Source organism: Coptis chinensis, unplaced genomic scaffold (genome assembly GCF_015680905.1).
Source record: "Coptis chinensis isolate HL-2020 unplaced genomic scaffold, ASM1568090v1 utg167_pilon_pilon, whole genome shotgun sequence".
NCBI classification, from domain to species: domain Eukaryota; kingdom Viridiplantae; phylum Streptophyta; class Magnoliopsida; order Ranunculales; family Ranunculaceae; genus Coptis; species Coptis chinensis.
Window position 1 is genome coordinate 131,780 of NW_028238110.1, and position 144,179 is coordinate 275,958.

Below are 144,179 nucleotides of genomic sequence, written 5' to 3' on the forward strand. Positions count from 1 at the left end.
TAAATACTCTGTCTTCTTTCTTTGGCTAAGTTATTCACATAGGATTATCTTTCAATGTAGAAATCATATTTATTTTATATGTTATGGGAAAAAAAAGAAAGCAAAGTTTCATGAACTCGCTTAGCTTTCAGAGTATACCATTCGAAGAAACCTTTCATAAGGATCTGCGTTTAATAGAGGCAGATGAATGGCTTGGTTCGTTTTGATGCCACGTGTAACTATAACTTAAGGGAATTCTCTTAAAGGTGCAACGTGTATAGCTTTATTGTGATTTTGAGAGGGCAGATGGAATTGTTTGAACAAGAATATTCCAGTCTGTGGTGTGTTAGGAATGGACATCCGAAGTAATTGATTATGTGGTACTGAGTTAAACGGAGATCGAAGAAGAAATCACAACTTTCATTCGATTCCCGTTGAATTGGAAGTTTGGAAACAAGTTTTATTTAAATAGTTTGTCTTCTTTATTTGGCTAAGTTGTTCAAATAGGACTATCTTTTAATGTAGAAATCATATCTCTTTTATATGTTTTGGGAAAAAAAAACATTTTCTTTTATTCGAAAAGAATATACTACAAAAAAAAACCGAAGTTCCATGAACTCGCTTAGCTTTTAGAGTATACCATTCGAAACAACCTTTCATAAGGATCTGCGTTTGAGAGAGGCAGATGAATGGCTTTGATCGTTTTGATGCCACATATAACTATAACTTAAAGGAATTCTCTTAAAGGTGCCACCTGTATAGCTTTGTTGTGATTTTAAGAGGGCGGATGGAATTATTTGAACAAGAATATTGCAGTTTGTGGTGTGTGAGGAATGGACATCCGAAGTAATTGATTTTGTAGTACTAAGTTAAATGGAGATCGAAGAAGAAATCACAACTTTCATTTGATTCCCGTTGAATTGGATGTATGGAAACATGTTTTACTGTAAGTTTTATTTAAATACTTTGTCTTCTTTATTTGGCTAAGTTGTTCAAATAGGACTATCTTTTAACGTAGAAATCATATTTCTTTTATATGTTCTGGGAAAAAAAACATTTTCTTTTATTCGAAAATAATATACTAAAAAAAAAAATAATAAAAAAAACTACATGGACTCGCTCAGCTTTCAGAGTATACCATTCGAAGCAACATTTCATAAGGATCCGCGTTTGATAGAGGTAGATTAATGGCTTTGATCGTTTTGATGCCACATGTAGAAATCAAATTTCTTTTATATGTTCAGGGGAAAAAAAACATTTTTTTTTATTCGAAAAAAATATACTACAAAAAAAAAAAAAAAAAAAAGTTCCATGAACTCGCTCAGCTTTCAAAGTATACCATTCGAAGTAACCTTTCAGAAAGATCTGCGTTTGAGTGAGGCAGATGAATGGCTTGGATCGTTTTGATGCCACGTGTAATTATACCTTAAGGGAATTCTCTCTAAGGTGCCACGTGTATAGATTTGTAGTGATCTTGAGATGGCAGATGGCAATTTTTGAACGAGGATATTGAACTCCTCGGTGTGTGAGGAATGGACATTAGAAGTAATTGATTTTGTAGTATTGAGTTACACGGAGATCGAATAAGAGTTGGCGACTTTCCATCGATTCCCGTTGAATTGGAAGTTTGGAAACAAGTTTTACTGTAAGATTTATTTAAGTACTTTGTCTTCTTTATTTGGCTAAGTTGTTCACATAGGATTATCCTCCAATGTAGAAATCATATTTCTTTTAAATGTTTTGAAAAAAAAAACAACAACATTTTCTATTTTTCGAATAGAATATATCCTACCAAAAAAAAAAAAAAAAAAAGTTTCATGAACACTTTCAGCTTTCAGAGTATACCATTCGGAGAAACCTTTTATAAGGATCCACGTTTGATAGAGGCAAATGAATGGCTTGGATTGTTTTAATGCCACGTGTAACTATAACTCAAGTGAATTCTCTCAACGGTGCCACATGTATAGGTTTGTTATGATTTTGAGATGGCAGATGGCAATGTTTGAACGAAAATATTGCAGTCTGTGGTATGTGAGGAATGGAATTCCGAAGTAAATGATTTTGTTGTACTGAGTTAAAAAAAGATCGAAGAAGAGATGACAACTTTTATTTGATTCCCGTTGAATTGGAAGTTTGCAAACAAGTTTTATTGTAAGTTTTATTTAAATACTTTGTCTTCTATATTTGGCTAAGTTTTACTCTCTTTTAATGTAGAAATCATATTTCTTTTATATGTTCTAGGGAAAAAAAACATTTTTTTTCATTCGAAGAGAATATACTAGAACCAAAAAAAAAATGAAGTTTCATAAACTTGCTCAGCTTTCAGAGTATACCATTCAAAGCAACCTCTCATAAGGATCCGCGTTTGAGAGAGGCCGATTATTGGCTTGGATTGTTTTGATGCCATGTGTATATGTTTGGTATGATTTTGAGAAGGCAGATAAATGGCTTGGATCGTTTTTATGCCACGTGTAACTATAACTCAAGTTGAATTCTCTCAAAGGTGCCACGTGTATATGTTTGGTATGATTTTGAGAAGGCAGATGGCAATGTTTGAACGAGGATATTGCAGTCTGTGGTGTGTGAGGAATGGACATCCGAAGTAATTGATTTTGTAGTATTGAGTTAAATGGAGATCAAAGAAGAGATGGTGACTTTCCTTCGATTCCCGTTGAATTGGAAATTTTTAAACAAGTTTTACTGTAAGTTTTATTTAAGTACTCTGGCTTCTTTATTTGCCTAAGTTGTTCACAAAGGATTATCTTTCAATGTAGAAATCATATTTATTTTATATGTTATGGAAAACAAAAAGAAAGCGAAGTTTCATGAACTTGCTTAGATTTCATAATGTACCATTCAAAGCAACCTTTCATAAGGATCTGCGTTTGATAGAGGCAGATGAATGGCTTGGTTCGTTTTGATGCCACGTGTAACTATAACTTAAGCGAATTCTCTTAAAGGTGCCACGTGTATAGCTTTAATTTGTTATGATTTTGAGAGGGCAGATGGAATTGTTTGAACAAGAATATTGTAGTCTGTGGTGTGTTAGGAATGGACATCCGAAGTAACTGATTATGTGGTACTGAGTTAAACGGAGATCGAAGAAGAAATCAAAACTTTCATTAGATTCCCGTTGAATTGAAAGTTTGGAAACAAATTTTATTGTAAGTTTTATTTAAATACTTTGTCTTTTTTATTTGGCTAAGTTTTTCAACTAGGAGTATCTTTTAATGTAGAAATCATATTTCTTTTATATGTTATGGGAAAAAAAAACATTTTCATTTATTCGAAAAGAATATACTAAAAAAATAAAATAAAAAATAAAAAATAAAAAAACGAAGTTCCTTGAACTCGCTCAGCTTTCAGAGTATACCATTCGAAGCAACCTTTCGTAAGGATCCGCGTTTGATGGAGCCAGATGAATGGCTTGGATCGTTTTGATGCTACGTGTAACTATAACTTAAGGGAATTCTCTTAAAGGTGCCACCTGTATAGCTTTGTTGTGATTTTGAGAGGCGGATGGAATTGTTTGAACGAGAATATTACAGTATGTGGTGTGTGAGGAATGGACATCCGAAGTAATTGATTTTGTAGTACTGAGTTAAACGGAGATCAAAGAGGAAATCACAACTTTTATTCGATTCCTGTTGAATTGGAAGTTTGGAAACAAGTTTTACTATAAGTTTTATTTAAATAGTTTGTCTTCTTTATTTGGCTAAGTTGTTCAAATAGGACTATCTTTTAATGTAGAAATCAAATTTCTTTTATATGTTTTGGGGAAAAAAAACATTTTCTTTTATTCGAAAAGAATATACTACAAAAAAAGTAATAATAAAAGAAAAAAGCGAAGTTCCATGAACTCGCTCAGCTTTCAGAGTATACCATTCGAAGCAACCTTTCATAAGGATCTGCATTTGAGAGAGGCAGATGAATGGCTTGGATCATTTTGATGCCACGTGTAATTGTAACTCAAGGGAATTCTTTCTAAGGTGCCACGTGTATAGCTTTGTAGTGATCTTGAGAGGGCAGATGACGATTTTTGAACGATGATATTGCACTCTTTGGTGTGTGAGGAATGGACATCCGAAGTAATTGATTTTGTAGTATTGAGTTAAATGGAGATCGAAGAAGTGATGTGGTTTTTCCTTCGATTCCCGTTGAATTGAAAGTTTGGAAATAAGTTTTACAGTAAGTTTTATTTATGTACTTTGTCTTCTATATTTTTCTAAGTTGTTCACATTGGATTATCTTTCAATGTAGAAATCATATTTCTTTTGAATGTTCTGGAAGAAAAAAAAACATTTTCTTTTATTCGAAGAGAATATACTACAAAAAAAGAAAAAAGTGAAGTTCCATGAACTCGCTCAGCTTTCAGAGTATACCATTTGAAGCAACCTTTCATAAGGATCCGCGTTTGAGAGAGGCAGATGAATGGCTTGGAGGCGAAGTAGTGTAATTAAAATTCAAGGGAATTTTCTCGAATGTGCCACATGTATAGCTTTGTAGTGATCTTGAGTGGGAAGATGACAATGTTTGAATGAGGATATTGCACTCTTTGGTGTGTGAGGTATGGTCATCCAAAGTAATTGATTTTGTAGTATTGAGTTAAATGCAGATCGAAGAAGAGATGGTGACTTTCCTTCGATTCCCATTGAATTGGAAGTTTAGAAACTAGTTTTACTGTAAGTTTTATTTAAGTATTTTGTCTTCTTTATTTGGATAAGTTATTCACTTTGGATTATCTTTCAATGTAGAAATCATATTTCTTTTGATGTTCAAAAAAAAAAAAAAAAAAAAAAAAAAAATCTTTTATTCGTAGAGAATATAATACAAAAAAGAAAAAAAAAAGAAAAAAAAAATTATTCAAAAAGTATATGCTACACAAAAAAATACTCAAAAAAATATTTTCCTTTATTCGAAGAGTATACCACTACTACTACTACTACTACTACTACTAAAAAAAAAAAAAAAATCCATGAACTCGCTTTGTTTTCATAGTATACCATTCGAAACAACCTTTCATAAGGATACACGCGTTTGAAAGAGGCAGATAAAAAGCTTGGATCGTTTTTATGCCACGTGTAACTATAACTCAAGTGAATTCTCTCAAAGTTGTTACGTGTATATGTTTGGTATGATTTTGAGAAGGCAGATGGCAATGTTTAAACGAGGATATTGCAGTCTGTGGTGTGTGAGGAATACACTTCCGAAGTAATTGATTTTATAGTATTAAGTTAAATGGAGATCAAAGAAGAGATGGTGACTTTCCTTCAATTCCCGTTGAATTGGAAGTTTTTAAACAAGTTTTACTATAAGTTTTATTTAAGTACTCTGTCTTCTTTATTTGGCTAAGTTGTTCACATAGTATTATCTTTCAATATAGAAATCAAATTTATTTTATATGTTATGGAAAAAAAAAAAAAAAAAAGTGAAGTTTCATGAACTCACTTAGCTTTCATAGTATACTATTCGAAGCAACCTTTCATAAGGATCTGCGTTTGATAGAGGCTGATGAATGGCTTGGATCCTTTTGATGCCACATGTAATCTTCTTTATTTGGCTAATTTGTTCACATAGGATTATCCTCCTATGTAGAAATCATATTTCTTTTAAATGTTCTGAAAAAAAAAAAAAAAAAAAAAAACAACGACATTTTCTATTATTCGAAGAGAATATACAACAAAACAAAAACAAAAAAAAAAATCAAAGTTCCATTAAATCGTTCAGCTTTCATAGTAAACCATTCGGACCAACCTTTCATAAGGATCCACATTTGATAGAGGTAGATGAATGGCTTCTATTGTTTTGATGCCACATGTAACTATAACTCATGGGAATTCTCTCGAAGGTGCCACATGTATGGCTTTGTTGTGATTTTAAGAAGGCATATGGCAATGTTTGAACGGGGATATTGCAGTCTGTGGTGTGTGAGGAATAGACATCCGAAGTAATTGAATTTGTAGTATTGAGTTAAATGGAGATCGAAGAAGAGATGGTGACTTTCCTTCGATACCCGTTGAATTGGAAGTTTGGATACAAATTTTATTGTAAGTTTTATTTAAGTACATTGTCTTCTTTATTTTTCTAATTTGTTGACATTGGATTATCTTTCAATGTAGAAATCATATTTCTTTTGGATGTTCTGGAAAAAAAAAAACATTTTCTTTTATTTGAAGAGAATATACTACAAAAAAAAAAAACGAAGTTCCATGAACTCGCTTAGTCCCTTAGCTTTCAGAGTATACCACTCGAAGCAACCTTTAATAAGGATCCACGTTTGATAGAGGCAGTTGAATGGCTTGGACTGTTTTGATGCCACGTGTAACTATAACTCAAGTGAATTCTCTCAATGGTGCCACGTGTATAGGTTTGTTATGATTTTGAGAAGGCAGATGGCAATGTTTGAACAAGGTTATTGTAGTCTGTGGTGTGTGAAGAATGGACATCCGAAGTAAATTATTTTGTAGTATCGAGTTAAATGGAGATCGAAGAAGAGATGGTGACTTTCCTTCGATTCCCGTTGAATTTGAAGTTTGGAAACAAATTTTACTGTAAGTTTTATTGAAGTACTCTGTCTTCTTTATTTGGCTAAGTTGTTCACATAGGATTATCTTTCAATGTAGAAATCATATTTATTTTATATGCTATGGAAAAAAAAAAGCAAAGTTTCATGAACTTGCTTAGCTTTCAAAGTATATAATTGGAAGCAACCTTTCATAAGGATCTGCGTTTGATAGAGGCAGATGAATGGCTTGGATCGTTTTAATGCCTCGTGTAACTATAACTTAAGGGAATTCTCTTAAAAGTGCCACATGTATAGCTTTGTTGTGATTTTGAGAGGGCAGATGGAATTGTTTGAACAAGAATATTGTAGTCTGTGGTGTGTTAATAATGGACATCCGAAGTAATTGATTATGTGGTACTGAGTTAAACGAAGATCGAAGAAGAAATCACAACTTTCATTCGATTCCCGTTGAATTGGAATTTTGGAAACAAGTTTTACTGTAAGTTTTATTTAAATACTTTGCCTTCTTTATTTGGTTAAGTTGTTCAAATTGGACTATCATTTAATGTAGAAATCATATTTCTTTTATATGTTCTGGGAAAAGAAAACATTTTCTTTTATTCGAAAAGAATATACTACAAAAAAAAAAAAAAAAAAGAAAAAAGCGAAGTTCCATGAACTCGCTCAGCTTTCAGAGTATACCATTTGGAGCAACCTTTCATAAGGATCCATGTTTGATAGAGTCAGATGAATGGCTTGGATCGTTTTGATGCCACGTGTAACTATAACTCAAGTGAATTCTCTCGATGGTGCCACGAGTATAGGTTTGTTATGATTTTCAGAAGGCAGATCGCAATGTTTGAACGAGGATATAGCAGTCCGTGGTGTGTGAGGAATAATCATCCGAAGTAATTGATTTTGTAGTATTGAGTTAAATGGAGATCGAAGAAGAGATGGTGACTTTTCTTCGATTCCCGTTGAATTAGAAGTTTGGAAACAAGTTTTACTGTAAGTTTTATTTAAGTACTTTGTCTTCTTTATTTGGCTAAGTTGTTCACATTGGATTATCTTTCAATGTAGAAATCTTATTTCTTTTGGATGTTCTGGAAGAAAACCTAAAAAAAGAAAACATTTTCTTTTATTCGGAAAGAATATACTTAAAAAAAAAATCTTTTATTCGAAGAGTATTATACTACATAAAAAATACTCAAAAAAAAAACATTTTCCTTTATTCGATGAGTATATACTACTACTACTACTAAGAAAAAAAAATGATGTTCCATGAACTCGCTTTGTTTTCAGAGTATACCATTCGAAACAACCTTTCATAAAGATCCGCGTTTGAGAGAGGCAGATAAATGGCTTGGATCGTTTTTATGCCGCGTGTAACTATAACTCAAGTGAATTCTCTCAAAGGTGCCACGTGTATATGTTTGGTTTGATTTTGAGAAGGCAGATGGCAATGTTTGAACGAGGATATTGCAGTCTGTGGTGTGTGAGGAATGGACATCTGAAGTAATTGATTTTGTAGTATTTAGTTAAATGGAGATTGAAGAAGAGATGGTGACTTTCCTTCGATTCCCATTGAATTTAAATTTTTTAAACAAGTTTTACTGTAAGTTTTATTTAAGTACTTTGTCTTCTTTATTTGGCTAAGTTGTTCACATAGTATTATCTTTCAATATAGAAATCATATTTATTTTATATGTTATGGAAAAAAAAAAGTGAAGTTTCATGAACACGCTTAGCTTCCAGAGTATACCATTCGAAGCAACCTTTCATAAGGATCTGCGTTTGATAGAAGCAGATGAATGGCTTGGATCATTTTGATGCCACATGTAATCTTCTTTATTTGGCTAAGTTGTTCACATAGGATTATCCTCCAATGTAGAAATCATATTTCTTTTAAATGTTCTGGAAAAAAAAAAAAAAAAAAAACAATGACATTTTCTATTATTCGAAGAGAATATACTACAAAATAAAAACAAAAAAAAAATTGAAGTTTCATTAACTCATTCAGCTTTCATAGTATACCATTCGGAGCAACCTTTCATAAGGATCCACGTTTGATAGAGGCAGATGAATGGATTGGATTGCTTTGATGCCACATGTAACTATAACTCAAGGGAATTCTCTCGAAGGTACCACATGTATAGCTTTGTTGTGATTTTGAGAAGGTAGATGGCAATGTTTGAACGAGGATATTGCTGTCTGTGGTGTGTGATGAATGGATATCCAAAGTAATTGAATTTTTAGTATTGAGTTAAATGGAGATCGAAGAAAAGATGGTGACTTTCCTTCGATTCCCTTTAAATTGGAAGTTTGGATACAAGTTTTACTGTAAGTTTTATTTAAGTACTTTGTCTTCTTTATTTTTCTAATTTGTTGACATTGGATTATATTTCAATGTAGAAATCATATTTCTTTTTGATGTTCTGGAAGAAAAAAGAAACATTTTCTTTTATTCGAAGAGAATATACTACAAAAAAAAATGAAGTTCCATGAACTCGCTTAGCTTTCAGAGTATACCATTAGAAGCAACCTTTCATACGGATCCACGTTTGATAGAGGCAGATGAATGGCTTGGACTATTTTGATGCCACGTGCAACTATAACTCAAGTGAATTCTCTCAATTGTGCCACGTGTATAGGTTTGTTATGATTTTGAGAAGGCAGATGGCAATGTTTGAATGAGGATATTGCAGTCTGTGGTTTGTGAGGAATGGACATCCGAAGTAATTGATTTTGTAGTATTGAGTTAAATGGAGATCGAAGAAGAGATGGTGACTTTCCTTCAATTCCCACTGAATTGGAAGTTTGGAAACAAGTTTTACTGTAAGTTTTATTTAAGTACTTTGTCTTCTTTATTTGGCTATGTTGTTCACATTGGATTATCTCTCAATGTAGAAATCATATTTCTTTTGGATGTTTTGGAAGAAAAACTAAAAAAAAAAAAATCCTTTTCTTTTATTCGAAGAGAATATACTATAAAAAAAAAAAAAAAAAAATTATTTTATTCGAAGAATATATACTACATAAAAAAATACTCAAAAAAAAATATTTTCCTTTATTTGAAGAGTATATACTACTACTACTACTACGAAAAAAAAATGAAGTTCCATGAACTCGCGTTGTTTTTAGAGTATACCATTCGAAACGACCTTTCATAAGGATCCGCGTTTGAGATAGGCATATAAATGGCTTGGATCGTTTTTGTGCCGTGTGTAACTATAACTCAAGTGAATTCTCTCAAAGGTGCCACGTGTATATGTTTGGTATGATTTTAAGAAGGCAGATAGCAATGTTTGAACGAGGATACTGCAGTCTGTGGTGTGTGAGGAAAGGATATCCGGAGTAATTGATTTTGTAGTATTGAGTTAAATGGAGATCGAAGAAGAGATGGTGACTTTCCTTCGATTCCCGTTGAATTGGAAGTTTTTAAACATGTTTTACTGTAAGTTTTATTTAATATCTTTGTCTTCTTTATTTGGCTAAGTTGTTCACATAGAATTATCTTTCAATGTAGAAATCTTATTTAATTTATATGTTCTGGAAAAAAAGAAAAAGCGAAGTTTCATGAACTGGCTTAGCTTTCCGAGTATACCATTCGAAGAAACCTTTCATTAAAAATAAGCCTTTTATAGAGGCAGATGAATGGCTTCGATCGTTTTGATGCCACGTGTAACTATAACTTAAGGGAATTCTCTTAAAGGTGCCACGTGTATTGCTTTGTTGTGGTTTTGAGAGGGCAGATGGAATTGTTTGAACAAGAATATTGCAGTCTGTGGTGTGTTAGGAATGGACATCCGAAGTAATTGATTATGTTGTACTGAGTTAAACGGAGATCGAAGAAGAAATCACAACTTTCATTCGATTCCCGCTAAATTTAAAGTTTGGGAACAAGTTTTACTGTAAGTTTTATTTAAATACTTTGTCGTCTTTATTTGGCTAAGTTGTTCAAATATGACTATCTTTTAATGTAGAAATCATATTTCTTTTATATGTTTTGGGAAAAAAAAACATTTTCTTTTATTCGGAAAGAATATACTACAAAAAAAAAAGAAAAAAAGGAAAAAAGCGAAGTTCCATGAACTCGCTCAGCTTTCAGAGTATACCATTCGAAGCAACCTTTCGTAAGGATCCGCGTTTGATAGAGGCAAATGAATGGCTTGGATCGAAGTTCCATTAACTCTTTCAGCTTTCACAGTATACCATTCGGAGCAACCTTTCATAAGGATCCACGTTTGATAGAGGCAGATGAATGGCTTGGATTGTTTTGATGCCACGTGTAACTATTACTCAAGTGAATTTATTTATTTATTTTTTTTTTAAGTTAAGCTAGGGTTTGGCAGGCCCACACCTATTGTATTACTTAAGAAATTCTTACATAAACTCTCCCTTGTGCATCCTCTTCAACAATGTTGTTGAGGGTCTCATCAAGGTGTGGTATAAAGGAAGCTTAATTTACATAAAAGGTCTGACTAATAGAAGCTAAAAAGTCTGCTACCCCGTTAGTTTCTCTGACTGCATGTCGACAGGAAATGTACTCAAAAAGAAGGCACATAAGTTGGATAGCCTTGACTATGTCCAGGCAGTACCAAGGAGGCTTTTCCTTCTAATTAATCACGTTAACTGCTCTTAATGAGTCTGAGTCAACTTCTACTTTCAACAGCCCCTCATTTAGACATCTTTTTAACCCGACTTCTACTCAAGTGAATTCTGGCAGATGGCAATATTTGAACGAGGATATCGCAGTTTGTGGTGTGTGAGGAATTGACATCGAACTAATTTATTTTGTAGTATTGAGTTAAATGGTAATCGAAGAAGAGATGGTGACTTTCCTTCGATTCTCGCTGAATTGGAAGTTTGGAAACTAGTTTTACTATAAATTTTATTTAAGTACTTTGCCTTCTTTTTTTGGCTAAGTTGTTCACATAGGATTATCCTCCAATGTAGAAATCATATTTCTTTTAAATGTTCGGGAAAAAAATCGAAGTTCCATGAACAATTTCAGCTTTCAGAGTATACCATTCGGAGCAACCTTTCATAAGGATCCACATTTGATAAGGCAAATGAATAGCTTGGATCGTTTTGATGCCACGTGTCATTATAACTCAAGTGAATTCTCTCAAAGGTGCCACATGTATAGGTTTGTTATGATTTTGAAATGGCAGATGGCAATGTTTGAACAAGGATATTGCAGTATGTGGTGTGTGAGGAATGGAAATCCGAAGTAATTGATTTTGTAGTACTGAGTTAAAAGGATATCGAAGAAGAGATGACAACTTTCATTTGATTCCCGTTGAATTGGAAGTTTGGAAACAAGTTTTACTGTAAGTTTTATTTAAATACTTTGTTTTCTATATTTGGCTAAGTTTTACTATCTTTTAATGTAGAAATCATATTTCATTTATATGTTCTGGGGAAAAAAACATTTTCTTTCATTCGAAGAGAATATACTATAACAACAAAAAAAAAAAAAAAAGTTCCATGAACACGCTCAGCTTTCAGAGTATACCATTCGAAACAACCTTTCATAAGGATCCGCGTTTGAGAGAGGAAGATTAATGGCTTGGATCGTTTTGATGCCAAGTGTAATTATAACTAAACGGAATTTTCTCGAAGGTGCCACGTGTATAGCTTTGTAGTGATCTTCAGAGGGCAGATGACAATGTTTGAACGAGAATATTGCACTCGTTGGTATGAGGGGAATGGACATCCGAAGTTATTGATTTTGTTATACTGAGTTAAACGGAGATCAAAGAAAAGGTGGCGACTTTCCTTCGATTCCCGTTGAATTGGAAGTTTGGAACAAGTTTTACTGTAAGTTTTATTTAAGTACTTTGTCTTCTTTATTTGGCTAAGTTGTTCACATAGGATTATCCCCCAATATAGAAATCATATTTATTTTAAATGTTCTTGAAAAAAAAAATTAACAACATTTTCTATTATTCGAAAAGAATATACAAAAAAAAAAAAAAAAAAAAAAAAAACCGAAGTTCCATGTACTCACTCAGTTTTCATAGTATACCATGTGTAACTATAACTCAAGTGAATTCTCTCAAAGGTGCCATGTGTATATGTTTGGTATGATTTTGAGAAGGCAGATGGCAATGTTTGAAGGAGGATGTTGCAGTCTGTGGTGTGTGAGGAATGGACATTGAAGTAATTGATTTTGTAGTATTAAGTTAAATGGAGATCGAAGAAGAGATGGTGACTTTCCTTCTATTCCCGTTGAATTGGAAGTTTTTAAACAAGTTTTACTGTAAGTTTTATTTAAGTACTCTGTCTTCTTTATTTGGTTACGTTTTTCATATAGGACTATCTGTCAATGTAGAAATCATACTTATTTTATATGTTCCGAAAAAAAACAAAGCGAAGTTTCATGAAATCGCTTAGGTTTCAGAGTATACCATTCGAAGCAACCTTTCATAAGGTTCTGCTTTTGATATAGGCAGATGAATGGCTTGGATCGTTTTGATGCCACATGTAACTATAACTTAAGGGAATTTTCTTAAAGGTGTCACCTGTATAGCTTTGTTGTAATTTTGAGAGGGTAGATAGAATTGTTTGAACGAGAATATTGCAGTATGTGGTGCGTGAGGAATGGACATCCGAAGTAATTGATTTTGTACTATTGAGTTAAATGGAGATCGAAGAAGAGATGGTGACTTTCCTTCGATTCCCGTTGAATTGGAAGTTTGGAAACAAGTTTTAATGTAAGTTTTATTTAAGTACTTTCTCTTCTTTATTTGGCTAAGTTTTTCACATTGTATTATCTTTCAATGCATAAATCATATTTCTTTTAGATGTTCTGGAACAAGAAAAAAAAACATTTTCTGTTATTTGAAGAGAATATACTACAAAAAAAAAAGAAAAAAAATTTATTTTATTCGAAGAGTTTATACTACACAAAAAAATACTCAAAAAAAACATTTTCCTTTATTCGAAGAGTATATAATACTACTACGATGAAAAAAAAACGAAGTTCCATGAACTCGCTTTGTTTTCAGAGTATACCATTCGAAGCAACCTTTTAAAAGGATCCGCGTTTGAGAGAGGCAGATAAATGGCTTGTATCGTTTTTATGCCATGTGTAACTATAACTCAAGTGAATTCTCTCAAAGGCGCAACGTGTATATGTTTGGTATGATTTTGTGAAGGCAGATGGCAATGTTTGAACGAGGATATTGAAGTCTGTGGTTTGTGAAGAATGGACATCCAAAGTAATTGATTTTGTAGTATTGAGTTAAATGGAGATCGAAGAAGAGATGGTCACTTTCCTTCGATTCCCGTTGAATTGGAAGTTTTTAAACAAGTTTTACTGTAAGTTTTATTGAAGTACTCTGTCTTCTTTATTTGGCTAAGTTGTTCACATTTGATTATCTTTCAATGTAGAAATCATATTTATTTTATATGTTATGGAAAAAAAAAGAAAGCAAGTTTCATGAACTCACTTAGCTTTCAAAGTGTACCATTCAAAGCAACCTTCCATAAGGATCTGCATTTGATAGAGGCAGATGAATGGCTTAGTTCGTTTTGATGCCACGTGTAACTATAACTTAAGGGAATTCTTTTAAAGGTTCCACGTGTATAGCTTTGTTATGATTTTGAGAGGGCAGATGGAATTGTTTGAACAAGAATATTACAGTCTGTGGTGTGTTAGGAATGGACATCCGAAGTAACTACTTATGTGGTACTGAGTTAAACGAAGATCGAAGAAGAAATCACAACCTTCATTCGATTCCCGTTGAATTTGAAGTTTTGAAACAAGTTTTATCGTAAGTTTTATTTAAATACTTTGTCTTCTTTATTTGGCTAAGTTGTTCAAATAGGACTATCTTTTAATGTAGAAATTATATTTCTTTTATATGTTCTTGGAAAAAAAACATTTTCTTTTATTCGTAAAGAATATACTACAAAAAAAAAGAAAAAAGCGAAGTTCCTTGAACTCGCTCAGCTTTCAGAGTATACCATCGAAGCAACATTTCATAAGGATCCGCGTTTGATAGAGGCAGATGAATGGCTTGGATCGTTTTGATGCCACATGTAACTATAACTCAAGGGAATTCTCTTAAAGGTGCCACCTGTATAGCTTTGTTGTGATTTTGAGAGGGCGGATGGAATTGTTTGAACGAGAATATTGCAGTCTGTGGTGTGTGAAGAATGGACATCCGAAGTAATTGATTTTGTAGTACTGAGTTAAACGGAGATCGAAGAAGAAATCACAACTTTCATTCAATTCCTGTTGAATTGGAAGTTTGGGGACAAGTTTTACTGTAAGTTTTATTTAAATACTTTGTCTTCTTTATTTGGCTAAGTTGTTCAAATAGGACTATCTTTTAATGTAGAAATAAAATTACTTTTATATGTTCTGGGGGAAAAAAACATTTTCTTTTATTCGAATAGAATATACTACAAAAAAAATAATAATGAAAGAAAAAAGCAAAGTTCCATTAACTCGCTTAGCTTTCAGAGTATACCATTCGAAGAAACCTTTCATAAGGATCTGCATTTGAGAGAGGCTGATGAATGGCTTAGGTCGTTTTAATGCCACGTGTATAGCTTTTAAGTGATTTTGAGAGGGCAGATGACAATTTCTGAACGAGGATATTGCACTCTTTGGTTTGTAAGGAATGGACATTAGAAGTAATTGATTTTGTAGTAATGAGTTAAATAGAGATCGAATAAGAGTTGACGACTTTCCACCGATTCCCGTTGAATTGGAAGTTTGGAAACAAGTTTTACTGTAAGATTTATTTAAGTACTTTGTCGTCTTTATTTTTCTAAGTTGTTTACATAGGATTATCCTCCAATGTTGAAATCATATTTCATTCAAATGTTCTGAAAAAAAAAATAAAAATAAAAATTGAAGTTCCATGAACTCTTTTAGCTTTAAGAGTTTACCATTCGGAGCAACCTTTCAAAAGGATCCACGTTTGATAGAGGCAGATGAATGGCTTGGATCGTTTTGATGCCACGTGTATAGGTTTGTTATTATTTTGAGATGGCAGATGGCAATGTTTGAACGAGGATATTGCAGTCTGTGGTGTATGAGGAATGGAAATTTGGAGTAATTGATTTTGTAGTACTGAGTTAAACGAAGATTGAAAAAAATATGACAACTTTCATTTGATTTCCGTTGAATTGGAAGTTTTTAAACAAGTTTTACTGTAAGTTTTATTTAAGTACTCTATCTTCTTTATTTGGCAAAGTTGTTCACATAGGATTGATTATCTTTCAATGTAGAAATCATATTCAATTTATATGTTATGGAAAAAAAAAGAAAGCGAAGTATCATGAACTCGCTTAGCTTTCAAAGTATACCATTAGAAGCAACCTTTCATAAGGATCTGTGTTTGATAGAGGCAGATGAATGGCTTCGATCGTTTTGATGCCACGTGTAACTATAACTCAAGGAAATTCTCTTAAAAGTGCCACGTGTATAGCTTTGTTGTAATTTTGAGAGGGCAGATGGAATTGTTTGAACAAGAATATTGCAGTCTGTGGTATGTAAGGAATGGACATCCGAAGTAATTGATTATATGGTACTGAGTTAAACTGAAATCGAAGAAGAAATCACAACTTTCATTCGATTCCCGTTGAATTGGAAGTTTGGAAACAAGTTTTACTGTAAGTTTTATTTAAATACTTTGCCTTGTTTATTTGGCTAAGTTGTTCAAATTGGACTATCTTTTAATGTAGAAATCATATTTATTTTATATGTTTTGGGAAAAAAAACATTTTCTTTTATTCGAAAAGAATTTACTACAAAAAAAAAAGAAAAAAATAAAAAAGCGAAGTTCCATGAACTCGCTCAGCTTTCAGAGTATACCATTCGAAGCAACCTTTCATAAGGATCCGCGTTTGATTGAGGCAGATGAATGGCTTGGATCGTTTTGATGCCACGTGTAACTTTAACTCAAAGGGAATTATCTAAAAGGTGCCACATGTATAGTTTTGTTGTGATTTTGAGATGGCAGATGGCAATGTTTGAACGAGGATATTGCAATCTGTTGTGTGTGAGGAATGGACATCCGAAGTAATTAAATTTGTAAGTTTTGAGTTAAATGGAGATCGAAAAAGAGATGGGGTCTTTCCTTCGATTCCCGTTGAATTGGAAGTTTGGAAATAAGTTTTACAGTAAGTTTTATTTAAGTACTTTGTCTTCTTTATTTTTCTAAGTTGTTCACATTTGATTATCTTTCAATGTAGTAATCATATTTCTTTTGAATGTTCTGGAAGAAAAAAAAAAAAAAATACATTTTCTTTTATTCGAAGAGAATATACTACAAAAAAAGAAAAAAAGAAAAAGGAAAAAAGTAAAGTTCCATGAACTCGCTCTAGCTTTCAGAATATACCATTCGAAGCAACCTTTCATAAGGATCGGCGTTTCAGAGAGGCAGATGAATGGCATGGATCGTTTTGATGCCAAGTGTAATTAAAACTCAAGGGAATTCTCTCGAATGTGCCATGTGTATAGCTTTGTAGTGATCTTGAGAGGGCAGATGACAATGTTTGAACGAGGATATTGCACTCTTTGGTGTGTGAGGAATGGACATCCGAAGTAATTGATTTTGTAGTATTGAGTTAAATGGAGATCGAAGAAGAGATGGTGACTTTCCTTCGATTCCCATTGAATTGGAAGTTTGGAAACTAGTTTTACTGTAAGTTTTATTTAAGTATTTTTCCTTCTTTATTTGGCTAAGTTATTCACATTGGATTATCTTTCAATGTAGAAATCATATTTCTTTCTGATGTTCTAGAAAAAAAAAAAAAAAAACACATTTTCTTTTATTCGAAGAGAATATACTACAAAAAAAAAAAAAAAAAAAAAAAATCTTTTATTTGAAAAGTATATACTACACCAAAAAATACACAGGAAAAAAAACATTTTCCTTTATTCGAAGAGTATATACTAGTACTACTACTAAAAAAAAAAAGAAAAAGAAAAAAAAAAAAAGTTCCATGAACTCGCTTTGTTTTTAGAATATACCATTTGAAACAACCTTTCATAAGGATCCGCTTTTGAAAGAGGCAGATAAATAGCTCGGATCATTTTTATGCCACGTGTAACTATAGCTCAAGTGAATTCTCTCGAAGGTGCCACGTGTATTTGTTTGGTATGATTTTGAGAAGGCAGATGGCAATGTTTGAACGAGGATATTGTAGTCTGTGGTGTGTGAGGAATGGACATCCGAAGTAATTGATTTTGTAGTTTGAGTTAAATGGAGATCGAAGAAGAGATGGTGACTTTCCTTCGATTCCCGTTGAATTTGAAGTTTTTAAACAAGTTTTATTATAAGTTTTATTTAAGTACTCTGTCTTCTTTATTTGGCTAAGTTGTTCACATAGGATTATCTTTCAATATAGAAATCATATATATTTTATATGTTATGGAAAAAAAAAAAAAAAAACGAAGCTTCATGAACTCGCTTAGCTTTCAGAGTATACCATTCGAAGCAACCTTTCATAAGGATCTGCGTTTGATAGAGGTAGGAGAATGGCTTGGATCCTTTTGATGCCACATGTAATCTTCTTTGTTTGGCTAAGTTGTTCACATTGGATTATCCTCTAATGTTGAAATCATATTTCTTTTAAATGTTCTGGAAAAAAAAAAAAAAAAACAACGACATTTTCTATTATTCGAAGAGAATATACTACAAAACAAAAAAAAAAAATTTATGTTCCATTAACTCGTTCAGCTTTCATAGTATACCATTCAGAGCAACCTTTCATAAGGATCCACATTTGATAGAGGTAGATGAATGGCTTGGATTGTTTTGATGCCACCTGTAACTATAACTCATGGGAATTCTCTCGAAGGTGCCACATATATAGCTTTGTTGTGATTTTGAGAAGGCAGATGGCAATGTTTAAACGAGGATATTGCAATCTGTGGTGTGTGAAGAATGGACATCCGAAGTAATTGAATTTCTAGTATTGAGTTAAATGGAGATCGAAGAAGAGATGGTGACTTCCCTTTGATTTCCGTTGAATTGGAAGTTTGGATACAAATTTTACTGTAAATTTTATTTATGTACTTTGTCTTCTTTATTTTTCTAATTTTTTAACATTGGATTATCTTTCAATGTAGAAATCATATTTCTTTTGGATGTTCTGGAAGAAAAAAAAAAAAAAAAACGAAGTTCTATGAACTCGCTTAACTTTCAGAGTATACCAATCGAAGCAACCTTTCATAAGGATCCGCGTTTGAGAGAGGTAGATGAATGGCTTGGATCGCTTTGATGCCAAGTGTACTTATAACTCAAAGGAATCCTCTCGAAGGTGCCACATGTATAGCTTTGTAGTGATCCTGAGAGGGCAGATGACAATGTTTGAACGAGGATATTGCACTCTTTGGTGTGTGAGGAATGGACATCCGAAGTAATTGATTTTGTAGTACTAAGTTAAATGGAGATTGAATAAGAGATGACAACTTTCCTTCAATTATCGTTAAATTGGAAGTTTGTAACAAGTTTTACTGTAAGTTTTATTTATGTACTTTGTCTTCATTATTTGGCTAAGTTTTTCACATAGGATTATCCTCCAATCTAGAAATCATATTTCTTTTAAATGTTCTGGAAAAAAAAAAAAAATCGAAGTTCCATTGACTCGTTTAGCTTTCATAGTATACCATTCGGAGCAACATTTCATAAGGATCCACGTTTGATAGAGGGAGATGAATGGCTTGGATTGTTTTGATGACACGTGTAACTATAACTCAAGTAAATTCTCTCAATGGTGCCATGTGTATAGGTTTGTTATGATTTTGAGAAGGAAGATGGCAATGTTTGAACGACGATATTGCAGTCTATGGTGTGTGAGGAATGGACATCTGAAGTAATTGATTTTGTACTATTGAGATAAATGGAGATCGAAGAAGAGATGGTGACTTTCCTTCGATTCCCGTTGAATTGGAAGTTTGGAAACAAGTTGTACTATAAATTTTATTTAAGTACTTTGTCTTCTTTATTTGGCTAAGTTGTTCACATTGGATTATCTTTCAATGTAGAAATCATATTTTTTTTTTTGGATGTTCTTTAAGAAAAACTAAAAAAAAAAACATTTTCCATTATTCCAAGAGAATATACTACAAAAATAAAATAAAATAAAATCTTTTATTCGAAGAGTATATACTACACACTAAAATACTCAAAAAAAACATTTTCCTTTATTCGAAGAGTATATACTACTACTACTACTACGAAAAAAAAAACGAAGTTCCATTAACTCGCTTTGTTTTCAGAGTATACCATTCGAAACAACCTTTCTTAAGGATCCGCGTTTGAGAGAGGCAGATAAATGGCTTGGATCGTTTTTATGCCTCATGTAACTATAACTCAAGTGAATTCTCTCAAAGGTGCCATGTGTATATGTTTGGTATGATTTTGAGAAGGCAGATGGCAATGTTTGAATGAGGATATTGCAGTCTGTGGTGTGTGAGGAATGGACATCCGAAGTAATTGATTTTGTAGTATTGAGTTAAATAGAGATGGTGACTTTCCTTTGATTCCCGTTTAATTTGAAGTTTTTAAACAAGTTTTACTGTAAGTTTTATTTAAGTACTCTGTCTTCTTTATTTGGCTAAGTTGTTCACATAGGATTCTCTTTCAATGTAGAAAACATATTTATTTTATATGTTCTGGAAAAAAAAAAAAAAAAAAAAAAAAAAAAGCGAAGTTTCATGAACTCGCTTAGCTTTCCGAGTATACCATTCGAAGCAACCTTTCATAAAAAATCTGTGTTCGATAGAGGCAGATAAATGGCTTGGATCGTTTTGATGCCACATGTAACTATAACTTAAGGGAATTCTCTTAAAGGTGCCACGTGTATAGCTTTGTTGTGATTTTGAGAGGGCAGATGGAATTGTTTGAACAATAATATTGTAGTCTGTGGTGTGTTAGGAATGGACATCCAAAGTAATTGATTATGTGGTACTGAGTTAAACGAAGATCGAAGAAAAAATCACAACTTTCATTCGATTCCCGCTGAATTGGAAGTTTGGAGACAAGTTTTACTGTAAGTTTTATTTAAGTACTTTGTGTTATTTATTTTGCTAAGTTGTTCAAATAGGACTATCTTTTAATGTAGAAATCATATTTCTTTTATATGTTCTGGGAAAAAAAACATTTTCTTTTATTCGGAAAGAATATATAAAAAAAAAAAAAAAAAAAAAAAAAAAAAAAACGAAGTTTCATGAACTCGCCAAATTTTGAGTATACCATTCGAAGCAACCTTTCATAAGGATCCGCATTTGATAGAGGCAGATGAATGGCTTGGATCGTTTTGATGCCACATGTAACTATAACTTAAGGGAATTCTTTAAAAGGTGCCACCTGTATAGCTTTGTTGTGATTTTGAGAGGGCGAATGGAATTGTTTGAACGAGAATATTGCAGTCTGTGGTGTGCGAGGAATGGACATCCGAAGTAATTGATTTTGTAGTACTGAGTTAAACGGAGATCAAAGAAGAAATCACAACTTTCATTCGATTCCCGTTGAATTGGAAGTTTGGAAACAAGTTTTACTGTAAGTTTTATTTAAATACTTTGTTCTCCTTATTTGGCTAAGTTTTTCAAATTGGACTATCTTTTAATGTGGAAATCAAATTTCTTTTATATGTTCTAGGAAAAAAAAACATTTTCTTTTATTCGAAAAGAATATACTACAAAAAAAAAAAAAAGCGGTGTTCCATGAACTCGCTCAGCTTTCAAAGTATTCCATTCGAAGCAACCTTTCATAAGGATCCACATTTGATACAGGCAGATGAATGGCTTGGATCGTTTTGATGCCACATGTAACTATAACTCAAAGGGAATTATCTCAAAGGTGCCACATGTATAGCTTTGTTGTGATTTTGAGAAGGCAAATGGCAATGTTTGAACGACGATATTGCAGTCTGTGGTGTGTGAGGAATGCACATCCGAAGTAATTGAATTTGTAGTATTGAGTTAAATGGAGATCGAAGAAGAGATGGGGTGTTTCCTTCGATTCCCGTTGAATTGCAAGTTTGGAAATAAGTTTTACTGTAAGTTTTATTTATGTACTTTGTCTTCTTTATTTTCTAAGTTGTTCACATTGGATTATCTTCCAATGTAGAAATCATATTTCTTTCGAATGTTCTGGAAGAAAAGAAAATATTTTCTTTTATTCGAAGAAAATATACTACAAAAAAAGAAAAAAGCGAAGTTCCATGAATTCGCTCAGCTTTCAGAGTATACCATTCGAAGCAACTTTTCATAAGGATCCGCGTTTGAGAGAGGCAGATGAATGGCTTGGATCGTTTTGATGCCAAGTGTAATTAAAACTCAAGGGAATTCTCTCGAAGGTGCCACGTGTATAGCTTTATAGTGATCTTGAGAGGGCAAATGACAATATTTGAACGAGGATATTGCACTTTTTGGTGTGTGAGGAATGGACATCCGAAGTAATTGATTGTGTTGTACTGAGTTAAACGGAGACACAATAAAAGATGGAGACTTTCCTTCGATTCCTGTAGAATTGGAAGTTTGGAACAAGTTTTACTGTAAGTTTTATTTAAGTACTTTGTCTTCTTTATTTGGCTAAGTTGTTCACATAGGATTATCCTCCAATGTAGAAATCATATTTTTTTTTAAATGATCTCGAAAAAAAAAAAACAATGTCATTTTCTATTATTCGAAGACAATATACTACAAAAAAAAAAAAAAAAAAAGTTCCATCATGGGTTCCATTAACTCGTTCAGCTTTCACAGTATACCATTTGAAGCAACTTTTCATAAGGATCCACGTTTGATAGAGGCAAATGAATGGCTTGGATTGTTTTGATGCCACGTGTAACTATAACTCAAGTGAATTCTCTCAAAGGTGCCACGTGTATAGGTTTGTTATTATTTTGAGAAGGCAGATTGCAATATTTGAACAAGGATATTGGAGTCTGTGGTGTGTGAGGAATTGACATCCGAAGTAATTTATTTTGTAGTATTGAGTTAAATGGAGATCAAATAAGAGATGGTGACTTTCCTTCGATTCTCGTTGAATTGGAAGTTTGGAAACTAGTTTTACTGTAAGTTTTATTTAAATATTTTGTCTTCTTTGTTTGGCTAAGTTGTTCACATTGGATTATCTTTCAATGTAGAAATCATATTTCTTTTGGATGTTCTTGAAGAAAAAAAAAACATTTTCTTTTATTCGAAGAGAATATACTACAAAAAAGTAAGAAAAAAAAAAAAAAATATATTTTATTCGAAAAGTATATATTACACAAAAAAATACTCAAAAAAAATTTTCCTTTATTCGGAGAGTATATACTAGTACTACTACTAAGAAAAAAAAACAAAAAGAAAAAAGAACGAAGTTCCATGAACTCGCTTTGTTTTCAAAGTATACCATTCGGAACAACCTTTCATAAGGATCCGCGTTTGAAAAAGGCAGATAAATAGCTTGGATCGTTTTTATGCCTTGTGTAACTATAACTCAAGTGAATTCTCTCAAAGGTCCCACGTGTATATGTTTGGTATGATTTTGAGAAAGCAGATGGCAATGTTTGAACGAGGATATTGCAGTCTATGGTGTGTGAGGAATGGACATCCGAAGTAATTGATTTTGTAGTATTGAGTTAAATGGAGATCGAAGAAGAGATGGTGACTTTTCTACGATTCCCGTTGAATTATAAGTTTTTAAACAAGTTTTACTGTAAGTTTTATTTAAGTACTCTGTCTTCTTTATTTGGCTAAGTTGTTCACATAGGATTATCTTTCAATGTAGAAATCATATTTATTTTATATGTTATGGAAAAAAAAAGAAAGCGAAGTTTCATGAACTCGCTTAGTTTTCAGAGTATACCTTTCGAAGTAACCTTTCATAAGGATCTGCGTTTGATAGAGGCAGATAAATGGCTTAGATCGTTTTGATGCCACGTGTAACTATAACTTAAGGGAATTCTCTTAAAGGTGCCACGTGTATAACTTTGTTGTGATTTTGAGAAGGCAGATGGAATTGTTTGAACAAGAATATTTCAGTTTGTGGTGTGTTAGGAATGGACATCCGATGTAATTTATTTTGTGGTACTGAGTTAAACGGAGATCGAAGAAGAAATCACAACTTTCATTTGATTCCCGTTGAATTGGAAATTTGGAAACAAATTTTACTGTAAGTTTTATTTAAATACTTTGTCTTTTTTATTTGGCTAAGTTGTTCAAATAGGACTATCTTTTAATGTAGAAATCATATTTCTTTTTTATGTTCTGGAGAAAAAAAAACATTTTCATTTATTCGAAAAGAATATACTACAAAAAAAAAACGAAGTTCCATGAACTCGCTCAGCTTTCAGAGTATACCATTCGAAGCAACCTTTCATAAGGATCCGCGTTTGATAGACGCAGATTAATGGCTTGGATCGTTTTGATGCCACATATAACTATAACTTAAGGGAATTCTCTTAAAGGTGCCACCTGTATAGCTTTGTTGTGATTTTAAGAAGGCCGATGGAATTGTTTGGACGAGAATATTACAGTCTGTGGTGTGTGAGGAATGGACATCCGAAGTAATTGATTTAGTAGTACTGAGTTGAACGGAGATCGAAGAAAAAATCACAACTTTCATTCGATTCCCGTTGAATTGGAAGTTTGGAAACAAGTTTTACTGTAAGTTTTATTTAAATACTTTGTCTTCTTTATTTGGCTAAGTTGTTCACATAGGATTATCCTCCAATGTAGAAATCATATTTCTTTTAAAGGTTCTGGAAAAAAAAAAAAAAAAAAAAACAACAACATTTTCTATTATTCGAAGAGAATATACTACAAAATAAAAAAAAAAAATCGAAGTTCCATTAACTCGTTCAGCTTTCATAGTATACCATTCGGAGCAACCTTTCATAAGGATCCACGTTTGATAGAGGCAGATGAATGGCTTGGATTGCTTTGGTGCCACATGTAACTATAACTCAAGGGAATTCTCTCGAAGGTACCACATGTATAGCTTTGTTGTGATTTTGAGAAGGCAGATGGCAATGTTTGAACGAGGATATTGCAATCTGTGGTGTGTGAGGAATGGACATCCAAAGTAATTGAATTTTTAGTATTGAGTTAAATGGAGATCAAAGAAAAGATGGTGACTTTCCTTCGATTCCCGTTGAATTGGAAGTTTGGATACAAGTTTTACTGTAAGTTTTATTTAAGTACTTTGCCTTCTTTATTTTTCTATGTTGTTCACATTGGATTATCTTTTAATGTAGAAATCATATTTCTTTTGGATGTTCTGGAAGAAAAAAAAAAAAAAAAAAAAAAAAAAAAAAAAAAAAAAAAAAAAAAAAAATCTTTTATTCGAGATTAGGACGACTAGTAATCACCGGAGTTACAAGCGCAGATTTTATCAAATCAATAACTTTCTTATCTCTAATGTCCCTCATTAACGCATTAATCACCATCCCCACATTCATCCCATCCAATATAGTACACAAATCTCCTTTCACATACCTCAAATAACCTGCAAAGTTTCTTCTAATAACCCTCGACACAGTATGTGCATTCCTCCCAGGCCTAAACGCATAAAACTTCTGCGAAAACCGTGCCTCATAAATCAGCTCCAACATCATCAACAAAACTTCCTGAACAACCCTATCTTGAAACGTTGCAGGATTAGTAGTCATCAAAATAGTTCTAATTTTCCTTTTTGACAACCTTTGAAGATCCGTTTTATCCTTAGGCAACCTAACAAAAAAATCCAACCTAGAACCCCACTTAAACCTATTATCCAAAACCACATTCCTAAGCGCCAACAAATCTTCCAACGTAAATTTCTGTATTGCACTTTTCGGCATAAATGTACCAATCTCATCAGCACTAACTTTCTGATAAGCTAATACCCACAATTCAAAATGACATAAATAGTCAATTAAATTACTTACAGTCTTATCAAGTTCATGAAAATTCTCAATCCACATTGTTGAACATATCACTACACCGTCTTCTCTCATTAAGGTGGATACATCATCTGGGTCAGTAACAACTCTCCTTTGCAGTGCTATATTCGACATACATTGAAATAAAGACACCCTATTTTTGTTAAAAACTGGTTTAGTGAAATGGGTATTTGTTAAATTAATCAAAAGTTTAGTATAACTAAAGATTGTGAGGCGTCGATGCATTGAGTTATTGAATTTTTTAAATCATGTTAAGATATATGATTCAAAGAGTATTCAGGTGTACTCAAGTGTTGGGTATTATGTTACTCAATTACAGAGAGAGAGAGAGAAAGAGAGAGATTGGCGAAGAAGAAGAAGATAAAGAGAGAGAGAGAGAGGACACCAAAGAACCCAAGAACGTTCGCTCCATCACTTGATTATTTAGGCAGAGTGTAGTGTTTTGCGTGAGCACGAAGGTTGTATATATACACCTCCACTAGTATTTTATAACCCCTCTTACACACTAATAGTTTCCACACCTAAAATGGTATCCAATGCAATAAAGTAGGGCTTAACTTAATGAGATTCGGTAGTTGATAAGCACCCAAAAGTGTAGTATAGTTTAAGCCTCTTAATACTATTACATTTAGGTCAATTATGTTTATAATAAATAAGAGTTAGTATTGTTTACGGTTTTTTTTTTATATTTCAGGTCTTGAAGTTGCTTATGCACTTAAAGATGTCATTTTGCATGGAAAATGAGTCAAGATGATTGTCGAGGAAGTTCTACATTTTAAACCCAAGAATCATGAAGAAAAACTTTTTTCAAGCCCAATCAAAGTCAATTCGGGTAGAAAAAGAACATAAAAATCAATAGAACTTCAAATAGGCAAATCTTTGGACTCGGGACTCAGAATTGGGCCTACTTTATGTCAAAACGACCGTCTCGGAATAAGTTTTCCAATGGACCCAGCCTTGCCCTAATTAGAGTTCTAAAAGTGGACTAAAATAGTATTAAAGTAATTTCTAACAGTTGTGGCCTCTTTAGACTTAACCTAATGGATTTTGGGCTCACATTAGAGGCCCAAAGTCCTCTTTTTGCCCATGCACGGAAATTTAACCCTAACCCTCTCCTATATAAATAGGGTTAAGGCTAAACTTAATACTCCTCTTCCAGCACCCTTTTCTTTAGTGTAGAGTAGTTTAGTTAAGTAATTAGGGTTTATTCTTATAGCCTTCACCTCCATTAATAAAACCTAGTTTTATTCAATTTATTGTTTCAATGTCTTTTATTTACTGTTTTGATATTGTTCATCCAATGAAACCAGGCTAAACCTCCATTAGAGGAGGTTTATGAAGCCACGTGAGGATGATTAGCTATTAGTATTATTGTTTTGCATCAAGAACGTAAAGTTCTTTGTTATGAGTGATAAGCACCCAAAATTGTATTATAAAACCCTGTAGAGACATAACATTTCGGTTAATTATGTACTTAATAATCATGAAATAATCGAATTTTTTTTGTTTTTGCAGGTTTGCGCAACCAACATAAAAATGAAGGTAAAGCTAGTATTTAAACATGGAATAGTGTGTCTACATAAAGCTTCCGAGTTAGCTCATGCAAAACTCAACAAAACCTACCTAATGCCCACGAACTCCAACAGGATGAGTCCAAGTCAGAAAGGGATTACGTGCACAGAAGAATCAGATTTCTGAAGCTCATATCTTTTAAACCGGGACTCAAATTTCAGCGAATGAGCTGCTCAGACGATCAATGCGACAAACTCTACACAAAGGCTGGAAGTTGTAAAAATGCCAAAAGACTGGCCCGCCACTGTACACAGCATGCGGACCCACTCTACAGGCCCACAAGATTGGATGAGTCATCAAGCAAGTCAAGACAAAATATGTAAATTATTGGCACAAAATGTGGAGTCTTCAAGAGAGGTCGTCCTAACGAATTTGAGAGAATATCGAGCATGTCAGTCACATCAGCTCTTGTGTTTGTCGAAGACAAACACACACCTCCGCACCAGTATTTTAAGACCTATATTAATGTTATTAATGGGACCCCTGGCATGGAGGAAAATGTGCTTAGGATTGCAACACCTATTGAAGATCTTGATGCAAGATGCAATGTTTGTAATATTGGCCCAAGTGCCAATTTTAACAGTGGAATGCAATCAAGACGTTCCCATACGTTTTTATTGAAGTTTTCTTATTACTTGGCTTGAATCCGCACGATGAAGGTTAGATCTAACCTTGACTAGTTAATTAAGGGCAATGGGCAACAGTCCTTTTAAGGATATAAAACAAAAATATGGTTTGTACATACAAAAATTCATTGCTTGCCTCCTCTTTGTACAAATTTATGTTAAGACAACCATTCACGCCTAAGTTTTTTGCTTTAGAGGACTAGAGACTAGAGATAAACAGAGGGTCTTGGATCTATATAACCACTGCATTTTCTATTATTTAAATCATAACAATGTATGTTCGAACTAAGATGTTAACATTTATGATTTATATAATTGTGGTCAACAACATGCATTAGTATCTCAAGAAATTATATTAACAAGTAATGCTAGAATACCTAACAATTCATTCAACATCAACTCACTGGTCAAGAAAGAAACAGAAAAAAGAAGCAAGGGCTTACCTTACTTGTATTGGGCTAGCGGCCATTAAATCACCAGCAACTCCACCCCCAATAACGCGGCCGTCAAGACCAGTTAATCACATTTTCTCTCTCTCTATTTCTATTTTGTGCAACAAGAATAGGGTTTCTCTTTCTCAAAACTCAAATCTATTCAAATTTTGAGTTAAGCGGGTATAAACTTTGGGTTCACTCAAATCTTGGACTAGTTCCCCCTTCTTTGATATCTAGCGGGATGAGTTCAACTTTGGGTTTTTAAAATCCCTCTTTCAAATTTTTGAATTTTTAAACTTTGGGTTCAGTCAAATCTCGGGGAGGGATGAGTTAAATTTTTAGCAAATAATAGAGCGGGAACTAGCCTGAGAGAGCTCAATTTTTTTCATACACACTGTGCCCGAAATTTCAAATTCCAACCCATGAAATTCCAACCCATTCGACGGTTTCATAAAATCTCAGTAATCCGACCCTCATTATCTCGTGCTTGTTATAGGAGAATTGTTTTTCAAGTGTCCATCCATAATTCCATTATGGCTTCGGTTATCTAGCATGCATGTAACTTAGATGTTCATCGCGTTTTCATTACCATTAAACATTATATATGCAAATAAGAACCCGTAAATGAATATGGTATTATTTTTATTGCCTAGCATGTTTTAAATGAGATCACTAGCTCTTTGATGTTGGCGGGGTTCAATCCCCATCGCTCTAGTTGGTATCATCACCCAAATATTTTACCAACTTTACTAGTTGCCACCTGCGAGTATGTTATGATTGCATTGTTTCGATATGTAACCGCTCATTTTGGAATTCATAAGAATAAAAATAACTTTGGGTGGAATATGTGTTTGTGATCACCTTCTGCACACATGTAATTGTCTTCTTTTAACAAAATTTCTAAATAGATAATAACATTCTCAAATCCCAGTAACTAACAAACTCACTAATCGTTTATAAGTAGGAGACCCGACCCATAACTGTGTTTGTTTGGCTCAGAAACTAATTTTTTTCGCAGGAATACACAGAGCGCGCCACACGCCCTTCTTAGCCAAATTCTAAGCGCGCCTCGCTCTAAAGTGCCTAGACATCGTCCGAGGCAAGAGCGCACCCCGCGCCCTTGTTAGGCAAATTCCAAGCGCATCCCACGACCTTGTCTGCATAAGCCCAATTTCACAGGTTAGTTCAAACTTTCATTTTTTTTAAGTTATTCAGTGTTGCTATCTACTTGAATACACTAAAATAGCGTATACAAGACGCTATTCACATGCGTAGCAAGGAGACATTCAGGTACTCCTTATTCCACTCCTCACCTCTCCTGTTAGAGGATTTATTCTAGCATATCAGAGTTGTTTTGACTGTTGTCGCGTTTTCTTTAACATTGGACTTAGCCTTGCATGAGATTAAGGTCAGGTAAGAGAAAAATGACTAACGTCATCTATCGTGAACGTCAATGCACACACCTATCTAGAATTCCACACACTACACCTGCAACAATGGTTGAAGAAAGAGAGACTCCTCTTTCTGACTTTTACAAAGCCCTCAATGATAGCCCTAAGTCTTGCATCGTTCTTACAGACTCAGTGAGGGATTTCCGAATCCCCCCAAATATATTTAATTTGTTACCGGTTTTTCATGGGTTAGACCATGAGAAACCTTATCAACATATGAATAGGATTGAACAAGTTCTTACCATATTCCATCATCCTACGGTAGACGCGGAACAAATTAAACTGAAGGTGTTTCCTTTCACTCTAGCTGATAAGGCGGCGTCTTGGTTAACTGCCTAAGCGCCTAATTTTATGGACTCATGGGCCAAACTTGTTCAATTGTTTATGGAACACTTTTACCCACCATTGAAGACAGATGAAATGCTTTCCAAGATTCATTTCTTCCGCCAGAATCCTCATGAATTCTTTTCAGAGACCTGGAATCGTTTCACTGATCTTCTTATAGAGTGTCAACACCATAACCTTGCGAAAGACATGTTAGTTCTTGCCCTTTTCAAGGGGCTTTTACACCATCACAAAAAGGTCCTTGATATAATGAATGGGGCTATTTTCCTCAGTAAAGGAGCCTTATAGGCTTTTAGAATATCAAACAAAGCGTAATAATAACTGGGGGGTAGTGACGATATCCCCTGCTCCGCTAGTTCTTCTTCGACAGTTAAAGCTACCAGTATGTTTGAGGTTAATTCTGATCCTGAACTTAAAACTCTAATTGAATCCCTCACTAAAAGGTATAAGCTATTTCTGTTCAACAAAAGCTTACCCATGTCATGAATCTGAGCCGAAATATATGAAAGAGTATAGTAAGGCGGTGGATAGAATTTGGAGAGGGAGGTTGGGTGATATGGAGAAAGGGGAGAAAGTAAGTTTGGTTTCGAGTTGGTCTAAAAACTTGACCAATGTGCTAGAGGTGGCGGTGCGGAATGTTAGTGTTTGTGAGTATTTTTCTAAGAAAGATACATGAAATGATGCTCTCAAATTGGTTCGAGTGTTTATGGAAGAAGTAACAAAAGAAATGGGCCCTTCTTTCTTAGAATTGCTCGGTGAAACAATGTTATTTAGATGATATACTAGAAGTCCCTTGGTTAACTTTGTTTTGCGAATTACTCGCATTCAACCATGGAAAAGTGTCACATATATTTACAATTGCAGTTTATGTCAATTTCCATTGTTATGATTGATGAAAAGTGAACTGCCAAATATGAAGAATATAGCATGTTTTAGTTTACAATTACTGTTTGATACACATGTAAGCTTTCTTTTAGTTTGATTGTAACTTCTTATCTCTATTCCTATTTCCCTTTTTTCTTTATTCACTGTGCTTCTTGGATGTAGTGGGAGGATGATACAATCCATTCCTCTTCTCAAGGATCTCCAAATCGTCCACACTTACCCAGCCAAAAAAGGAGGCTCGTGACTTATTTAAAAAGGAAACCGAATAGGATTTTGACTGGAAGGAGAAAACCTAAGAAGTGGAGTTCATTTGAAGAGCAAGCTTTAATCGATGTCGTCAAAAAGTGAGCGATTTTGAAGTGCTTGTTCCTAAAAAATTTCCTCTAAATTTCAAAGCTTTTTGTTACGATTGGATGTGAATAAATGGTTTGATCTGTTTTTTCCTATTGCGATGGTGAAGGTATGGGAGAGGGAACTGGTAGACGATCTTAGACAACAACTCCGAAATGTTTGAAGAGAGAACTGTGGTAATTCTTGTATTGGATGTCCGTCTAGAAAAAAATTCCAATGGACTCACACCCTTAAAAATAATAATTAAGTATATATTTACAGGGTGATTTGAAGGACAAGTGGCGAAATATGACAAAATAGTTGTTTTTTAACAATAAATGGGCGATTTGCTGCTTATGGATCCTAGAGGTATGATCGTATGAGAAATGTTTGTTTACCCAGTGTTTATTATCTTTGCATCCCCGTGTTCCTCTTTATAAACAAGTCAATTTTGAGAAAGATATAATCATATCACCAATGGAATAATGGAGCGCATTGCTATCTCTTTGTAGGGAATACCATGCTCTCGGTGTTGACCGGTATAGTTGCTATTATTTTCATGCAACTTAAGAATAGGCAGATTTTCTATCTTATGTTGGGATGTTTGGAATGGTTGGAGAGGGTGAATATGATTTGTATCCTATGGTGGTTTCCAAAGAACATTTGTTTTCTTAAATCAACACTAACTTAGAAGTTGAAAAGTTCTCTAGATAAAATGTTTTGTATGTTGCCTTTGTCCTTGCCAGTTGCCACCATTATTGAAGTTAGAGATCAATGTACAAGGCTTGCTTAATTGTAAACAGATATATGTCTATTTGCAGTTGAATGGCAAATTGGGAAGTCATTGGTTGCAGGGGTGGGATATAATTATCACCATCTTTCTCTTTGAGAGGATAATATTCATGCGCATACGCAAGTGCTGATTTGAAAAAATAATTGCAAAACTAGGCCTCCAGGGAACTGCATTTCTTTTTTCCCTTTGTTGTGAAGAAGCAGGGAAAGAAAAGTTCTACCCTATGATTGACCATGTAGTGGTTCCATTTCCTCGTGGATATTATTATGCTTTTGTGAAAAAAAAAAAAATGTCTGCATTGGCAATTGGCCGATTGCTAGTTACAGTTCAGCTTGTGTAACCCATGGACCAAAATATCGCCGATATATCCGATATATATCGATATTTTGGTACACCGACATCGATATTTCCGACATATATCCACCGAATATAGAACCTTTTTTTCCGATATATATCGAAATTTCCGATATGAAACTTTATATCGCCGATATAATCGATATTTCCGATATAATCGATATATATCGGTTGATTTTTTGACCATTTTAAAATATAAATCCGATATTTCCAATATATTTCCGATATTATATTTCGGATATATCCGATATTTCCAATATTTTAAATAGTTTGAACTGATTACCAAAAAAAATAGATATATCCGAAATATCCAATATATATCGGTTTTTGGGTACACCGATATATTCATCGATATCGATATTTTGGGCCTTGGTGTAACCTACTTAAACCAGAAGCAAGATTTGAAGCATAAATTATTTTAGTTTGAAAAACTATTTACGTCAAAGTGTGAAATAAAACTATTTCTATTGCTCAGAATAAACCACCCACGGGTATAATTGAAACAAGGGTTCTGTTCTTTTCTATCTAAAAAGATGTATTTGAACATCTAGATTGAGACATTATTGAATACTTTCTGTGGTTATGGTCTTATGGATGACCCCATTACCATTGCTTCTCCTCCGCTTGCCTAGCACAAGCATCTGCACCAAAAATTGTCTCCTTCCATGTGTAAAACAACTAGTAATTCTGTATAAAACGTGTGGATGTAGTTAGACTATCTTGGGAAACTAGATGCTGAGAATTGGTGAGATAATTCCCATATTGTAACAACAGAAATTTTAAAAAATGTCCCAATATTTGGCTCCTGTTCGAATTCCAATCAAGGTAATATATATCCCACGTTCCCCATATATTGGAACATATCAACTAAAAAATGCCGCGAACAAATTCGATATATAAAAAATTGTGATAAATAGCAAATGTGTCGGTATTTATTTATAATTACGAGATATAAAGAAACCCATCTTCTAGTCGTAATTATAAAAATAAATTACTCCACGAACCAGTTGAGAAAATATATAAATTAATTCAAAGACAGGAAACAGGGCGGGAGGATCTGTCTTCAATCTCTAATCGAACTTTTATCTTTAGAGGTAATCTACTTTCTTATTTTATTGTTTATTACTTCTACGTGTTTTTCACAAATAAAACCTAACTACCCCTAACATTTTTCAAAACCCTAGAACAACAATTCAATCAAATTTCAAGTACCATGTTTTCAATTATGTGTTAGTTACCCATTTTGATTGATTCCAAGACATGGGTATTGCTCAATTTGAGTTTTCAGTTTTCAGTTTTTATTTCTACTTGTTTTTAGACTTTTGCAGTCAGAACTTAATGGAAGATGATATGATAGATAAGAGATGGGTTCTTGAATTCCTTCTTCGACAACCAATTGAAGACAATGTAATAAACCTTCTTTTACCTGCACTTGCCCCTACGATTAACGACCACCGTATGATGAAAACTTTTCTATTGAGAAGGATACGTTCGGAGCTAGAAAAAGGTTTTGTTTCGGAGAAGATACTTGAGACACTTGAATTGATTGAAGAGTTGGATTATAGAGAGGGTGTTGGAATATTGGATTCTATGAAGGAGGCGTATTGTGCAGTTGCGGTGGAATGCGTGGTGATGTTCTTGAGAGAGGAGCCGAAAAATATGAAAGAGTATCGTAAGGCGGTGGATAGAATTTGGAGAGGGAGGTTGGGTGATATGGAGAAAGGGGAGAAAGTTAGTTTGGTTTCAAGTTGGTCTAAAGACTTGACGAATGTGCTAGAGGTGGCGGTGTGGAATGTTAGTGTTTGTGAGTATTTTTCTAAGAAAGATACACGAAATGATGCTCTCAAATTGGTTCGAGTGTTTATGGAAGAAGTAACAAAAGAAATGGGCCCTTCTTTCTTGGAATTGCTTGGTGAAACAATGTGCGAGGAGGGTACAGATGTTCCCGTGTTAACTAATGCTTCGACAGTTAATCAAGTTTGTGGGGGGGGAAGAGTGCTCTTTTCTTGGACATGGTGACAATTTGGGTGAAATTAATGGTGATGCCTCAGAAAATGACTTTAGAAAGATGGATGTGGATTCTTTTGTTGATAACCCTTGTGTAACAACTATGACTTACAATCCATTTCAAACATCTGTATGTCCGAAAGTGAATGAGAAAGGTAAAGGCATACCTCAAAAATCGGCTTCAAATACAGTGCATGAAAAGGTTGTTGAGTTACATTTTCCAGATGATACTCTAATATTTGATCAAGTAGGAGGGAGACAAGAATCTTCTGTTGATGCATTGGGTGAAAATTTAGGCTTAACATCATGGAATCTTTTCAGGAAATGAAATTAGCCGAATGAAGGTGGATTCTGTTGAGGGAGCTCCTCATATAACAACTAAGAAATACACTCTTGTCCTAACACCTGAGTCCAGGAAAATACAGGAAGCTCTTAACTCTAGTGTTTTAGACTTGCATGATATGGTGAATGACCCACTTCCAGATGCTTTATTCACGGCTGCAACTGTATCAGCTGATTTGGCAAAAGAAAAGGCGACTAGTGTTCATGCAGCAGAACACCGTAATGAGGTAGACATGGATAGATGTGCTCAACCTGTTGACAAGGAGTGTGAAGCTGTTCATGTTTCACGAGCTAGCTTGATGGAGAGGAATGGGACTGCTCGTACTTATGAGGTAGCTATTATTATTGTTATCTAGTGTCATTTTGGTGTCTTTGGGTACTTATAATTAATTTCAGTAATATGGCCTCGAACGTTAATTCTTGTCTCATAAATTTTTGGATATCATTGGTAATTATATTGTTTTATTAGGTAACAGTGGATCCAATTTTCATGTATATATATATATATATATTTGTGGGGAACGTAGTTTGCTTATTAACGGATGTAAAATATGCTAAGCTTCTGCTGAAGATTCAAGGATTTTTTTTTTTTTTTTTTTTTTATTTTGAATTCATTTAGGTCGATTCCATAGGCTGATAGGCTTGTGGGTATTAAGTAGATAAGTGGCTTGTGGGTATTAAGTAGATAAGTGGGGATGTACATAGGGATCACAAATGCAAAGGAACAGTCCTGTTAACAGTATATGTGTAAATACAGGAGTGGTTAATATTTGAGTTTTTGGCTGGAGTCTGAGGTATTTGGTTGATTCCATAGTATGGTTCTCTTAGTGACCATTATTAAAATTTTAACCAATTGGATTAAGAAGAGAATATGGCTACACTGAAAAAGGGGGCCTTTGATATGTTCTTGGAGGAGTTAAATGAACTTTTATGCATATCAAAATTGCTATGTTACATGGACACACCATATTTCAAAAATAATCCGTGTCAGATACATATCCATGTGTCTGTGTCGGACACGCACGAACACATATTGTATGTTATATACCTCAATTTTTGATATTTCACGATCGATAATCGACACACGATAATGTCAATGTAACTTAGCAAAATTGAGTTGCCTTTTCATTTACTTTGTTTTGTTTAATTACTGTTATTACTAGGTTTTTTTTTTTTTTTTAATTATTGTTCTTGCTCTGGTGATATATTAGATTTTGAGCCTTTTGTGCATGGGTACTTTTTGGTAGGGTATTGTCAATGTTATTTAGATGATGTACTAGAAGCCCCTTTGGTTAACTTTGTTTTGCTTAATTACTCGCATTCAACCATGGAAAAGTGTCACATATATTTAAAGCTGCAGTTTATGTCAATTTCCATTGTTATGATTGATGAAAAGTGAACTGGCAAATATGAAGAATATAGCATGTTTTAGTTTACAATTACTGCTTGATACACATGTAAGCTTTCTTTTAGTTTGATTGTAACTTCTTATCTCTATTCCTACTTCCTTTTTTACTTTATTCATTGTGCTTCTTGGATGCAGTGGGAGGATGATACAATCCATTCCTCTTCCAAGGATCTCCCAATCGTCCACACTTACCCAGCCCAAGGAGGAGGCTCGTGACTCCTTTAACAAGGAAACCAAATAGGATTTTGACTGGAAGGAGAAAACCTAAGAAGTGGAGTTCATTTGAAGAACAAGCTTTAATCGATGCTGTCAAAGAGTGAGCGATTTTGAAGTGCTTGTTCTTGAAATTTTTCCTCTCTAAATTTCAAAACTTTTTGTTACGATTGGATGTGAATAAATGGTTTGATCTGTTTTTTCCTTTTGCGATGGTGAAGGTATGGGAGAGGGAACTGGTCGGCGATCTTAGACAACGACCGCGAAATATTTGAAGAGAGAACTGCGGTAATTCTTGTATTGGATGTTCGTCTAGAAATTTTTTCCTGTGGACTCGCACCCTTAAAAATAATAATTAAGTATATTTTTACAGGGTGATTTGAAGGACAAGTGGCGAAATATGACAAAATAAGTTTTACAGGGTCATCAATCTGCCCCTGTTTGGCCTGCTGCTGCCAATAAGTTTAATGGCTTGGAAACTGACAGATTTGGTTTTTTCGAAGAGGTGGATGAAGAGTTTGAGGAGGAAATGCTTCCTCCGCATGAGATTGTTGCCAGGTCGCAGTGTACTACATTTTCGGTGTTTGAAGGACTGGGGAGGACACTCAAAGGGAGGGATTTACGACGTGTCAGGAACGCTGTTTGGCAGAAAACAGTTTTTCTGGACTGAAACTTATAAACTCTTTTTATTTCTTGTTACTACTACTCATAAGTTTTTTCGTTATTTTTGTTTATCTATTTTCTGTAGACTTTGTTCGATAATAAAGTAATTTATATCGTGGTGTATAACTTGAACTCAACTTGTATTCATTACTCTGCAAAATTGATACAAGCTGAAAGAATCCACCCTTTCTATGTTTCTGTATGCTCCATTTGTCCCCATTTTGTGATAAAATAATAGACGCTTTAGCATCCATTCTTTGAGAGATGAACTGAGAGAGAACAATTGGGTTTGGAGATGGCATTTCAACTTATATTAAGACATTTTATTACCTCCTTTGGCAGGGTTTAGAAGTATACTAGTGTAGAGTATTTTGTTGCCACCGCCACTTGCCCAACGGTCTTGGAAGTCTGAGTGAACCGCATGGAAATGGTTAAGCTATTTGGTTTATTTAATGCCCATATCTGGCATTTAGGATAGCTCGTGATTCATGATTTGTTTAGTTTCTTTTTTCTTCTTTTTTTGGTCCAACTTTTATAATTTCTCGAGTGCTTATTGGTTGGCATGTACCTATTGGATGGAGGGTGGGGTCATAATGAGCAGAAGCAGAACTGGACTGGATGTTAGCTCATGTTACAGATCCTATATTAGAGAATCATAAGCCGCCTTCAGTATGCTATGGTTCTAGGAAATTTAAGACCTATGGGGTAAAGCAACTAGATGACTAGATCAGTCCATAACTTTTGTCAGTGTGTTGGGTAAAGATTGGAGAATGCTTCTTGCGTATTCTAAAAGGTATTTTCTCAACAAATAAACTGAAAATGAGCAGGTGTAAAAGTATATGAGTGGAAAGTTGAAATAAGGTGGTTTTAAAGGAGGATCGTTTAAGAAAACAAATTTTCAAAGTTATTAGAAATAATAAAGATAGTTACCATTCTCTGCACCATAGGAATACTGGATTTTTTTTAAAATTTGATCCACTAATTACTTTGATGTGAAAAATGCAAGCAGGCTGAAAAAATAAGCAGCGGCAAGGACTGGTCTTAATGGATCATTTTTGTCAGGTAATGAGCTTTCCTTCGATTCTTCAGTGGCCATATCCAAAGCAGTTACAACTAGGTGCTAGGTGCCAACATAGGCGCCTTTAGGCTGCGAGTTTGTGACTGAATAATCATTCTCTTCTTCATATAAGTTTTTTTCGTTTCGAGTTAGTTCAATCAATATTAACGAATTGATATAGTTATGTAGCTGCACTAGGTGTTGAATTTGAAATTTTATTTATTCATACCATATGCCGGGGTACTGATATTGTTTTGCTTTCTCTGTTTCATTTTTTTCTTTTCTTTTCTTTTCTTTTCTTACATAGTGTTGCTGTTGAAGTTGACACTCACCTTTAGCTACACTAATTTTGACATGCTTAGTTGCTTACCTGTACAGGTTTTGCTCAATCCACTTAATTAGCACTTTTATGGACTAAGAAAGCCATTAAATAAACAAGAAAAAAGAAGAAGATCATTTGTAGAAGTTGGACTTTACTACTTATGTTTCTCCGAATAGTGAATTTGGCACTACATCTGCAACTTTCTAATGATAGAAGATATAATTGCTTAAGAACTAAATCCATGTATTTGGAATCCCCTTAACATTAAATCAGACCCTCCCTCGAATCGCCTTCTTTGGCTTTGTACGTAAATGACAATAAAATGCATGTCGTTGGCTATACCTAAGATTAACTAATGGAATTGAGTGATGAACAAGTTTGAATGAGGTCTATCGCCATTGGTCTGATGAAGGAATTACTTATGAAGGAGAAAGGTGTTCATCTTGCATTATAGGATTTTGTATAATTGCATTGTATTATAGCTTTTAGTCTTCATGAACTACAAAATTATTGTCATTATTTCTTATATATGCAATTCTTTTTAGGTATATTTTGCACTTCCTTCCTAATGGAAGTTTTACTGTGTCCGCTTTTTTTTACTTGGGCATAATATCAGCATAGATGCATCTCTCATGACAACAATTAGTTCGCGGATGAGTTTGGATATTGAAGCCCAATCTATAACTACAACTCAGTTAAAGGAGATGAAATGAAAATGCATCAAAGGTATTACTTTTTCCATGTCCTAGCTATTCCAGTACAATGTAAGCAGTCATTCAATAAACATTATAGATCTTTGTTAAGCAATGTTTCATTCTATGTTTTCTGTTTGAGTAGGCAAGGAAGCCATACACAATATCTAAACAGCAAGAAAGATGGACTGAGGAAGAGCATAAGAAGTTTCTCGAAGCTCTGAAACTGTATGGTCGAGCTTGGCGTCGAATAGAAGGTAGCATTTGATATGAGTTGATAATCTCTGGAAGCTTTGTTCCGCATCCATACCATCTCTCTAAATTGTTTTTCTTGACTTTGCAGAGCACGTGGGTACCAAAACTGTTGTTCAGATTCGAAGTCATGCTCAAAATATTTTCTCTAAGGTTTATTGCCCTTCTTACAGTACATGTTTCTACCATAGATATTTTAAGTAAGTTGATGTTCATGACCCAAAGGTGTATGAACATTTTTATATTAGGCATATATTTATGGGTGGTATATAGGAGTTCTCATTGCTCAGTTTGATGTTATTGATCCAGGTGGTCAGAGAATATGACATCACATAATGTGAACAATATCCATCTATTTCAGGTTAGCCGTCCAAGGTAAGATGTTTAAGATCAACGATCTTTATGCATTAATCCCTGCCTACTTTGGTTTACATAGGATTTGTGAGAATACATCATAATGGGTTCGATTTCAAAAGAGCATCTTTGGGTTCCAGTATCAGAAAAGGAAAACATATATGTGGGGAGATTATATAGAAGAACTTCCATCTACTAAAATACAGTATGACTAAAATATAGTAATAATAACATTAACTGCAAAAGTGCAAAATAATAAGTAGCAATGAATACCAATTGAAGTCAAGTTCTTAATATTTACAGGTGCGTGCAACTCCTGGTCACACACTAGGTTGTGTCACTTATGTTACAGGAGATGGGCCTGACCAACCTCAACCGAGGATGGCATTTACTGGTGATGCCTTACTCATTCGTGGATGTGGTAGAACAGATTTTCATGTGCTCTTTCTACGAATTCATAAAATATGTTAGTGTTATAAAGCAACAAGAGAAATCTTTATGCGAAACCAAAAATGTTAAAATTATATTATGTATCTATATTCTTCTAGGCGATTTGCCATGCCAGCTACTATCAGTGCACTTTTCTGCTACTCGGCTGCTAAGTGCCAACTGACTGAGCCAATGATCTTGATGTGTTGTCCGTCGAGGCAGACATTATTTCATCATGAAATGGGCCCATGCTTATCTTGCTTACCTGGGCAGTTATGCTTCCTGGAATATTGGTGGTAAACTGGTTGCTGCTATGTGATAAGTATTTCGGTTGTTCACCCATGAGTGAACTTTGGAGTGGCGCTTCGAAAGGGAGTAGTAAAAGGCCCAAGACTCGATTTGGAGGCCCGTTGCCAATACTAGTCCAAATCTATCGACCTCGAAAATCTCGTAAAGTCGTAATATATAGAATATATCATATTTGGAGCGATTTTGTAATACGGTAATCTAATCATCAAAAATAACGTTATTATTGGCCTTTATCTCTATACTATATGATAGCCGCCGGGTTTTGAGGAACCCACCCTCCCCCATCGAGTAGGTAAATTGAAATCTCTCTATTTACTCAATTTATAAACACTTCCCTCACAAAAATTAGAACTCTCCTTTATTAATAATTTAGAACTCCTATTCCTTTATTAATAATTTAGAACAACCCCCTTTTATATAATTTAGAAAAAAAAATTATATAATTACTTTAATATCCTTAAATAATATAATTTTCTCCCCTATATAATTTTTAGAATCCCCAAACCATACTTTTTTACGGTTTAATAATTTAGGAAAAAAAAAAAAAACACGGTTTCATCTATTAGAATCCCTAATTTGTCATCCCTAATTTAATATCACTTAAATAATATAATTATATAAAACGTGACTCCCCCTATATAATTACAATTAGAATCCCCAAAAACCATACTAATTATCGATCTCTAATGACGGTTTCAAGAATTTGAGGAAAAAATAAAAAACCTCGCGTACCACGGTTTGCATACTTGTTATATGAAAGTGGCAATCCTCGTATCCTATCGCTATCGTATCCTATGGCCATCAGCTACACAGTCACGCACACGTACGGAAAAACCAATAAAACCAGCTAACTCCGAAACAAAAGTGACGAAATCACCGACAACAATAAACGGAACAACCGAAGCTCAAATAACAACTATTATCACATACCACTCCTTAAATTACATTTGTTTCTATGCAAATGATTCGTTTCTCTCTCTTAACCACTTGCAATGCCAATCTTTTTTCTTCTTCTTTAAAAAAACTATCAAATTCAAGACCAAGTCTTAAAACACAAATGGGTGATTACACTACTGTTTCTGTACCATCTTCAAAGCTTTTGTTTCGTCAGTTGTTTGAGAAGGAGTCTTCTACTAATACTTATCTTCTCGCTGATGTTACTCACCCTCAAAAACCAGCTTTGGTAAGCTTTGATGCATTAATGTGATATGGGAATGTTGTTTCTTTGTTATGTATCATAAACTAGTAAAATAATTGATATTCAATGATGATTTTAATGAGGTGGGGCAATTCTGATACATTGGATTATGTATTATGTATAGAAGTTGTTAAGTGACAAAGTTTGGATATAGTGATTATTTGATGAGTTTGTTTTATTAGAATGTTGATAATTAGTTAACTACTTAATTAGCCTAAGCACTCAAGGCGCCTTAAAGTTTTGGATAATATGATAATTTGATGAATGGACGATTCAGGTAATTTGGATCATTTCGAGGAAAGAAATTATTTTAAGTACTATGTTAGATGGGCACTCAAGGCGCCAATTTTAGTGAAAGCCATTTCCACGGCGGCAGTTGGGAAGCCTAGTGCTTCACCTCGCCCTAACAACGTAGTTGTGAGCAAACTCTTTCCACAATTTGTGCCCATGGTTTTTTCTTGCTTTTGTTATATTTTTCGTAAGCTTTGAGTTTACTTATTACACCGTTGAGTAATTATTACTTGCACCTGTTTTGCCTTAAATGGTTTGTTGCTATGTGTCCTTCAAAATGATTTTATAATCTTGTTTTATAGTTTTCTTCAAGGATCAAAATATCGAATTCGGTGAATATATCGGTGTACCCAAAAACCGATATATATATTGGAAATATCGGATATATTCAGTTTTTTTGTGACCAGTCAAAATTATATTTTGTATGTCAATATATCGGAAATATCAACAATATATCGATCAAAGTCAACAATTTATATCGTATATATCGGTCAATATATATCGTTATATCGGAAATTCTGATATATATCGGGGAAAAAAAGATTTAATATGCGGTGGATATATATTAGATATGTCGATGTTGGTATACCAAAAAAACGATATATATATCGGTGATATTTTGTTCCTTGGTTTTCTTCACATATCGCTGCAACAAGTTTTGTTTGGGACTTTAATTTGAACCCTTTGCGATGAGTTTCATAGGAAATTTTGTTGATTTGCATTTTCTAGAATTGAGCATTAGTTTTCTTCATTGATCAACTTATTTGGGGAACATACTAACGGAAATTTCTGTAGTTGGTTGACCCGGTTGACAAGACAGCAGACAGAGACATCTCCATCATAAAAGAATTAGGATTGACGCTTATTTACGCTATAAACACTCACGTCCATGCTGATCATGTCACTGGAACTGGTGTTATAAAGGTTTCTAGCTTCCTCTGCTTCCCTTTTTTTTATACTCTTCTTGTATTGGATGATGTTGTATATCTTGTTTAAGGTTTTCTTAATATAATAAGTCTTTTTTGTTATCGAATGTTTTAACACTTCAACGATGGCACATTCTGGGTACATGTTATGACCTATTTTTTCTCCACTGGTTGTGACTTGTTCCTGCAGAACAAGGTTCCAGAAGTTAAATCTATTATTTCAAAAGCTAGCAATTCAAAAGCTGATCTTTTCGTTGAACATGGTGATAAAATACATTTCGGCAATCTGTTCCTTGAGGTAAGGGTATCATTTCCCGTATGGTTTGGTTTTCTATGTGTATCATAATATGATCTTGAAGATTTGAGAAATTAAATGGCATGAACTTGAAAATCGGCTTCCAGGTCCTATTGTGGAAGCATTTATGTTAAACATGTATTTTTCACTGATGTTCTGTCTATCGATGGCTTAACATCATGAGGAAGACAAAGAGTCGCATCATTATTGTCCTTTATGCTAATTAGTGGGTTCATAATTGTCATATCTTTTGTCAAAGACTACATACATACGTTTTCTTTCGTCCTTCATCCACACTATTTTTGAACTCTTAATGGTTTCTACTTCCACAATATGCTCCTCAAATGCCACTTCTTCTAATACTAGAACTCCAAAATATATGAATGACGAATTGTTCCCGACCTTCTCTTGCATATGCTTAACAGTTGCGTATTCTACACTTTCATTCCAGTTGTTGCATATTAGTATAAAACACGAGTTATGACATAGTTTACGAAATGGCGAAGTTTTAGAAAATGTCGTGTCAGTTTTAGGGTTCTTAGGAATAAACATAAATAAATAGTTAATGTCGTTACTAAATTTACTGTCTGGATAGAGAAAAATGAGAAGATAATTGTTCTCTAATTCTATGTGTTCTTTTATTAGAACTATAGATATTATTCTTAGGAATAAACATATAGGGGGAAGAGGCAGAACTCATCACTATCATCCAGGAAGTATCACATTTTATCTTTTCATGCAATGCAAGACCGTACACTCCGTTAGTACATAATACACTTTGAAGACTGCATCTGAGCCATTGCACCTCTAAGAGTGGTCTTTTTTGTCGGGATCCTTTGCACATTTTAAAGTTTAGCAGTGATTGGTCTAATTGTATGCGTTCATAGGTCAACGGGTTTCCTGCACACTAAATACTTGTGAAGAGTTATGCATAGAGTCGTGTGATGTGACTCTTTAGAGTTTAGTCAACTAGACTAGTATTAACAGGCCGGGGACACCTCAAATAGGTTAATGTTCATAGGCCTCCATACTGTTGAGAAAGAAGACGTTATGCTATCTATCTCTTCTTATCATTATGAAATAGCGCTAGCCACCGTAATGATTATACTAACAGTGTAATAATAACATTAACTGCAAAAGTGCAAAATAATAAGTAGCAATGAATACCAACTGAAGTCAAGTTCTTAATATTTACAGGTGCGTGCAACTCCTGGTCACACACTAGGTTGTGTCACTTATGTTACAGGAGATGGGCCTGACCAACCTCAACCGAGGATGGCATTTACTGGTGATGCCTTACTCATTCGTGGATGTGGTAGAACAGATTTTCAGGTGCTTTTTCTGCGAATTCAGAAAATATGTTAGTGTTATAAAAGCAACAAGAGAAATCTTTCTGCGAAACCAAAAAATGTTAAAATTATATTATGTATCTATATTCTTCTAGGCGATTTGCCATGCCAGCTACTATCAATGCACTTTTCTGCCTAAATCTACTAGATAGAAGCCGTTTCTGTCTCTACTACTACTCTCAGGCGGAAACAGGATATTAGTATTTGTTGTTTATGTAATGGAGAGAATAGGTGCATCTGAACCTAATAACGATGGTTCCGTGAATTGATAAATTTGTGCTCTCTTTTCAGGGTATTTACTAGGGAGGGGAACTTTAAGAAAAATACTTTGAGAACAAAACATACAAATAGGAGACTTGAATAATCCTTTGATACTTATAGCCCAAGTATTTTGATGGTCTACTGAAGTTTTATGTAATGTCATTATTCTGGTTGGATATGAGAGCTTAGCTTTTTGCAAACTGAAAACTAAGCTGACACCGTCTCTCAATTGTATACACAGGGAGGAAGTTCACTTCAGCTTTATAATTCAGTGCATTCACAGGTAAGGACATGAAATGTGAGAGTAGAATTGTAATTTGTATTGGATTAAGGAAACTCGGATCTCATGTCGGATATATGGAATTGTGATCACAGATATCCTTTTTATTGTCTTATTTTGCTTATGTTGTCAGATATTCACACTGCCCAAGGACACATTTGTCTATCCTGCTCATGACTACAAAGGATTCACTGTAAGAAAATTGCTTACCTATTATGTCTATGTTGCTGTATAATACCCACCGCTTCTGATACCAGACCTTTCTTGAATTTCAGGTTAGCACCGTAGGAGAGGAGATGCTCTTTAATCCTCGTCTAACAAAGGATGAGGTACCCTCTGGCCTTAAAAGTCTCCCTTCTTGTTAAACAGCTCACCTACGTAGGGAACATAGCAACATCAATTTTAAAAATCTTACTTATCAAAATTAACTAAATAAATTAAAAGCTCCCTATATATATATATTTCAGCTGCACGGTCAGGATGTTTTTGTCCAAACATGTTTTATTTGTTAGATTCATGTCATCTGCTTCAAGCAAGGACTCACTGTAACGGTTTGCTGTTAATGGGATGTCCTCTAGCTGCCTAGATGTCGATGGACATGGAATAAGTATATTCTGAGGTGCTTAAATAACAAAGTTTAGTATTTCTTTTTGAGCCTCAAAACCTTTTCAAAATACATAATAGAACTTGTGAAGATTTATTTATTTTGTAAGAAGTCATTTCTCCACAACTGACATGGTGCTTGTTTCTTCTATAAATTTTTGGCAGGATACATTCAAGAGCATCATGGAAAGTAAGTGTAGTAGCATTTGAACTCGATTAGGCATATTTGAAACTTCACATTGAAAACTTGGAATTGTGATTATGCTCTATACAACTACTGATGATTTTGAAACTTTTTGTCTTAACAGATTTAAATCTACCATACCCGAAGATGATAGATGTCGCAGTCCCAGCAAATATGGTTTGTGGTTTGCAAGATGTAACTAAAAAATCTTGTGAACCTCTGGCAACCTAGGTGTACACAATAAGTATAACAAAGCAAGGTTTTCTTCTGAAAGTGGTGAATAAATAACCTGTTGAAAATGTATTCTGTGTGGTGTACATGTAGCTATATCCCATCATACTTGCCTTTTTTTCTTTTTCTTTTTCTTTTTCTTGTTGTAAGCTCAGACGACGCTGTTAGTTTGGTAACATAGGGTTTCCTGAGGCCTCCAGAAGATTTTATAATTGGGCAGGAATTTTTTCTCTTTCATAGCATGTTATAATATTTTTTTAGCATTGCTCTGAGAATTATGCTCTTTATCAGTTTGATTTTTACACATTTTAGAAACTATGAATTGAGTGCTCATATACTATGTGTCGTCGGTGCACTGTGTCCATATCATCATTCCTGTTTCAATTGCAGCAATAGGTAAAATCCATTCAAGAGACGGTGTTGTTTTAAAAAAATCATTCTTGTCTCTTGAATGGATTTTTTAATATTTTAAAAAATTTTGTCATTCTCATCCTCATCTTCATCATTCTTGTTGTTGTTGTTGTTGTTGTTGTAAATCGTCTGTCTAGATTCATATAATGATAGTGAGAGGTCCCTCAATAGCGTTATACACGAGGATCACAGTGGGCAACTTTTTTAAGTGATTGCTTCTTAAAGTTCCTCTTATCTTAAGTTAATTATCAGTTTATAGGTTAGGCAAGTAAAGAATACAAGTACGATGGATCGTTTCAGTTGACTCTGTGATTTGAATTAGTATTTCCTTCTGTCTATTATACGGACCGACACTTTTATTTTTGCGAAAGTAGTTATACAACAGCTTCCTACCTATAGAAATTTCATATAAGGACTTAAATTTGGATCAACGTTAGTAACAGAATGATGAAAAGAGTAGAGAGTTCAAGGTGCTTATAAAAAATAAAATCTTATATCTTCTCAACAGTCAACAACTTCTGAATTAGAGGGACATCCGTGTATTGGCAATGGAATAGTAAACAATAACCTGTTGATTGCATTTCTCATGGTAAACCCCAAAGAAGTGTAATTGTAAGTCTTTCTTCTTTCTCTCACTCTCTCCCTCCTTGGCCCTGACAGTAAGTTCTGTATCTAGATTGGCACCTTTTGGATTGGTAGAATAATAATTAACTTGTTTTACTTTCCCCCATGCGCCCTGGTTAAGGATTGGAAAAAAGGTTTCTTAGGTAGGAAAGTATTGAACATGAGGTTGTTCTCGAATGATAAGACTGGCAAAGCATGGGATCAAAATGTAAGTCTCTCTGTGTGTATTAATTTTATTTATTTGTAATCATTGAATAGGTAGAAACTCAATGCACCCACCCATTGGTTGTATGTTGCAATGAGTTCTTAGTTTCTTATTCACTTTGCAGGTTATGCAGAGAGATTATGGAGTTTTATTGGGTAATTCAATTGATTAGTGCACCTTTTTTTCGAGAGTACAAAAATTTTAATAAATAAATGAATTGAATAATGATACTAATAATGGACTAATGGTAATGTGGTGTTTGTTTCTCCAGTGAGTCAGTTCACATTGTTGGAGTTCTGAAGGGTAATAAGCCAGATTTTCATGTTGCTATGCCGCCTCAGAAAGCAAAGCCTTTCTATGAGTCATTAGTTGAAAAGTTCCGCCAATCCTATAATCCAGATTCGATAAAAGGTACGATCAATCAGTAATGTCGTTCATGCATTCTGTTCTTCATGTTTGTTTCCATACGTCTTTCACTTCTCTGTAGTTTTTGAAACTTTCACTGTTTATCTTTCTACTGAGTTAGTCCGAGTAAAAAATAAAATGTTAGTCTGAGTAGAGCCATAGAAGGTGGGTTCATTTCTAGAATCAAGATACTTGACCTGAATATGTATATAGTTTACTGAACTTCGTTTTATCGCTTTATTGTGATAGCAACCCAAATTTTTGTTTGGGTTTGACAGTGAAACAAGTCATGCATAATTTCTCAAGGGTGTATGTCCCCGTAGTTGTTGTGTTCTTTTCCAACTTGTCTTCGTAAAAACAGACATACTGCATTTCTGAAGCGATTCAGATTTCAGAATACTCAGTTTCTAAATAAAGGAATGAAGTTCTTTTAGTACCACTAAATTGAATATGGTCTCTAGTATTATATATTCAGACTAACCTTTCTTGATCACATTTCAATGAGGAGTTCAGAACAAGTGTCTTTGTGATGAATTTGCATGTTACAATGGTTCACATGCATTCCTTAGGAACTACAAATAATTCCAGCACAGAAGCACATGTAGTTACAAATAATTCCAAGTGAAGAGGGGGTAGGAGGGTTATTGGGATAAGAGGGAGAAAAGGGATGAGACTAAGGTCAGTAAATCTTAAAGATGACTTCCTTTGTCATTAAAGAAGAACAAAAGACAAGAGAAGTTAGTTGTGGCAGGTGCTGACTAGCAAAGTCGGTAAAACCTTTAGGTGATGATACCAGAGGTCTGGGGCTCGAACCACACCAGCATCAAAGAGTTACTGATCTCATTTAAAACAGGCTTACCAATCAAAAAAAAAAAAAAGGTTAGTTGTGGAAGTGAGTGCAAGGGTTAAACGGTGCAACTTAACCAAAGGATGTGTAGTTGGTGATTCGGACAAGATGTAGATATGCTGTAGGAGTGATATAGGGGAATGGTTGAAAGGAAAGCATCCGTCCCGACAAGGACGGCCATCATTTATTCCTGAGCTCACAAAGCGTGATAAAACAATGTGCAGAGAAGGTCTTCTGCTACTGTGGGGGAGGGAAGATGGGGGGTGACCTATTTAAGAAAGAAAGAGGCTTCAGGGTAGGGTGATAGGGACTTTCTGTTGCAAGATGCTTCTTTGATTTTTCCCTGGTGTCTCAACTTTTATCCAAACAAACATAACTCAATTTTTAGCTTGTTTATACTTGATAAATTTCGTGTCTCTACATAGTAAAACACAGTTCATCATCAACATGCACATTTAAAACTTCTTTTAGGTCTCTTATGGCCAATGGACTCTGAGACCAAATTATACATGCATGTGTTGAGTTACTTCAGCAACCGTAATATCAACCAAAGAAAAGAAAAAGTTAAGCAACCTAACTGTTAATTATACAAGTTTGTTTCTGCTGTGCTTTTCTGATTTGCTCATTATATATCCAATCATATTGAAACGAGTGGCAGGTCTTGATTTTTATTATTTGGTGCTTCAAAATTATAGTTTATAACTCTTTATTTATGTGTTACATTACTTGCAGATGGTGTATTCGGGGCAATGATGAAGGTAAGGACCTAAAAAGATAATAAAATAAGTTTCCGTTCAGAGAGTAACAACGGACTAATTTATTTTATTTTATTGTGGATGCTCAAGGTTAACTTGGTTAACGATGGCCCGGTAACAATGCAGCTTGATTCATCACAACCATCTAAGTGAGTGTCAGGGCTTTGTTATTTGATTAATTAGAGGTTGTAAGGTTAGTACTCTATCTGTCAACCGTTCAACCATTTTAACCCAAACATGTTCAGGAACAAAAGTGATTTACCAGTTTGTGAACCAGAGTTATGACGTCTGGCTTGAAAGAGATTGTTACACCATTTTATCTATCAATCTGAATCAATGATTTGGTAATACCCTTTGTAATTAATATGAGGTCGATTCATTTCAGTTGACATTTTCAACTTGGATTGGGGATCATATTAGAGCGGTTTTTCCTTTTACTGGATCATAGGCACTTACTTTTTATTTTTATTTGTAATTAACCAACACCTCCTAGTTATTGTTTTTCCTAGTAAGGAAGCTGCAAACCTTTCTTTCACACTTTCCGGTAAATTATTCTTACTCCCCCTAATCTTTACTTCTCCATCTCTCTTTGTTGTTTCTAGCTCATTACCTTTCTTAGTTATTGGTATAGAAAGTTGGAAAATGATAGTGTCAAGCTTCGTTGACACAAAGCAAAGATAAGTCAAGTATAAAAGATGACGAGTAGATATTTTGCTTTTTCTGCTTTTTTAGCCTGTGCTGGTTTACTTCGCAAATCATCTGTAAGTTTTTTCTTGTTATAATTCGAACTAAACAGAGGGTGATTGAGGTGCTTGGCAGGTGTTTACACCGCCGAAGTTCCTTCTGAAATGGATGCAAATGAGGAAAAGTCTTTGCAGTTTTAAAATGACAACAAAGTCTTAAGGCCCAACTGAATTTGATCCCTTTGGTAGGTATATTACTATATCAGCAATGGATGTCATGTAACGACCTACCTAACCCTTGATCTGCTCCTGTTCATTCTGCCTTTCAAAACTTTTGCAAATCTGCAGCCAATAATGATACAATGACATACTAATTTGACACTTAACCGATCTACTAATGATAACCATTGATTTACCTCGTGTCTGTGTCCGTGAGTACTTAAATGCAAACATTGCCTTAGCAAAGGCTTGATAAGCAGAACTATAGAGTCAAATATGAGGCGACAAGCACGACCAAGCAACTTAAAACATATTAGATATTTGGATTTAGATAATGAGCTTATGATACACGGAATACATATGGTAATTTTGTTGATTTTCATTGCAACATGCCCCATGCAAATATGCAATCTGAAATTTCTACTTCACAGTATTTTTAGACAGTGCAAATGCTAATTTTACCACAAGTCCTTTCGAAGTCTGAACTACATTCGGAATTTTGAATGAAAACTGAAATGGATATGTTCCAAGTACACTCTTGAAAGAAGGCCGTCTGAAAACCTAGTCATTCTAGGATCCTAATACGCTGCATTGTTTGCAGTATTAAGAAGAAATCAGCAAATGGCAGTTTCTGTGGTAATTTTAAATACAAGTTTGCTTTTCTCTTGGAACCAATCGTGTGACAATTTTAATGAGAAACTGCATAATTCTTGTGTTTGGTTTAGCAATACATATATACAGAAAATGGTTTGATTTTATCAACGGCCAATGTCTACCAACTTTAAATTTGTTACTTCGCTGGGTTTCGTCTTAAAAAACGTGGGCGACCATTTTTCTGTGAGAAACTTCCGGTGGAAGTGGAAAAACAGTTTCTAAAGAGGTGAGAATACAAAAATTTGCCTGGTCATCGGAGAAGGTGGAACAGAAATTTGCCTGAGAAAAATCTTCTGCCTAAAACAATGGACAGGATCGAAATATTCTCAGTTTGGTATACTACTATGCTAGTGGCTGAATGTACATGGCCAGTGCTCTCTAGTAGCGTCTATTGCGACAATGCTTGTGGTGGGTAATCTGGTTTGCGAATTGAAGCTAATTGCAATATTAACATAACAGAAAATATGTCAACAAAAATCCAAAAGGCTTTACTGTTGCGGAGGTGGGTAATCTGGTTTGCGAATTGAAGCTAATTGCAATATTAACATAACAGAAAATATGTCAACAAAAATCCAAAAGGCTTTACTGTTGCGGAGCCCGAGAGGACAAATTTTTTTCTAAATATTGACATACAACTAATAGTTGATTTCTAGCTGCATGTACAGTGGTAGTGCTCTTTTTACAAATCCAGACAACATTAATTGCATTATACAACGTTCTTGAGGGCCCCGTGCTATACTTCCAAAATTTGGCACAAATTATCTGCAGGCAAAGATAAGGTTAAGGCTTAGGCGAATAAAAGTATAAAACTAAATATGGGTTAAGGATGCTGCCTTACGAATAACTTAGAACCAGTGGTGGTTTTCAACACTTTATGATTTCATCGAGACAATAGCAGTTGCAGTAAATATATCTTCTTTTCCTAGACACATTAGCTCCATATGCCTACAGCAATAATACATGAAATTGGTAACAGCGCAGATAACTGACTTTATAAAAGTAGTAAGATTAAGTTTGTAATTCTATTAAGAACCATATGTGCAATTTTCAAAAATACAAAAAAACGGAAAAGAAATAAAAGATCCAAATGAAATTAGTGATTATGTTTCAGTTGGAAAGACATGGTTTCCAGTTCTACTTGATAGACCACTTAACAAAGCATTATGTATCTGTATAAAAAATAAAGGTACTAAAGATAACCTGGCTGCTCTTAAGCTTTGCCCTGGTTTTATAGTAGAAGAGACTGATACCATCATTTGAACAATTTGTTACAAAATGACAAAGCTAGGTAAGAAAATGTAAAAATCAAAGACTATACAACCAATTTAAGTGTACAATAATTAGAACATGAAACTATTCGTTAGACTTACTTATCTACTTTTCGAAGATTATCAAAAGCGGCAATTATATCTTTGCAAGTTTGGAGAACAGAGCTGCCTCTAACATTTTCAAATGAATCAGCTACGCGCTCAATATGATGTTGTAGCTTTAAATAGGCCTAACAGAGAATAGTAGCAACAAGGATGTTGAACAAATACGAGTAAAGAATAAAAAGAAAGTTGATCAATTACCTAATATAAAAGGCTAAATCTATTTGTAAGTATAAAAACTGAGGAGTAGATTTAAAATACTTGTAAGTATGTCTATCACCACTAAAAGAGCAATTGTCTAATTGCTTGCCAATGACAAATAAACCATGTTATCTAAGTTATATGACACGGCAATACAGCTGATACAGAGAGGATATCTAATCTACACAAAAGAATTGAAGAATTTAACTCTATGGAACCGTTTTGAAGTATTCAGTTTGCTACTATACAGAACATGATAGTCAAGACATCTTTACATTTTTCTTGTTTCTCTTGAGCAGCATCATAACAAAGTGTTGACAAGAATTATTTTGAGCCATTCCATTCCATCCCAAAGCAACAATTTTATGGAAGTCATAGCCATCAACCTGTACAGCACGTGTTAAGTTATAGGTTGCTTGATCTGGCTCAGCATGGTTTGGTTGCTTGGCCCAAGGCCCAAAATTTCGATATCGGTTAATATATCGGTGTATCCAAAAACCGAGATATATCGGATATCTCGGTTTTTTTGGTGACCAGTCCAAAGTTTCTAAAATATCGGATATATCACCGATATATCTCGGATATCTCGTTGATATATCTCGGATATTTCGGATATTTCGGAAATTTCAATATTAAATTATTAACAATTGGTCAAAAAGTCAACTAATATATATCAATTATCTCGGAAATATCGATTATATCGGCGATATAAACTTTCATATCGGAAATTCCGATATATCTCGGAAAAAAAGGGATTCAATATTCGGTGGATATATGTCATAAATATCGATATCGGTGTACCAATTTACCGAGATATATCGGATATCTCGGCGATATTTTGGGCCATGGCTTAGCCACGTCAAAACGTTGACTGATGGTAAACTTACAAGATCATGGACTGGGAAGCTAAAAAGAGCAAATCGGTACTTTCATTCCGGTATTAGATATACACATCTTAACTAGTATTACCCCCTATTAGGGCAGGGATCGGATCGAGTCGGGTTCGGGTCGGATATGGCTATATCCGAATCCGAATAGTTTCATAATATCCGAACCCGACCAAATCCGACTAACCCGATCGGATAGCACTAAAAATTCAAAAAAAACACAAAAAATATATACGAACCCGAATTCGATAGATCCGAACCCAAACCCAACCCGAATAAGTAAACAGATATAAAAATCGACCCAAACCCAAACTATTCGGATTCGAGTCAAACCCGACTCGATTCCCTGCCCTACCCCCTACTAAATGAGCCAATTAGGATTTCCCCCCACTAGATGGGAAATTAGGATCTCCCCCCTAAATACACGGTAAACTTGGTTTGACTGTTAACTTTCAAATCAAACAACTGAAAATGACACAAATGCCCCCACCTAATTAAAATTGAACATTTTTTTTGAAAATAATGAGAGCATTTATGTTGTTTTAGTTGTTTGACTTGAAAGTTAACAATCAAATCAAGTTGACCGTGTGTTTAGGAGAAGACCCTAATTTCCAATCTAATGGGGGGAAATCCTAATTGGCTCATTTAGGGGGAGGGAGGTAACACTAGTTCACCATTTTTAGTAAGTATACGGGTTCTAGTCGTTTGTTCTCTAAAGTTAATTCATTAGAATAAACAAAAAAATATTACATTAATGCTTAAGTAGTTGGCCAGCAGCTAATTAAACAAGACCAAAACCCCACCTAAACTCTTAATACATTCATCCCACCAGGGAAGACCACACCACCCCACGCATAAAAGGTAAGCAAAAAGAACAATAAATATAGTACAATACAATAAATACAAAGAACCCCAAAGGCCATCCAAGTTAACAGCACCAGTACCCTATCATACCACCCGACAACAATTTTATCACCATGTAATCCAAGTTAAAGATATTAGGTATTAGCTTTGTACAGTTAATATATTGAAGAACATGTAGAGTCAACTTAGCTAAAGGACTAAAGAAGCAACAACTTATTACCTGAAAAGCATGTGCTAGAAGTAGTTGGGCTACGTCTGCTGATATTTTTGATAATGGCTTTGGTGCTTGTTTCACTTGAAAAGGACCTCAAGACATCAGTCAGTGTTGCATCCTCTGTGGACTCGCTTGATTTTCAAGTGTGAATGGATGGCTACAAGGAAAATAAAGAGTTTAAGTTCAAGATATCTTGATCCATGGCTCATAAGAATTATAATTTTTCCCGTCAACTACCAGTTTAAAATATCACGATTGCTCAAAGTAAGATGCAATACTTATGACATAACACAACAATAAACTGAAACTGAAACTACTGGTATTCTTAAACACTTGTGCATTGAATGAACTTTTATTTCCCCATAAGGGCATCTCCAATGGGGGGTGTAAAATTACACTTCCACCTAGGCTCCACGTAGATGCTATTAGGATTTTACACCTTTAGTTGTATACTATTGTATAGTCTATAAATATCCACACTCTATACTCCCCAATGGAGAAGTGTAAAAAAAAGTTAGATTTTAAACTCGAACGTCACTTAAAGTGACGTCCGAGTTAAAAAATTACTTTAGAATTAGAAAGGGACGTTACTTAAAGTGACAGTCCGAAAGTTTTTTTACTCAGACGTTTGTTCGAGTGTCGCTCGGACTTTTAATTAGCTGATAGCGAGAGGAGGAATTTCCCACTCTCTCTATCAACTTTTACAAATTAGTTTTTTTGATAGGGGTGTAAAATTTCCATTTCCCGTTTACACCCCCTGGAGATGCCATCAAGGCCTAATACACTAGTAAACTCTATTACAAACTCCCATTGGAAAGAGTTTTTTGACATCTGGGGTGTAAAATTTCCACTCTATACGTTTACACCGCCATTGGAGATGCCATTAAGGCCTTAACTACACTAATAAATACGAACACAATTAGGATAAGCTTTGGGCTTACCCAAGTTGCAAATATAGAACCGACCCGGACAGAAATTTAACCTTCAAATCAACGACGACCACCAAAGCAATTGCAGACCAACCCAAATAAAAACCGACCTAGCCTTCTGCTCTTCCATATCTCCTCTTTTATTCCCCGTAAGCTTTCCTGCCTTTTTAATCTATATATCTAATTTTATAGTAACTCGTGTTTTATAATTTTGTTTTGGAGTAGTACATTAATTTAAGGTTTATTTTCTCCTTCAAATTGAAACCACTCTTGCCTGATAATATTTTATTTTGGTTTAATTTTACTTAATGCTAATTATAAGATTGGGTGCTACACGATTTAAGTAATTAGGGATTTTTTTTGTTTGTTTGTTGGTTTAAATGTTTAATTAGGGTGTTTTCAGAGAGAGATGGAAGGAGCAAAAAACCAACGTTTCCCAAAGATAAAAATCCGAGAAATGAAAGACGACTACCTGAAATTCGAACTCCGCAAAACAGACGCGTCCATGACAAACGCTCTCCGTAGCGTAATGTTAGCGGAAGTCCCGACAATCGCAATCGACCTAGTCGAAATCGAAGTGAACTCAACTGTCACACCGTCTGGGTCTGATCCCATTAACTAGTGACCGTGCAATGGACATGCGTTTCTCACGTGACTGTGATGCTTGTGATGGGGACGGACAGTGTGAGTACTGTTCTGTCGAGTTTCAACTCTCTGTAAGATGTGATCAAGATCAGACTCAAGATGTTACCAGTGCTGATCTTCAAAGTACTGACCCTACTGTTGTCGCCACTCGTTCCAGCTCCTCTGGTTACGATGCTTCTGAAAATAGGTATTTTATCTACTGTTTTTACTCTTTTGTCCTGGCTAGTTATTATTATTACAGTTTGTTTCTAGGGGGATTATTATTGTGAAGTTGAGACGTGGACAAGAGTTGAGACTTTGAGCAATAGCAAGGAAAGGGATTGGGAAAGACCATGCCAAGTGGTCACCTGCTGCAACTGTCACTTTCATGTATGAACTGGAAATCCGTATCAATGAAGAATTAATGGAAAGTTTATCTCTTGAAGAGAAGAATGTCTGGATTGAGAGTAGTCCTACCAAAGTCTTTGGTATTGATCCTAATACCCACCAGGTTTGCCTTCAAATTTAACGACTTTGGATTATTGTATTTCCTTTTTCTTATGCATTTCTGTTTGTTATATACTTAGGAATTATTAAATTTCTCATTCATGTGACAAATAGGTGCATGCAAATGGTTCATCCAATTGTTGCTGTGCTTAAAAGTTTTTTTTTTTATGTCTGTGTCAGCGTTCATGTCTGATATGAAATGAACGATGAATAATCTGTAAGAGAATGGTGATAGATGGGCACTTAGGCTCACAAATCCTTAGTACTAATTATAAGGTTGGTTTATTTCTCTTTGCTATGTGATACATCACGGTGCTCTTAGTGCATTATACGGTCTTAGTGCCTAGTATGGTCATCAAACATCTTATCCATTAACTAGCCATATGGGATTTGGCACATGGACCTGTTCACTTTCCGTTCTACCAGAGGCATGTCTTGTTTGAATGTGTACTTTCCTGTGTGCATAAGAAAACTTAACAATTGTCTATGGAGGTACTTCTGAACTTCAATGGTTTCCAGGCTTTAACACGGCTATCAGCTGAAAATGCTCAAAATTTTACTAGTGGAGAAATAATGAAAGCTTTTTCTTATGGAGAGATGCAGTGAAGTTGTGTGCATTGTGTAAAACAACCAGATGAAATAATATACAAGCTGGTTCACTTGAATCAATATGTATATATGTTTATGTGCCATGCCGTGCCGTGCCGTGCTCTAACTATCACTTGTTTTTCGTGTTGCAGTAGTGTTTACTTCCTATTCTTTGGTGTCATAGTAGAGGGCTCTAATATTTGTTTTCAGGTCATGGTGGTTGATGCTGAGGCGTATACATATGATGAAGAAGTCATTAAGAAAGCAGAAGCAATGGGGAAACCAGGTCTTGTGGAGATAGAAGCCAAAGAGGACAGCTTTATCTTCACTGTTGAATCTACTGGTGCTATCAAAGCTTCTCAGCTGGTGATCAATGCAATAGACGTCCTGAAGCAAAAGTTAGATGCAGTTTGCTTGTCCGATGATACTGTGGAAGCTGATGATTAGTTCGGTGAACTGGGATCACATATGCGGGGAGGATAATCAGTTGGCGTGATTGGATTCACACACATATGGAGGCATGTTTTCTATTTTTGGGAATTTTGTTGTTAGGCAATACAACCATTTGATATGCTTGCTACATTAGCCACTAACGCACTCCATGTCCTAAGTTTCAGTTCTAGGCTTGAACTACTGAATGTAGATGTTGTTACTCCTAACTATTCTGACACGGTGCTTGGGCTCAAAATGAGTAGTTATCTTTTGGATGAATGCGCTCCTGCACATGTATTCTGCCTGTGTAAACTTCTGTTATATTTTGTAGTTAAACTGTTCAGGATTTCGGTCTTCTTTTTCATTTTCCCTATTGCCTAACCCCTCTTATTTGCCTTTCCCCATTTTCTTTATAGTCTTCCTTAAATATTAGGTGTCCTCTTTTTTGTTACATTAGTTCCATTTTATTTTGGAGTTCATTTACATCTTGTTGTTAAAATTTGTATATCATCATTATTCAGGCTTGTCACATGTGACTGCACTCTTATTTGTTCATTTGATATGGATGCTCCAAATTAAGGTTTAGAAAGAACATAAATAAGCACCCCTTTTTGCCAAAACATTTTTATTTTAATACTTTGGCTATACATCCCCGATTTAGATAACCTGAATTTCCATTTGGTTATGGGCTTCTAATAATAACATTAAGCTTCTGGAAATGCTGGTTGCTCTACCTTTCGTTGGCGGCCCTAGCTTTCTTAATTTTTTACTCAAGGGTATTGTGTAAGTATTTATGGTAATGGTCTTGTGTAGTTATTTTTTTTGGTGAGGGCCTTGTGGATTCTTAGGGTGGGGGGATATTTTCATCTTGATGATTGTGTTCTGCAACCTAGAGTTCAAATAATTTCTTAGAAGTAGCTGTTGAGTTCTGCGAGTGGATTGGTGGAGTTACTAAAAAAAACTAGTTGAGCCAACGTTAGTTTTGAGTAGATTATGAGTTTTTTTGCTGGACTCCCCATTATGGCCGCGTTATCAGATATCCTTTACAAGAATGACGTTCCTTTTTATACCACTATAGAAATTAAGTTTTCTCTAAAGTTCAGTGAATGTGGAACTATTGGATTTAATTTAGGGCCTGTTTGATAACTCATTTTCCCGCTGGCAAACCAATATTTTTCTACTTAAAAACCCATTTGCCACTGGTTGGTAGCATTTTAGGACCTTGCAAACTCTTTTGTGATTTGCCGGCAAATGAAGCACGTGGCCCAGTTTTCCCACTTGCGGAAAAATATATCCAAGCTGGGGGTGGATATATTTTGCCAGATGAAAATCGATCCACTTCCACCCTAATGTGGCAAATCCTTTGCTTTCTTCCCCTCTCTCTTTCAAGCACAGCAAGTGCGAGCTCTCTCTCTCTTTCTCTCTCAACCCCGCAAGTGAGCACTTTGACCCATTCAACTAACCCATTCAGTTTTTCAGTTTATTTTTTTTCTATTTCAACGAGTTAACTTGGATTTTGTATTTGAAACCAGATTTTGGGATTTCGTTCGTCTCTTTGTTCATTCTAATCAAGGTGAGTTATCATCGATTGGATGATAAGATGATGTTAACTTGTTTATTTCGATTGTTTGATTTCGACTTTAAGATGATTAATGGTTGGATGATATGTTCGAATGTATATATTTTCTTGCGTTGTGTGAATCTATATATTAACTGAAAATAACCAAGTACTACTTTTCTTTGATTGGACGCAACACCCTGACGACCTTAAGTACTAACTAAAGAGCATTAATACAAAGAAAATGTACCTGAAACCATATTGGCACTGGACGTGGGAGATGCACACATGTACGAGAAGAAGAGGAAGAGAATCAATGTTGTTGTTTAATTTTCATCACCATTCTTCCCTTGCGGCAAGGTTAATTAGCTTTGCAATGGAACTAATAATTTTTTATGGCTAGACATTATATATTGATTTTTCCTTCTAAAACAGCTACGGTTTTTATATTAAGACACTACTTACATGAAAAGAAACTTGACAATTTGTATTAAGTTTCCCTTTAGCAGCTTGATTTATAAAATTCTAAGGTTGCAATAAGTAAATGAAGGTATATAGGTTGAGGGCATACTAGCTATCTTCTTTCCTTCAGCAAAATAGAAACTACTATTAAAAAAAGTAATGGTTTTGTTTGGATTTGTTTCAATCCAATATGATGATGCTTTTGTTTGGATTTGCTGGGAATAAGAACAGGAAAACCTGCAGATTTAGAAACTTGGTTTGTATTTTTGTTGGTTATTCATTATGCGGTTTGTTGCGCTGACTTGTGTGGATTTATGAGTAGGAACCAGGTTTTGAGGTTCAAATAGAAGTTGTAGAGTTCTTACTCAGCTTTAATACCCAATTGGATTTGTTTCAATCCAATAAATGTAGGAAAAGATACAACTGTTTTAGTACAGGTACGTTAACTAGGATTTTCCAGTTCATGTTCTGTGTTTAGTCGACTTCTCTGAATTTGCTATGGCGGAATGTCGGAATCTGCTTTATTTGTCTTAATAGAAGTTGCAGAGTTTCGAGTGTAGTTTCATATTGCTTTTGTGCAGTTCCAAACCATAAAGGTGAGACCATTGGGAGGATGGTGGAGAAGTGCTTGCTAGAGTGGGGTATTGATAGTGTTTTGACTGTTACATGTGATAATGCAAGCTCGAACAACGTAGCCATTGATTGGTTGAAGAAAAAGACTAGTCATTGGAAAAATATAGTCGTAGAGCATGAATTTTTACAAGTTAGATGTTCGGCTCACATTTTAAATCTTATTGTTCGTGATGGCTTGAAAAAATTTGAGGAATCAATTGTTAAGATAAGGAATGCAATAAGATATGTGAGATCATCTCCATCTTGATGGACCACTTGGAAGAAGTGTGTGAAAGATGAAAAAATTGTGTGTGAGAAAAATGTATGCTTAGATGTGGCAACAAGGTGGAACTCGACATATGAGATGTTGGATGCGGGGGAAAAGTTTGAGAAAGCATTTGATAGGCTAGAGGATGAAGATGTTGGATATAGGAATTACTTCGTACCAATAGAGATTGAGAATGAAGATGATCTTGAGGATGAAGAAAGCACGAGAACTCCAACCACTAAGTGTAACATTGGGCCTCCGGATGTTAGGGATTGGAAGAGAGCTAGATTGTTTGTTCAATTTCTTCAAGTTTATTTTGAAACAACAAACAAAATTTATGGTTCTAACTATGTCACTTATGATCTTTTGTTTAATGAGTTTATCATTGTGAGGACAAGTTTGAAAGATTTATGTGATTCGGTTGATTTATCCTTATATGATATGGGTTTGAGGATGGTTGCAAAATTTGACAAGTATTGGAGCTCCGAAAAGATCAATCCGCTACTGTTGGTTTTATTGGTTCTTGATCCTCGCTTCAAATTGAAATATGTGAGTTTCAGTATGACGGGGTTGTATGGAACAACCACTGTTGACTCAATTAAAAAGAAGGTGAAGAACACACTAGTACGTTTGCATGGATAGTATGTTAGCAATGGAAAGGGCTCAAGCGCAGCACCACAACATGAAAGTGAACCTATTGTGTGTAGTGATCTGGTGATGAAATGGATGATGCATAACATGTAGGGAAGTTTAGGGAGTATGTCTGAGGTTGACAAGTATTTGACGTCGACTCTTGAAGAACAAAATATATAGAGGAATTGTTTGATATCTTGGGTTGGTGGAAAGCTAATGTCTCCAAGTATCCCATCCTTTCTCTGGCTAGTGATTTGATGGCCATTCCAGTGACTTCCGTTGCGTCGGAGTCGGCTTTTAGCACAGGAGGCCGTATAATTGACCCATTTCATAGCTCTTTGCGCCTAACACAGTTGAAGCCCTCATTTGCACTCAAAATTGGTTGCGGACTAGTGCGAAGCCAATTGATCTTCAAACAGTAATGCGAGAAATAGAGCAATATGACGCAATTGATTCAGGTAATATTCTGTGAAAATAAATAGTTTTTTGCACTCCTAACTATTAGTTATATGACTGTTTTATTCTTATTTCGATCGTCTCTGTAGAACTGTTCGAAGCGGTGATTTCGTCAGAGAGTAGGTCTGATTGAGGGTTTGAGTTGTCTCTTTTGACTTTTGGTAAATAAAACTCTCTGAAGTTTTTTATAACTTGTTTGCATTTGTGTATAATTGGAATTTGCTTTGGTCACTGATTATGGTTATTTAATTGTTTGAAAGTGATTATTTGGTGTAGAACTAAGGATGCAGCAGATTTTGGATCACCTTTGAAGCTTGTTGCTAACTTACTGGTGCAAAAATGCAAAGATTTCCCAATATGGCAGTTTTTGGAGTCATTGTTGGGATGGTTGCTGATTTACTACAGTGAATATGTGAAGATATAACAGTTTGACAGTTTTTGGGACCATGATTGGGGGATCATATGTAATAGTTTAGACTTTCTTTTGCATGTTTTTTTTGCTCATCTACTACTTTTGGGTGACTGGGGGATCATATGTAATAGTTTAATTAGACTTCTTTTGTATGTTTCTTTGACTCTGCTACATGTTGCCTTGTATAGCACTATAGCTCTTATAAGTGGACATGTTATTGCAATGCTTGAGGATTGTACAATTAGGTCATGTGATTTCGACACAGCAGACTTGTGTATTGCATTCACCTGAAAAGAGGATGGAACATATTTCTTCTGATACGGAAGTTCATCTTGCTTTGACACCTTTACAACTTCTTTTGTTTTTGGGTTTTCATAGAAGGATGAGTGTGACAGGTTCGTTATTGTGATTGGGAGTATATTCATTAAGGGTAATAGCTGTTTCAGATTTTTTTTAAATCCCATGTCCTAAAACATATTTGTGACTAGTTCGCTTTCTTCCTTTCACCCATTTACTCCTCTTTATCTACAAGTCAAACAACAGCAGGAAGTTGTTGAGGGGGGGGGGGGAGGGATGGGTGGGGTGTTATCATTTTGGAGCTTGTGATCCTACAAACTGTATTTTGCATATTGTCATTCACTTTTCTGTTAAATTGAAGATAAACATTTTCGCCCCTATATTAGTTTCAGTATGGATTCTATTGAACTGGTTTACTTGCTCATCCACATCCTGCAGGTGACCCAATCATGCAATCCAATTTGGGGTTTCACACTTTTCTTTTAAGAAATGTCCTATTTCTTTTCCAAGTTGGTTACTGCTTTATTTTTTACTGTGATTTTGCAGAAGGTGTCTCAATTAATGAACCGTTCAACACGTCTAAATGAAGCTTTTTCGGTTGTGAGGAATGTCCCTATGATTCGGCCTTTGCTGCCCGCTCCAGGTCCATGGCCTATTTTGAACTTGAGATAATTCTCCCGGTACCTCTAGAGTGGGAAAACAGATAGATGTTCCGTGTGTTGGCTTGGTAGTAAGGTGGCTTTTTTCGATGTTGTACTTTGTGTTTGAAGGTTGTAAATAACTTTCATGCTTCTTGCCACTCATGTATATTTGTGTTTGTACTAGAATTTAAATTGTGTCTATATATATTTGTTGAACCGCTAGTCTGCTACATACCAAGCTTTGAAGGAGTCCGTATTATTGTTGAACAGCAAAATGGTCCTCATCTCTCTCTCTTGTTCAGAGTCAAAAGATGGAATGCGTAGTTGATTTCATCAGTATATATGGACATAATCACTATGAAAAAAGAAAAAACTGAAGTTCATCACGTTGAGATATAACAGGCTAGAATTTTCAGAACTGCTTGAATTTTGTGAGCATGGTACTGGACTGATGGTGCTCAACTCATCCTCAACAAAAGCAAGCCACTTCTGAACTTGTTCTCAGGCCTATAGAACAAGTTTAGAATGTTTACATCACAAGTCTTAACCAAATATTGGGCTTGGTGCAAATCAGGCCTTACGTTGGTAAATAAGTATTTTTAAACCGAACCGAATTTACTGTTCGGTCTGCACCAGGTTTTTGTTATCCATCGGTTTGTTGACGGTTCTTCACCAAAAACCGGACCGAACCGAACCGTGGACACCCCTACCCAAACTAGGGAGGAGCCAGGGTAATAAAATGGCAACGACAACACTTTGAACTCTTTTCCTCACAAACCCATTTTTCGCTCCACTCGGGAAACAATTGTAAGAAGTTTATATTTTATTATTATGATTATTATTATTATTATGATTTTGTTGTTGAGTTAATTGTTTAGTTGTATTAATGATTTGTGTAGAGATTTGAAGAATAGGATACAGTTTAATAATGTGGCTTTCAGAAGAACGGCTCCTCTTCGTTGCGCAATGGATATTGCGTCTTCTTCGCCTTTTGAGAGTAAGTAATTGAGGTTAAATACTGTTGTAATTTGTTTTCCATTTAGTTAGCTATCATTTAAGTAGTGATTCATGTGCTTTGGGGTCACTGTTGCACTTTCATTTAGCCGAGACGAAACACCAGCCCCTTGATTTGGTAAGGACCCATTGCATTTAACGCGGGATGAATAAATTATTTCTTGTCTCAGTGTAGGAAAGTTACATGCCCATGGAAAGTTTTACTGCACTTGAAAGACAAGTTGAATTTATAGATGATTAAGTATTTGTGCGCATGGGAAGCAAACTAAACACAGGAAATATAAGACGAGCAGCTGGATAATTTTCATGATAGAATTGGATTTCAAACACAGCCTACTTTGATTAACTCCGTAGTGTTTGACAAATCTTGGTGATTACTATAATCTCATCTACCGATGCTGGAAATGTTGGTCATTTCTTACTCAATATTCTTTTTTTCCCACTACTATCGTAACGACACAATTTAGAAGGACTATTTATTCTTCTTTTTTCCTGTGGTAGGAAGCATTCATAATGCAAACCCAAGTTTTGATGGCTAACCGCACTATTGCTGCTTTGGCGTCTAGACTCTAGAATATTTCAAATTTATATCGCAGAACTATTCATTTGATAGTGTGTCCTGTATAACTCATCAATCATCATGCCATGCAGACAACACACTTTCTTTCCCAGAACCACTTTTACGTTATCACGCAGATGGCTTTACTGTACTATGTATAGACGTATAGTAATATCATTTTGAGCAATTGTCTTTGATCTTCCTTACTGTTTGTGAAGGCTTGAAGTTGCTTTGTTTCCAGCTATACTACTCACACGCACAAACACATAGTTTTAATATTCTCCTAGATCTATGCCTTTTATCTTTTTGGGTCTTCTCTGCAGGGAACCTTCCAAAATTTCCACAGACGAAAGTGTGGGATCCAAAGAAGCGTCTTGGGATAAGCAAAGATGCTTCTGAAGATGAAATCTGGAGTTCACGCAATTTTCTTTTGCAACAATATGCGGGACATGAAAGAAGTGAAGAGTCTATTGAAGGTGCTTTCGAGAAAATTTTAATGAACAGCTACAAAGAACGGAAGAAAACAAAGTTCAACTTGAAAACTAGGTTGAAAAAGAGAGTAGAGGTGTCCCCATCTTGGATGAAAACCTTACTTGATTTTGTAGAACTTCCACCACCTGTAATAATCATTGAGAAGGTTGTTTCTCTTTGCATTCATGGGAGGCTGGAGTATCATGAATTCTGCTGATGGTGGGCCTGCATTTCAGGTTTGTTGATTTTTTTTATATTCTCGAGTGTTTGAGTTGAATTATAGACAAATTAACATAAATTGCACACCTGCCGTAGTTTAGCTCGGAGTTGAATATTCTTAAAAAACATTTATCCAAGATGTACTTGAAAAAGTGGTTTTTTCTAATTATCGTTGCATTCAACTGATTTCCATCCTATTATATTCGAAATTACTATTACTATGTTCCACACAAGGGCTTCTATTATCATCGAACTTAAGTGCCAAACTCCAAAAGGACCCTGTCTAGAAAATCATCTAGTCTTGAGTACATCGTTTGCACGTTGTACAGTTAAATGGAAACAAATTGGACAGATTGTTTACTTTATCTTCCTGGCTTTCTTATTGCAAACGGTTGGTACCGATAAAATATTTCAAATTGAAAGAAATACAGGACTCTTGATTTTGTTTTTTCTGTTGAGCCGTTGCCTCACATGTAATGTAATGGTACATAGATCTCTCATTGTTCTAGGAGATATTACTATTGTACTTTCGTTAACAACCTGTCCTGGCTTTTCATTTTAAGCACTGAGAGCCTTGGTTGAAATTGAGACATTTTTGCTTGTGTTTGTCACTAACTAGGCTTCTGTATAAATTGCTGGGTTACTTGTGCAGGTGGCAATCTCGTTGGCAGCGTGTATTTACTTCCTAAATGACAAGACCAAGAGTCTAGCTAGAGCATCCATTCTTGGGTATGTCTTTATTAGAAGATCAATCAAGTAGTGAACTACCAAAATAAGTACGAAACCATATGGAAAACTTATGTTTATGTGTTTTATGTATCGACTTGATGACAGATTTGGAGCACTAGTCGTTGGCTGGATATGCGGTTCGTTCCTAGTTCCATCGGTACTGTTGCAACCAACTTGGACACTTGAGCTCCTTACGTCGCTGGTAGCCTATGTGTTCTTATTTCTTTCGTGTACCTTCCTCAAGTGAAGTGATTGGATTCACTTTTATGTATGTGGGTTTATACACAAACAAGAATCATTGGTCATATTTTCTCAATGTAACTGTTAGGGGGGCGCGGCGGGGACAAGGCAAGGCACGGTGTAGAAACCACATTGCTTGGTGACTAATGAGGTGCATTTTAAGTATGCATATATCTATTATAAATTGTCTATAAGCGTCCGTGAATAATTGTCCAACGGTCTGGTTTTGATAAATTTTGTGTTTAAAAGGTCAAAAGTTCCTTCCAAATTTGCTCCTTGCTGTGTAAGTTTTTTTGTAGGATTTTAACCATACATAATCTTAGAAAAAGACACTTAAGGAAGCAGTTTAAATTTGTTGTCCTTTGTGCTAATCTGATGGCGAATCTGTGAACCAAAACAAAACAAAATATGGCGAATTTAGCTATAAGCAGTATTCTGGAGAAGGTAATAATAATATACTGGACTTACCCTCTTCGTTCTCCCATCATTTTTATTGATCTCTCTCTCAATCAATTTGGTTTCTCTTTCATTTTAGAACAAAAGAAGCGTGGCTGCATGGTGCAAGGCTCCAAATTTCAAACTAGAGCCTTAATTTTGAAAATCTAATAACAATAATAACAATAAATAAACCTTGTTCACATTCTTCTCGCATAAATGTTCACTCCAAACCAATTCTTAAAAGCATAGCATTGGGTTTTTGAGATACACAACTAGACTTTGGTAAACGGCTACGTTGTCTATCATCGCATTTGTTGATATACCAAAATTTTGATTCAGAAATTATTTGAGACCAGTTAATAACGGAAATATCTGACCAAAATATACATGAGGTTTCAAAAGTTGAACAGTTTCTCAATCGTCGGTGTGTTTAGAGCCACACGCACACACAGGTGCAGGTCATCCTATGTCTTTTAAACCTTCTTTCTTATTTTGTTCTCCAAACACAACCACAAAAGTTTATGTTTTACTCAACAAACATGAACCTTCTAGTTTAAAAATGTACAAGAGATTAACACCAACCAGACACCAAAAAACTTACTATTAGCACCAACCAGACACCATAACTTGACATGCATTCGGCGGACTGCATGCATCACCAATTTCATGAGTAAAAGTACTGCAGGACTGTGTGGGAACTTGTTGCTTGGAACACTGGGGGGACACAAAGTGAACGCAAGTGGTTTTGGGTGATTTAAGAAAGCCGGAAGCGGACACCATAATACGGTTGGACTGCATGCAAACTTGTTGTTGGAATACTTCTTACGTCAAAACGACTTAGAATTCACTGTCAAAGCATGTAGTCATGATTTTGGAAACCATGGACCGAGCAAAAGGAATGTAACTCAAGCTATACCTGTGAAAGAACGAAGAATATTATGATAATTAACCATGACAAGAACGGAATAAAGCTAGAAACAATAACTGTCACATAAAACAAAGACGGGACTGTTTTTTTACAACCGGAACTGGCTGTTCAAACATTTGCTTTATATGATCATCACTCTTTTACATGATACAGCTTCAGCTATTTGGAATACACTATAAGACCATGCATTGTCAGAAAGTGGTGTTTCGTGGTGTAGAAGGGAGGGAGCAAAGGTTGAACCTCTGCTTTTGCTTTTGGAGTGAATTATTCAGAAACCCATATATGTTTCGCAAAATTTCACAAATCTACTGGAAAATCATCTATCATGGCAAGGAGAGCTCACTTTACTAAGTAGTTATTGTGATATTAATGTAGATTTGATTATCGAAAAAAAGATATTAATATAGATTTTACATAGATTTTACTGGTGGAAGCTTCAGTTTAACAATCTACACTTCAATTAATCAAACAAAAGACAACTTTTTTATTGGATTTTAGTGGCGGAAGCTTCATTTTAACAATCTACACTTGAATTAATCAAACAAAAGACAACTCTTTTATTGATAATCTCTCAATTATTCATAAACACAAAAACACAACTAAAACACCTCCCTAAAACCATAAGCCCTTATTTATACTAACCCTGACAACAAAGCAAACCAATAAAAAACAAACACATGGCAAATACTAACTAATGGGCTCCTAATTGCACACACAAAACACGACTATGGGCTTGGACTCAAACTAGGGGCGCACGCCCTTGACACTGACACCAACAACTTCAACGTCTACATCAGATATACTAATACATTATCATTAAAATAACACACAAGGCAATACATCGTCAAAAGCAAGTTACTAAAAATTTCATCTTTACAATGAACGTGGGAGAATGGACTTTGTAAATCCCCTCTCCTCACTATGCGTGTCAATTTGACGACGTGGGATAGTGAATTCCGTACTAGCATCTCCTTACTATGCTCTCTCATTAAGCTAAATCGGATAAACTAAAAGATATTGGAATTATAGGAGCTTTAAGCCCTTCTAGTTTGTATGCTTATGCACAGGCCATTTTGAAATTTATCTTGATAAAAACTCGTCAAGTGAAGGCAACCCGTTAATTGGGGGAGGGATCCCGTTTACCTAATTAAGAAATGTGATTTCCATTTTAATAGGTGAAGAATTTCTGTTTCGATAGATGACTTAATTTAGAAGTGTGATTCCCATTTTAATAGGAGAGGAATTCCGACTTAATGTAGAAGTGCTAGAATTTATGTTTTCAATAGGTGAAGGAATTCCCATTTTAATAGGAGATCACGTAGATTTTTAATAGAGCTTGAAAAATGCATTGAGTGCAAGATTTAACATTAGTAAATAGATTTACAACCCCCTCTCTTACTATGCTCTTGCACTTTGCTATTTGCTATGGCATTAAGCTACGTTAGATTAGCGGTGCAACGTGGGCGGGTTGAGGGGTCTAGCTAACTCAACGCAAAGATTTGAAGGGTAAGCCTAGTGGTATCACAAACAACTCCAAAATTTCATACCCATTAAAGAAACATTTGTTGATTCTTCTTTATATAAACACTCGAGGAAAGACCACGCTTTGAATAGCCACACAAAATTCGGAAAAACCACTATATCAGAAAAACAAGGAAAATGATATCTCACGGGAAATGAAACATTACTTACGAACTAAATACAACATTTTAGTAAAATTGGCCCAATATTCAATTTACTTAGTAGATTTTGATAGGAGTGATAAATGGTGGCTCATAAACGCTGGTTTTGAGGAAAAATAATGGGAAGAATACTCAAATAAATGGCCAGACCCTAATCTATAGAGCAATAGTGGAACCATTTTGCCAGGGCGTTTCTTTCCATTCCTTGTGAGCCACTTATTTCTCTAAAACAAGATATTAAAGTGTTTCTCCCTCAGGTTGGTTTTGTAATTGTCTTCTTTTTCATTACAAGATAATTAGAAGTTATGTTTACGGCAGTCTTCCAAAAGATAGTATCTCTACGCTATAAGATAGCCGAATTTCCCAACACCTACCCTCAACTCTCGAGTAGTGTTATTCTGCTCTCTCACTTCTTATAATTTTGAAACACCTCCCAAACTTCCCTAAAAGTATACTACAACTTTTCCACTTTTTTTGTAATACCTCTTTCCCAAATTGACAAATTTCCACTTTCTATCCTTAAAACAAATTTGATAGTTTTATGCACTTTTATAAAACCCTATCCAGAGCTATGAATTTCGAAAGAGCTACTAATGAGATGTTTTGATGTAGAACATGAGTTCGTTGTTTTGAAGACATAGGCGTACGCCTATGTTTCCTCCATATATTATAGGCATGCACCTATAGCTCAAGTCCCATCCCATGGTCGTGTTTCGTGTGTGCAATTAGGAGTCTTTAGTTATTATTTGTCACGTGTCTGTTTTCTATTGGTTTATTGTTTATTAGGGTTATTATAAATAAGAACTTATGGTTAGGGTTTCATTTAGTTGTTTAGTTGTGTTTGTGTTTATGAATTATAGAGTGAGATTCAATAAAATGTGAGACTTTTAGGGTTCTACAAAGTGTAGATTTTGATTAAGTGTTGCTTCCGCCGCTTCAATCTACATTATGTTTTCTAATCGAGTTTTCCCTCTCACAAATCACGATCTCTCGCTCGCCAACCAAATAGGAGGCATTAAGATCCAAAACACAAAGCTTCAATTAACAACTTATATGGTTTGATAGGAATGACCAATCTGTGTTGATTCAAATTGTTTTCAACTGTTTTAGTATGTTTAGTAACTCAACTTATATGGTTTGATTCACATTCCAAATAATTCCCATCCCCGAACTTACTAACTAGGTCCTGCTATCTATAACTAGATCATTGCAAAACTCAATGGCACATTTTCAATGAAAGATTTGGATTCAATGCATTATTTTCTTGGTTTAGTAAAGCAAATATGCTTCGGGCTAAACCTTCATCTACACCTATCTCAAGTAGTTGTAAACTGGATAATCACACACTGGTTAGCTTCTTACTGACCCTACAGTTTACAGATCTTTGGTAGGAGGACTTCAACACTTGACATGGACCAGGCCGGATGTGTTTTTTGCTGTTAATTTGGTTTGTCAGTTCATGCATAAGCCACGAATGACTCACTTCAGTGCAGTTAAAAGAATTTTGAGATATTTGAAGGGTACTATTACTCATGGACGTACGAAAGGAACATTGCATTTGAATGCCTTCCCTGATGCAGATTGGGCAGGTTGTCCCATGGATAGAAGATCTATCACTGGATATTGTGTGTTCTTAGGATCAAACTTAATTTCATGGTCTGCAAAGAAATAGCACATTGTGGCAAGATCAACAACAGAGGCTTTGGCACATACAGCTGCAAAATTGTATTGGTTATGTACATTATTCAAATATCTCAAGATTTCTCTTTTACAAAGACCAACGGTTCACTGTGATCAAGTGAGCGGAGTTTAACGTTAACGCTCGGGGGGGGGCCCAAAATCTCATTTGGTTGGTTTCTCGTTTTGTCTATCCATCTCTCCTCCTCTTCTTCTTCACCATACACTCTTTCTCTCCAATATCTCTCTCTCATTCTTCTTCAACCACCCAAAGCCCTAACTCGCTCTCGCTCTCTCTCTCTCTCACTCTTGAGGTTGGGTTCAAAAGTCATTCCAAAATCCACTTCGTTGGTAATCTGTCCGTATACCACCCTAAAAAAAAAAAAAAAAAATCGCTACAGATTCCTTCCTCCACATTCTCTCATCTCACCCACAAAATCAACTCCCATAGATAGCATGTGTTTAAAGCTAAATAAAAAGGTTTGATTTCAATATCGCTCTTCTCGTTTGTGATTCTCTCTCCCGCCCCACCACTTCTGGGTTTGGTCCTTGTTAATTCTTCCTCTTGTCGCTATAGTCGGCCAAAAGGTAATCCAAATCTGCCAACACCCTTTTCAAGTTAGTCCCAATTTTTGAGTTTGCTTCATACGAATTTTCTTATTTGATTTTGATTTGGTGGTGTTTAGAATTCGAAAATTATGATTGATTCTCGTGTGTTTATTAAATTGGGTGTTTATAGATATATTGCTCTCGAGCAAGTACCAAGACAATATATGGTTTGCACAAGGAGGGTGATACATAATTTACAACTGCTGATGTAGTTCTTGAGGTTATTACCAAGCCAAAGATTCTTCCCATTACTTAGGTAAAATAATTTCTTAGCCCTTTTACTTATCTAATTACATGTTCACTAAATTGATGATGTTCAATTTGGTTGATTACTTTTATCGCCTGTGTTTGGATCTTAGCATTTGGTATTGCTCAAATACTAAGAGGCGGAGTTCATCAAGGCAGGATTGCATGTTTCCATAGTTATTTGGTGACTCTTAGATGAAATTAGTAAAAGAGCTTATTGTCGGATAAATATCAACCATGAAACCATTAGATTTACAACCAAGCTTGGTGAATGATACTATGTACAAGTCGCACAATTCATGATTTATAACTTTCTCGATTGAACATGAAGTGTTTTTGATAATTCTCGTATTTGGTGAAATGGATTCTGAATTGTTATTGGGAAAGCTATGACTTGTGTTGCGGCTTGCGAGAATCGGTGATTCAACATGTACTAACTAGGTTTATGGATCAATATTTGGTGTGTGATTGAATATATTCTTGCAAGTTGTTTGATGAACTACCGCATATAGGGTTTGTTTTTTATTTGAGAAGGGGTGACACTTTAGCTAACTATCGATTCCTCTCTTCTTGATTATAGTTTACTAAGTGTTGCAAATTTAGGTAGTATCTATTGGTTCACTCGTTTGTTTTCTCTCTTTTTTTGAATTGAAGTATCAAGTGAAGTGATGGGGTTTTATTATTTTGGTGGTATTTGTTGTTTTTGGATGGTTTAATAACTTGGGTATGCTTTGAATTTGTTTGTATGGTGGAATTGGACTCGTTGGGTGTTTTTTTTTGGTTCAATTAACGTTCTCTGAGCAAATTGAATGTAACAAGTCCCAGTCACATTAGACACTTTGAGATGAGATTTGAAAGTGCTTCATTCATTCATTCATTCTTTTACGTGCACTGCCAACCCTTAGAATTCATTTGAGACTATTTTGGAGAAGAGAGCCCCACTCTTCCCTGATGGTAATTGGATTTCTTGAAAGGTGTCTGGGGACTTGGGAGTGTTATTCTCTACTCCTTCTCCTCTCCGCTCCCCTTAATCGCAATGCAAGTATACTAGTAATATAAGTGTCATCTCATTGGCCAACAACCTTGTCTTTCATGCAAGAACAAAAAACGTGGAGATTGATTATTATTATGTCAGGGAATTGGTCACTTCAAAAAATTTGGAAGTTAAATATTTGTGCACAAAAGATCAATTGGCAGACATTTTTACCAGGGGTTTATCTGTTCGGAGGTTTCAATTCTTACTTTCCAAGCTTTCAGTCCAACCTTCTCCCTTCAGCTTGAAGGGGAGTATTAAGGATATATATGACTCATATCATTTAACAGTCAAAGATCAAGAAAGTCAGAGTATGATAAAGTCAAGTTTAAGACACCTCGTCATTCTGTAACTGATTCTGTTTTTTTTTTTTTTTTGGACAAGTAACTGATTCTGTTGTAATCATCATTTAGGTTGTTATTAAGTTGTAACTAACTCTGTCTACTATATAAAGACAATGTAATCATTTGTTAGAATTCAATAAACAGTGAATCATTTCATTCACACTTTGTTTAGAGAGATCATTACCGTTATTCATGTATGCGCACTACAACATAATTTATATCGATTATTTTAAAGTAGAATTACCAAATAAGTGCTTGAACTCTAATACGATTGCCACAAGAGTTAAGAGCTTGTTGTGGACCTGCACAATTACAAGGCACCAACAAATTACAAAAAAAAAAAAATTGTATATCCCAAGAGCCATATGACCACTTAGTTGGAACAAAAGCTGATAGACTCACAAATAGAGAGGAAAACAGAGCGTGATAATACTTGAGAGGTATGTAGCAGTTGCATATATACGAACAGGATCAAGCATCATTGTCAGTTGTGTTTTGGGCCTGAGGAAGGCTGTGCTGCCATACAAAAGACAACTTTAGAATCTGGAAAAGACGACAGAACCAAGTCATAAAGAGAGTACATGATAAAAGAAACAATGAACTAAGGGTAAATCAAAATATCAAATAGGATGAATCATGCTGCTTCGATGTTACAAAATAAAGATATTACCAAACAGACTATACAAGCGACCTTCGTTAATGTAGGATATTCCTACTCTCTTTGTTACTGTATCATTGTATGAAAAATATACATCGATCCGAAACAAACCTCCCAAGTGAAAGCAGATTCCCAAAGGTGAACGTTATCCCAAACTTGATTGGATTGAAGAAAACAAGCATTGACTGCCACCAAAAAAAATTAAGTGAAGATGCCGATTAGAATTTAACAGGCCTTTCATCGCCCTCAAGCAATGGAGCTAAGACAAAAACTAAGATTTTTCATAAAAAGCTAAAAGCCTTGAAAAACAAGTGAGGCAAATGTCTGGACCACTATAGATCACAACAAAAGAAAAGTGTCAGCAATAGTTTGTATTATATTTACTCAAAATTGACTGTACGTCCTTACATTTTTTAATGAAACTATTTTGCAGGAAAAAAGATATTATGTTTAGTCTTTAGATGAAATGAAATTGAAACCAAATTTCAATATCTTAACCTACTAATACATTTCAACTTTAACATCACATGTAAACTCTTAATCAATAACGTCGTTACGTTTGTCTCAATTTGGTATTTGATTAAGTAATGGAAAACTTTAGATGTATCCTCAAGTGGAGCGGAATGAAATATCTGATTGGCACATGGTAGAAGAACAAAAGGCGATGAAAATTGCTAGAATAACTTGGAAATTGTAGTGCCAGGAATGTATAACAAGCAAACAGAAATTAAAGGATTCATATGTGCAGTCAAACTTACTAGAAGTGTACAGGATAAACCAGCCATCAAGCATGTTGCAAAGCCATACAATCTCTGATCATTGAGTCGAGAAAAGCAACAATCAGTTCCAGTATGAGCTCAGAAAAGGTACAAGTTTATATTTCACAATCAACAAAATGAACCTTCCGAAAAGGTATGGGTATTTCATGTTTGTATTTTGAGGATACTTGTTCGTCTCAAGCAATAAGGCTAACTTGCCAGGAAGATTTCCCAAACAAACAAAGAGAAACCCAATATATATATATATATATATATATATATATATATATATATATATATATATATATATATATATATATATATATATATATATTTTGGTGATAAGGCTAAAATTTTATATTCTCACAAAATTATGTAATTCCTAACATGAAATAGTTTTAGGCTTGATTAAAAAAGCTTAGAAATGCAAAGAATGTAAGTCATTGGCATGTATTCTAATAATAAATCAATAACCAAGTTGTATTTTTTGCTTTGGTCTCTTAGGTTATATAAAGTATAGTAAGTGAGTATGGGATTCTAATGTTTATGAGTTGCTTATAATAAAATAAAAATTGTGTTGTTGGTTAAAAAATAAATAAAATGGATGAGGAGATGAGGAGAAGAAACGAGCCTGTGTGGTGGATAAGGTACAGTTGCGATTGAATTCGTCCATGAAAGAGCTGTCAGCAGCTTCTTGGTCGTCGTCCTGAAGTTCAGGAATCAGGATTAGGTGGGGAGTGTCGGGGACCTTTCTATTCTGGGTATTTGTGACCCATTTAACTGAGCCCAGCCCAACAATAGTGACAAGATTGAGTACCAGTTATTTTCGTCCATAAAGTTTCTTTTCACTAGCATGCGTATATGTTCTCACCATGTTCATTATCTTCTAGAGATTGTTAACGTGCATATGGGTTATATCATTCTATCGAAATGGAATGGTTTTATTATATGTGTCCTTCGACTGCTAGAAGGCATTTTTGAGTAAAGTTTGAGCACTACCAGCTTTGTTGCATGCCAAGGCAGCTTACTGTTGTAGATAGTCAGTGACATGGAAGAGCAGCGGCAAGGGCACATATGTCAATGCCTGAGGCGGATTTCTAGGATTCGTCTCGACTCTCCTTTCACAATCTTCGGCAACCGCACAAAGACGGGTCTCCAATTCGTGGAGGGCGTCCAAAGCCTGGCTCTTGGTTTGTCCAATCTCGGACTCAAACCTGGTCACGTTGTCGCCATTGCTGCTCTCAACAGGTTTTATTTATTATTTTTAAATTAAATTCCCTCTCCTTTAGAAACCTGCTGTATCAAATGTCAAAACCAGAAAAGTTTTTACCTCTGTTTTTCTCTTGTCTCAGTGATATTTACTTGGAATGGATGTTGGCTGTTGCATATATTGGAGCCATTATATCTCCACTCAATTACCGTTGGGTAAGCAATCTTATTTCATACAAGGAGAAACGTTTTAGGGATAAATGTGTCTCTCGTCACGGCTTCAATTGTTTTAAGAGCTTAAACTTTATTTCAAGACATAAGAATCAAGAGGTTCAAGAGCATAATAATAACATTTATTAAAGACTTACGAATTAAGACGTATTCCCTGCTTCAACTTCCAGAGCTTGGAGGAGGCGAGATCAGCATTGGAGATTTTGGAACCAGAAATGCTTGTGGTTGACGACAGCTGTGCTATCTGGTACTTTGAGCTGCAAACCTATAATTCTCTCAGGTGGCATGTTTGTCTTGGTGACCCTTTACCCTTTGTCAACCACAGTGACAATGGTGGGTTGGATCAGGGTAGGAAACTGGAGAGCTGCTGTACTAAATCACAGATAGAGATTCTAAAATCAGTCATTATTCCATTTCTCGTGTGTCTCTTTCCAGAAATGTTTAACCTTCACAATAGACTTTTATTTCTTCTAATATTCTGCCTTTATATACCTTCTTAGCATTTACGTATATCCTTTTCCAGTATTAACTACAGGAACCCTTAAAAGTGTTCTGCAAACATCTGCCTCTCTTGACTATCAGTGGGCGCCTGAGGGCATTGTTCTTATATGCTTCACTTCAGGTAACCGTTTACACCACATTCTTGTTATCATGTGTTTTCTTCGACATACATAATACTATGTTTTTAAACACATGCTCTTATTCAGGAACCTCTGGAAGGCCTAAGGGAGTTGCCATTGGCCATACAGCTCTGATTGTACAATCACTTGCAAAGATTGCAGTTGCTGGTTACAGTGAAGAAGATGTATGCTCCAGTAAAAAAAATTATCTTGGAAAATTGACAAAAACCTAGTTATTTGGTTGTCAAGTTGAAGCACGTGTAGGATGCAATAGGGTGAGAAGGACCTTAATGATATGAATTTTAATATCTAGCACGGTACAAAAGTTTGATGAATACACGGTGAGGCAGTATATTAACTAATTTCTGATATCAGAAAGTGATACACAGAGGTTGCCTCCGTTGGTTCTGAAAACTTGGTAAGTAGGGGTGAAATAGGGCAATCTGTGTACAACAGTAAATAAGTCGATTTTTATGCATGTGATCCATTACATGTTTTAATAAATCTTTCTCATTTTTTTCTGGATAGATAGATGTATTAGACCTTTGGTATGTTCAAACTCGTTTTGAAGTGATGCAAAATATGGCTGAAGATTTTTCCCTCGACAGTAGTTATATATTTGTTCCCAGGTATAATAAAAGCTAACTTTACAGTTTTAAACCAGAATAACAAAGAGTTGCATCTGATATATAGTTTTTCAGTATAATGCTGAATGCCCTCACTGTGATTATGTGTTGATTCCAACTTGTTTGTAGGTTCTATATATGGTCAGTGAGAAATCCAATAATCTGATAGGGCGTAAATATAGAATCATGTTTACATAAATATATACTGGATTTACACTCTGAGGCATACAAAACCATCCACCTACACACAATCTTTAGTCCTGGGATTTGTATTTCTATAGTTTCTCACTAAGAAAATAGCAGCAGACTCTGATTTTTTTTATGATTGTGGAAATTCATTGAGGGTATTGCAGGTTTATCTCCATACAGCTCCTTTGTGCCACATTGGTGGAATATCTTCAGGCTTGGCCATGCTGATGGTAGGTGCCTGCCATGTGTTATTGCCCAAGTTTGTATCAGGATCAGTTCTTCAAGCCATAGAACAATACCATGTGTCATCGCTAATCACTGTTCCTGCAATGATGGCTGACTTGATATCCTACATCAGGTTAAATACTTACTACCATCTAAGGAGCAGTACGTCCTTAGTAGCTTGCTAAAGTGCATGGATTATTGTTACTACTTACTACTTTACTAGGCACCCCTTTCATTGTACTTCTTCCTCGATATAATAGTAAAATTCAGGTTTATGGGACAGTAATAAAAAACAAATGTAAATATAAAAGAAGGGGAAGTAAAGTACACCATCCATCTCTATTATGTGCACTGCCCCATTTACTTTTAGGTCTAATATTCTGATGGTATGCCACTTGTATGCTCTCATATGTTACAGCTGTTTGTCTCATGCTATGGTAGTTTCTCTAGTATACTACAGTAGTTTCAGAGACCGTATATTGCCATGTCTCAAACTATTAGCCTAATCTTTGTCCATATTGGTTTGATTTGTTTTGTTATCGATTTTGATCAGGAGTCGTGCAACTTGGAAGAAAGGAAAAAGTTTGAAGAAGATATTAAATGGAGGTGGACAACTCTCACCTAAGCTTATTAGGGATGCTGCTGAAGCAAGGCCCAAAATATCGATATCGATCAATATATCGGTGTACCCAAAAACCGATATATATCGGATATATCGGATATTTCGGATATATCTATTTTTTTGGTAACCAGTCCAAACTATTTAAAATATCGGAAATATCGGATATATATCGGAAATATATTGGAAATATCGGATTTATATTTTAAAATGGTCAAAAAGTCAACCGATATATATCGATTATATCGGAAATATCGATTATATCGGCGATATAAAGTTTCATATCAGAAATTCGATATATATCGGAAAAAAGAGTTCTATATTCGGTGGATATATATCGGAAATATCGATGTCGGTGTACCAAAATACCGATATATATATATCGGGATATATATATCGGATATATCGGCGATATTTTGGTCCATGTGCTGAAGTATTTCCTAACGCTATGCTTATTTCAGCATATGGTGGGTTCTCTCTTTCGGTTAAAATATTCTGAATTCATCTGCGATGAAGTAAAGCTACCTATTGACTCTTCTTTTTGCCTGATACAGGCAGAAAAAGTATCTCTGCTGGACTATAAACTTTTTGGTGTTATTACTTTAACGTGAAATAGTTGTCGAACTTCTTTTGCTGAAATGGAATAGAAATGCACGTCTCTTTCCCTTCTTTTCTTTTTTCTATTTTTGGTATAAAACTATTTATTACAAATAACTTCTCACAAAATCTTTATGGAATCTTACAGTTTACATGCTGGTTCTATCCTTCTATGCGGCCTCTGTACAATTTTAGATTTAGTTCTCATTTTCAAACATGGAAGATAGATCATATTAAAGTGAATCCAATAAATTTTGGAACCACTTAGCGCACAAGGATATATGAGTATCTAGTTTGTAGGTTGGTCATCTTGTTTAACACTTCCTGATATAGCACTTGTTGTCAGTTCTTGTACTCACCCGCAAATTTTATCTTGACTTGGCGTGTTGATATGGCGGTGTCATTTTGTATCACTTGACCACAAGGTTAACGGTCAACCCAGTTTGAATTGGATGTGCCGTTTAATTGTGGGGGCGGGGGGGGGGGGGGATCCTAATTTCCGAGTGGGGGGTAAATCCTAATTGGCTATTTGACTCATCTAGTGGGGTGATAATACTAGTTAACCCTATTTATATTAGCTCTATTGTCTCCATATACAGTTATATTAGTATTACTGTACTAAATGAGTGAACTACAGAAAGCATGTGAATAAGACTTGCTTGGAGATTTCCCTTTCCCAAAGAAGAATGGTAGTTCTGGATACCTGAACAAAATACTTATTTCCAGTTATTTTACTAATTTTCTCTGGAAATTTTGTTAGTCCTCCTCCTTGTTTATCTTGTTTTTTTTCCCTCGTTGCTAATTTAATAGGTATGACGGAGACGTGTTCTTCACTTACCTTCATGACCCTTAATCAGATTCAATGTATTGGTTTCAAAGGACACCCTCAAAAGATTAGTGAAGTCAAACCTGACTGGGATAACCAGCTGGGTGTATGTGTTGGAAAACCTGCTCCACATGTGGAATTATTTGTCAATGGTAATGGGCACTGTTCAATTGGAAGGATTTTAACAAGGGGGCCACATGTAATGCTGAAGTATTGGAATCAAGTTCCACTCAAGAAATTAGACTCTTTGCATCAAGGTTGGCTTGACACAGGTGACATAGGCTGGTTGGATGATAAAGGTGCTGTCTGGCTTATTGGACGATCTAATGATAGAATTAAGAGTGGAGGGGAGAACGTGTATCCTGAAGAGGTAAGTATTACGTCCTTTGTCACATCCTAAAATCGATGACTTCATGGGTCAGGCTAGATGCCCGTTTGACAAAATAACTGCACGTCTCCATGAATTTTACTTTGTTATCACCCAGGTGGAGGCCGTCTTATCACAACATCCAGGAGTTTACAGCATTGCCGTTGTAGGAGTTCCAGATGCACGTCTATCGGAGATGGTGGTAGCATGTGTTCAATTGCAAGAGGGCTGGAAGTGGGTTGGTCACGATTCCCAGTCGCCTGAAAGAATGGATCTTCAACTAACTACTAATATCCTCTACGAGTATTGCAAAGAAAATAAAATGACCAGGTATTCTTTTTTCCCCACCTTGAGTACAAGTTATAATAAAACATTGTGTGAAATAATAAAGTATAAGAACTCTCCTGCAGCCATCTATTGAGTAATGATACGTCAAATGGTGTACGATTACAAATATTCCTATGCATGGCAATGAAATATCACTGAAGTGGAGGGGAAATCGTACTATATGAACATTTTGTAGTGAATTTAAGTAATCAGAGAATTTAGTGTGGTCACACCTCCCTCAAGTCAAAATAAACATCAATCTTTGGTATCTGCTATATGGAATTCATTTAAATTCCTATTATAAAGTAAACTGACCTAATGGAATCCAGAAATTATAAATCTTAGGTAAATAATCCATTATTAATTGTTATATTTCTATCAATAATTGTACCTCTGTAGAAACTTAAGTTGGCACAATAGACTAATTTGGAAAGTAAATAACTGTGAGGAAAGACAATTTACCTTCTTAACTGAGTTAACCACAGGTCTCATAAAACTAGGTTGAGGACTTGAGGTAATGAACTAATGATAGTGTTGTACTTTTGGCTTTTGGTGCAGGTTCAAGATTCCAAAGATTTTTATTCCATGGAGAGGACCTTTTCCATTAACATCTCCTAGTAATCTTTAATCATGCATGCAGGTCAACAAAATCAGGTCTCTTTAGAATGAAATGGCAATCTGCAATCAGTTCAAATAGTGGTCACAGAAGATCCATGACCATTTTCTAGAGCTGCATAGATCCAATCTTGATTTGAACTGCCATATTTTTCTGAAGTTGAGGTTTCTAACAAATGAAATGGCAATCCCCAATTAATTCAAATATCGGTTAGAATAGATCAAAGAATGACGAAGTGTCCTTAGAGCTATATATGGTTTTCTTCGTTATTCCATGGACCTTTGAAATTCATCGTTGCGCATTTTGTGGTTTGATGGGACTTGGGAGGATATGTTGTAGAGCTTGATACGGATGTATGAGTTGTTTTGACACCTGTTGGCTGTATTTTAATTTTTGTTTGCACTTTCTCTTGTACTTGGTCTTCTCGACCTACCACTCTTTGATGTTGATGAAATTCTAAAGAATGCCAAGGTCAAACCATCCTAGAGAAGCACTGAGCATCGCTTACCCTGATACAGTTCGTGTTAGAGATTAGGTTAATAAGGATGTGATTTCCACTTGTATTTACCTTCCCTTTCGTCTTCATCTATGAAACATGGTCAGGCCAGGACATTGGCATATGCGTCCTTGACTAAAGTACTTATCCTCCATCGCCTCAGAATCATAATGGGTGCGCTCAGCTGTGCCCACCACTCCACCCATGGGTACCATTGTCTACCTAGCCGGCCATATATATATATATATTAATGGTTTTTAAGTTATACGGTTCGGTTTTGTTGAGGGCTGGCTCTAGGGCAAGGCCATCTAGATAGCCGCCTAGGCCCCACATTTAGGTATAGCAAAAAGCCCCTCAAAAGACTAATCCTTATGCTAGCCCAAGCCCAATACTTAAATCCTCCTATATTAATTAGATTCTAAGCCTATACTTAAATGGTCCAAGCCCAATAATCAAACCCACTAAACCAAACACAGCCTACTTTAGGGCTGTTCATAAAAACCGGACCGAACCGAACCGTGGACACCCCTAGCCTACTTATATGCCAATATAAATCCAAAAAACATGAATGGCTTTGTTTCAATATAGGCCCTATTGTTTTTGCTTGCCATGGTCCCCAGGAAGTCAGAGCCGGCCCTGGTTCTGTTTCCACTGGCGAATACCGAACCCAACATGCCGATTCTTAATTTTAAAACCCATAAACTGAACCAAGGCTACTGGTTTGGTTTGATTTGGTTCGGTTTCATGGTTCGGTTCTTTGGTGAACAGCCTATTCCTAAGTCCTAACTAACATTTTTAGTGGCTTTACTAATCCTATGTGTGCAGTTCTGACTTCTGACTTCTGACTAAATTAAAGGAATATATATGCCAGTTGTGAGGCATTCAATCCTCCAAGGTTCAAAATCTCATTCTTTGTTCAGTCTGTGCAAAAGTCACTGCTAGAAAAGAGTTTCTTTATATAGCCTTTTTATGTCGATCTTCCTACCTAACATATTGTCTCCCAAGATCTTGCTTTTGTTACAAGTAAAAGAAGTGTCCTTCCTCTCTGATCTATAATTGAATATAATGTAAGGTTGTGGCAAGAACACACAGAGTTTTTTATAAATCGAGCGGGTTGTGAAGATTCCCTTTTTTGTGAGAGGCCATTGTAGCTTATCAGTTAAGTCATGTTGACTTAGATGAATGGTGGTGATTTGTTGAGTAGTTCGCGCATTAAAGAGTGTGTGAATGAGGGGTACATTCCAAGTTGCCTGGAAGGAATATAATGAGGTCTTGAACGAAGGAGGTTGGAAGGTGGATATTAGTAGCATCTTCCCTACTGGTGGGAGGTAGACCTAGTATCCAGTTATTGTCCCAGATGGAGATATTGGAGCCATTACCAACTCTCCAAATGGAATTTTTTTTTAACAAGTTTTAGACTAGTTGTAACACTTTTCCTTGGCACGTGAAAAGCTCACCACGAGCTCTCAACTTCACATGGAAATGCTATCACGGTTTTGCACCGACAAGAGCAACAATTGGCACTCACATAAACATCCCTACCACAGCTTGTCCTACCTGTAACTACCACAACGAGTCTCTACATCATATGCTTCTTGAATGCCCTTTCATGAGAGCATGTTGGTATGCCTCCAAATGTAGTTTCCAACTTGATCAAGTGCGTCACCTGAATCCTAAAATTTGGATAAGTCTTTGGCTTTCCCCTCCAAAAAATTGGGGCTTCTACCTTGATGCGTGGAGTACCTTCTGTGTTGATATTACCTGGCTTATATGGAAAGAAAGATGTAAAACTGCTTTTGAAAAAAAGATTCCAAACATCGCCCGCATAATGCAGATAGCTAAATCAACTCAAACGTCTAAAAGTCTAACTACACATCATATCACATCCCTTCCGGTTCAATCACCTCCAATTACACAGCATACTACTAGCCCATTGTGGCAACCACCTAAACCACCTTTCCTTTAAAATGAATATAGATGCTTCATTCATTATCCAAACACTCTCATTCGGTATAGGCTTTATTATGCGAGACTCTCACAGGAACGTCTTAGCAGAAGGTACTTGGACATGACATGCCACCACCGCAGAGGAGGCTGAATGCCGAGGGGTTCTTCTGGGCACCCAGTGGGCCTTAGAACGACAACTCACTCACCTAGAATTAGAGATCGATGCTCAAGCAATTTCAGTGGAATGGGTTACCCGATCATCTAATCTTTCTTGGCGCTCTAAAGACATCATCAGGGATATCAGATCTCTAGCAACTAATTTTGTTTACTTTGATATTATCTTTTGTAGCCGTAACATAAATGGCATAGCAGACTTAATTTCTAAGAAAGCAATAGCTCTAGGAGAATCATTCCTCTGGGAAAATTCCCTCAATGGCTACTGGATGTCATTGATAAAGATAGGACATCCATACCCATATGTACAGGTTCTGTCAACTGACTTTTAAAAAAAAAAGATCTATGAAACATCTCAGATATATATGTTTAAGAGAAATCCATCCATTCATTGCCATTATTAGTTTATTATATTCTCCCCAAACTCCTTAGGAACTGGTTTAGATAACAATCGTCCCATTCCAATAGAGATACGGTTGGAGTTGATTCCTCTTCTAGACAGTTCTCATGTATGCAAACTGGGGTTCTAAAGAGGTAGAACCATATATACAATTCAGAGTAGGAGTGTCGGACCATTGGATCCACTATGTTCAAGAGAGACATACGCTTGCTTTGGGCAACCACCAAAGTTAATAGAACGACAACCAACATAAGCATGATAACTTTCGTTCACCATATATCTATGCTGGGAAAACCTTTTCTGCTATGCAATCAAAATCCTAAATTGTTGAAAAAAATATTCTTTTTCACAGAATACAAGTTTCACTCTCCTTAACAAGCATTCAAAGAAGTTCTTTCCTTCCCTTCTCATTGGAAAACAAACACATGAAAGATCTGTTGCACCTCACCTGAAACAAGTTTGGCTACATTTAGTATGGTCTGAACTTTCTTGCAGCTCTCAGCTGTTGTATCCGCTTTTTATCCTGCTCAAATTTGCTCTGTAACATCATTATCTCTGCAGGGAAAAAAAAACTTTACTTCACTCTTCTCTACCAAATTACTTAACAGGGTATAGACTTACTTTGTAAATTATAATAGCATTTATGAGAAAATAAATGGTTTGAGAGAACAAGATAGAAGTGGACAATAAAATTGTAGTTTTACTGGACTGACAACTAGACAGGCTTTCTCTTAAACGGATATGTCCGTTAATGGACATGTTAGTGGGGTAGCTTATATAGTGTCTTTAACATCTTTTTAATTTATGTTTACTAACTTGTTTGTGGGCAGCTTATATATGACACTATATAAGCTGTGCAAGACACTATGTAATATATCCATAAACGGACAGTCCGTTTAAGAGAAAGCCTAGACAACTAGATATCTTACTTCATTTCCAAAAAAGAGACTGCCGCAAAGAGAGCTTTAAAACGTCTCATGCTATATTCCAAATAGGTACACAATTTGAGAATGCTAGGACTGGCAGGACACCACACAACCATATTCATAAAGTAACTTAGACTATATGAATTTACTTATAAAATATTGACGAACGAAACGGTTACGATTCCTTCCATTAATTGACCTATTGAATTGATAATTCAATATCATTTGTATCGGCTTCTATTGGATACATGTATAATTTTACTCATTGGCAACCCCAGTTACTCTGTACACCTTTTGCGATCCATATTTGCTAAACCAGCTTAAATGACAAATTCCTTGGAGCTGGGAGCTCAAAATAGCATGCTTTATACAAGGGCAGTGTCGTTGGGCTACAATATCATTGCAGCAGGTGACTACACTAGGTTAACATATACATAATTGAATGTAATAGACAATACCACTAACTAACAATGTTTGCGGTTTGCCCATTCTTCCGAGTACTTTATGATCTTCAGGAGTCACATGTTTAATGAAAATTGCTTCCTTTGAGCAACTTACGGAAATTACAAACATATGATAACTAATTATTGAGAAGAAGTCACTGACATGATTTTTAAATTGTTGCTCTCATGATGATAACATATGTGGTATCTGTTGTTTTTTTTTATGTAATACAGCTAACATTAGAGTAGCATATATATCCATCAGAAACAAGATCGTCAATTACGCTTTAGTTTTTACTTAACACTAAGAGAATGTTGTATAAGCATCCATTTTCTGCAAGTATTTGTTTCAGTCGCCTATGGTATATTAAAACTCAAAAGAAAATGACAAAATATACAAATTTTGAGGATATTCAACATACCATTTCTCTGGGCCTCCTTTCTCTGAAATTTGTAGAAATTCAGTCCAACATCATTACTTTTCTTTTTTCCCATCTTTTTCAGAACACCAGCTAGAGCAACAGAGCCCATGGTTGTTCCACTTTCAGCATCTGTAGTTTTCTTCCTGCCTTTGTGCTGTCCAACTACAGTCCATCCACCATCTGCAGCTTCCGCTTCTTTCTCTTTTCTTGCCTGTTTTTCAGTAAGTAATTAAGAACTGTTCTCTGGGAATGAAAAGTACTCTAAATTACAATGTACAAACACCAAGAGAAAGGCAACAAAATTGCATCTCAAATTCTTATTTTTTTCTTTTCGAGTCATAACTATCAGCATTTATTTACTTTGTGGGTGTACTCATGAATGCGGACGTACTTAATTATGCGGTGTAGTAAGTTGTAGGTGTAACTACTAACTAGTACAGAAGTAAATATAGAAATAACTGAGGTGTCACCTTGGGTTTTAACCTCACATGATTTATATTTTTGCTCAATAAACAACAATTTCATTAAAAATAATGTGAGAAGTAGGTTTATAACCTATTGCACCCTCTTTTCTCGTTCTCTTCTTCGTCTCCTCTTTCTCCTTTCTATTCTGTCACCTTTTTTTTTTTAAAGATAACATCCTTCACTTTCTTAACAGATCCAAAAAAAAAAAAAATCCTTCACTTTATTTTCTTCACTAGTTCCTATATTCTTGGTATCAGCACCAGGTTGGAGCATCCAACTCAACACCAATTAGGCAATGAGTTGAGGGGGCCCAGGAACATAACTGTCTGATGTGGGAATCTTCTAAACATCTCAACTAAAAATATTCAAAATTAACTCTTCATGTATGTGTTTAAGTACACACTTGATGTCTATGTGACCAAGAGTATAAAACCTGTAATAAATAGTATGCTAAGACACCTGTTCCTTCTGTGCCTCATGGGAGATTATAAATTCATCAATTCTTTCTTGCAGTATCTTCAAGCCAAGCCTACTCTGATAATAGTTGGTAATCAACTCTGACAACCCACAGAAAGAAATTGTCTTACAAGCGAGTTGAGCCAAAAAAGAAAAACTAAACCAGAAAATATAGAGAAGCATACAAAAATATAGAAACCAAGGTAGATGAAAATATGGATAGATTCTCGATCTCAAAAAAATAAAATATAGACAAAAAAAGAAAAGAGTGATCAAAGATCATGGATGAATGCCTATTGAGAATGAAGAAATAAACTATGCACATGGAATTACATATCGAGGAAGCGAAGTTGCTTTCCAAATGAATTGACATTCGTATTTCTCCCTCATCAGGTGTCCTAAGAAATGGAAGTGTCGTAAGGAATAATAGCTTATAAGACCCTAATATATTTCCCAGGGACAACAACGGAGAATTAAACCTACAAATTTTTAAAATGGAAAATTTCAATCCATCATAATCATCACTTTTCTCTTTCAATTCAATGCTTCATCCGTGGAAACCTACAAGAGAAGATTGTTTGGCTGAACCTTCTTCGTATCAGTTATTCTCTTAAGAAGTCACTGAGAAGCGTCAAATCAGAATCCCATCCAACAAATTTTACTTCCCGCGGTCCCATGCCTTCAACTGATTAGCATGGAAGTGTTTCTCCACAAGAGACACCTGAGTCTCTGATGCCTAGATAAAGAAACTGGCATTGACACAATAACGCATATGGAGGAATAAAACAGAATTACCTTTTTTCTTGTCATAAAAAATAAGAAGGAATGAAACTGAACTTCACAAAATCTAGGACGTGGTTACACTTGAAACTTCATATACTTATCGGTGTGTCCCAGACTTCCATCGTTCTTATAATCAACGCCCTCTTGACACATCAATCCGTCTTCGCTCATTCTATTGTTCTAGTGTAGGGTACTCAATGTCAAGAAGAAATAGTACGCATCCTTCTTGAGGGTACTCAATTTAGCACGATTTCTCCACATTTCTTCACTTCTCTGATTATCTTAATTTAGTCAATTTACATGATAATCATTACCTTTTTTTCCCCCTAATCAATGTAATTTGGTATGGCACAAAACGTTTCTCTCAAAATAGTAACAAGCAAGACAAAAGTACAAAACAAACAAACTTTTGAAATATAATTATTAAAAAATAGAAAACAGAAATAGAGTTCTGCTAAGTAAAACTAGTATGAATAAGTATTTGATATCTGATGGACTCGAAATTGATTTGTCATAAGTTTCGGATTAACTCCACAAGTTTTTAGACCTTGCAAAAAAGAATTGGCACCATTATTGATTCCATATAATCCTCTAATGCCACAATACATCCTATATACAAAAAAAAAATCTACTTCTTTCACACACGCAAAAAGACAAGAAAGCACAAACATACGTAAATATATATGTCCACCAACACAACCATGCAAAAAACGCTACTAACGTGTAGACTTGGCTAAAAAAGAAAAGTAGACAGAAAAACATACATTTTGCAGAATGTAATACTCCACAAATGAAGGGCATAGAAAAAGAAAAAGAAAATATGTCAAAAAACTTATCCATACTTTTCATTCCTTTGGAGCAGTCCACATCCACTGATGAAATTTGATAAACCTCGCTTCCTACAGATCCACTTCCTTTATTGATTATGTTACTACTTTTCTCTGATGAAACCAGATCCTTCTTTTTCTTCTTGGCAGCTTTTTTGGACTTATCTGCAAGTAAAGTAGAGGAATTAAAATTATACACACCTACACTTGGTGAACCACTACACAATAATTTTTTAAAATTGACAAATAAGAGAAGTATTTATGATTCTAGAATAAGAGATTATAGAGTCAGCAAAATATTTACTAGTTCCATTCACTTCAACATCTGCCTCTTGAAGTCTTGTAGATTTCTTCTTCTTGGAAGCTTCTGACTGTGAACTACCATCTAAGGCAAAAAGAATTTAAAATTAATTTGCGGCAGGTAGGACAAAAGAGAAAAAGAAAAGGCAAATGAAACAAGAGGAACAGTAAAGCAAATGATACTAACTTAGCACACACCTCAAAAGAGACAGTGACTAAACTTCGAAGGAGCGTGGATAAAGTACCGACTTCAGACAATTACATTTTAAATCACACGATGTCGTCAGAATAATTCTCTCACTCTTGGTCTATTTTCAGTACTCCTACTTCCAATGCTTTGTACTTCTACTTTCTATGATCACAGTAACGTTTTTTTTTTCAGTTGTTGTTGTTGTTGTTTGGTGAAGTATAGCAATAACGGCTGACTTTATGAAAAAAGTATGTCTAGTAAAATGTCACAGGAAGAGTTCTAGCAATGTTTCGTCCATATTATATTGGGAAAGGAAATGAAACAAAAAAGGAGAGATGCGCCTAGAGGCTAGAGATTGAAGATTTGAAATAAGGTTAAAAAATGGTAGACACAAATTGCTGGTGATAATATTTAGTATCAATTATCCAATTCCAATGTATTAAATACAATTTTATACATTATCGGTGCACCCTGACCGCTTTGACATAAAATGGAAAATAGGATGCAATAAATGGAAAAGGCCTGAAGTTTGAAAACAAAATTGAGCACACAAACAACCATCATAATTGGGATCACAAAGACGAGCAAAGGTTGATGGTTGGTGGAGAGGATCTCCACAACATGGAGATGGCATACAAAACTATGGTATATTGGTATGCCTTTATATTGTGGTCTGAAGTTTCAAGTTAGTAGTGAAGGTTTAGAAATCTCAGAATAAGCTGAGGTCTTTAAAATGATCCTCACGAAGATTACTATCATAACGTTGTCGACATAATATCATCATATGACCATGGTCTCCAAGTTGTGAAATTGTGGATTATACGGGGGAACTGTGGAAACTAAGGACATGTTGCAAGAAATTGGATAAACGGAATATGCAAATTTTACAGGGTTGTGCCTAAATAAATCATAAAATATCAGATTGATGCAGCATTCTTAGCTCTATGTAATGGAGTAAAACATTAGCATGTATAAACAAGACATCCTTGAGCACTGAACCCTTTTCTTAAAAAATATTCAATCCAAAACTGAAACAACACGTCAGGGTAAAGATACAAAGCTCGTGCCAGTAAACAAATAAGTAATTAAATAGTTCTTACGAGTATACAAACATTTTAGCTTTTCAGACTCACCTTTGCCGTTATAACAAAGCTGATCAGCTTCGCTTGCATTCTGCTCTTTTCTTTTCTTTCTTGATTTTTTGCTCTTTTTCTTTTCTTCGTTTCCCTCGGCCAACTTTTCATCTATAACTACCACTGACAAACACAATTAAACATTTTAAAAAAAAAAAAACTCAAATCATGTAGTACATGCCAAAGTTATATAGTAAGCTCACATTTGAGCATTTCGGAGTCAGGTTCACCCTCAGAATGAAGTTGATCAGTATCGTCCACATCAGCCCCACTTACATTCTGATTTTTCCTTTTCTTCCCTGAAAACTTCTTCTTGTTCTCTTTCATTAAGTTTTCATGATGTGATTCAACTAAAGTCACATTTTCAAGTAACTTCTTCCTGTGCTTAATTCCCCGGCTCGTATTCTCTCCACCATTATCTAAAAATCAGCTAAAATGAATATAAACATAAAACTAAAGAAAAATATAAACGTACCCATTGTAGATAGAGACCCGGCAAGCAATTGCTCTAACCCTGCCAAACAATAATTTATTATTATTCTGACCCCAGCCCAATGAGACTAATAATATTGAAAGAAAAAAAAAACCATATCTATTATGGTAGTAAATACTGGAACTAGTTTGTGAGAGAATAATAATAAGACAACCATATTTGGCAAAATTAGTGATAGATGTCGATTAGATAAAGTTAGTGGATGTGGACATGATGTGGCTGTAGTTTAGTGGTTAGAATTCCACGTTGTGGCCATGGAGACCTAGGCTCGAATCCCAGCCTGATCAGTTAAATCGCTACTCGGTGGAGGTGCGAGTAGCGAGTAGGTCTACTCGGTCGGGGATTAATCGGGATTACTCGGGTGATTTTTTAAACCGCTACTCGGTGGAGGAGCGAGTAGCGAGTAGGTCTACTTGGTCAGGGATTAATCGGGATTACTCGGATGATTTTTTAAAACACTATATTTCTTTACAAGCATTTGATCTTTAAAACAAGTGAGAGTTGATTTGCCTTTTTCTAAACTTTCACAGCATTGACAGACAATCATTATATCTAGAAAACATTCGGTAGGACTTCTCATGGCTTGAAGCACATAAGAAGATCCATAAGCACACTGTAATCAAATGGACACAAGTTAATTCCTAATCGTCTCCCACCACATATATCAAAACTACCATATCCTATATAATCATAGAAATACATCAGTTTCTCTAATCCACTAAACTAAACAGATCAGCTAAAAAAATGTTTAATCATATATATATACCTTTTTAACAGATGCCGACCAAGACAAAGTAAGTCCAAGAAAAACAATGAAAAAAAAAGGACCCCAAAGATCCCAATCTCTCAAAGCTTTACCAGGATCTTCTCGAAACGGATTCGGAAACACAAGTTTCAAATTACTAACAATTCTAGCCAAATCTCTTTTCACCGGTTCCGTCAACGTATTAGGAGCTGACCCAAATCCAGTAACCACAATATTACTATTATTATTAATAGGCAATGCTGCAGGTGGGACAGGGATGGGAATTTGAGTTTGAGTTTGGGGTTTTTGGAAATTTGGGGTTGTTGGTTGAATGTTGAGGAAATGAATGGGGATGAAGATGATGATGAGGAAACTGGAATTGAAGCTCTTTGTTGGGGTTGTTTTGGAGTGGGGGGTTTTGCTGGTAGAACTGATGTTTGTTGATTTGATTGAATTGAAGCGTGGATTAAGTTTTCTATTTCGTCTATGTCGGATTGAGATGATGGGTGGAGTGGTATTGTATCATTGTTGTGTGACATTTTTTTTTATTGGATTACAAAGAAGTGATGAGAAGAGAAGTGAGGAGAACTGGAGAAGTTAGTAGAAGTGAGTAGAAAAGAAGAAGAAAAAAAATGGAGAAGAAGAACTGTGCGTACCTGTGCTGCTGGAGAAAACGAACTGTGCTGCTGGAGAAGACGTCTGTGCGTTTTTTTGGTTTCGCGAGCCCTAAGTTTTTGGTTTGGACCTTTTTTTTTTCGGTTTCGCGGGCTAAAAAAAAGGCCCGATTTCACATTATTAAATCGCCCGGCCCGAGTACTCATAAATTGAAATATCGGCCGATTTGTTAGCGATTTCTCGTCCCCGATCACTCATGGGGAGTAATGGGCTGACCGGATCGGCTAGGCACGTGATTTTATAGCACAGATCCCAGCAGCCACTACGCTAGCACGAAGCTAAAAAATGGTACACATTTCTTTGATACCAATTTCTTAATTTGAAAAGAAAAAACAAATAAGCTAGAGGGTTCAATAAATTCACCTTAAACGGCTTTGGATCATCAAACCAAACAATAGCAATAAATTGGGGAAGTGGAGCAAGACCTGTAAAGGTTGAAAGGAGATTTTTTTTTTTCCTATCTCCAGCCTACTCAAGTAGTGGAGGGTAAGTAGTCGAGGCGAGTGTGTTTTAAGAAGATTTGATTAAAAAAAAAAACCCCAAACTCATATTTCTCTGGGCTCGAACCCGCGACTTGGTGTGCGAAAAGCCCAGAAAAACCAAGTAGGATCCGTTCCCGTCATGTCCCATTTCAAAATTCCAATTGGAACTCTTATCTCGAGGTTGATCAGCCACTCAGTAGTCGTTAGATCTTGCTCAAAATGATCTAGACCGTCCTTTATTATAATTTTGTCCTTTAGTGCGGAAAAAAACCCTATCTTATTAGATAGACTAGTTGATGCCCGTGCCACCCGGCACTCAAGACGCAGTGTTTTTGCTTGTACTTCTTTTTCGTAGAATAACTCATTTGCATAGTGAAGGATTTTGATATTGTAAAGGTAACTGTAGAAGATCAAGTCACTGGACTTGTGCCTTTCTGTTAGGAATGCCCACTTTTTAGTTTGTACTGAGCCTTAAGCTTACGCAGGTTAGGGAGACAGGAAGATGAAGCAGACCAAAAGGTTAAAATATTAGGGTGTGAAAAGGTTTAATTGTCTAGCTACTTCCCCAGCATGCAGACTTAACATATCTTTCCAGGCATCAAAATATGAAATGTTGTGAAGAAAAGAAAATATAATCAACTGATAAAGTAACTAATTAAGCTCAAACTCAATTCAGTAATTTTTTTTGGCTCCCGGGGTGTTCTATAAGAAAGCTTCAATGAATACATATAATCTTTCAATGTTCACTTTAATAACCCAAGACTTAAAAAGAAGTTCAAATGATAAAAAGAGTCTTCTCCATTCCAGTTTGATGCAGCCAACTTGCATAGAATTTATCACCGCAAATAAAAACCTTAAGCATAACATAGGTACCCTCATATTCAACGGCACACTAAATACACAAAACTACTTGAAACTTGCTATTTGCCTGTAGTTTTGAGCAAGGAAGCTAGAATTTCTTTCCTAGTTTGCTTGTGAGCAAGCAAAGGTCCGGTTAATACGGATGAAATGAATGAAGTTTATTCCTAACAATCTCACAAACTTTCTACAAGGTCTCAAGTTTGGCCTGCCAATCAACCTAATATAGGCATATGCGGTTTTATTAGACAAACAGTTCCTTGTGAACATCAAAGGAAGAAAAAAGAAATAAAAAAACAAAGTAAATTATTTACCGAGCAAGACAACACACGGAAACCAATGCACCTTAGAGAAGGAAAACTCTTACTTTTCCAACCTGCATGAGTAAACTTTACCGTGGATGTCCTCACATTTTCAGGTTCACCACTTCATTATGTTGTCTTCCATATTTTTAGGTTTAGAACCTGAGACACATTTCAAAAGCTATATTCAAAAGACATTTTGTGCATAATATTTTTTTCTCATGCTTTCCCATGCTTGTGATCACAGGTGGGCAGGTGGCTCAAGATAATTTGTAAAAATTATTATACTATTTTATTAACTTGCTTTCTTGAAATCATTATCTATCTAATGCATATTATCGTTCTTGAAACATTATGGAAATGAATAAAACAGTTTTGTAAAAAGAAAATTTTTTAGAGCATGTCTTCAGTGCGCGTGATGTATGGCTACGCACAATTCCTGACCACATATTTTCCAACCCGTAACCGGTAGCCGAAGTGCCCACCTAAGGGTAGCGTTGGCATTTCACATATTTTCATTCATCCCCAATTTATCGTATTTTCTATTCTTCTCAATTAGATTGCGCGCCCAAATCTTCTCACCCCTTTCACCTCTTCTTAAATTCATGGTCAATCATTTACTTCTTTCACTCTCTAAAGTTTACAGCAAGGAAGTAGAGCAAAAAAGAGTGACAGCAACCAACAACACTACACGGCTTGAATACGTTCGAACATTGAGGTTAGTTTATCATCCAATCACTGAAGTCGATTTAATCTTTCCTCTTCTCTTTAAGGTACATTAGAATTTTTCATATTTAGGTCGTTTGTACTAAAAAAAAGTTTTCTTTATTTAGGTAGGCGCTCCTATGACGAATCGAATAAGGCTCGATGATGACGAAGAGTTTCTTAGAAGTCTATGTTTCGAAAGTTTTGGGTATGATGAAAGTGATTCTCTGGATGTGGAATCAACTGTTTCCCTGATGGAGAATGAAAATATTGATGAGTGATAGCGATCTTGAAGAGTCCGATACATATAGAGCTTATATAGAAGACAAAGCAACATTTTTATCTATGCAGTTCAAGACCTCGGACGAGGCCTACACTATTTATAATGAGTATGCCAAAATTGGTTTCGGTGTTCGTAAGGATGTTTATAGAATTCATCCAAATGGAGTTGCTATTAAGCCGGAGATTTGTGTGTTCATCCCAAGGTCAACGACATGCGCAGATAAACTCAATCGATAACACCTAAAAAGAACACCCGACAGGCCACTAGGTTCAATTGTAAAGCCCGCATTGTTGTTGTTTTGATTCAAGCAAAGTTTTGGACGTGGAAAGAGTTTATTGGGGAACACATACATCCACTTGTACGGTATCCGAAGTTCAATGTTTCTTCGGTCACATAGAAATGTGAGTCGAGAAGCGTTGAATTTGCTACGATGCCTAAATGATGTCGGTGTTAAGTAAATGCCAAGTGATGGGTCACTATGCACATATAATTTGGAGGTTTCCTTAATGTTGGTTTTACGAAAAAAGACTTGTATAACAAAATGGGAAAAGAGAGGAGAAGTCGCTGTATTGATGGCGACGCCAACACACTGCTTGCCAACTTAGAGGACAAGGTGAAGTTAGATCCTTTATTTCATTACAACTATGAGTTAAATGAGAGTGGGCAGTTGGCTGGGCTGTTTTGGGCGGATTCCACCTCCCGCCTGGATTACTGTAGCTTTGGTGATGTGTTGTTGTTTGATTCAACGTACAAGAGCAATCAGTACCAGATGCCGATTGTTGTGTTTGCTGGAATCAACAACCACCTACAGACTATAGTTTTTGGTTTTGCTCTAATCATAAGTGAGTGCGACGACACTTATAAGTGGGTATTGAAATCATTTATTGACGCAATGTGTGGTGAACACCCTAAATCGATCATTCCGATGGTGATGACGCAAGCGATTCGTAAAGCTTTGAAATCTATTCTTCCAGATTCGAAACACCGGCTGTGCTCTTGGAACGTATTGAAAAATTGCATCACCAATGTCAAAATCCCTGGATTTGCAACAGAGTTCAGCTCTATTATGTTTATGAAATGTTCTCGGGGAGAGTTCGAAGAAAGGTGGAGACAACTAGTGGAAAAATCTGAAGTTAGTCATAACACATGGGTGATGAAGGTACAGAAGAAACGGGCAAGGTGGGCAGAATCGTATCTTCATGGTGAGTTCTTTGGCGGTTGAAGAAGCAACCAACGTTGCGAGTCTATTAACTCTGTTATAAGACATAATGTTAAGCCCAGGATGCGACTGTTTGAGCTATTTGGGAAAATGGAATTGGCAGTTGCAAATATCCGTCACCGAGAGCATGAAGAAGAGGTAAGGACTGCAACGACGAAACCTTTCATTGGTAGCCACTTGATTGAATATGCAAAGCAGGCAGAATCCATCTATACTCGAGCTGCTTTTCTTGCTTTTATGAAGCGATACAAGAGGAATCGATGTACAATCGTGTAGAAGATAAACGTGATGTGGGTGACAATATTCGTGTATACACCATCACCGCCATCCGAACAGCAAAAAGACGAGTGTGGAATACAACCTTTTAGAAAGCGGGGATGCTAGATGTTCATGTGGGCTATTTCAGTCGTTTGGATTTCCATGTAGACATATCATTTTAGTTTACAAACACGAGGACCTTCGTGAAATACCCCAAGAGCTGTTTTTAAGGAGATGGACACAAGTTGCTAAATCTGTCATTCCAAATAACGATCCAAGTTTTTTCTTCGCAGTTGCTTCCATTATTCGTCACGGTGAGCTTATAGGAAATGCAAGAAGATATGTTTGTGGGCTCTCAAACCAAACCAAAACAGTGAAGTTTTTAAATCCATGTTATCATATTTTTCTAGAGCTTCTGAAGGTAGTCCACAAGTTCCCTTTGAAATGCCTTATATTCCACCAGAAAGTGGTACAATGGATGACATTCCGTCTTCTAAAGGCACCGCCGAGGTAGAGATGCCTTTCACCCCACCTAAAATCGCCCATCGTCCATTTGTTAATGATCCACCACACGTAAAATGGAAGGTTAGGCGCGCATAAACGTAGTAGATTGAAAGGTCGAATGAGACAAGAAAAAAAGAAGTGTGGCCACGTGGTATCGTCCGGGCACACAAGGCCCACATGTCCACTTTTGCATCCAAACGATGGGGTAAGTTTCTTATACCGTTGCCATATTTCACTTGTCCGTTAACATTAAATAGTTACAAAAGTTTGTTGATTTTGATTTGTATTCGTCAATATCTTTCTTGTGGTGCAATCGTTTTACGTGTCCAAGTGCTAAAAAGCGCAACTATGTCGGCGTCTTTGCGGGGAGTTGCCGATGTGAGTGAGGATGATGACGGGTTAAATAGAGATCTTGGATGTAAGTGATAATTTTTTGGCGCGTTATCTTCTTTTTATAAACACAAGAAAATGTTTCTTGTTTGTTATTTTCATGGGGTTCAAAGTAATGTTGCTTGTTTGGTATTAGTGGAAGTTGGTAATGAAGCGGGGAGGATCTCGAAAGACCAAGCAATGTAGCAAGTGTCGATCTACGGAGCACACAAAATGTAGGTGTCCTGATTTGGAAGGTATGACACAATTTTTACCGACGTAATTTTTCTAGTAAGGAGTAAACTAAACTTAGATTGTACCATTATAGTGACTATTTTTCTCCTGTTGAAGTTATAGCGTTCCCCGTGGATGAGGTTGGGAGGAAGATTTCGGAGAAATTCAATGTTGGAAAGTTTTATAGTGACGACGGGAGAGTCTTTTTCCGTGATTACGGATGGTTGACGTTAGGAAAAGAGGAGTACAATCTTTGCTAAGCTTTAGAGCAGTTGTTGCTAATCTTCTAACAAGATTTTTGTAAGCATTTTTTGTAATATCGCACAATGGTGAAGATTTCAAGATTGGCTTCTAAATTATTTTGTATCGGTATCTATGGTGTTATTTTTTCTTATTTTCTTTGGTTTAATCAATGAAATAGAGCAATATTCTATACGCTTATATTGACAAGCATTGTTTGTATATTCTGTTGTTTCTTATTGTTGGGATGTTGGGGTTGTCCCTCACCATGAGACAAGACCATCAGCAGACATATGTCGGTTCATAAATGGATCATTGTTCTTCTTACGGTACGTAACGGAGGAATATGCCATAAACGATAACATAACATTCGGTATGACAAATATAGTGTCATATCTATCTCGTGATTGTAGTATACTACAAACGTATATATATTATAAAAAGTCACATAACATTCGAAAGTATGACATATATAGTATCATATCTATCGGTGAGTATCTAAAATTATATGACATAACTCCTAGGAGGTCGGAAGATCTAAAATTATTGTGAATATACTGCTTTGGTTCCTCCTCATTATGATGAGGACTTTGCCTGATTAGTACTAATTACAGAATGAGATTAAGAAACCAATTCTTGATTGTAATCGTGAGGAGAAAGGGACTATGAACATCTCATTATTCATAGCTAGCTTAACTATGAACAGTTCTACTTTCCGGTATGTTTCTCAGATATATACGCATTACTCACTTAACAATCAATGTTCATAGTCATGAGCTATGAATATTCTTTGTTCATACCACAATTCGACTATGAACAATGATTGTTCATAGTTCGGTAGCTATGAACAGTGATTGTTCATAGTTCGGTAGCTATGAACACTCAATGCTATGAACAATGAGTGTTGAGCTATGAACAATGAGTGTTCATACCACAATTGACTATGAACAATGATTGTTCATAGTCATGAGCTATGAACATTCTTTGTTCATACCACAATTGGACTATGAACATAACAGAAGGTTGGAGCGGTTGCAGAGGAATATGTCATATGTTAACATAACATTCTAGTATGACAAATATAGTGTTATATCTATCGTGATTCTTATGATATACTACCAAACTAATATATTATAAAACTGACATAACATTCGAAAGTATGACATATATAGTGTCATATCTATCGCCGATTCACATAACATTTGAGTATGACATATAGTATCATATATATCAGTGATTGTAAGCGCTTTATGACAAACTACCAACTGTATAAAACTCATACTAGCATATATTATAAAAAAAAGTAACATAATATTCGAAAGTATGACATATATCTAATTGTGATTGCTACTTTTATGAGACCCAACGTATAAAACTCTTATTGACATAACTTATAAAAAGTGACATAACATTTGAGTATGACATATAGTCATATATATCAGTGATTGTAGCGCTTATGACATACTACTACCAAACGTATAAAACTCTTATTGACATACTATTTTCTTAAACAATTGTTTTATTGTACCATCCATAAAGTATGATATATTTTCTGTTTATAGAACATGAGTACGATATACCATAAAGTATGATATACTACATCTTATATGACATTTTTATAACATATATCCATGTTTTTACACAATGCAATACGGGGTAGTAAGTCACGTGACTGTACTCTATGAAATATTAACTTATGAGTAATACTCGTCACACCCGATTGTCTCTACACACACGGCAAATTTATTCCAAAAAAAACTGGTCTTTGCTCTCTCCACACCCCATTTTTGTTAATATGACCATTATAACCTTAAATAACTCTCAACTCTCTCCACACATTTTTGTTAATATGACCATTATAACCTTAAATAACTCTCTCCACACCTCTTCACCGTACTTACTACTCCACGAACACTCCTACCACTCATGCTCTCTGAAATTTCTCCCCCTCCTTGTGTTGTTCTCTTAGGTTAGTTTTGAGTTACCCACAAAATTGTTGTTATTCCCACCAAATTTTCACTTTAAGAGTGGACTCATGTGCTGGAAGCAACGTTCAAGATAAATTCTCCCGCCAAAATCAAAATGATAACTTTGATTAGTGTTAAAAGTGACATGGAGTCAGCTTTAACACTACTGCAATCAAATTATTATTCCGATGATGAACTTTACAACAATGTTGAAATTAGCTATCCCGATATGACCGAATCATTTACAACAATTGAGGTAATAATGTAATTTGAAAGCTTGTATTTTTTATTTATTTTATCAATAACTTAGCAAAAACAATTTTTCAATAGTATCTAAGATCAAGGGTTTACGCAGGTCTTGAAGATCGCCACTCGTTGATCCGATGGTGTTCGACCAGTTGGTATGATTTGTTGGAGTTGTGGTTGTGATATCAAGGTCCGATAATTAGGGACTTGGGCTTAAGACCTAGAGTTTTCTTGAGTTGCGAAAGGAGTGGAAAATTTAGACCATCCGTAAAGCCGAAAATATTGAACAAAAAAACCAAAGAATATAGGCAATCCCGGTTCAAGAAATGTGGTTGTCCATTTGTGTTGAAAGGGGAATTACTTAAAAAAGCGGATGGATACCGAAAGTGTTATGTGTGGAACTCATAATCATACTATTGGGGAGCATCTTATAGGTCGTGCATTAGGTGGGAAGGTTAAAAGTGAAGAAAAATTGATTGTTCAGATTTGTCTTTGAGTGGTGTTAAAACCGTGAAATGTTCATAGTCCATACCGCATGCGCATTACTTAACAATCAATGTTCATAGTCATGAGCTATGAATATTCTTTGTTCATACCACAATTTGACTATGAACAATGATTGTTCATGTTGAGCTATGAGCGATGATCGCTCATAGTTCGGTAGCTATGAACACTCAATGTTATGAACAATGAGTGTTCATGAACAACAATTGTTCATACCACAATTGTCATGAACTATGAACAATCATTGTTCATACCACAATTGGACTATGAACATAACAAGAAGGTTGGAGCTTGCAGAGGAATATGTCATATGTTAACATAACATTCTAGTATGACAAATATAGTGTTATATTTATCTGTGATTCTTATGATATACTACCAAACTAATATATTATAAAAGTGACATAACATTCGAGTATGACATATATAGTGTCATATCTATCAGCGATTCTAGCGCTAATAATACTACCAAAAGTATTAAACTCTTATTAGCATATATAATAAAAAGTGACATAACATTTGAGTATGATATATATAGTGTCATATATATGTGATTCAACTACAGAACGTATAAATCTCTAATTCACATATATTATAAAAAGAGACATAACATTTGAGTATGACATATAGCCAACGTATATCATTGAATTATGTTATAAAAAGTGACATAACATTAGAGTATGACATATAGGACCTTGCAGAGCCAACATTCCTTTTGGCATAACCATTATGTTGACATATAGCCAACATTCCTTTTGGCATAACCATTATCAAACCTCGCATAAAGGACCTTGCAGAGCATTTGTTTGCATCTCAGACTTTCTTTACTGTCAGGCTTACAGTCTTTATTTATCATGACAGGTTGCACACAATTTGAAGTTGTCCATTTTCAATCTCACCAAATCCAACTCCAAACTCTCCAACAGTCACGTTTCATTTCTAAAACATACTTCACCAAGAATTTAACATCAAATCCCCAGTACGTAAGCAAATCTAAGTCACTCACAATATTGGAAAACTGTCCACTCTCAACAGTCATCATATCCAAAGTCAGTTTGTACAACCAGTTCACTGTGACTTTGAATATTTCCCACATGTGGGCTCGGGTTTCTAAATCCACACAGTGAGGTGATTGTGGATGACATTGTAAGAACAACCTAAAACTGTTACTGTTCACCATACCAACAATCTCTTTAGAACTTTTACCCACCAGCCAGTACTCATCAAATGTCCCTATGTCAACATGCCATCTCCACATTCCGTTTGCCCTAAATCTACCCTCCTTCCTCCTATAAGATTCAAGGTCATTTTCATATTTGAAATCCACCACAGCCATTACAATAGGACAGCCACAAAATAAGCTAAAAGATAGACGACAATGAAACTTAATTAGGATGAAAAGTACTAAAGGTATGAAATGAAGACAGATCCCCCCCAACTGAACAACAATAAATAGCCTAAAAGAAACACAGGGCATTCCTACTTTCCCATAACTCCCTAAGCATCATTATCTGTAGATATTTGTCCTTCTCCTTCAAACCTTTTAACTTTCCGGAATCTCATCAAGATGCATCGATGTCTAGCATGAACACTCTTTGTTGAAAAAAGCACTTGATTTGTCTAGACTAACCTTCGCCCATTCTTACTCTTATTTAGCTTTGCCCATCCCCACCAATGCTTTTCAACCCAAAGAAGCTATCGTGATTGAAATCCCCAAATAATAACCAAGGACCGGGGAACTAAACCAAAAAAACTCCTAATATCATCCCACACCGCTTTCCTCTTACAAGAATAAGGATTACCATATACAAAAGTAAAAACCATTCTATACTAGAATTAACATTTGAAATTTTACCTTGATATGGTTCAAATGTGCTCCCATAATTTTCTTCTCCTCCAGAACTTCCTTCAGATGTTTCCACCTCTTCACTATCATCCGACCCTGTATCAGCAGAGTGCTCTATCCTAGCATCGCTCTCATAGTCCGCAGATACCAAAGTAGGATCCCCATAAGCAAAATAGGGTTGATTACTGGTAGAGTACTTTTCTTCAGATTCACTGTACTCCACAAAGTTGTCTCCTCCACTATCATTGATAACAGTTATTTTATGTATTCTAACTATCTATGCGTAAACACAAATAATCAATTTACGTAAATACGTGTTTATATCAATATTCCTACTCTCAATAATGAAGTACTATAAGAGAGTCAGGATTCGTTCCACTCTTAAACCCTCAAGACTTAAATTGAATTCAACTAATCAAACCCAAAAGGAACAATGGTGAGAGTAATGATTTGATGTGAAATTTCTATTCTACCATTCCCAACAATTGAATCTAAACAAGACATAATATAAATATTTGAACTTTATTTGTTTAAACTCAATTCGAAACTACTCATGCAATAATTGAATTAAACTAATAATGATAAATAAGTAAATCTAAGGATTTAAGCTAATAAATAAATGAAAATGAAACTAGATTATGGAGAACTAATTAACTTTATTTATCTAATAGAACAATAAGAACAAGATATGATTGAATGAATAACAACTATTTTATTTATCTAATGAATGATATTCAATGATTTAAATAACTAATCTAAAACAAAGAATGAAACTAATTAATGGAATGAAAACTAAGTAATTAACTAATCTAGATCTAACTATCTTTTTCTAACCCTAAACTCCATTAACATTAGCTTCCTCACCTAACTGCCATTAACAAAGAGTCAAGCTTTTGTTTTTATACTTTCAGATCCAAAAATCGTGCATGGGCTTGGAGCCATATTTTGGGCCGGAAAATCGGGCCCAAAACCCAATTTCTTTAGTCCAAAATGGGCTCTTCAGCTGCAGTTGGCTTCAACAGATATTTCGTCCACTTCTACTCCTCTGATTGGGCCAAGGCTTAGACCATTGGAAAGCTCTTTCCGAGCCGGTCATTTTGACATAAGATACTCCAAATTTTGAGGTCTGAGTCCAAAGATACGCCTTCAGAAGTTCTGTTGACTTGTGCATTGTTTCTGCTTGTGTTGACTTTTCAGCTTTTGACCGGGTTTTACGGAGGCTTTGTCTCCTTGAATCTTGGCCTTTATTCACAGAACTCCTTAGCAACCGACCTTTGCTCCTTTATCTCGCTAAAGTGGCACATTTCTGCACATAATAGACTTTGAAGCCTGAAATACATAAAAACACGTAATCAGTATTAACTCTTAATTATTACTCACATAATTGGTCTAAAAGTATGATTGTTAAGGGGTTAAAATATAGTTTTGGGCTCTTATCAATCATCCTCCCCTCCACTTTTACTATGTTCCATGTCCCTTGATTTTGGTTTCTTCCTGCTAGCATTGTCCGAGCCCTCAGTACTTGACTTTATAACCACCACTTCTCTTGCTTTGATCTCTATTCCTTTCTGATAAGTAACCCTCATTTTCTTACCCTCCCTTACTTCATCTTGCTCATCATACCCTTCCGTCTTCCTATTGTTTCTCTGTTCCGCAGTGTTTAGCTTTGACTCCTCCTTTTTCTCCTGTAAACCATCTTCCCAGTGTCTTCTAATTTTTCTAGCTTCCTTATCATCCACCTTTTTCATATTTTTTTTTATCTCTACCCTTACTTCCTTGTTGATCCCGTGGAAAAATGTCCCTTGCCTTCACCATTTTTCGCTTTTTTTTCGTGCGCTTGGTATGCCTTTAGCTCTAATAACTCAGCTTCATTCAAATCTAGAGGACGCTTAGAAGTTTATTTGTTCCCGCCGAGATATTTTTTTCTTCCGGTGAGATTTCCGACCCAAGCCAATTATTCACGGTGAGCGATTTTGGCGAAGGGGCTATCGCGGACAAAACCAACTTAACTTGGTTGGTTTCTGTCTTTTTGTCCTCACTTCTCTCTCATTTTTTCTCTTTCTCCTTCACCCACATGGCCCACATAACCCACATGGCCCAAAGACAAAAAACGCTCGACTTCTTTGATTCGTGGGCGGGCTTCCACCTCGAGCTCCCCTCCTCTGCCAACCTCATAATTTCCCACAACACTACTCTCTCTCTCTAGTCTCTACTGCTTACAAGCTCCGCTGGTAATTCTCTTGAGCATAGTACAAAATATCGCGATATATCGCGATATATATATCGAGAAATTGAAAGTGGATATATAAATATCACGATATAGGATTGGATATATTCCAGTAATCCAATGCAAATATCCCCGATACTTATCGATATATCGAGATATTTTGACGATATAGTGGATATCACAATATATCACCAAACTTGATCATCGGGTTAATGATAAAATTGAAGGCTTTTGCTAGTCGAGCTAAGATTGTTCAAATTGATATTGAACTAAATTTGAAATTGGAAACAACAAAGCGACCTCATGTCTCGATATATGTGCTGATGTAAGGTCGGCTTTAGAAGGAATTAAGGAATTAATAGATTGCTAGAGCATGGAAGAAACTTGAAGCTTGACTTTTCTTGGCAACCCATTAAAGGAATTTGAAATTTATCCAAATTGATTGAAGATTACTGAAGGTTTTGTATACCTGCTGCACATGTCACAAGAAAGTGCGAGTCGAAGGGGCAATTCAAAAGATGGATGTCGTATCCATTGTGACTCATCAAGAGCATGTAAAGATGTGATCACTGAGGGTGACGGGACTTGGGAGATCAACATATTAATTGTATTTGAGTGGAAGCTGTAATTGGTAGCGATTGTATCATAGGCTTTTTGAGAATCATGCCGGAAAAATGGTGTAGCCGATAATCGGTATCCGGTTTGTTGTGTTAGTCTTTTTCCGGTTTCATTAAAAGAGGTGGTTAACTTATGTTAGTTTGCCATTTGTTGTCTTATTATCGATTACACTTTTAGCTTCTTACAATCTTACCGATACTTAAATAATTACAATAATTCACAAAACACAAAAGAACTTCCAATTATGTGTTTACATAATTATAATTACATTAACCAGGCAACGTTGGAAATTATTTATTAACTAGCAATTTCCCTAGGTTCAGTGAGTTTTTCTTTTACATGCACAAACCCATATTTTAAAATTATCCTTGATATTTGTGGATATTTGTCGATATATCGGGATATTTATTTTAGATACCCCAATGTAAAATATCCCCACATAGAGGGATATATCCACGATACATATCCATAAATCAGAAGTCAATATATTGCTCTATCCCGATATTTTGTACTATGCTCTTGAGAGCCTTTTCTTGAAACTTCTCTTTTTTTTTGGCTAAATCCATCAGAAATCGAGAGATGTATCGCGGCACTCACATCTGGGCCACTCACACACAGAGGTGAGGGTGTATTTCACCAAACAAGTACTGATCCAAAGGTGTGATGGCACACCATACATCTCGCGCACCATAGATTTAGCCTTTTTTTTTTTTTTTTTCCCCTACAAATTGCCTTCTCGTTGCACACACAGCCTTAAACAGTAAACAGAGAGTCTGAGCCCTCTCGGTCTTGAGTCACCCTAGTTTTGTAAAGGGTTCTTAGTTACCCTCAGGTTCAGCTATTGTGTCCAACCTTGCATCCGGTTTAGGCTCTACACAATCTTGTACCCATTCCTCCAGATGTAGCCCATCCAGAACAGCTTCAAACCTTGATTTTTGCATCTTCCAAACACGAGTCTGACTCTTCATGGTGCGAATACATACCCACCAAATTGATATTGATTTTAGCATCTTCCAAATACGACCACCCATTATCAAGCATCGAAAGATTTGAATCAAGGTGCAAACAATCGAATCGTGAGCTCTAATTTTGCAACAATGAAGGTAATTTACGATAAATTTTGAACATTTTATTGAGTCTATATGCACATATAGATAATTTTGCAACTCATCTGATTTTGAAATGTGGAATTCTTGTACTTTTTTTTTTTAAAGTACGAAATCAACGTTTGAAGAAATAGTCTCGGAAATATGATAGACTTTGTTTTGTTTAATAATGCTGCACACTTGTTCATTTGAGTTGCTATCAATGCTGCTTCCCTCTCCTCTTTTTATTCTTTTTGTTGGTGAGTCTGGATACTCTGTAGTATAAGAATTTGAGCTATCGCATATCTAATACGAGTATTTGCTGGGAATGTGGTGGGCATGATGGTAGTGGCAGTGATGGTGCTAATGCTGGTGTTGGATCTGAGGTGTCGTGTGGAAGTAGTGGAGGTAATGAAAGTTGGACACTAGTCATTGGTCTCTCTAGTACAAAACTCATAATAGAAGCAGACCCAACACACCAAGACAGCATATTGGTAGGCAATAAGTTCCTGTCTTTCCTCGCCACCATATTCCAGTTTCATGACGCACGTACTACACTACTTAAAACCTGACGTACTGACCTTTTATCTCTCTTTTTGCACTTTTCTTGAGCTTTCATTGATGTGAAAACTTTGTTGTTTCAACTCTCCTGAATTAGTATATATTTGAGTTGTTGACCGCAGGTTGAATGTCAGTTGTGTGATCAACTTGGACACTCAGCTATTGAGTGCCAATTTATGTGCTCTCCTTGTAAGGAAGCTGCATGTGATGGTATCCGATTGTTGGGCATATCGCAAACAGAAAATAATCCGGGAAGGAAGTACTTGAAGTGCGAAAGATTCGACATGTAGAAGTTATCTGCAATGGTTGGATGAAGCTGTTTGTGAAAAAAATTCTGTGATTGGATCAAGCTCATCAACAAATGAATGCTTTAAGTGTGGTCAAGAAGGCCATTGGATGGTAGAGTGCCCATGGGTAGACTGTCATTGCATTCAAAATGACTGTAAGGGAAGGAGGACTGTAAAAACTACCGAGAATGGATTAAATGTTGGAAAGAAGTACTTGAAATGCAAGAGCTGCAAGGGATTTGAATGGCTTGAAGATGCACTGAAGATGGAGTCAAGACAGAAGAAAACCACTTTGACTGCGGAACCCATCGTTACCCTAAAAATGACTCTGTGTTTAATTTTCAAAACTCAATATAAATGGATGCACATGTACTCAAAATTGTATGTAAGGCTAGTTCATTGTATGTAAGACTAGTTCTTCCGTGTACTCTATTTGAAACTCAAGTCGGTTTACTCCCTTGTCCTTTTTCCTTAGTTAAATTAATTGAGGAAATTAATTTCCTTAAGTTTGTCAGAAATTTTCCTTGTAAACTAAGGAAACTCGAGTATGTTAGAAAATTTCCATCAATTTTGAGCAACTCTAGTCAGTTTACTCCAATTTGTTGTGGTTTTGGACTTTTGGCTTGTGTTGGATTATTTTGGCCTGTTCAATTACATACCCTTCTATCGAGTAGACTATGAGCGAGGCAATCTAAGAAGGAAAAGATGGAATTGGAGAAGTATGCCATCGAGCTCCAAGTGCAAAACGAGTCGAGCCGAAGTTGAGCTCGAGCTATTAGTAAGATCGACGAAGTCGAGCTTCGGCTTCAATGTTAAGCTCGAAGTCTAATTTGAGTCAAGCTTCTTCATTTGTGAGTCGAGCTTCAGTATAGTAAAACTCGACTCGGGTAGCTCGATGACCAGCCCTATGAATATTCTTTGTTCATACCACAATTGGACTATGAACAATGATTGTTCATAGTCATGAGCTATGAACATTCTTTGTTCATATTCCAAATGGACTATAAACAGTGATTGTTCTTAGTTCGGTAAGCTATGAACACTCATTGTTCATAGCTCATAGCTATGAACAACGAGTGTTCATAGTCCATACTGTACGTACTATGAACAATCAATGTTCATAGTCATGAACTATCGCCATACTAGGCAATAATTCGTAAAATATCGATATCGGTTTGCTAAAAAACCGGCATATATCGTCATATTTCGCGACAGTGCAGGACTATAACATAATTTATGTCATACGTCAAAGTTATGTCACTCCCTGTGACATAATACATTGACTTTTCATATTCGGAACTATATTGCATGCCGAACAGACACATTGGTACGTGTATGGCACCAATAGTGTCATACCCCAAACTCCAATCTCACATTTGGCTCTGTTCGACTCTTTAGCGCGGAACAGAAGAATTTCAACATATGTGATCCACACTGGCAACAGTTTGTACGGTAGTTAAATGGAAGAGTAACATGTATGATGTATCTGATCAAAACGGTGAGTGGTTCAAACAATTATACCTAGGCTATATGATCCCTGACAATTAATCTGTAACCAAATTTGTTTATCCTCTTTTGTTTGTATTTCGAACTTTTTAATCTTCATTTACTGGACTAAGATCAAGTGCAAACTTTTGGACACTTCGAATGAAATATCAGCAGAGCACAACAATTTTGTTCTCCGTTCGGCTCCATAGTACCAAACAGTACGTATAATTTCCACATATGTCAGAAGCAGTGTCATACTCCACTGACATATCTCTGCCCAACAACAATTACAAGAAAAATTAGTTGCATCCGCTTTATAACCTCCTCTAATAACTTACGCAGTTTAACAACATTAAGGATCTTGAATGAACAAAAAGAGAAGCAATCCCAAAAAAGAAAAGATAGCCAGGCACTCATCTCAAGTCATTTTGTTCCGTTTTCAATGCACCAACAAAGGCGTTTTTATATTATCCTAAACCGAAAAGAGAAAAATTCACTTCATTTCTGAGCTTTGATCTTGATTTTCAAATAATCATGGTGAGAAATTCGGAAATCAAGGATCTCCAATGCGCTTTCCCTCTGGGTGATGGTAATCAGATTGAAGAAAATACGAGATGGAAGCGGAGAAATAATGAAACAGCGATCAGGCGCGCTCTTCTGGAAACCAGGGTGAAAAGAGAGAATGCAACGGAAGATGACAAAATCTCGGTGGTGGACTATGGAAAGGATGAGCGGAATTTTAAAAGCTTGGCTTTCACAGGTAAAATAGGATCTTTTCAAGAAACAAAGGTAAAAATGGTTACTGTCATCGATCTTCTCACAAGTGATGAGGAGAGTAATAGTGAGACGGAGGAGGACAAAGCGAATGCAAAAAAGGCTAAAGGGAAGGTAGTGGTGGATGATCCTGATACCTTGATGAATCAAGAGGGGGAGTCTGAGGAGGACGAACCATGGGAGGACTGCGAATCTGATACGTACCAGTGCACTGAGGATTTACCCCAAGCCAAGATTCTCGAAAAGCTAGGAGAAGGTAGCCGGAGAGTGAAAAGTGGGGGGACTTTTACTATACTCATTACTAGTTTTGGCTCTTGAGTTCTTGACTCAAGCTCAAAGCCATATTCCTTCTGAACAAAGTACATGGCTGTCCACCTAAGCAAAAAACTGGCCATTAGATTAATTGATCCGACACGCTATTTAGAGTACGAAAGTGAGTAAACTGTGGTGAGTAAACCGATCCCTTCCCTATATCTATATTTCTTTGGCCGTTTGAGAGTCAATTGACTGTGAATTTGTTCTTTACTTAAATAGTTCAATTTGTTATTTCGGTATATTATAGGACATCTGATATATTTGACAATGTAACTAAAGACAATCTAGTGTTCTTAATTGTATTTTATTGTTTTTCACATATATATACTGATGTTCTGAGGCATCCAGCTCCATTGCCTAATTCCACAATTGTCAAGGAAACACAAGCAGGTGCAACGACAGTGTGAGGGGCATCAGATTTTCAGCAAGAAGGACCCTCGGTTGTGAGAAGTTTGTGAATGGACGTGGCCTTTAATGTTAGGTGCGAAGAGGAACAAAGTTGATGGGAAGTGTTTGTGTTGGTACTGATGCAATGCTAACGGGTGCACGATCTAACTTGATTACACTGATCTAAATGAAGGAAATTGTGCCAGCAAACAATCTCATCTAAAGTACTTCCCACATGGTCTACATATAAGTTACTAGGTCAGTAGATCATTTGGTGCTTGCTGTAGCACATCATTCTATAATTTTGATTGTAATGATTACATGTCCAATTACATACTCCCTATTTTCTGCATATGTCAGTTAACTAGAACCACTTACCACGTCCTAACCTAACACGCGCCCAAAATGCCAATCCTTTTGACACACACTCTCTTCCTAGTTGAAATCGTACATATGAATTCTCTACTCTTAGCATAGTTTAGTTTGTAATATGTTGGTGATGGCAAAATAGATGCTCATGAGACTAGTCAAAATTGAGTGACCATTTCTTTAGATTAAATCGAAGTCATAAAGCGACCAAGCAAGAGTTAGGCATAAGAGGATCACAGGCATTATCTTAAGTTATGCGCACATACATGCATTCCTTCAAAATTATACATACATGCCAAAATTCAATTGATAAATTAATTTCGAGAAGTAATGTCGGTATAATTCGAGGAGTTCGAGATCCTGCACAAAAATTATATGCTAGGTTTTCGGTTTAGGGCCTATTTACAGTTTATAGCAGTATAACATATAGTCATCAAAATATCTATATTGTACCCTGATGCCTATTTTTTTTTTCGATAATCTAGGAAATAATATCTGCAGCGAGTGAAATGTTCCATCGCTCTCCTGAACAAAGTAAGTAACAATTTCAACAGAAATCCCCCCCCCTCAAATCAAATCCATGCAATCACTCAAATTTCCCCCGGTCTCGACCACGCCAAAGAAATTTTCATTTCCTCTTCTCATAATCCCTCTATGAAACTTCTCCAACACTCCTCCTGCTGCAGAAAGTTAGAAACCGTCCCTCACTTTTTCGATAAACACAAAACCTCCCTCACACTCTACCGAGCACCACGTCCGCCACCACCAGCGTCTTAGAACCCACCATCTCCACCGTCTAAAGTAACGTTGTTTTGGTAACATGTTTTCTTCTTATATCTTACATATTTTTACCGAAACTTGTATGCGAAATTCACGTATTGCCTATTAACTGTTAAATACAAATAAAAAACGTTTCACAAGCATGCACTAAGCTGGAATTGATGGTACAATTGATAAAATTTTCAAGGTTTTTTGTGATTTGGCCACTAGGGTATGTGTTCAAATTATTAGTAGTTTTGTTGTTGTGATAATGTCTCGGGTATTTCCCCTACTATGAAATTGAGAAAAGAGTCACTAGCGTCAAGAATTAAAGTATTTATGGAGTCACTAACTTATGTCTGATTCATGAAGTAATATATCATATTCTTTTCGCACCATCACTTCATTCAAAAAACCAACATTTTAAATAATAAAGTAGCATACTTAGTAAACTCAAATGGACACATGGCAAAGTTATATAAGCTCCGATCACTTCACGGTTTAAATTAATGCAGTGATCCTCTTTAGAAAGACTGACTTATCTAAAATGGAGTGTTGCAACAATGAAATTTATTTAATAGCTTTTCAATCGCGGCTTCCCGTTTGGAAAAGACTTCCAATCATCCTTCTGACACACATCGCTAATCTGAAAGAGGAGTTTTTGGGATACCTCCTTACATGCAGTGGTTGTGGTTGAGAGCGTGATTTGGTTGCACTTGTTGAGAACTCACCTTCGTTACCTCCACACATGTCTATAGTTCATGTTATCTCTTACAAACATTCAATATATGAGAACGATGATTTTTGCTGCATATTGTTTTATACATTGTAGAGTGTAGACATATGTTTTTCTCGAAAAAGGGTTTACATTTATTGTCATCTGTGTATATATTATCTTAGTTTGATTCTACTTACTAATCTATTGCTTTATTTTAGTATATCCGCATCGAGATGGGGACGGTGAGAGGGCAACAAATAATCAATACTTGTATATGCAGAGTCGCCACATATCTTCTTTACTAATGCATGGAGCGGTAATTTTTTGGTATTTATTACTCCGGTTTCAGTTTGCTTATTTGACTTCACAACCAATAACAAGTGTAAGTGGTGAACAGGAGCGTCCGATTGTGCGGATTCATGAGCACAACCGAAAATTGAAAGAATGGAAGTTGAGTCGTAGCCAGAAGAAGCTTATCTCTGCAATGGGTTTCAAACACATCAGGAAAATTGGACATTTCCAAGCTGATAGAGACCTGATTTCTGCTCTGGTTGACCGTTGGAGACCAGAAACAAATACTTTCCACTTCCCGTCATTTGAAATGACAATTACACTTCAGGATGTGGCCCACATATTGGGCTTGAATGCCTTTGGGGAAGCAATCGTCGACACCTCAGAATTGACTGCCGAACAAGCTTGTTTAAAATATTTGGGAGTATCTCCTCCAGAAGATAAAATCAGAGGGAAATCCGTTCGTGTCTCCTGGTTGAGAGATACATTTAAGGGCACTAGAATTGTTGTTGACGAGGAAAAACGCACAATAGCATATGTGTTGTACCTCATTGGGAGCACAATATTTTCAGAAGGTGGCAATTGTGGCACACCAAGTACCTAAAATTCCTAGCTAATACAGAGGTGTGTGCTACCTATGCTTGGGCTGCTGCTGTTCTTGCATATCTATTTAAAGCGCTCAGTCGAGTGTCACTTTGCCGTAAATCCACAACAAAGAAAAGGAACAAGCTAGAAAAGGAATCTAATTTTGTGCAGAATATTTGTGGTTCGTCTACGTTGTTGTTGGTATGTCTAGCCCGTTTATACTTGATGATTTTTGATTCTGTATATCTTATTGCTTTTTTATTAACTTTTGAAAACTTGCTTGTAGGCATGGTTCTATGAAAGGTTCCGCATGCACCCATCAAAAAACAGAACCTAAAATTGTGTTCCCCGCCGCTGGATGGAAAAATCCCAAATTCCGGCCTTGTACAAAACAAGTGTATAAGGTCCTAAGCAAAGAGTTGGATTCACTTGGTGAAGATCAGGTTAGTATAAAATTAGTACCCACAACTCATCAAACTGTACCAAACTATTGTCTACTTTCTTACTAGTATTGATTCTATTCTATTAGGTTATCTGGCAGCCGTGGGATAAATGGGTACATGCTCCTCATTTTGCCTCTCGCCATTCTCGCGTGCTGCCTGTCTCTACATGGATGATCCATTTCGATTCCGTAGAGAGGTATATGCCTGATCGATGTATGCGTCAATTTGGGCTTGACCAACACATACCAGAGCAGCCACTCAGGTGGGATCCTAAAGCAAATAGTTCTTTTTTGGAAAGATGTATTACGGAGTGGAATGTTTGGTGGAAGGGTGGTTGTGAAGTAGAAGTCAACTTTCCTTCTGCTTCAAATGAAGCTTATCTAGATTGGTATCAGGAGCATTGTATGAGTCGCACTCAACCATTTTCCTTAAGGGAGTTGTTCCTCATGAATCAGTGCACCAAAGAGGTAAATTTGCAATGAATTGTTTATTTTGTTTTACCACTTTTTTTTTTAATTTGTTGACTGTAATTATCCCCTCCATTTAGTTTAGACTTCAAAGTAATTATTGTAAGCGTAACCTACTGATGCCTTTTTGTTGGAAAGCTAAAAAGGTGGCTATTATTTATTCTTTTTACTGAATTTCTGACGGCATAGGTTCTCATAAGCTCAATATGTTATTTTTGATGAAGTAATGTAATAAAAACATGTCGTTATCTATGTTTTCGTGGAATTGCTTGTATTTAATTCAGTGGAAGGAATTTATTCTAATCGGAACGTACAATTGTATTTAATAAGAAGTACACAAGATATTACTTTAGCCACCACCAATCTGCTGCCTTCCCAATTCCCATAGCAAGATCCTCCCATTAGATTAAGTATTTATTGACAACTGACTTTGAAAACATAGATGAGGTTTTTTTAGTTTATATATCTTCAACGTTGTTTTCATTATCTGCTTATTGTTAGCGTTGGATTTGTTGTAGAAGGTGCGCCGTTATGACTATCAAGAGTTGGTTGAACCATTACTGAAAACAATTCCTGATGAAGAAATCCCACAAGAGTTACAAACCATTTGCGCAAGGTGAGATATTGAAAAATGGTCAACTAGTTGAAATGGGCGGTGGCAATGGTTTGAGTAATAATCACAATGAATTTGAACAAGAAGATCCATTTCAGGCATTAACATATTCAAGTGCAGATAGTGGCAGTGACTTGGAAGAATCGGCAAAAAGACAATATCATGGAAGCTCAACCGATATTTTGAAGATATTTCACCATCTATTGTGGACTCGGGAAGGCAAACCATGACTTCAGGTAATGGGGTCCAACTATAAATTTGATTCATTGTTGGTGGTGTATGATAGTTTGTTCAGCAGTATAAGTTTTCTAGATTGACATGATTTATATTGTCATTGTAGTTAAATCTTGGTCGGTACGTATACTTTGAAGAGAAAAATGGATGGAGTGGTATTGTTAAAACTCATTATTCTAACATGCCTTTTTCCTTATTGTTATGCAGGAAGTTGGTCCAGTTCGAGAGCTATGCATTTTTCTCCTTTAGCTGATAATATTGTCGTTATCAGAATGTAACCTAGTCCTGCCTGAATATGGTAGGTGCATGCCGACAACCAATAAATGTTGGAGTTGCTCACCTTTTTTTACCGTTATATGAATTAAATTTTATTGGTGTAGATAATATTAGTGGAGGCTGTGCAAGTGGCATAGAAGAAGTCGAGGAGGAGGTGATCGAAGGTAAATTAGTCAAGGATGACTATGTTTTGACGTAAATGGGTTACTTGTAACGCACGTTTCTCTCCATTGGTTTTGCAGGTACTTGTGGTAGCCCGGATGCAAACATGTTGAAGTCGGTGTTTGAAGGAACGGAGATGTCGGACATCCGCGGCAGTAAACGGGTTTTATTGCAACTATTTGGGTACATCTATGTTAATGCAATTATAAAGAAAAAAATTATACACAATGGTATTGCTATGCTATATATCTATTAAATTAGGAAAATACTCGTGAATTGTACTAAATACTTGTAAATTAATAATATTTGTGCTAAATACTTGTAATTGGTATATAATGCTAATTGTGGTGGGTAGTTTATTTTAGAATCGAAATGGAACACGATTCTTTTGAGGGAGCAAACCACCAAAGGTAGTGCGAACCATATCTAATAACCTTACGTTGTCCTTGAGACGTGTATGTGATGGTAACCGATGTACTAGTACCGCTTTTGTGATATGCAACCTGGACCTACATAGTACTATTAGGTCTTACAATCAACTCAACAATGTCTAAATTTAACATCCACGCAATGTTAGCATTTAATATATGTTGTGTAGGTCTTGATTGGTTATGCAGGTAGTCGCTCCGCCCGGATGTAAACATGTTGAACTTGGTGCACTAAGATAGTGCTAAGAGGGACATACATGAAGGTAGCAAGTTTCATTTATGTTATTTGGTTTATATCTCAATAATATTACACCCTCACATCCGTGCTTTCTTTCGGGGCAGCATGTTGACATTAATGTTGTTCGTGAGATACATGAATGGGTTTGTTTGTAAAATTTGAAGTACTTTAATTTGTATATTTGACATAAGTCCTTAATCTTCATGTACTTTGGTCATCAAAAATCATCCACTGAAACAATGTACTTTGGTGAAAACATGAGGATTAGGAGGCAACTCTGTGACGGCACAATATTCTTAAAAAAGGTTGAAAAATAGAGAGGGAACAAAGAGAATACTTTTTCTTGCGTATTAAATGTGAACTTCCCATGTATACACCAACTTAAGTTTTCTTGTATTCTTACGGGGTATGACCATGCTATGCGAAAGAGCCAACGAGGGGTAGCTCGCTAGCATTTCTCTATTATTATATTATATTAACTAATTTGCCATAGTAATTTTATTGTGCGTAATTTCAAATATTTGACTTATAAATTTGTTCCGTATGTGCATTAAATAACGAATTTATGTGTAGACAACAATAATGGAGGTGGTGCGAGGGTGAATGTGATCAAGGATAAAGGTAAAGGGGTTACCTTTGCTGTCATTGCATTATTGCACTTGTGCTCAATACTGATATTTGTCGTTAAATAATGCCGGAACTATAATGGAACATCGTATATTCCTAGGGCGGACTCTATCACCAAAAAGTAGTTAAGAAATGTTGCATCAAATAACTTTTGCCGCCCTTCATACGAGGTGATGGTTAAAGATATATTATTAGCACCATTTTCTTTGATGTGCAACCATTCCGTTAGACATTGTGCTAAATTAATAATTAATAATATAGACAAGATTGTTCAAATTTTTATTAAAGGCGCATTGAATCACATATACGTTGTGAAATCATAGTCATAGCATTTAATATATATGATTTGTGTGCTTATAGATGTTCCCGTGAAGAAATGGTTTATAGAAGGCCAAGCAGCTCGAAACTGTCATGTTAAGCCTCCCGTCTTTGAGACAACGGTCGGGCTTTGTAATCAAAGTCAAAATTCACCTTGTTGTACTCCACAAACTCTAGCTCCTTTTGTGGCTCAGGTTCACAGCAGACTCGATTGTGTTATAGGTAAGTCGACTATATATTGATCACGTTTATCTTATCATTCAACTTTTCATGTGTCGTATTGTCATGTAAAGTAATTTTTCATGTGTGTGTTTTATTTTGTTCATTCATATTTAGATGGCCCAATGAACAAGAAACCAAAGAAAGACCGCAGAGAGAGAAACAATTATCGGTTAAAGTAGCTCTCCCCAACAAGATTTGCCTTCGCCGACGAAGCTGGTCATGTTTTCGATGATGGCGTTGCTCTCCGTAATTTTTGGTCTAAAAACCCTATATAAATCATCCTAAATGACAAGTTATCTTTAGTACTAACTACTTAGGGCTATTATATGCTACATCAAACTTCCCGGCATCCATATTGGTAGATTTCCGACGACGGTATTCCAAATCCATGCAGAATTGATTATGCCCGACAACAACATCACCGCTGAAAGTACCGCCGTTTTGGACGCATTTTACGATCGGAAACAAGTTAGAAAAGCAGGGGTAAATGGAGCTTATGAGGGAACACAATCAGGTGAACTATATTGAAACACAATTAGGTTATGAGGGTTTTTAACCCTTTTTGTCAATTTATGATTTTTTCTGTTTCTCCTGCGGTAAGAATTGACACTACCAAAGTTGAAGTGCTTGTAGAATTGTATGCATTCATCTGTTACTCTAGCATACAGACTTTGAAAACTCTTTAATCTACCATACCAAGCTGCCTTTATGGTTTGGTCGGGTAGTTTGGTTTGATTGGTTTCAGACGCTTTTTCTGTTTTAATATTTTTTTCAAGTAGATCGATCAAAGGCCTAACATACATCGCTTCTATAGTCGAAAGTTGATATGCAATTGTTCGTGAGATTTATCATGGGCGTTGGTATGTACCGTGATCTGAAGCTTAAGAACAACTTATCGCAGCAAAGAACTACTATCTCCAATGCAAGAGCCATCTAATGTGGACAAACAAGTACGACCGACCGTCAATGCAGAAACAAGATACTATACGAGTGAACGGCTGACCACTAAGAGGCGTAATTGCAAAAAACGAGACCCATGCTGTGTGGAAGATGCACAAAAGAGCAGGCCCAAATGTCGAGTAACCAGGTGGAACAAGAATATGCAAGGCACATTTGAAGTAGGAATCATGGTCCGGCTTAAACCCCACGCACCATAGATTTACCATTAATTAATGATTAATATTCTAATTAAAGAGCATGTCTTCGGTCATGAGATGTGAGTGGCCCGGATGACATACACCCCAGCAAGACCATAGATTTACCCATAAATTTTACTCACTAGTGTAGTAGTAAACTAGTAATGTATGGGTGCAATACTTTAAGTAGGTGTAATTATTTAAGTTAGCAATTGCATTTAATTAGGGGTAACCGGGCTTACGTTATTGCTATTTATATCCCTAATCAATTCCATATCATAGTTTACAAAATAATATATGGGATCAAAGGTGCCCGAATTAAGAAAAGCCCTACCAAGTTGAGATTTTAAAGTCGTACTTTCCCATAATCGGATTTTGTTCTATTGCTTGATCCCAAACCTTGTTGGTAGTTATGATATTCTGTTCATCATAACTCCATTCAAAACCCTTTGTCAGATAGTTACACTAGCAATATTTGCGGTTATCCATCGTAATTAAGGTCTTCATTTGCTAAGTTACATGACTAATAGTCAAGCTTCCATCCTTTTCACGCTCTTTTGGTATTGGAAGAAATCTATTCTCATTCTTATCACCTAGAAGTAGCTTGCTATGGAATGTATCGATAAGAACACTCTCCATCTCATTTGTCCATTGCATTGCCATATCTAATTAATAAGCATACAAGTCGAGTTAAGTGAATCAATATATTCGAATGAAAAATAAATTGGCTTTTGAAATCAAATAGTATATAATCAAGAGCAGCCTATAATCAATTTTCATAGTCCAATTGTGGTATGAACAAAGAATATTCATAGCTCATGACTATGAACATTGATTGTTCTTAGTACGTACAATATGAACTATGAACACTCATTGTTCATAGAACACTCATTGTTCATAGCTATGAACAATGAGTGTTCATAGTTACCGAACTGTGAACAATCACTGTTCGTAGTTAACTTCCGGTATGTTTCTGTTCAAACTCCCTTTCTCCCCACGCATTACAATCAAGAATTCGTTTCTTAATCTCATTACTGTCATTAGAACTAATCAGGCAAGTCCTCATCCTATGAGGTGGAACCAGCAGGTATATTCACAATAATTTTAGCCTAATTTTAGATCTTCCGAACTCCTAGGATTAAATCAAGAATCAAAAAAATTCCGTGTTAATTTTCTTCCATTAACCAACGCAGATTTCCCACCACCCTCTAACACTTGATATTTTGCAAAATTTCCTTCCCCGAAATCACCGGAATTTTCCTCTCTTTCTCTAGTCTCCACCACGTCACCAAACTTCTAACACAAAATTGTCTCACTCCAACTATACAAACCCTCAGTCCTTCCCACCAACCACCACCCACTGCCTAGCATCCGCTTCGAACTAAAACACCACTACCTAAAAACGTTTTCCGTAAAGTGCTTTCATCCGGAACTAGAAGCGAAAAAAGCGTTAGTTTGTAGAGCTTTATTATTTAATTAAGTAATATATCATGAGTCCATATATCATTATGGAAATAATTTTATTTTAGAGCATTTTGTACTGACTTTATAGAGCTTTAGTAGAGGTAGGGTGGTTGATTGGTACCTCATAGAGTTTATAAAACTTTTATTTTAGGTTTCATATGGCTCGGACAAATCAAGTGGAAATGGTCCGAACTGTTAGGTTAATGGTAGAGACAAGGAGATAGATTTTTTACTCTAAAGAGACTCTCTCAGATTTCATTCACTCTCAATAATCCCCTTATATATCGGGTACAACTTACTTATAGATTTTACATTATAACCGGTCATACTTACATCTTATGTCACTTCTTACAACATACATCCGCAGACTACTCAAAACCTTCGTTCATATGAACATCCTTCGTTCATATGAACATATGAACCTTAGTTCAAAACCTTCGTTCATAGAGCGAGCGGTACCATTTTAAGATATGACAACTTAAGTTACATATCTCTAACACTAACAATACATTAGTTAACATGAACTTTCAAGAAAGAAATCAACGATCATGCGTAAATATGCAGTCTTTGTAACGAGGTCTTTGATTCTTGAGGAATCAAAATATCGGACAAAGGCAAAGCAAGAGAGGCCCGAAAGGGGGCAGGAGGCATCTGCGGACTCCTCCCCAAATGCAGCAATGATCAAGTTAAGATGAAGAATTAGCTGCTTGGGCCATGGTAAGTCGGTGGATGTCGCCACAAGTGTTCGGATCGCCACGTTGTTCTTTTGGGACTGTTCTAAGTTGAAGGTTTGTTGTGGTTGTTGGTTGGTGGCCTTTGTCCGTTTTCCACTCTTAGTTAATTTATTCTCACAAGGTGCTATTGCCCTCCTCTTTGGAGGTTTGAACAAAATCATTATCACTACTATTCTCATCATCGCCCTTCTTTTTAGCACAAGGCCCGTGATCCTTTAATTAACTACAAATATGAAGGTACATATAAATTTACCAAGACACTATATCAGCTTCCAAAAAAACATTTAAGGGATGGGCCGGAGTACAAGAGTACATAATTAATTACCAATGGTTGTCGATCTTCTACAGAACATTTTCTTCTTTTCGCACGACGTTCTAGTAATTCTCGCAAGTTTTGAATCAAGGGAAAATTTTATTCATCTTGCATTTTTGTAATGCAAATAATAAAATACATTCAATAACACATAAAATCACCACATTTTCTTCATCATCCAGGACCAAATTTATTCCTGTTTTAGTAGGCACCTTCCTCACTTCCTTAGCAGGCACCCGATTTAAATTCTACCAAAGACAGAGCACAAAACATTAGGTTTACTCATAACTACATTGTGGCAATATGAAGACACAACGCTGTAAATTACACATTACCACGGTTCGTTTCCACATGACCACTTCCAAGATATTATGAGATTGCTCTCTAAGAACAACTTTGCGGCCGGTTTATGACCGCATTCACGAGATCACGGATGACAAGCTTTGTCACTCTTGAAATTCTCAATATCAATAAAAAGTGCAACATAAAAAAAATTAACCTCATTCTCGCTTCTTACGTTCAAAGAAAATGTCCAAGCTTCTTATCATCGGGTTCTTGTTTGTAACAAACCATGAAATTCAGCACCAATTTAGCAATAAAAATATGAGAACAACCATCCATCAAATATTCAAATCCAAAGTAGCAAGACTTATAAACCTTTAGCGCCTTTTACGTAGACTCCCTCGCTTGCACCATCGGAGGAATATGTAACTTACCCGGCCGCGGTCGGTTTAGGTGGGGTTGTTTAATTTGGTCTCCCAAGTTCTCCCGGTGGTTTTCTGTGGAAACCCACCTAACTTCAAAAAGGGGAATATCTCCCCATCCACCCGGTGGACATTCAAAGTGGGCACATGAAGGAAAACCCAACACTTTCGAATGCTAGTGTTGGATTTTCCGTTGAACTTGAAAGTGCTTCTCCATATCGTATGTAGAGCCTCAACACCACCACTAATGCCTTCAAACGTCCGATACCCCAAGGGAATTTGTCAAACTTCTTCAAATCACCGCAATATCAATATGTTTGACATCAACGCCCTTTGAACCGCTTTTGGCAAGAGGAAAGCCCCGCGAGAAACAAAGCGGTTAAGTCGGTGGATGTCGCCACGGATGTTTGGATCACTACGTCATTTAAACTCTCTTAGCTTTTTTCCTTTCGCGCAAACTCGGTCAACATAACGCCCCAAGCGAGTCGAGTCGAGCATCTTCCCTCCATTTGAAAATACCTTTAGGCGAAAAATCGGAAGGGTTAAACCGTCCATTTTGTAAAACCCGAGGTGGTGGCTCGTGGATAGGCCGGTAAGGAGGGGCCACATCGGAAGGATTGAAAGTCAAATATCGAATTTCCTATGTTGAAAGTCGTTGGCAAAATCTTCTTTTCCAAAACCTCAACAATCAAATTTGGGTGGGTAACCAAATGAGTTGAAAGCCAACTTTTCAACCAACATTTCCAAATGAAAATTGAAGCAAATTTGTTTTCCACATTCGACAAAGATGAAACCAAACATTTCAAAAGTCTCCATTTGTTTTCTCCGCGATATGAATTAGGTTGATGTGGAAGGCGGTGAGAAAACTCATTTGGTTACCCACCCAAATTTGATTGTTGAGGTTTTGGAAAAGAAGATTTTGCCAATGACTTTCAACATAGGAAACGTGATATTTGACTTTCAATCCTTCCGATGTGGCCCTCCCACCTTTCTATCCATAGAGCCACCACCTCGGTTTTACAAAATGGACATGTTTTGACCTTTCCGATTTTCGTCTATTTTTAGCATAAAATGTCCAAAGAAAGAACTTTCTTATCATCGGGGTTCTTGTGCTATTATCCTATTTATTGTTGGTCGCTCTTTTATTGTTTGTTGGTACAATTACCAGTTCGTGGGTTGGTGTTTGAATGGTTATACTTACCAATATAGCCTTATTAGGACTTCTGGCAATGTTCAGTATCAACAAGATAGAATTCTTAAATATAAGGATAAAAATTACAACAGTATAATATAAGATAAATGTGAGTTAGTTGCACATAGAATAGACCTTATACTACATTGTCTCGGGTAAACTACATTGTCTCACAAGAAAACTACATTATCGCGAAAAAAAAATAAATATTTGATCTGCATATACAATTGGTTTTGAGTTTTTCCCAAATTATGCGGAGATAGTATCACGCCCTAGTTCTTCAAGTGTAGCATTCCTTCACCAGTAGTACAAATCATTAATGAAAATAGCTTGCTTTGCTTTCAACCGGAAGTCAACGGCTATGAAGCGGTAGGCGATAAAAAATAGCTCAAAAAGCAAATTTTTACACTACATTGTCACATCCTAACAATCTGATTGTCTCACTTAAAATTTACTCACCCCTCAAAAAAATGTAACACTAAGTAATGTTTACTCTTAAATACAAGGATCCATAACTATAATCGAGTGAAGTAGCTTAACGATTTTGCGAATGGGGGCTATGCGGACAAAACCAATTTGGTTGGTTTATGTCTGTCTGTCCTCACTTCTCTCTCATTTTTTCTCTTTCTCCTTCACCCATCTCTCCCTCTCTCCTGCATCTTGACTCTCTCTCTCTCCCCACGGCTCCACTTCACTCCCCAACGCCACGCTAAAGATACTAGTTGCATTTGGGAAGTACATTATACGCATATTTAAAGTGGTCCCATTTTTAAACAAATATTTTCGTTGTCAGCATCATCACAGTTGTCACCATCATCAACCTTTTCAGTTTCTCCGTCCTATTAATAGATGAAGAAAATATGGATAAAATTAGTACAAATAAGTCGCATTGAGTCAACACTACTACACACTCTAAATAGTGGAAAGTTTCAAACAAGTAACCTTATGTCAATCTAGAACTTTTCGTTAGCCAATGCTTCATTACTTTCACTTTCTTTAGCCAATCATTGCGCGATACATAATCCTTTCTTTTTTTCACGGGGAAGATCGGGTTATGAGAGCCCTTTATACTCTTACCCCAGTACCTTTGTGCAAAGCCCACTTTTAGTTATGGATTCATTCCTCACATGTTTAAAAGTTCACTGCGATACTCTTACACTTTGTTTATTGTAAAGATCGAAATTAATGTAACAAGACATACTATCTCTACCCACAATTAGCTTAAGCTAATTTTTATCGCGACTCGGACCGTCGGAGAATCATTAGCGGTATCCATGTGCGCGATTTCCGCAAAATCAACATTTGAGCTTACAACGGTTGAGGTCAAAACAATTGAATTCTGATTCGCGATAACTTGTAAATATTTAAGACAAAAGTAGATAGAATCCTTTGAACAGAATAAACCACCCACCCCTTCATCATAAATTGACTTGTTCAGATCAATTGAGATTCCCCTTTCAGACTGCCAAAAAAACAAGGGAAGAAAGATGCATCTAGTATTGCAATCTACCAACTAGTGCATGGAAATACCAATTTTGCAGCAGTTGATGTTTGTACTCCGCGACTGCTGTTATCAACCACCACTTCACCGCCATTATTCTCAACAACTCCACCATTGGTGTTCCAAACATTTTGCAGTTGAGAACCCCCAACGGACTCATTTTCCAATGAACTTATGCTTAAGACTTCATCAAGGTGTCATCTCCCTCTTCACGTTCTTTTTCAATTTCAACAACATTCTTCTCTCGCAATTTCTTTGAGATAAATCATTATCATTAGAAAGTTTTGGCTTTTGGGTCCTGGGCTTCCTAGTAAAGCGTAGAATCTTCAAACTGGACTTGGGTCTTGTGACTACATGTTTAGTTGATGGTTGCCTCTTCCTCAGCGGTTCAGTGCTGTCTGAAACTTGCTTGGTGATAACATATGTGGTATCTGTGGTATCTGTTGTTTTTTTATGTAATACAACTAACATTAGAGTAGCATATATATCCATCAGAAAGAAGATCATCAATTACGCTTTAGTTTTTACTTAGCACCAAGAGAATGTTGTATAAGCATCCATTTTCTGCAAGTATTTGTTTCAGTTGCCTATGGTATATTAAAACTCAAAAGAAAATGACAAAATATACAAATTTTGAGGATAATAAACATACAATTTCTCTGGGCCTCCTTTCTCTGAAATTTGTAGAAATTCAGTCCAAGATCATTACTTTTCTTTTTTCCCATCTTTTCGAGAATGACTAGAGCAACAGAGCCCATGGTTGTTCCACTTTCGGCATCGTAGTTTTCTTCCCTGCCTTTGTCTTTGTCAACTGCTAGATCCATCCACCATCTGCGACTTAAAGCTTCTTTCTCTTTTCTTTTTTTTTTTTTGTTAAGTAATTAAGAAGCTGTTCTCTCGGGAATGAAAAGTACTCTAAATTACAATGTACAAACACCAAGAGAAAGGCAACAAAATTGCATCTCAAATTCTTATTTTTTTCTTTTCGAGTCATAACTATCAGCATTTATTTACTTTGTGGGTGTACTCATGAATGCGGACATACTTAATTATGTGGTGTAGTAAGTTGTAGGTGTAACTACTAACTAGTACAAAAGTAAATATAGAAATAACTGAGGTGTCACCTTGGGTTTTAACCTCACATGATTTATATTTTTGCTCAATAAACAACAATTTCATTAAAAATAATGTGAGAAGTAGGTTTATAACCTATTGCACCCTCTTTTCTCATTCTCTTCTTCGTCTCCTCTTTCTCCTTTCTATTTTGTCACCTTTTTTTTTTGATAGATAGCATCCTTCACTTCCTTAACAGATCCAAAAAAAAAAATCCTTCACTTTATTTTCTTTCACTAGTTCCTATATTCTTGGTATCAGCACCAGGTTGGAGCATCCAACTCAACACCAATTAGGCAATGAGTTGAGGGGCCCCAGGAACATAACTGTCCAATGTGGGAATCTTCTAAACATCTCCATTAAAAATATTCAAAATTAACTCTTCATGTATGTGTTTAAGTACACACTTGATGTCTATGTGACCAAGAGTATAAAACCTGTGATAAATAGTATGATAAGACACCTGTTCCTTCTGTGCCTCGTGGGAGATTATAAATTCATCAATTCTTTCTTGCAGTATCTTCAAGCTAGGCCTACTCTGATAATAGTTGGTAATCCACTCTGACACCCACAGAAAGAAATTATCTTACAAGCGAGTAGAGCCAAAAAAAACAAAACTAAACCAGAAAATATAGAGAAGCATAAAGAAATATAGAAACCAATGTAGATGAAAATATGGATAGATTCTCGATCTCAAAAAAAGAAAATATAGACAAAAAAAGAAAATAGTGATCAAAGTTCATGGATGGAAGCCTATTGAGAATGAAGAAATAAACTATGCACATGGAATTACATATCGAGGAAGTGAAGTTGCTTTCCAAATGAATTGACATTCGTATTTCTCCCTTATCAGGTGTCCTAAGAAATGGAAGTGTCGTAAGGAATAATAGCTTATAAGACCCTAATATATTTCCCAGGGACAACAATGGAGAATTAAACCTACATATTTTTAAAATGGGAAATTCCAATCCATCTAATCATCACTTTTCTCTTTCAATTCAATGCTTCATCCGTGGAAACCTAGAAGAGAAGATTGTTTGGCTGAACCTTCTTCGTATCGGTTATTCTCTTAAGAAGTCACCGAGAAGCGTCAAATCGAGAATCCCATCTAACAAATTTTACTTCCCGGTCCCATGCCTTGGTGATTAGCATGGAAGTGTTTCTCCACAAGAGACACGAGTCTCGATGCCCGGATAAAGAAACTGGCATTGACACAATAACGCATATGGAGGAATAAAATAGAATTACCTTTTTTCTTTTGTCATAAAAAATAAGAAGGAATGAAACTGAACTTCACAAAATCTAGGACGTGCAGTGGTTACACTTGAAACTTCATATAGTTATCGGTGTGTCCCGGACTTCCATCGTTCTTATAATCAACGCCCTCTTGACACATCAATCCGTCTTCACTCATTCTACTGTTCTAGTGTAGGGTGGTCACACTTTAAATCAATAGAAATTAAGTTAATTTTCAATGTCAAGAAGAAATAGTACGCATCCTTCTTGAGGGTACTCAATTTAGCACGATTTCTCCACATTTCTTCACTTCTCTGATTATCTGAATTTAGTCAATTTACACAATAATCATTACCTTTTTTTTCCCCCCTAATCAATGTAATTTGGTATGGCACAAAACGTTTCTCCCAAAATAGTAACAAGCAAGACAAAAGTACAAAACAAACAAACTTTTGAAATATAATTATTAAAAAATAGAAAACAGAAATAGAGTTCTGCTAAGTAAAACTAGTATGAATAAGTATTTGATATATGATGGACTCGAAATTGATTCGTCATAAGTTTCGGATCGACTCCACAAGTTTTTAGACCTTGCAAAAAAAGAATTGGCACCATTATTGATTCCATGTAATCCTCTAACGCCACAATACATCCTATATACAAAAAAAAAAAAAAAATCCACTTCCTTCACACACGCAAAAAGACAAGGAAGCACAAGCATACGTAAATATATATGTCCGCCAACACAACCATGCAAAAAACGCTACTAACGTGTAGACTTAGCTAAAAAGAAAAGTAGAGCAGGAAAAACATACATTTTGCAGAATGTAATACTCCACAAATGAAGGGCATAGAAAAGAAAAAGAAAATATGTCAAAAACTTATCCATACTTTTCATTCCTTTGGAGCAGTCCACATCCACTGATGAAATTTGATAAACCTCGCTTCCTACAGATCCACTTCCTTTATTGATTATGTTACTACTTTTCTCTGATGAAACCAGATCCTTCTTTTTCTTCTTGACAGCTTTTTTGGACTTATCTGCAAGTAAAGCAGGGGAATTAAAATTATACACACCTACACTTGGTGAACCACTACACAATAATTTTTTAAAATTGACAAATAAGAGAAGTATTTATGATTCTAGAATAAGAGATTATAGAGTCAGCAAAATATTTACTAGTTCCATTCACTTCAACATCTGCCTCCTGAAGTCTTGTAGATTTCTTCTTCTTGGAAGCTTCCAACTGTGAATTACCATCTAAGGCAAAAGGAATTTAAAATTAATTTGCGGCAGGTAGGACAAAAGAGAAAAAGAAAAGGCAAATGAAACAAGAAGAACAGTAAAGCAAATGATACTAACTTGCACACGCCTCAAAAGAGACAGTGACTAAACTTCGAAGGAGCGTGGATAAAGTACCGACTTCAGACAATTAGATTTTAAATCACATGATGTCGTCAGAATAATTCTCTCACTCTTGGTCTATTTTCAGTACTCCTACTTTCAATCCTTTGTACTTCTACTTTCTATGATCACAGTAACGTTTTTTTTTTCAGTTGTTGTTGTTGTTGTTGTTTGGTGAAGTATAGCAATAACGGCTGACTTTATGAAAAAAGTATGTCTAGTAAAATGTCACAGGAAGAGTTCTAGCAATGTTTCGTCTATATTATATTGGGAAAGGAAATGAAACAAAAAGGAGAGGACGCCTAGAGGCTAGAGATTGAAGATTTGAAATAAGGTTAAAAAATGGTAGACACAAATTGCTGGTGATAATATTTAGTATCAATTATCCAATTCCAATGTATTAAATACAATTTTATAAATTATCGGTGCACCCTGACAGCTTTGACATAAAATGGAAAATATGATGCAATAAATGGAAAAGGCCTGAAGTTTGAAAACAAAATTGAGCACACAAACAACCATCATAATTGGGATCACAAAGACGAGCAAAGGTTGATGGTTGGTGGAGAGGATCTCCACAACATGGAGATGGCATACAAAAATATGGTATATTGGTATGTCTTTATATTGTGGTCTGAAGTTTCAAGTTAGCAGTGAAGGTTTAGAAATCTCAGAATAAGCTGAGGTTTTTAAAATGATCCTCACGAAGATTACTATCATAACGTTGTCGACATAATATCATCATATAACCATGGTCTCCAAGTTGTGAAATTGTGGATTATATGGGGGAATTGTGGAAACTAAGGACATGTTGCAAGAAATTGGATAAACGGAATATGCAAATTTTATAGGGTTGTGCCTAAATAAATCATAAAATATCAAATTGATGCAGCATTCTTAGCTCTATGTAAGGGAGTAAAACATTAGCATGTATAAACAAGACATCCTTGAGCACTGAACCCTTTTCTTAAAAAATATTCAATCCAAAACTGAAACAGCACGTCAGGGTAAAGATACAAAGCTCGTGCCAGTAAACAAATAAGTAATTAAATAGTTCTTACGAGTATACACACATTTTAGCTTTTCAGACTCACCCTTGCCGTTATAACCAAGCTGATCAGCTTCGCTTGCATTCTACTCTTTTCTTTTCTTTCTTGATTTTTTGCTCTTTTTCTTTTCTTCGTTTCCCTCGGCCAACTTTTCATCTATAACTACCACTGACAAACACAATTAAACATTAAAAATAAACACTCAAATCATGTAGTACATGCCAAAGTTATATAGTGAGCTCACATTTGAGCATTTCGGAGTCAGGTTCACCCTCAGAATGAAGTTGATCACTATCATCCACATCAGCTCCACTTACATTCTGATTTTTCCTTTTCCTCCTTGAAAACTTCTTCTTCTTCTCTTTCATTAAGTTTTCATGATGTGATTCAACTAAACTCACATTTTCAAGTAACTTATTCCTATGCTTAATTCCCCGGCTCGTATTCCCTCCACCATTATCTAAAAATCAGCTAAAATGAATATAAACATAAAACTAAAGAAAAATATAAACGTACCCATTGTAGATAGAGACCCGGCAAGCAATTGCTCTAACCCTGCCAAACAATAATTTATTATTATTCTGCCCCGGCCCAATGAGACTAATAATACAATACCATATCTATTATGTTACGTCGTAAAATTGAAACGGAAAAAAAAAAAAAAAAATAAAAATAAAATAAATCTTACAAATATAATAATAAGTAGCGCGGCGAGAGTGGTAGTAAATACTGGAACTGGGAAGACCCAAAAGAATAGAGTTTGTGAGAGAAGAATTAATAAGACAAGTCTGGTTTATGAGTTTGCCAATTAGGTTTGGCAAAATAAGTGGTAGATGTCGATTAGATAAAGTTAGTGGATGTGGACATGATGTGGCTGTAGTTTAGTGTTAGAATTCCACGTTGTGGCCATGTAGACCTGGGCTCGATTCCCAGCCGCCACACTTTGTACAATTTGTTTTTGTTTTGGTTGGGCGGACCTCTAATAGGTTTCGCAATTGAAAATTATGAAATAGCCTAAACACAAATTTGAGATTTATTATGTTTATACGGACTAGAAACCATACACTTTTATATCATACTAGCATTTTGGGCACGCTCTATGAGCGTGAAACTAAGAGCTGTCCAATTAACCAAGCCACGAAAGCGAGCCCAACAAAAGCCCAGTCAATGTGGTAAGGTTGATTCTAAAAAAATTGCAACCGAAGCCACTCAAAATAAGCGCAACCAAATTGCAACCGAATCCCAGTAGCAAAAAGCCCATCCCATCGAATTCCAACAGAAGAGTCCAGCCGCAATTGTTGGCCACTCTAATTAGAGTTGAATATTACATTTACATATTTACCCTTGTCAAATACAACAAATTACAAATAAAATCAGATTAGATTATTGTAAATAGAAAATATGAGCAGGGATAAATTTGGAAAACAAAAAATCCAGTCGATCGAAACATTACTATTACTTGAGGAGTTTTCTTTACAGAGTAAAGATATATAGCTGTATTAAATATTATATATATATATATCAGGTCGGTTAGGTAGACAGCAAACTTTCATACATCATCCAAACAGCAAAATGTCGGCCGTTGGATCAAACCAAATTGCACCAGATCAAATGCCAGATTTGCTCTAAATTAAACAAAGCAAATTAGAAGGGCAGAATGGTAATTTTTGCTTTTTTCTCTCCCAAATCACTTCAGCTCTCCAAAATTAAACCCGAAAATGTCTCTCCCAAAATTTCTCTTCAAATCAAATAAAAAAAAAACCAAAATTTGACTCCTCCAAATTCTCCCAAAACCGTTTTCTTCAATTGCTTACCAAAAATTGAACAAAAATGATGCAAGTGAGACTCACCTTGATTTTCAATTTTCAATTTTCGATTTTAATGAAATGGGGTCGGTAATGGTAGAACTTGTAGCAAATATTACCAAGCACAAATTCAAGACAAATTACTGGTGGGTTTGTTTCGGGGATTGGAACTGGTGGTACATTAACAGGTGCGGGGAAATACCTGGAAGAGCAAAACCTTGATTTGAAGGTGAGCTTGATATATTTAATAAAGATAGCATTGTATACTATTCTGGATGCATAGCCATGCTTTTCATGATAAGTTATGTTATCTATAGGACGCCTTACTAATTGGATGTATGTCTTTTTTCAGATCTATGGAGTGGAACCTGTTGAAAGTGCAGTTTTATCTAGTGGAAAACCTGGTGAGGAATTCGTTTTTTACTTTCAAATTCTGTTTTTGTATGCCATTATTTTCGATATATATATATATATCAGGTCGGTTAGGTAGACAGCAAACTTTCATACATCATCCAAACAGCAAAATGTCGGCCGTTGGATCAAAACAAATTACACCAGATCAAATGCCAGATTTGCTCTAAATTAAACAAAGCAAATTATAAGGGCAGAATGGTAATTTTTGCTTTTTTCTCTCCCAAATCACTTCAGCTCTCCAAAATTAAACCCGAAAATGTCTCTCCCAAAATTTCTCTCCAAATCAAATAAAAAAAAAAACCAAAATTTGACTCCTCCAAATTCTCCCAAAATCGTTTTCTTCAATTGCTCACCAAAAATTGAACAAAAATCATGCAAGTGAGACTCGCCTTGATTTTCAATTTTCAATTTTCGATTTTAATGAAATGGGGTCGGTAATGGTAGAACTTGTAGCAAATATTACCAAGCACAAATTCAAGACAAATTACTGGTGGGTTTGTTTCGGGGATTGGAATTGGTGGTACATTAACAGGTGCGGGGAAATACCTGGAAGAGCAAAACCTTGATTTGAAGGTGAGCTTCATATATTTAATAAAGATAGCATTGTATACTATTCTGGATGCATAGCCATGCTTTTCATGATAAGTTATGTTATCTATAGGACGCCTTACTAATTGGATGTATGTCTTTTTTCAGATCTATGGAGTGGAACCTGTTGAAAGTGCAGTTTTATCTAGTGGAAAACCTGGTGAGGAATTCATTTTTTACTTTCAAATTCTATTTTTGTATGCCATTATTTTCGATTTTATATTTTGTATTGCAAGTATGACCATATCATATTTCATATTTGCATTTTTTGGGATGAATGATGCAATTAAGAAGCATGTGTATGTCAAAGCGGAATGCCTTATGAAGAATTTATTCTTTGCCATTTTGTGTAAACTGATCCGTTGTTTCTAAATTATTTAGGTTTTAACTCGCTCAAAGGGTATCAGGGCTTCTTGTTCGTTAGAGAAGGCATTACTTGCATACCTGCAGTTTTGCAATAGCTTTGGATTGAATCTTGCAGTGTTTTTATTTGTTGGGAAGACTTCAGCACTTACGATAGATGAATGTAGCTGGTGTTGTGAAGGACTGGTTATTGATTGCGTTTTCGTGGTTTGTTATTAAGGATATGGTGACTACTATCAATTTGGCTGGATAGGGCGTGGTGTTTTTGGGTGTTTGTTATTACAATGCAGCTAACTTGAAGGCACTTAAGGCCAAGGAAGCACAGAAGAAGCCTCAGCAAAGAAACAAACGGCGATCAATTTTTCTGTTGGTTTTGAACTTTCTTTTCTACGATCCAAGAGCATTGGATTCTGTTTGTTACCTATTTCTGACCTTTGTATATGACTAGTTAGTAGAAAGAAGTTGAGCTATTTATGTCTGTTACCTATTTCTAATCTTTGTAACAGTTCATGTTTTTATTTAATTAGCTAGGGCTTGGTTAGTGTAAGTTTGTTATGCATGTCAGAGTTACTATCTTGGTGTTTGGTAGGTCAACTGTGAATATTGATGATTGTTTAATAAGAAATTGTTCTTTATTTGTCAGAGTTACTATCTTAGTTCTGATCGTGACAATTGTGAAATTTATCAGATTTCCTTGCAGTGCTTGTTCACTGGGATTGTTTTCATTTTTTGTCTAGCATTCACAGCACAGCCATTATATTTTATTAGCAAAATACAAAAGAATACAAGTTTAATTTGGCTTAGGTGGCGTCAGACCTTGTGACTTGCTTAGAGGCAATCCAATACCATGGGACCTGCTTAAATAGTTGCACCATGCAAAAACTTCTAAATTGCAACCTGCTTAAAGAAGCTCTGAAAAGCTACGTCCATTCAAAAGTGCGACGAAATGCAACAAACACATACAAGTAAAAATAGAACATAACACAAACGAAATACCAAATAAAACAGAGATTATACTAACTTTTACTCAAAATAATACTTCTTCCAAGATTTACACATACTAAATTCCACTGTGTTCAACTTTTATACTGAAGAACATGTTCCAAGACATTTTCACTAAACCAAATACCCACCACTTTAACATTCCATACAAATTAAGAACTCAATCAAAGATGCCATACAAAGCTGCCATAGACACCTGAATTTCCCGAAGATACTGTTCACAGAAAAATAAGTAACCTCACGTGGGCATCCATCCCAATCCGTCATACAACCCATCTCCGGTTAGAGCACAGCAAGCTTGAATCCAAAGCCCCGAGTCTAACTGATGAATAGTATTCCCTGCATCGTAAGCCACTTGAGAAGCAACTTTGATACAATGAGCCACTCTCAATAGTCGAATGAAGAAATGAGTCCGACCCACCAATACAAGATTGTTTGATCCGAGCACGAGTAAGAATTAGTTTATCTTAACAAAACACCAAAACAAGAATCTCTGAGATTAGTGTGCCAATAAATGGGACTGCCTAAAATGCTAATTATATGCATGCTTGATGCCAGTTTAACACACCGAATTATACTGATCGAACTTGTAAAGTTACTCTTGTTAGTGTCTAAACCCTAATTATATGGATGTTTAATGCCAATTTAACACACCAATTTATACTAATCAAACTTCTAAAGTTACTCTTGTTAATGCTCGATTACCACACCATTTAGTCTACACATGCTAAAAAGTAGAACTGAAACCACCCATGAAATCACTATGGATTTAAAGTCAATCCAATTGCACCAAAATTATTTAAACTCAAAGACACCGGAATTGAAACTTTGCAGAGAACCAGCATTCATCTTATAAGAGCATAGAAGGATAATTTTACAGATGTTACACATCTGGACCAAAAGGGAAAAAATGCAACTGAACAGGAGAAAACAAACAAAAAAGATTAAGTCTCATAACGAGGCAGATCAGCTCATCCAAATTCATAAAATAAATAAATAAGAATAAATTACTTTTTCGCTATGGAATGAAATAAAGAAAGTCACCTCGGCCATATATTCGGTTTTACTTTCGATCTTTGGCTTGAGCACCCATCTTCTGGAAGTAACTTTTGAGATCATCCCCTTTGAAATATGATTATCATTGTCATCAGCAGGATCATCCTCATCATCCAAGAAGAAAATAGTAATCTCATTGGTGCAAGACTTCAGCTGTAATAACCCATGTACCATCCCTCCATCAGAGTATCAGACCATCACACACAACATTTCTCGTTACAACTACTACCACAAACATTTAAAACAAAGCAACTAAAATGGCTTTCAAGATCTCTACATCAGCCATATCCTAAAAAAAATTGGTATTAAATATTCAAGAACACCAATACAAAAATTACCAAGAAAAATTGCTTTCATTTAATAATTAAAAAAACGGAGAGAGAGAGAGAGAGAGAGAGAGAGAGAGAGAGAGAGAGAGAGCTCACCAGTAATTTGTCTTGAATTTGTGTTTGGTAATATTTGCTACAAGTTCTACCATTACTGAACCCATTTCATTAAATTCGAAAATCGAAAATTGAAAATCAAGGAGAGTCTCACTTGCGTCATTTTTGTTCAATTTTTGGTGAGCAATTGAAGAAAACGATTTTGGGAGAATTTGGAGGAGTCAAATTTTGGTTTTTTTTTATTTGATTTGGAGAGACATTTTTGGGTTTATTTTTGGAGAGCTGAAGTGATTTGGGAGAGAAAGAAGCAAAAATTACCATTCTGCCCTTCTAATTTGCATTGTTTAATTTAGAGCAGATCTGGCATTTGATCTAGTGCAATTTGTTTTGATCGAGCGGTGACATTTTGTTTTTGATCGAACGGCCTACATTTTGTTGTTTGGATGTTGTATGAAAGTTTTTTGTCGGGCTATGGGTGTAGGTTTTATGTTCAAACCCGACCCGTCAAGCCGCCGACCGCACCGTGTCAAAAGCCGTTATTGACCCATATATATATTTTGTTTATTTTTACGTTAACTTTTGTAGAAATTTAATGGTTTTTTCAAAAAAGAGATTTTAAAGAATATTAATCATTCATCTTTGTATTAATTTCAGTATTCTTTTAGTTTATATTTTATTGTTTTGTACCATAGATCATTGCCCCATCTTCATTTTTCATGCTATGAAAAATAATCAATTTACAAATGATCGAGAAAAAAATTTTCAAATTCTGAGGATATGGTTTTGGGTTTTAGTTAAAGTTTTTTATTTTTGTTTATTTTTAATTGATTGATTATATATTTTTTTTCTCTATGTTGTGAATTGGAAATATATCTAGATAGAAGTTTTTACGGGTGAAAATGATAATTTCAACCAACCGGATTGAGGCCCGTAAAAACCCTAGCTTGGATAATAAGATGATAAGTACAAAAAGACATGACCCGCCCGCCCGCCCGTTGGTGACCATTTAGACCAGACCGACCCATTACTATTTGACCCCCATTGACCCCTAACTATATATATATATATATATATATATATATATATGTCTACCTAGCCCGGCCATATATATATATATATATATATATATATATATAATATTAATGGTTTAAGTTATACGGTTCGATTTTGTTTATCAAAATCTAGATACAAACATTTAGGTGTTTTTCAAAAAAAATTGTAGATCATAAGATCAAAACTACAAACAAAAGCATGCAAACCATGGAAAACCTGGCTCGATGCCAATGTTGGGTTTTTACTGTTATCTCATGCATGATTCCTACGATATGTACAATTACGCTATATCACATGCATAAAATAGCACAGCGGAAACAAAAGATCATACCTTGGTCACAACTTTCAATTCGAAGTTCCAAGCTTTGATCTACCGGAGAAGATGATGTTCTTGGCACACTCAAGATCTTCTTCTTCTCAACTTAGCTAGAATCAAGTTCCAACCACGAACGGGAAGCAACCTTTGTTCACGAACCAAGAACCAAGAACTGACAATGGCTAGCAATAGAGGCTACCACCTATGGAATCTCCACGAAAAACTAGTTTCTTCTTTAGAAAACGTTGGAGGCCACCATCAAAGGGAGAGAGAGAGATTTTCTCATTTTTGGGATGGATCAATATATGAGGGGGAGGTTCTATTTATAGAGCTCTCCCACCTCCTTAAATTCGGCTAGGATAGAGTCCCATATTTATTCAAAATCGGCTAAGGATAAAGTCCTATACTCATCTAATATCGGCTAGGATAGAGTCCTACACTCATCCCAATACCTGGTGGTTATCCTTATCCCAGTGGTTTGTCCTTATCTTGGTGGGCGTTTATCCATATCAGGTCTGACCCGGCCTTATTTCCAACAAGTTCAAATCTAAACGATATGAACTTCCGCTTTCAGCCGGTCGTGCACAACAAATTGAGAGTTTGAATTTACATCTTGAACATTTTCTAGACGCGTTCGACTGTTATGACTATCCTCTGCAAATTCTACACTTTCGTGATTTCTCCACAATTTAGAATAATGAGGGATCTCTAGTTGTGTTGTTCAGTGTTTTCTTATGCTTCGACCCAATTAGACGTCCCTTATGGGGTTGAACAATTGGTTCAAACGCTAGTGGATTTGGATTGTTTGTAAGCTCAGACAATTGTTTAAATGTAGCATTCTTTTGGCTTATAGGCCATTGTTGATACTTACTTTCCAGATCTTCAAACAATGCTTTCAGTTGGTCATCTTGATTGTTTAATGTAACTTCAAAACACCGCTTGTCAATTCTCCATTGTCGGTGTAATGGGCAAATATCGTGCCTTAAGAGATTCTAACTAATATTTCAAAACTCGAAACATTGGCATAAGGGTCAATGTTTCGGTATATTTTGTGGTTTTGTTCAAACATTTGCAGGGATTGAGCGGGAAAATAGGAGGAGGAAGACAAAGGACACGTGTCAGAGATTGAATGGGTGAAAGCTAAATCAAGATACTATATAAAGACTGAATGAGGAAATGAGGATTCATTGGTTGATCATCAGAGAAATTATTAGAAATAGGAGAGAGAAATAGAGGGGGAGATTGTAATTTTCTATCGCCAATCAATAAAACCTTAATTCAATTCATCTTCTTCATCCTTTAATCATTTATGCTCATTGATAAGGTTGTGTGATCTTAGAACATTGAAGAACAAGGTGTTCTTAGACATCACATTGGCGCCGTCTGTGCATCGAGAACAAGAAAATTTAAAGTTTTCTTCTTCTTCGATTTCGAATCCATAGTTGCTGAGGTTGAGTAAAAGAGGAGAAACAGAAGTTTAGTAGTGAAGTTTTGAATCATAATGGCTCCAAAGAAGAGAGCAAGCAGCAAGCGAGTGGATAATAATGATCAATCACAAACAAGGAATACAAGAGGTTCGGTATGTAGGCGATACCAGGAGGGAAACATTGAAGTAAAAGTGTCATAGCAAGAAGTCTTGAAGAGATTAAGGGAAGTGGAAAAGCAAAATGTGATATTACTAAAGGAGAACCAAGAGATGAAGAAGGGAAGTCCAAGTATGGTTGTCAAGGATATCCAGGGAGATGAGGAAGAGGAGTGTAGTTCAAAATCAGGTAGTCATGTTGTGAAAAAAGCATCGGAAAGACATGAAGGAACTACAGGAGCTTCGCCGATACTTGAAATGCCGATACCACAATCCATCACCAAAGAGATGATACAAGAAATGATGCAGAACCAACTTCTTGAAAAGACTTCTGCATCGATAAGAAAACTGGTAGACGATGTCAGTAGAAATATGATACATCATAGCATCGAAATAATGCCTATACCTAATATGATGGGACGTCAGATCCGATGGACCATCTATTCGGATATCGACATCAGTTCTCGATATACAAAGGTACATCTTATCTTGATTCATTATTATGTAAATCTTTCTCTTCAAGCCTGAAGGGGAAGGCGTTAAAGTGGTTATGTTCTCTACTAGAAGGGTTGATATCATGCTATTGGGAGATTGAAGAGAAGTTTTTGTCTAATGATGGTCATCAGCGCGTAACACCGAAACATGTGTCAGTCTTGTTCCAACTTAAGCAAGGGAAGAAGGAATCTTTAAAAAATTTCTTATCGCAATTCAAAGCAGAGGCACAGCTAGTGGAGCATTTGGATCAATCGGAAATGAAAGCAGTAATGGCGTTTCAGATAGGACTTATTCCAGGTTCTGACATGCACAAGTATATGCTTCGAAAGGAGATCAAAACTCTGAGAGAATTGTATGATAAAATTGAAAAAGATGTGCAAGTTGAGGAGGGAATTATGGGAGCATTGAATCAGTCAGTATTATAGGTATCGGAATCAAATAAGTCCGCTAAAGAGGATAATTACAATAAGTCTTATAAGAGGAAGACGGTAGATTCTTATGCAAAGGTGGAGAACCAACCATCACAGAAAAGGAGGTTTGAAAGATCCCTGAAAGAAGAGTTAGATCCCAGCAATTATATCGCCATTAATGCAACAATGGAGGATATCTTAAAGAGGGTGGGGAAAGAGCCTTATTTCCAACATCCGATTCACAAGCTCAGAGAAATGGTAGATAAACCTTTCTGCAATTTCCATAAGGTAAATAATCATGAAACTAATAAATGCTTACAATTGCTCAGAGAAGTGGATATATTAATGAGAGATGGGAAGCTCCGTGAATTCAGAGCAGATGCTCGGCCTGAGGTCACATCAATGGTGAATGATAAACCTCTAGGAGTGATAAATATGATCTATAAAGGAGTTATTCCACAAAAGAAAATTACAAGGGATAAAATCCGGAAGATATCCATAGCGAAAGAGGTGTTAGAGGTAAACATAGAGCCGATACCAGTAAATCCCTCATTAGTAGCGACAAGTATACCTGGGGATATTATATTTGTTCCCGATGATCATCTGTCAAAGGTGATGTTACCTCATGATAATGCATTGTTAATCACATTAAGGATATCTGGCTCTGATGTGCAGAAAGTATTGGTGGATTGTGGAAGTTCGGTCAATATTCTATTTTGGAAAGCATACACAGGTATCGGATTTGATGAGTCACATTTGAAAGAGTCACAATTTAATTTGTTCGAGTTCAATGGAACTTCAACTAGGCTAGCTAGAGAAATAAAATTGCCAGTAAGGGCAGGTCCACAAACAATTATGACTAAGTTTATAGTCATTAAGCATCACTCAGATCATAATGTTATTTTGGGAAGAAAGTGGATACATGCTATGAGAGCGGTTCCGAGTACTTTTTATCAAGTTATCAGATTTCTGACTACTTTTGGACCACATGAAATACGAGATGATCAGTCAGAATCTGATAAATGCAATTTTGTTAATGTGAAAGGTATGATGAAAGAGAAAAACTTAGATACTGGGGGCATCTCGGAAGACACCAGATAGTAGTTAACATATGATGTAACTATAAAGTCCGATACTACCAAGTATCAACAAGATTTTAGATTTATATCAGAATTGAAGACAAAGATGGATATAGTTCCAAGCAAAACAATGGAGGAAGTCCAAAAAATCAATATCGGTCAAAATGATGAAAGTTGTTTCACTTTTATCGGAACAGAGCTGAGTGCAAATATCAAACAAGAGTTGGTAGATTTCTTGAGAAGAAATAAAGATGTATTCGCTTGGTCAATGGTTGATCTACCGGGTATTGACCCTCTTATATGTTCTCATAAGTTGAATATGTGAGAAGGAGCAGTTCCTGTGCATCAGAAGCATAGGAAGGTTCGGCCGATTTATGCAGATGCTGTGCAAAATGAAATAAAAAAGATGTTGGAATGTGGACTCATCAAGGAAATTGATAACTCAGAATGGATGGCAAATATTGTTGTTGTCCCAAAAAAGAATGGCAAGGTCAGGATCTGTGTGGATTTCACCGATGTTAATAAAGAGTGTCCGAAAGATTATTATCCGATGCCCAGGATTGATGAATTGGTCGATAGAACAACAGGTTTTGAGTTGCTGAGCTTTTGCGATGGGCATTCAGGATATTTTCAAGTTGTCATGGCAGTTTTAGACCAGTTAAAAATAGCATTTGTTGTGGAAGGAGGTCTTTACTATTTTGTTCGAATGCCATTTGGTCTAAAAATTATGGGAGCAACGTATCAGCGGTTGGTTGAGAAAATGTTTAAGCATTTGATTTAGCAGATTGTGGAAGTCTATATTGATGATATTGTAATCAAATCGAAAAAGCATAAGATCATGTTAAGGACTTTGATACAGTATTTCGGATATTCAAACAATTTAATATGAAGCTCAACCTAGAGAAATGTACTTTTGGGGTCAGTTCAGGGAAATTTCTGGGGTATATAGTCACAAAAAGAGGTATAGATGTGAATCCAGACCAAATTCGAGCTATTCAGCAGATGCTTTCTCCGAGTACTAGGAAACATATACAAAAGCTGACTGGAAGAATTACAGCTTTAAATAGGTTCATATCAAGAACTTCTGACCAATGCAAACCTTTATTCAAGTTGCTGAAGAAGAATACAAAGTTCATTTGGGAAGAAGAATGTGAAGAGGCTTTTTTAGATTTAAAGAAGTATCTCCAAGTAGTGTCAACTTTGATAAAACCGAAGGAAGGTGATACTTTATTTTTATATTTAGCAGTATCGGATTTTACTATTAATTCGGTATTAGTAAAAGTGGAAAATGGGGCTGAGCGACCTGTTTATTTTCAATCTAAAACCATGCTGGAGGAGGAAACTCGATATTCCATGTTGGAAAAATATGCATTAGCCTTTCTTTATTCTACTCAAAGGTTGAAACCTTATTTTCAAGCCCACTCAGTTATCGTCATGACAAATCTTCCGTTAAAGCATACTTTAGCCAAAACAGCCAAGTCAGGAAGGATGGCAAAATGGTCAGTAATTATTGATAAGTTTGGAGTTGAGTATCGTAATATGGTTTCAGAGAAGAGCCAAGTATTGGCGGATTTTTTAGCAGATTTTCCAGTTGAAGATGAGCATTAGAAGATTGAAGAAGATAGTAGTTTGCATTTGAAAGAACCTGATGATGTGATGGATGAGGATGATCCATGGGCTGGTACAAATGGGTGGAGACTTTTTGTCGATGGATCATCAGGTCAGAAGGGATGTGGTATCGGAGCTGTTCTGATAACACCAGACAATCAGAGATTGGAGTCAGCAGTTACTCTAGGTTTTCACGCGTCCAATAATGAAGCAGAATATAAGGCATTGATTATAGGATTGGAAATAGCTACATCACTAAATGTCAAGGAATTATCTGTATTCAGTGATTCTCAGCTAGTGATAAGCCAAATCAATGGAGGGTATTCAGTTAAATGCGATAATATGATTGATTATTTGAATTTCATTAGAAAGAAGCTCCAGAATTTCAGCTGAATCCAATTTCAGCACCTCGACCGAGGGGAAAACCGACATGCAGATGTTTTGGCATATGTCACTGCTATGCTGGAAAATATAGAGAGACGTATGTTACAAGTGGGTGTTCAGCAGAATCCAAGTATCGATGTAAAGTATCCGGAAGTTATGGAGGTAGATACGCTGGGGGTGTCATGGTTGAATAGCTATATTTAATTTTTGTCCAAAGGCAAGTTACCCAAGGATAAAAATGAGTCCAAAAAAGTAAAGTCTGGAACTAAAAGATATCTGTTAATAGAGGATGACTTATATCGAAAAAATCCTGGGGGACCACATTTGAAATGTATATCGGCAGCCGATGCTAATCAGATTATTACAGAGATACATGAAGGGGAGTGCGGAAATCATTCAGCAGGGAGATCTTTGGCTAACAAGATAACAAGGCAAGGATATTTCTAGCCACAAATGCGAAGGGATTGCCTCCGATATGCAAAGAAGTGCATTAAGTGTCAGAAACATGGTCATGCAATTCATGTTCCAGCAGAGGAATTGCACTGTGTGTCAAACCCAAGGCCGTTTGCTTTGTGGGGGATGGACATTGTTGGACCTTTAGTACCTGGAAGAGGCAAGAAAAGGTTTAGGCTGGTTGTGACTGATTACTTTACTAAATGGGTAGAGCCTATAGCTTTGCAACATATCAAGGAGCAGGATATTATCGGTTTTTTGTTTAAAAGAGTGGTATGTCGATATGGTTTACCATATGCCATAATATCAGATAATGGTCCTCAATTCATTGGAAGCAAGGTGAGAGATTTCCTAGAATCATATAAGATCAAACACTTCACATCGGCACCTTATTATACTAAGGGGAATGGGCAAGCTGAAGTAACAAATAAGACCATTATGGATAATATCAAAAAGAAGTTAGAGGATAAGAAAGGTTTATGGGTCGATGAGCTAAATAGTGTGCTATGGGCATACATAATAACTCCAAGAGTAGCTACAGGAGAGTCGCCATTTACTTTGGCCTATGGGATGAAAGCAGTAACTCCAGTTGAGATGGTGGTATCTACATCCAGAACATTGCTGGTGGAAAAAGGGTTGAATGAGCAAGGGATGCATGCAGGGATTTTAAACTTAGAAGAAAAACAAGAGCAAGCAATAATTCATCTTGATTGTTATCACAGACAACTAAGGAAAGCATTCAATAAGAAAGTCAGAGGAAGAAGTTTCCAAGAAGGAAACTTAGTATTGAAAGAAGTCACTCAAGCGACAAAAGAGAAGGGAGCTGGAAAGTTATCAACAAACTGGGAAGGGCCTTATATCGTACATAAGGTTAGAATAAACGGAGCATATTATTTGAAGAATGCTGATGGTGATTTACTACCAAAACCTCAGAATGTCAATAATCTGAAGGTATTTTATCAATAAATGTATTTTGTTTCATTTTCATCGAAGTAATGAGCTATGTAGCGAGAATATTCATTTTAATAAAAAAATTTGATTCATAATGCAATGATGTTATAATATTATGTATAAAGTCCTGGTATCGATAGAAATATTGGCATCAGGCATATTGTCAAAAGTCATGGTATCAGAAACAATGGCAGATACTAGGCACATAAAGTCCTGATATCGGCAGAAATGTTGGCATCAAGCATATTGTCAAAAGTCCTGGTATTAGAAACAAGGGCAGATACCAGGAACATAAAGTCTTGGTATCGACAGAAATGTTGGCATCAGGCATATTGTCAAAAGTCCTGGTATCAGAAACAATGGCAGATACCATGCACATAAAGTCCTGCTATCGACAGAAATGTTGATATTAGGCATATTGTCAAAAGTTCTGGTATCAGAAATAATGATAGATATCAGACATATAAAGTCCTGGTATCGACAGAAATGTTGGTATCAGGCATATTGCCAAAAGTCCTGGTATCAATAGACGTGTTGATATCAGGCACATCGTCAAAAGCCCTGTCACCAACAAACCTGTTGTTTTAGGCACATAAAGTCCTGATATCAGCAGAAATATTGATATTAGGCATATTGTCAAAAGTCCTGGTATAAAAAACAATGGCCGATACCAGGCACATAAAGTCCTGATATCAACAGATATGTTGGTATTAGGCATATTGTCAAAAGTCCTGGTATCAAAAACAAGGGTTGATACCAGGCACATAAAGTCCTGATATCAGCAGAAATGGTGATATTAGACATATTGCCAAAAGTCTTGGTATAAAAAACAATGGCTGATACAAGGCACATGAAGTCCCGATATCAGCAGAGATGTTGGTATTAGGTATATTATCAAAAAAATTGGTATCGAAAGCAAGGATGTAGCATGAGATATCATTTTAAGGGTGAAGGTGCGTGATTAAATTTTTATTTTTTATTTTTGCAATAGTTGCTACGTTTATAGTTATCAGAGTGTTTCAAAGTTAAAGATGCATGTCGCAAATATAAATTATGGTGCAAAAGCTTCCTGGGTATAAGTATTAAAAGAACATTTTCTAGTGATACAAGTCTGAGTATCTTGCTGATACTTTTTTTTTTTTTTTTGGTTGAGGGTATCGAAAATTTCATGTTCTAAGTGATACAAGTCTAAATATCACTGATACTCTTTTTGGTTGAAGGTATCAAAAATTTCATATTCTAGTAATACAAGTCTGAGTATCGTTGATACTCTCTTTTCTAGTTGAAGGTATCAAAAATTTCATGTTCTAAGTGATACAAGTCTAAGTATCACCGATACTCTTTTTGGTTGAGGGTATCGAAAAGTTAAGTATGGATGATACTCTCTTTTGGGAGGAGGGTATCAAAAATTTTGAAATGTATGTTAGCAAGTACACACATATGGATGGTATATTGCAAAAATGGTATAGATTCAAGTTCCACAGGCATTAAAGGATATTACAAGCAAAAGTATTACAAAAGAGGTTGAGCAGCTGGAATTTTGGCAAGGAGAAAAGAAAATAGTAGCAATATTGCAGAGTATTACACAAATAGTACAAAAATCAAGCTGGAGGGGTATTAAGCAGATCATCTATATCACCAAATTCATTAGTAATACTAGGGGTGATATTAGCAGCAAGGCAAGAGGTGGTTGTAGTTACGACATCAGGAGTAGAGGGAGTTGTAGCTGGGAGTTCCTCCATAGGAGTATTATCGGCAAGGAGTCCATATTCTTCAAGAATAGCACGAGGAACATATGGCTTGAAAGCTTTCAACCGATTAGCAAGAATGTTTAAAGATTCAACAACACTGTTATATTCAATATCTAAAGCTTCTAAAGTTTCTTTATACTTCGTTTCTGTGATAGCAAAATCTTCAGTATCTTTCTTCAGATTTTCAGCATGTTCTTTCTTCAGAATCTCCGTGTGTTCTGCAATCTTCTATTGTAAAATCTGTTCAGCAGCTTCATCATTCATTTTCAAGTAGCTTGTCAGTTGGTTGTTTGTTTCTCAAGCGAGTGACTTCTTGATTCAGTCTATCAACTTCCAGTTGTTGACTCTCAACTGTCTTTCTAAGGCAACCAATATTGCTGTCTTGATGATAATGGGAGTCAAACTGGGCCAGAGCAGCTACTTTAGCCTAAAAAACTAACGAAAATAGATAAGCATATAGAAATGGGAAATAAAGTCAAGGATATGTGGTCAAGAAAGAAGATAAGTAATAACTTTTTATAACGTCACAAAAGTTTTCTAAGCGTTAAGAAGGGGATACAGCACGCATAGCAATTTTATCGTTTGGAAGAACACAGC

General features: G+C 35.8%; 4 protein-coding genes, 3 long non-coding RNA genes and 3 pseudogenes across 17 annotated transcripts; 6 read left to right on the plus strand and 4 right to left on the minus strand.

The window, feature by feature from the left end:
- Positions 1-33,111: 33,111 nt before the first annotated feature.
- On the plus strand, positions 33,112-37,012 carry LOC147473894 (uncharacterized; annotated as a pseudogene). Its single transcript, XR_015210248.1, has 6 exons — positions 33,112-33,271; positions 33,496-34,193; positions 34,490-34,858; positions 36,070-36,250; positions 36,369-36,435; positions 36,521-37,012. The product of XR_015210248.1 is annotated as an uncharacterized LOC147473894 (transcript).
- Positions 37,013-40,874: 3,862 nt separating this feature from the next.
- LOC147473895 (persulfide dioxygenase ETHE1 homolog, mitochondrial-like) lies at positions 40,875-46,118 on the plus strand. Of its 3 annotated transcripts, XM_086586884.1 has the most exons (9): positions 40,875-41,408; positions 42,510-42,638; positions 42,831-42,938; positions 44,133-44,267; positions 44,787-44,828; positions 44,959-45,018; positions 45,101-45,154; positions 45,594-45,618; positions 45,737-46,118. In XM_086586884.1, the coding sequence occupies exons 1-9, from the start codon at positions 41,181-41,183 to the stop codon at positions 45,841-45,843; spliced, it is 888 nt and encodes a 295-aa protein (XP_086443010.1). In that variant the 5' UTR covers positions 40,875-41,180; the 3' UTR covers positions 45,844-46,118. The 3 variants fall into 3 exon arrangements, with proteins under 3 accessions (XP_086443010.1, XP_086443012.1, XP_086443011.1); XM_086586886.1 differs by lacking the exon at positions 42,510-42,638 and having other exon boundaries at positions 41,022-41,408; XM_086586885.1 differs by lacking the exon at positions 44,133-44,267 and having other exon boundaries at positions 41,092-41,408.
- A 249-nt stretch (positions 46,119-46,367) lies between these two features.
- LOC147473896 (protein CHAPERONE-LIKE PROTEIN OF POR1, chloroplastic-like) lies at positions 46,368-66,101 on the plus strand (annotated as a pseudogene). The gene is made up of 6 exons (XR_015210247.1): positions 46,368-47,086; positions 47,208-47,238; positions 47,355-47,494; positions 64,498-64,881; positions 65,517-65,593; positions 65,699-66,101. The product of XR_015210247.1 is annotated as a protein CHAPERONE-LIKE PROTEIN OF POR1, chloroplastic-like (transcript).
- On the minus strand, positions 51,206-54,352 carry LOC147473897 (uncharacterized). The gene is made up of 4 exons (XR_015210253.1): positions 54,189-54,352; positions 52,017-52,144; positions 51,485-51,591; positions 51,206-51,408 (listed from the first exon to the last, which is right to left on the minus strand). It is a non-coding gene; the product is annotated as an uncharacterized LOC147473897 (long non-coding RNA).
- On the plus strand, positions 55,105-61,886 carry LOC147473898 (DNA-directed RNA polymerases II, IV and V subunit 3-like; annotated as a pseudogene). Its single transcript, XR_015210246.1, has 7 exons — positions 55,105-55,260; positions 55,515-55,943; positions 56,009-56,246; positions 57,041-58,698; positions 58,795-61,253; positions 61,341-61,412; positions 61,512-61,886. The product of XR_015210246.1 is annotated as a DNA-directed RNA polymerases II, IV and V subunit 3-like (transcript).
- A 530-nt stretch (positions 66,102-66,631) lies between the features above and the next one.
- Positions 66,632-74,996, minus strand: LOC147473899 (uncharacterized). The gene is made up of 7 exons (XM_086586888.1): positions 74,838-74,996; positions 74,207-74,260; positions 73,560-73,633; positions 73,224-73,306; positions 73,035-73,092; positions 67,091-67,187; positions 66,632-66,985 (listed from the first exon to the last, which is right to left on the minus strand). The coding sequence occupies exons 1-6, from the start codon at positions 74,877-74,879 to the stop codon at positions 67,109-67,111; spliced, it is 390 nt and encodes a 129-aa protein (XP_086443014.1). The 5' UTR covers positions 74,880-74,996; the 3' UTR covers positions 66,632-66,985; positions 67,091-67,108.
- A 115-nt stretch (positions 74,997-75,111) lies between these two features.
- Positions 75,112-81,151, plus strand: LOC147473900 (2-succinylbenzoate--CoA ligase, chloroplastic/peroxisomal-like). Its single transcript, XM_086586889.1, has 11 exons — positions 75,112-75,454; positions 75,559-75,631; positions 75,817-75,994; positions 76,170-76,268; positions 76,354-76,451; positions 77,246-77,439; positions 77,860-77,949; positions 78,352-78,392; positions 79,333-79,718; positions 79,834-80,045; positions 80,601-81,151. Exons 1-11 carry the CDS (start codon positions 75,255-75,257, stop codon positions 80,668-80,670), a joined length of 1,641 nt encoding a protein of 546 aa, XP_086443015.1. The 5' UTR covers positions 75,112-75,254; the 3' UTR covers positions 80,671-81,151.
- A 2,735-nt stretch (positions 81,152-83,886) lies between these two features.
- LOC147473901 (uncharacterized) lies at positions 83,887-91,531 on the minus strand. Of its 6 annotated transcripts, none has more exons than XM_086586911.1 (9): positions 90,880-90,980; positions 90,096-90,134; positions 89,824-90,039; positions 89,621-89,737; positions 88,302-88,382; positions 88,013-88,162; positions 86,391-86,488; positions 85,467-85,677; positions 83,887-84,230 (listed from the first exon to the last, which is right to left on the minus strand). In XM_086586911.1, the coding sequence occupies exons 2-9, from the start codon at positions 90,097-90,099 to the stop codon at positions 84,145-84,147; spliced, it is 963 nt and encodes a 320-aa protein (XP_086443037.1). In that variant the 5' UTR covers positions 90,100-90,134; positions 90,880-90,980; the 3' UTR covers positions 83,887-84,144. The 6 variants fall into 6 exon arrangements, with proteins under 6 accessions (XP_086443037.1, XP_086443036.1, XP_086443040.1 ...); XM_086586910.1 differs by having other exon boundaries at positions 89,621-89,743; XM_086586914.1 differs by lacking the exons at positions 89,824-90,039; positions 90,880-90,980 and adding an exon at positions 91,515-91,531 and having other exon boundaries at positions 89,621-89,743.
- A 31,355-nt stretch (positions 91,532-122,886) lies between these two features.
- LOC147473902 (uncharacterized) lies at positions 122,887-123,944 on the minus strand. The gene is made up of 2 exons (XR_015210255.1): positions 123,739-123,944; positions 122,887-123,526 (listed from the first exon to the last, which is right to left on the minus strand). It is a non-coding gene; the product is annotated as an uncharacterized LOC147473902 (long non-coding RNA).
- Positions 123,945-130,227: 6,283 nt separating this feature from the next.
- On the plus strand, positions 130,228-131,707 carry LOC147473903 (uncharacterized). The gene is made up of 3 exons (XR_015210254.1): positions 130,228-130,681; positions 130,805-130,856; positions 131,078-131,707. It is a non-coding gene; the product is annotated as an uncharacterized LOC147473903 (long non-coding RNA).
- Positions 131,708-144,179: the final 12,472 nt, after the last annotated feature.

What these genes read in the sequence shown, in the direction of transcription:
- LOC147473895 (XM_086586884.1), top strand. Translation starts at nt 41,181, where the DNA reads ATGCAAATGATTCGTTTCTCTCTCTTAACCACTTGCAATGCCAATCTT. An exon ending in ATAATTCAGTGCATTCACAG is followed by an intron (nt 44,829 to 44,958) that starts GTAAGGACATGA and finishes TTATGTTGTCAG; the next exon opens with ATATTCACACTGCCCAAGGA. An exon ending in ATTCAAGAGCATCATGGAAA is followed by an intron (nt 45,619 to 45,736) that starts GTAAGTGTAGTA and finishes TTGTCTTAACAG; the next exon opens with ATTTAAATCTACCATACCCG.
- LOC147473899 (XM_086586888.1), bottom strand. Translation starts at nt 74,879, where the DNA reads ATGGACGAATTCAATCGCAACTGTACCTTATCCACCACACAG. An exon ending in GTTTATCCTGTACACTTCTA is followed by an intron (nt 73,634 to 74,206) that starts GTAAGTTTGACT and finishes TTTTGGTGGCAG; the next exon opens with TCAATGCTTGTTTTCTTCAA. An exon ending in AATCTGCTTTCACTTGGGAG is followed by an intron (nt 73,307 to 73,559) that starts GTTTGTTTCGGA and finishes TTTGTATGGCAG; the next exon opens with CACAGCCTTCCTCAGGCCCA.
- LOC147473901 (XM_086586910.1), bottom strand. An exon ending in TGACTCCGAAATGCTCAAAT is followed by an intron (nt 89,744 to 89,823) that starts GTGAGCTTACTA and finishes TGTGTTTGTCAG; the next exon opens with TGGTAGTTATAGATGAAAAG. An exon ending in AAAGGAGGCCCAGAGAAATG is followed by an intron (nt 84,231 to 85,466) that starts GTATGTTGAATA and finishes TTTTCCCTGCAG; the next exon opens with AGATAATGATGTTACAGAGC.
- LOC147473900 (XM_086586889.1), top strand. Translation starts at nt 75,255, where the DNA reads ATGGAAGAGCAGCGGCAAGGGCACATATGTCAATGCCTGAGGCGGATT. An exon ending in GACTTGATATCCTACATCAG is followed by an intron (nt 77,440 to 77,859) that starts GTTAAATACTTA and finishes GATTTTGATCAG; the next exon opens with GAGTCGTGCAACTTGGAAGA. An exon ending in AAAGAAAATAAAATGACCAG is followed by an intron (nt 80,046 to 80,600) that starts GTATTCTTTTTT and finishes CTTTTGGTGCAG; the next exon opens with GTTCAAGATTCCAAAGATTT.